Genomic DNA, 120696 nt, shown 5'->3' on the forward strand with positions numbered 1-120696 from the left:
AGAAGTGTAAGTGAGATTGCTAAAAAAACCAAAACTGTCATACATTGAATGGGTACTGCAAAAGGGATTGAAAACAGCCATTACATATACTGCACTCATGCAATAATGGAGACTGAACAGCAGATCTTAATGCAACATAAACCAGAACTTTTAGCCTTATTTTCTAGAGCATTTACTGTCTAATTTACTTTACTTAAATATTGAAAGAAAAAAAGCTTTTGTGGATTCAAAATGTCTTGCATCTGACCTAAAACTACTAACAGAAATGTCTGACTATGGGATTCCTCTGTGCTCTGTAAAGTTTTGCACTCAGAGTAACATGAACACTCACAAGTGTGCAGGCATGGGTCATCTGGGCTGTCATGACAGCCAGGTGATTATCCAGCAGTGTTACTCATACAGAAGGAGGAGGTGGGGCAGAGCGGAGGGATAAATCAATAAAAATAGACAGGCTAATACAAGCACAGGACAGTTACTGACGGCTTACAGCAGAGAATGAGACGGACACACAAACAGAGAGACGAGAGAAAGAAAGACATCTGTCATTGTCAAAGAAATAAATTAATCTCAGTGATGGAAAAATGGCTTTGATCATTTTAAACATTTTTTTTCTCTAACAGGATACTTCTCACTTAAAGTTTTTGTTGTTGTTTTTTTTACCTGCTTGGAGTGACGCATCAAAACTGCTGCGCTGGACCTGTTGAGAAAAACACAAAGCCGGAGGAGAGGCACAAGGAGGAGACGGGCTGCTGCCAGGTCGAGCAGGAAGCTTGAACACAGGTTCCGTGGAGTGATGAGGACGGCCAGGCGGGCGAGCAATGTGGAGGTGCCCTCCTTCCTCCGACAGCTGGTCAAAGAGACCGAGAAGATGGTTACCTTCTTCTTCAAAGGGGGACCCAAGGACGTTCCGGGGCCTGGAGAGGAGGACAGTTTGGATGAAGAAGACCTGATGCCAAGTCCATACCTAGACCATCCCATCTTGGAGAAGCACGTGTCAGAGGGGGGGTCTCAGCTGGGGCTGAACTACGCTGTGGCGAGCATGCAGGGCTGGAGGGCTCAGATGGAGGACGCACACACCTGTATGCCACAGCTGAGGGGGGAGCTGGCAGAGTGGGGATACTTTGCTGTTTTTGATGGACATGCAGGGATCACAGTGGCACAGTACTGCTCAAAACACCTGCTGGACCACATCATGGCAACAGGTACACAACACTGTGACTACTAATGTGAATGTGATTATTCAAGATTAATGTATACATGCATTGTACACATATAATATGTAAGTGCACAATGTATATGTTGACTCTAAGCACTTGTTTTCTAACACCGAATACACATTTAGATGTTGGACCAAAGCATCACATGACTTAGGCAAAATAAAATACAATGCTGTGTCATGACTAACTTTAGGAAGAAGTCTTGGACAGTGGTAGATTAAGAGCAGATTAATGAAATCTGACATAAACAGAGAGGTCAGGTTTTAAACTTGACATTGAAATAACTTTTAAATATAACTTGGAACTAATCAAATTTAACGCCAACTGCACTAGCATAACAATTTAAAGGATATAATGGAGGACAATAAATGAAAATGTGTCTTGTATTGTCAGAGGATGTTCTAATCCAATCTGTTTGCTCTCATATATTAGACCAGTGTTTCCCAACCCTGGTCCTCAGGGAACACTGCTCTGCTCCAACACACTTGATTCAAATGACCAGCTCGTCATCCAGCGCTGCAGAAGCCTGATAACGAGCTGTTCATGTAAATCAGGTGTGTTGAAGCAGCACAACATCGAAAACATGCAGGGCAGTGTTCACTATGGACCAGGGTTGGGAAACACTGTATTAAACACAAGGACAGTGATAGTGACTGTTTTGACTACATTTTGTCTGTCGAGGTGTTTTACGTACAAATAGCTCCATGTTCTCTGGACGGGCTAGCCAGTTAGCACAGCTATCAGCTTCCTGCTCTGGCAAACAATGCTTTGAGTGTGAGATGGAGGTAAAGGCAGGGGTTGTTTCTGCTATGGGAGCCTAAGCTGGCCATTTAAATCACAAGCGTTGCAAAAGTTAACTATATATTCAGTTCAGATCATGAGCCCCTGCTAGCTTAATAAACCATTGTTAGAGTTGTTCATTATGACACCATAACACTTCTGTGTTTTTTCTTCTTAGATTAATAAAAGTTAAACAACATAATACCGCACATATGATATTGTTGCATTGAGCTACAGAGTTAACACAACAACTATAGGGCTGAACAACTTTGAATAAATATCTAATTGCAATAATGTTTTGTGATACGAGTCAAAATAGGGGGAATTCAAATTATTATTTACATTGAAAAATCTATTTAGGGAGATTACTGATTCATGGTTTTTGTGATTTTTATTTTTCTTCAGTCTGTAGAATATGATGTGTAGGTCAGGACCATATTTAATCTAAAATGATATTTTGGCTTTACCAAATATTGCACCTCCTGCAGAAGGCCATATTGCAATTTTGATAAAATTTCCAATAATTATATAGCCCTACTTACAACACAGATGTCTTTTGTCTGCAGTCTTGTTGTAGTTGCTGTCTAGTTAAATGAAGTTTCCATTAAATTAAACAAAACAGTGGTGAAACTAAGAGCAGAATGTCTCCAAACAGGTGCAGTTAAAGCGAGCAAGGACCCTGAGGAGGTGAAGGAGGGAATCCGTCAGGGCTTCCTGGACATTGACTGCCACATGCACAAACTGGCTCGCCAGGACAACTGGGACAGGAGTGGCACCACTGCAGCGGCAGTCCTGATTTCACCACGTTACGTTTACTTTATCAACTGTGGGGACTCCCGCACTTTGCTCTGCCGTAACGGCCAAGTGGTCTTCTACACAGAGGACCACAAGCCGTTCAACCCCAGAGAGAAGGAGCGCATCCAGAACGCCGGGGGCTCAGTGACCCTGCAGAGAGTCAATGGCTCCCTGGCTGTTTCCAGAGCACTGGGGGACTTTGACTTCAAGGAGGTGGACTGGAGGCCGCAGACGGAGCAGCTGGTGTCACCAGAACCAGAGGTGTATGAACTGGAGAGGACAACTGAGGATGAGTTCCTGATTCTCGCGTGTGACGGTGTATGGGATGCCATCGGCAATGAGGAGTTGTGTGCCTTTGTGCGCAGCCGTCTGAGGGTGTGCGATGACCTGAGAGAGATTTGTACCCAGGTTATTGACCTCTGCCTCTATAAGGTGAGAGGTCACTAATATTACATATGGGATACCATATAAATATTCGAGCAAGTCAAGATGGTTAAGAAAGTAATGAGTTTGATTTTGCACAACTTACTTAAATATTAAATGTTGTCCAGGAGCAGCCATACAAGAGTTTTCCTCAACCAAGCCACTGTCTAAAAATCCACTTATGAAACATGACAGTTTTCAGTACCAACAAAGTTGATCAATCCATTAAATTGGCAAAAATTTTGATCATGAGTCAAACTTCAAAATATCATAATATTTTTTTTTTTATAAACGTTGGTCAAGCAAAGCAAGAGATTTGAGGACGTTAACTTGGCTAGTGTGTTTCTTTCTTCCAAATTTCGTAAATTCAATCCGATTTTAAAAAGTAGTACTTTTTGCTCATGTGTCTTTGCACAGTTGGTGAAAATGAAAAAAAAAAGTTTCATCAGATTGTCTAGGTTGTGCTGAAGAAAGGGATATAAGTATATTCTTGTAGCCTCTGTATATACTGTATATAACACCTTTACACTCAGGAGGAACCGTAGACTGGGATGAGTCTTTGTGATGTTGTTATGCAAGTGGATTTATCCTCTCTTTTTAATACTTGTTAGGAACGATCTGTCTATAAATAGCCAGGACATGGGATAGCAGGAAAGTACAGCTACACATGGATTAGGGCTGAATGTGAGCTCAACACACACACACACCAGCTCAGATACAGAATAAATCCCTTGACGCACACAGTCACCGTAGCTTTCTTGCAACAGGTTTAGTGGAATTTAATTCACTTGCCAAAGCCATTGTTAAAACTAAGCATACAGGAATGAGGTAATAAATATGAGTAATTGCAGACACAGTGGGGTTGTGCTGACTGTTATGATGCAATTTATTTCAACCTAAAATAGCTGTTGTGTTTTAAAAGTACAATTACTTGTAGTAATCATTAACATTAACCAGATTTAACTTCATCTGTGTGGCGTTCTATTTCACAGATAAACTTATGAACCTACATAAATAATTAGCTGCAACACCACAGAATATTAATTTTATACATACACTGCAGATGATAATCCACACATAAAATAACCCGGAGTATAGCTCCATAAAATATAGCACATACTTTCCCCCTGCCATTTTTTCCCGATTGCAGGTATTTTCTGTGATTTCACATGGTACAAAAAATATTCCGATCATTTAATAAAGTAAAACTATCAGTACAAGCAGGTACCAGCACAGTGTGTAAAGTTTAGAGTACAATTTCACCTGTGTATTTTAAAATTATTCCTGTTTGGATGCAGTTATTGTAATGCTCAACTCAGTTTACGTGCATAATACATCATTGAATCACTTTTTATCACTCGTTGCCAGTGACAACAGCTGTATAACGAAGTGTACTAAAGTAAAAAGTACAATATTTGTACTTTTATATATACACTTTCTGTGAGAGCTGTAGGACTGATTATCCTCTGCTTTGTCTCCCCCCTCAGGGCAGCTTGGACAACATCAGCATAATCATCATCTGCTTCCCTGGCGCCCCCCAGGTGTCACAGGAGGCACTGCAGCAGGAAGCCGCACTGGAGCAGCAGATTGACATGAAAGTGGAAGGTAATGTGCTGCAGAAAGGTTAATTTCAACCCTCAGCAGCAAGAAAAGGGCAAATGTTGTCATCATCCCTGATTCATAATTACATTGCTCTACACATCTCCCTTCACAGAAATTATCCAGATGATAAGGTCCAGAGATGAGGACCCTGACCTTCTTTATGTCATCAAATTTCTGGCTGCAGAAGAGATGCCAGCACTTCCACCAGGAGGAGGTATCACCAGCAAGTGAGTGTCAACAAGTAACTCAGCAAACACTGAAGTTATGTTCAGTAACAGTGTAAAATATTTGGGGTTTTCACGTTTTTAATACGAGCTGCCACTGTTTCTCTCTCTGCAGGCGAGACTGTATCCTTTCTGCATATCAGAAATACATCACAACAGTGAAAATGCAGGAGCCTATGGTGAGATGATAATATTAACAATAATAATGTATTTGTTATAGGTAATTTTGCAAGCAAATGTGATAAATTAGTTACCAGTTTCTTACTGCATGAAGATTTGCAGCTTCTCTTTTAATGTTTGAAATGTTTGAAATGTGTGAAAAAAAATCAAACATTACTTAAATATTTCAAGCTGTTTCAAGTGTCTATTTACCCTTTAACACTTAAACCTCAAAAGGTCTGTCTGGATCTTCTAAGCTCATTTTAACCATAAAATATCCTGTGAGTAAGTGCTTTTGTCCATTTTTCCAGAATATCTTTGAATATCTGGCAGTTATTTACAATTTACTGCATGTTAAAATAGTGTATTAACAATTTAAAATGAAGAAAGTTAAAAAAAAACCCACTGTAGGTGAACACAAACACCAGATTTTGCGTGTTAAGTCTGAAATTTTAACAGTATAATAATAGTATACGTTTGAGGTTTTGTCTCAATGTCCAAAAAACGTACAGGTGCTTTTCCAACTCTTTCCTCTCTGGCAACAAAGACATTGATTCGCTGGTTTCCTGCAACATCACAAGTGAATTTACTATAATAACCATATGTGGCTTTGACGTGCAACTTCTCACCTTTCAGAAACCGTTGGAATAGTGCGTAATTACGATAATGCAAAGTGTGCTTGTGCAAACTTGTCGGCTCCATATGCTTGGTGTTAAAGGGTTAAGGACAAACTACAATTTATTTTTATAAATGTAAATTTAAATGTATAAGTTATGGAGGAAGTGGTGTGGCTTTGATGATAGTAAATGTTTGTTTTCAATGACATTTCAGGACATTGAAGGATCGGAGGAGGACTCTAACTAAAACTGTAACCATGGAAACAGACCAGTTGGAGACCAGTTAAGACAGCATTTAAGTGTAAACTTTAGATAAGTATGTACAATAGTCTGAGTATTTGCTTTCTGGTCAATTACAGTGAAATTTCAATAAAAAAAAAGAAACCTGTTGTATTGTATCTGATAATCTTGGACAGACACTGGTGGATGTTCTACATCGGTGTTGACAAAGAAGTACGGGCTCCACACGTGAACTGCACGTGTCAGAGTCTCGTGATGGAACGCAGTAAACTAATGAGTTTGCACGATGCCACCAAGGAGCAAAGGTGACATCAACAGCGACACTGTGTTATAGTAGGAACATCAATGTATGCCATAAGAGAAAAAAAGCCACACGTAGAGACACACAAGGAGGAAGAATGTAGAGGGAGCTGGAGAAAGAAATAAGGGAGTGTATCGGGGGGTAAACTGAGGGAAAAATAAGTTATTTCCAGGAATTAGCACAAATACCTCATTAATCATGCATTTTAGAGTGGATGTGTGATGATGATTTAAACATTCTCCTGACAGCTTGTTCTAATAATGTTGATTAAAACATTTTGTGACATTCAGAGCCAATTATTTTGAGGGATTCATCAGTTTATCTGCTGATTTTCAAGTTGTTTTCATCACAAAACCACTAAAGCCAGATGTCAGATCAGAAAATATTACATTTTGCTCCTGAATGAAATTTGAAATTTGCCTTATGGACAAAAATTAAAAACATTAATTAAAACAGAGAAACATTTCACAAATCTGAGGCAAAACATTGATATCAATGATAAGCCTTTATAGTATATATACATATAAGCTCTCCATTCAGCTGATTTTGTACAACATCTTATCAAAGTCTGATTTTATCACTGTATGGTCAAACAATTGTGTTTCATTCAAAATAGAATACAGCATTCAGCATATAGCCAAAATATGACAAATGCAAATGTAATAACACCTTACTTTTCCTCTTTTTTGTTCAGCTACACTACACTATGATGTCAAAACATTTCTAGAAAGTGAAAAATACCATATTGGAGGGCTTGGCTGGGGGGGGGTGGCAGCTCTCATTTCCAGTCATGGGTTCTTCAGAATGTGTTGCATGGGTGTGGTGAGGCCCAGCACCTCTGTATTAACTGACTGAGCAGACCTTTTATTGGACAGTGTCGTCCTCACATCCTCACTCAGATCAACTATTCTAACTACAACCAGCAGAGCTGCGTGGTGTGGGGACACTTACACTTTTGGGTGAAGTAAATTAGAAAATAAGGAAAAAGGACGAGGAGAAGGAAGGAAAAGGTGAGTTTGAGAGATTGTCTTTGGGGTTATTAGATCAGCATTACAGAGAATGAGTGGTAGTGTGGTACCTCATTTGAGTTTTTCTGTATTACATTCAGAGATATTGGTTTGACGCTGACCTGGAAGCTATCAACCACATAAGAGCTGTTGATTAGTCAGTGTGTGTCAGAAGCCCCTCAACTAACAGACAGATACATCTTTGTTTTACTGTCGTGGGTGCACTTTGGCATTACTATCTATTGGAACAGTGTTTTAGAAATTTTGTAATAAAAGTATTGCTTATTATCTAAAATCCACACTAAAACCACTTTAAGAGAATATCATCCATGTGATCCATAGCATAATTAAAGTAATCATTCATTATTCAATAGAAGGAAAGTGAAAACACACAAAATAAATAATGTGTACAGGACATGACATGTGGTTTAGTAATATTGCCTCACTGAAACCTTCTACCCATTAAGTAATGTGATCATCAGTACTGTAGTGATATATTAGTGCAATTATTCTCAATCTAGGGTGCTTTGCATGGTTTAGATAATCAGGCTTTTGCAGAACTGACTCATTTGAATCAGGTGTGTTAGAGCAGGGAAACGTCTACAACATACAGGACATGAGTCCCCAAGGACCCCGACTGAGAAAAACTGCATTAAGGGATCATTTAGTGCCAAATGTTTTATATGTATGTGCATGTTACGGCTGGCATAGTTGGGTGAATGTGTTTCTTTTAAATTGCACATGTCTGAAAGCAAATTAATGAATGGATGACTTATTATTATTTATTAAAAAATCCCATCAGTCTGTTTTAAGCAAAATAACCCACTGGGTACCCAGTGTTGTAATATAACTAAGTAACTAACTTTGTTACAGTACTTAAGTACAAAATTCACATGTCTGTACTTCACTTTATTTGTATTTCTAACAACTTCTACTTCACTACATTTCCTCTAACTGTCTTTGTTAGTTGTTACTACCAAATGAAATCAGAAGAAGAGTTGTTAATGCACTGTATTTATATAGAGCACTATAGTTTTCACCCATTCACACACTTCAACATGGGGTTAAGTGTCTTGCTCAAGGACACATATAGACAAGCAAGACCCAGAATTTAACTCACAACCTTCCAGTTAAAAGACAACTCACCCTAGCACTGGTGCAATCCTAATTCCACACTTTTACTTCTAAACCCTAAGTACATTTTATACCAGATGTGGATACTTAAGTAAAGTAAATGTCATATACTGTCATAAGGTGACTTCAACTTCTACCAAAGTAATTTTCTGTTAAGACTTTTGGGCCTTGCAGGATTTCTTTGGTTATTTCTCCTCATAATCACTACCATCCAAACCAAATCTATAATAGAAACCTGCACTCTCTAAGCTGAGAAGCATTTGTTACAAACGTCTCACCTGACCTGAGGTCAAGGCAGGTTATTTAAATCAGCTGGTCAACACCTGTGTGCGTTTGTGTGTGTACACATAGGTGTGTTTGTCTCAAACTTTCTGTAGTCGGCATGGATCACGCTGAGGAGTCTCACAGACCGGTATGCAAACAAGTGCAACAACTCCAGCCTTGCACGTTTGAACTTGAATGAACAAATGTTTGACTGTGTCTCATCTCACCTGCAGACACACAGGATGCCACTGAACGCAGGAGACAATGGGTACGGCAGCGCGCCTGGCCCCGGGCTGTCGGCCAGTGTGGGCGGCACGGAAACTGCGCCGCTACTCATCCCGGAGCCTGAACCGGAGCCGGAACAACAATGGCTGCCGCTGAGCAAGGAGGAGCTGGAGGCCGCGGCGGGGGGTCCGCTATGGAGGAGGGTGCGCTGTTACCTGGTGCTGTTGTTCTGGCTCGCCTGGGTGGCCATGCTCGCCACCGCCATCGCCATCATAGTCATGAGCCCCAGACCTGTGGTGATACCACTCAAGTGGTGGCAAAAAACTGTGTTCTACGAGCTGCAGCCCGCGCCTTACATGGAGGCTCCACAGGGTTTAAACGGTGAGCATGGAACAGCAGAGGCCCGTCCATTTTTAAAAAAAATAATCAATTAATTTAACCAATATAGCTTCAGAATGTCTAAATTACTACAGTTTCCTGGTTAACAGTAACTAAAGTAAACAACATACATTATTGAATCAGAATCAGCAGAGGGAAGGTCAGAGTACCGGAAGTGACGTAACGTAGAAGTGGAAGAAGAGACGGTATATCAAACTTAGGGGAAAAGCGCAACCTGGGGTTTAGGGTTAGGCATGGAGAAGAAGTGAAGTTAGGGCCACGATGACCGGGTTTTTTTATGTAAGTGAAAAAAAAAAATCACGGTAAAGGCTATATTTCGTAGACGTCGGCGGCTTTATTGTTCAGCTGTCCTTGGGCCTGCGTACTATGGCCCTCAGGACGTCACTTCCGGTACTGGCACCACCACAGCCCTCCGAAAAATCTGTCTTGGCCAATGTTCTAGATGGTTGTGTGTGTGTGTGTGTGTGTGTGTGTGTGTGTGTGTGTGTGTGTGTGTGTGTGTGTGTGTGTGTGTGTGTGTGTGTGTGTGTGTGTGTGTGTGTGTGTGTGTGTGTGTGTGTGTGTGTGTGTGTGTGTAAAAAAACTTTTACTTATATTTCACATAATTTTAAAATGGAACTTTCAATACTTAAGCATGTAAACACATTTATGGTCCAAAAATTAAATAACTCGGCAGGCAACATTACATTTATTAGTGGGCCACATGTGATGCATTAATAGTTTATACAGAAGATGGCCACTTAAACAAGGTGGTTTAGGATTTCTGTCCTGAGATGGCTGCAATTATTAAAGCTCCACTGTGCAACTTATGTTGCCAAAACTCTGCAGCTACATTCTCAGACTTAGTCCACACCCCAGAAGAGACTGCAGGGCTTTCTGAAAGGACAACCCTACTGTAGGTCCCATATTCCAACAGTTCTCTTTCGATGTTCACTTCTGTATTTCATTACATTACTCATAGAAGTTTCATAGAATTGTAGAGAAGTGTAGCTGTCACTGTACGCCTCTGCCTGATGAAAACCACACCCCTCTGTGTCACCATAGACATGAGAATAAAACAATGGTATAATGAGAAACAGAGAGTCATGCGGAGCTGATAATGGCCTAATCAGTATTGTGTGATCCCAGGGCATTTGGCATTTAAAAGTTAGACACTATAACTTTAAAGATGACCAGCACTGCATTTCCCGTACAGTTTACAGAAACAGAATAAAGCATCTCCATGTCTGCATGCATCCTATCCTCCACCAACTCACCAACTGACAGAGAAGCTTGAGATTGTATGGACAAAGACCACTGTGATCCACTTCTTAGTAGATTTGGCCCAAGTATGTAAAGACAAACCGCCTGCTGTGAAATTGTGCAAAGGCCACAAAGAGCAACTATTGTTTATATTTACCTTTGGCTCAGTGTGGATGTGTCCAGAAAAAAAACAGGCCATTGCTCTTGCCTGTGTGCCTGCCTGTTGTGTCCATTTGGTCACTTTTTTGTCTTGTGACAAAGTGCTGTAGTTGTTTCTGCTGTAGATTGAAGCCATTTTCCAACATGAAAATTGGGTCTGGACATTTGCTATAGACAAACTTGGAGTATGCTTCAGGTGGTCGGATAGAGCCAAAAACTTTTCTTCAAAGTTAAAGAAAAACATTGTTGAATAATACATAATCCCAGAGGTTTGCTATTTGCAGTACAGTATACAGCATTGTTTTATAATTCCTTTTAGGGTTTTAGGGCAAATACAAATTGACAAAAACATGCACTGACGCACATCCGCAATCCAAATTCAATGTAAAAAATAGTTGAATTTATTTGATTGAATATAAGTGTTTAATCCAACTCATACATTTTTTATAACTTCATATAATATAAAACAGAACAATAGAAGGTTTTCAAATGTTCAGAGATGACTGACTGTACAGAGTGAATGAAAATGAATAGTATAGTAATTATCACTAACTTGGTAATGTTTTAATCTGTCAAAAGTGCTGTGTGAGCAGCTTCCCTACCTCAGGTCCCTGGGGATTGGGACTCTAATCCTGCAGGGCCTGTTCAGTAAAGAGGTTTCTGCTTCTAACCTCACCATGGCTGCTCAAAGCTCGGGGACACTGCCTCAGATCCAGCATCTGCTCACAGAGAGTAACAAAGCCGGTGAGTAAAGGACTGTCCACTTTTTCACCCCGCTTAATTAAATAACAAATGATCTTTGGTGTAAATGTGTCACTGGTCTTTACAGGTCTCAAAGTGATGCTGGACTTCTGTGGTCTGGATCTAAATGGATCGCATGTCTCAGACACGGAACAGGTGGAAAAAGTACTCTCTGCTCACTTTACTTTTCACACTGAATTCTCAGTCACGCTGGATTTAAAATGTCACTTTTTCTCTCCCTCTCAAAGCGCTCACTGCGTTTCTGGTTGGAGCAGGGTGTGGCAGGTTTTGTGATATGTGATACCGATGCAGCATATTCAGAAAAGGTGAAATAAAAGAAATAAAAAAAACAAATGTATGATTTTAATTTTCTTTTCAGCAGCATCTTCAGTCAAATGTTTACATTTCAGACTCTGCTGGAATGGAGAGATGTCTTAATGGAGTTTGACGGTCAGGAGGATGAAGAAAGGTGAAGATATAGGTGAACTGTGTGTTCATTCTATTCTTAAATTAAGTGTTAATTTGCATTACATGTCTGTCCTTTTAGGATTGTGGTGGTCAAACAAACTCAACACGTCTTGCTGCCTCTGAACAACTCCGACCAAATCAACAGGACACTGGCGGATGTGGTTATGAGGCCAATTCTTCCGTCTTCACAACATCCCCTCTCAGCACAGGAAGTGGCTGACGCTATAGAGACGCACCTGCAAACAAAAGATGAAAAGATATGGCCAAGCTGGACAGTAAGACATGTGCATTTTCAATATGATTTACTCCACCGACTGTGAAAGCAAACCTAGGTAAAACAAATGCAGCCTCATAACAGATCAACAGTCTTGCTCTCTGTTTCAGTTGTGTACACATTTTTGTTATGTTTGGTTTGTTATCCACCCTTTTAAAATCAATAATGAAAGTTAAATAGAGTGCAGTTTAACAGCAGCTCAGCTAACAAGGTAAAAACACAAATTACAGCCAAATTTTGCTTTGTTACATTTTAAATACTGATAGACAAATTTAAGTTAAAAATAAAGTTGATTTTTTTAATGAGTTTTTGCCCAGACCTACCTGATGTACAGTTTCCTGAATAGAGGCTACGTTGTCCGACATCAAGCCTAAAATAAAAAAAACAACATTTTTTTATAAACATGCCACATAGCCGTTTAAAAATATACAAGAAACTCCACCTACCACAAGGCAGTCTTCTGATCAGCTGCTCGTCTTTATGGTCGGAGTTTGAATTCTAATGAATCTTCTCGAGGTTGGAGGTGAAGCGTCTCATGACTTGAAGAGGTTACTCCTGGTGTTGACGATGACGCTGCCAGGATCGCCTGCACTCCAATATGATGAAGACATCGACCAAACGCAGGTTAGACAGCAAAAGACTGCATGAACTGCATTAACCACATTAAACATTTTATAAGATTAAAACTTATTTAAATATTTAATATACTGCCTCTCACTCACTCTACACTTCCTCCCTCAGGACAATGGGAAAGAGAGGCGCTCAGCTGTCACTCTTTTCACCTCCCTCAGTCACTCCAGAGCCAGAGAAGAAGCTCTAATGTACGGCAGCTTCACCTTCCTCCCCTTCAACACCTCCTCCACCAATTCTTCCTCCTCCCCAAACTCCACTGTTTCCTCGCCATCATCTCCCACAGTCCTGGCCTTTCTCCGCTCGTGGGGCTGTGTCCACTTCCTCGTCCTGCTCAACGTCGGGTCTGAGCCTCACGCTCTGGATCCAGCCTGGGCCCCGACTTTACCTGAGGCTGGAGTGTTTGTTACCAGCTCAGGATTAGACCGCCTGGGCTCGACGTCGTTGTACATGCTGGTGTTGAAGCCCCACGAAGCCATTGTCATCAAACTGTTTGAGGGGGGAAGCTACTCGTAGAGCTTCTGTTTGTTTACAGAAGCACACATTCAGCACAATTTAAAGAGAAAAAAAAAGATTGCTCCCTGTTTACATCATTGAAAATAAAATAATAAATTTGCGTCGTCTGTGAGTGGTATTATTCGTGAAGGTTGTTTTTGTCATTTAAGGAAACGTTAAATAACAATTGGAAAAACTTAAAACGGTAAAAACAAATGGAAGATTATACTTTTAATCAGCACTTTCATCAGGTTGTGCTTTATGTTGAAAAGATGGGATAATAGTTTGTGATGACAATGTGTAAAATGGAGTAAGCACACCTTAAAAGTGATCTGAACTAAGACTAAATTAAAATTGAAATGGAGATGACATTTCTTTAATATCAAAGCAGTGATTTTGCTGATATTTGTATATTTATCATTATATTTGTGTTTGTGTTGTGACCTCACACACATGCTTTTTTTTTTAACCACACAGTGGTGCTGCAGTGCTCTGACTGTCAGCATCCCTCATTTACGACAATAATGTCAATATTTAAATAAATAAATCAAGGCAAACCAATACTGCTACATTAAACTAAATGCTGGCTACATAATGACTTAAAGACTAAGTAGTAGATTTTTAATTAGTATATGTATATATATATACATATACATATATAAAATCAGGTCTCTGTTAGGCTGCATAAGATCTTTTTTTATTTGAAATGATCACAAACCCTATTTAATATTTTTAGAAGTTAAAATTTCACACGTCTGATGAACTTGCCTGAAATTGTTATACAGCTTTATGGTTATCGAGTTCTAAAACACATTTTATTAATAAAAACACCTGCAATGGTATACTGTTTTTAATTTACACTGTGGTGAACACACTGACAGCAATTTCAATATTTCTAATCTGTATCTCCACACATCACATTCAAGAGAAAATAAATATTTCCAAACAACTCGAACATTATCAATTCTTTTATTCTGACAACGTTAACTGTTATCTGACAATTAATAAATTGAAACACTTTATCAAATTTTCATAAATGTACATTTCACTATTCACAAATGGCTACACTACAAATCAGAAAAACAAAGATATGTTGGAACAAGTTGCAACCATTTTTTTGCTTATATTTTTATATAAGTTTTATTTTACATTAACAAAAGGTGTGCTGTATACTTTCAAAATACATATATATATATATATAATTAATTCATGGATATAAAACTCAAAACCTTTGCTCAAAGTGAACACAAAGTGCCAGTGATTCACGCCAGGTCAGACAAGACTGAGCATCACAGGCAATAAGCAAGAAATGAATGTGCAACACGGCAAGAAATTCGAAACTCAAATCACCACGTTATTACCTCTATTATTTCACTGTATGAACCACAAAATCATGAGGATGCACAACATCACAGCACAGTGGAAAGACATAAATAATGCACATTTAAATTATAGTTACAGCATTAGTCACAACAACAAAATCATTCTCACAGTGCGTTTAGCAGCAGCAGTTTTTCTTTTTTCTTCAAAAGCAAAAGGCTATTAAAAGGACTTTCATCATAGGTAGCTTAGAAATAAGTGAGGAGGAATAATATTCATGCACTACAATGACACTATAGACCAAACAGGACGAGTAGATAAACTGAGTTAAAAACCTTAAGAGGCTTTAGAATAGTCTCACATATAGGATTGGGACACAGGATAAGAGCTACATTTTGAAAGTTGCAAATACAAACATTAGCCTGAATTAAAACAATTCACTGTTTTCATGTTTGTCTGTGAAGGTTCCTCATCATTCAGGTCTCAAACCCTTTTTCCACCACAGGGACTTATCTCATTTAGCTGGGATTTTGAAAAACCTTGACGTGTTTCCACCGAAATTAGAGAAAAACTTTCCCGTGACCCCAAACTTTCACAGAAAAAAAGTACCTACTTTTCAGATTACCAGGAACTCTTAGGGGCGGGGCTGTGTGCTGAAGAACACTGATTGGTGGAACACATTTTGCAGCTGTTAAAGCCACTGCGGCTGCAAGCCACCTTTTAACAAGACCTTTAAAAGAAGACCAAGAAAGAAGAACTTATTAATTTCACTAACAGTCATTTCAAAAATATGGAGCTAAAGAAAAGAACGTACGACAAGTAGATTAGTTCCTGGTAATCAAAGTTCCTGGACATGTTTGTGGAAAAGGGGCTACAGACATCTTTAGTAGGTAGCTGTAGCTGTAGGCAACAGGAGTTAAGTTTGAAGAAGGCCATTTACTGCTATGTTGGGCAAATAGAGTACTTCAAAAATGATGGAATTCTGTTTGTAATTTAGCAGACACTTTTATCTAAAGCGACTTACAATGGAATTGAGTACAATCAGCCAGGGGTGGAGTCAAACTTGCGACCATGATGTCTTTCGCACGCAGGGTACCAGCCTCACCGGTCGGAACCACTGAGCCACTCCACCCCCAGTAATCATAAATGACACATTCATATTCATGTATTTAGTTTGTGTTGGAAGTGGAGCTGTGGGCAATACAGTACAATGTTAAAGCTGTCAGTCATGGAACATGCTGATTATTCTGTCTGCTTCACTAAAGACAACCAGCCTCATGTTCTAAACAAGAAATGATTACACACTAATTGGAAAATGTCTCATACCAAGATCATTTCCCCAAGCACCAAGTAAACACAAAACAGCTGGAATCCACACTCGCACTTTATAGTCATTAAGTATAAAGTATCTCTATAAATCTGTTTTTGAAATATGCTAATTCTGATCAAGACTGACGATCGCCAAAGAAACGTTTGAGCTGTTGTCAGACACGGACTCTGGGAAATATAAATATTTTTTAATTTGCCGTTCTCACACAAGAACACAGCAGGATTTGGGGTTAGACATGTTCACAACAGCAGGAACACATCCAGAACATTCAGACAAAGGGTAATGCCTGGGCTGAGGCCAGGACACTTGCAAACTGGCTCTCGCTGTGTTTCCCAGAATGTTTTCCTGCTGTTTTCTCACAGGAGCCTGAGCCTCACGCTTGATGTCCACATCTGCAGAGCGTGTCAGACTGTTTTGTTCCAACGAGGAGGAAACTGCTTCACTGCCCACTCTCGGTGGACGTTTTTTGCCATGAAACTTGAGAAAATGATTCATGGTGAGCTATGAATTATTATTATGCAAACTTAGCCAATACTTTAACTTTTAATTTAACACAATCCATCTTCTACCACTGTATCCTCCATGTAAGGGTGCTGTGCCAATCTCAGCTGACATAGGGTGAACTCCGGTCCATCACAATCAGAGGTTCTTTAAAGCATGAAGTACTCTGAGTCATAACTCTGAAATACTGAAAACATTCCCTTCAGGGTTGTACTTCATGCATGCAAACACATAATAGTGACTCAAAGTATCACCATCAAAAACCTCCGTCAACGTGTGTCAATGGTTCACCTCCTCTTGATGAGATGATCATCTTTTAGGCACAGGCAGGATCACGATTACACCTCTTCACTTTATCAAATAATGTGCTTCCCACTCACGTTATAATTCCGATCATGATGAACACGCCATCGAGCCTTGTCCTTCCAGGTCCCTCTTCATGTCAAGTGTCGCCAGTGTCAAAGATGCTGTAACTGTGCACAGGTCAGCTAAAAGCCAGCTGGCTGCATCCTAAAGAAAAGAATTGATTGGATGAGGCAGAAAAAGAAGACAGAACACGCATGCATATTGTTCACCCATAATAGCTTTACCCGAGTGCATACATTCTGATTTTACAGTATATGATTTATAGTGATGATATGGTTTGATGTGTCCATTAGTGCTACGTTACAGTAGCACTTTGACCATCCGCGGACAATTTAAGACCTAGTGCAATTGTTTCCCGCGAGTTCATCGAGAATGACTGCTACTTCTTTGTTGGCATGTTTATATTTTAATCTCGCCTTGTACTTCAGAAATGAAAGACTCCTCAGTCTCCTCAGGCAAGGATTTCTCTCACAGAGGTAAACTGGAGTATGGGGACTGGGAAACTGTCACGTCGGGGGAATTATGCTGTATGTGATTGTCAAGGGGCAAAGACAGAGCGCAGTGTGCCGTTGTCTTCACGGCTTCTTTGCCAAAGGAGCAGCTCAGCAGAGAGCAAAGGTGACGGATCACGGACTTGCGGCAGATGATGAAGACCCACGGATCCACGATGGGGTTGAGAGCGTAGAAGCGGAAGGCTGTGAGGTTCGTTGCGTCGCCAGAAAATGGGTGAATGGCATTGATAAAACCAGCAATCTGAAGACAGATAGAAAAATAAAAACACAAGAAAGTATGAGAGCAGTGTTTCCCCAAAGTGTGAGCTGGTGCCCCCTGCTGGACCTTGGCGGTATTACAGGTGGGGAAAAAGAAGCATGACCTCCCAAATTCACATTTTAATGATACACTGTGAGTTTCTAAGTCATGTGATCACAAATTGTTTTGCTCAAAATTTAAATTGTGATTATTTACGATCATTCATTGGTATCAGTGTAACCAATGAGGCCACACACTCTGTGTTGTGTTGAGTAAAATGAGCCAGAGCCAAGTCAAAACATGAGGGATGAAAGACGTGGTGTATCACAGCAGAAAGGGAAGAGGCAACACAGGAGACACACCCTGACACACGTGGGCACCAACAAAAGCAGACAATAGGAATAGATGCAACTGAAAACAAACACATTCCACACACCTGTCACATAAAACAATGCACATTTTACAAATCAACCCCTCAATTCTACTTTTTTATCACCCACATTTTGAATAATTTTATAATTATCTTCCTAATAAAGCTTTGTTGTTCTCAACCTGACCCTTCCGGTTGCTATGTTATCTGTAGACAATAATATCCCACACATCGCACATACAGAAAATACGGGACTATGTATGCAGTTTTTAAATGTTGCATGAGTTAAACTCATTGACAGCTTGAAAATACCAACTTTCAGTCACATCGTTCCAATCAAATTACTAATGATCAGAGAATATGACAGACATAAAAAACAAAAAACAAAGCTGGCAGTGCCCTAAGACAACAACTTAAATCTTCAAACTTGCATTGACTTATAGGTATGACAGACTGCAGACAGTGAGTGCTGACAGCAGCATTTGGCTCCTGAGCTGGGAGAGAAGCAGCAGCTGGCCTCATACGCATCTTTGTCACCTTGCTTTTCTTCTCTATCAGCAATTCCCCATTTCCTTCATGAGATGTCCAACAAACAGTGGCCAATATAATGTCTCGTGCTGAGTGAGTGCTTCTGTGCACTGATGTAAATGTTTCCCTGTTGCTAGGCTACGGGGTAAAAGCTAATAGGCTACAGAGGCAGTGAGAGGGGGGGCAGAGGGGACAAAAGGGACCAGAGGCATGTAAAGGCTACGTCCTTTACATGACTGGCTGAAAACTGTGGTCACTCAGAATTTAATCGACTAATTCAACGTGAACAACACAGATTGTATGGTGGTGACTGTATATGTGAACATAAAACCCCAAACCCAAAAGCAATAATCATGTCCTGCTTCTAAGATGATGAGCTCACAGTGATCTTCAAAACCCTGGAACAGTGTTGTCATGTTAGGTGTGTCGGAAGCGAAGTGGAAGAAAACAACATCCAGATGGTCTTGACTTTTAAGGAAGTCATCGTGTTACTTTGAGGTTTTAGTCTGAATTTTCTCAAATTGCGCAACCAAATTTGCTGGAACTCCTGTTGGAGTCTCTGACTTCATACATGATACATGAAAAACAGATACAACTTGCCATAACACTCACAGATTTAATTGAATTCATATGCATGGATGTGAGAGGCAGTGTGGATAACATGCTTCCTTTTTAAAACACAGCAAGTGCAAAAAAACAACCTAATATTTTAACAATTTGGCCAAATGGGACGTGTTTGACAATTTTCCCCAGGTGACACTGCACTGATCTGCAGAATGTTAAGAAACAATTTGGCTTGGAAACACAACAGACAGATTGCACATTCAGATCTGCTAGAGACTGTGCTGTTTCCCCCAAGATCATTAATATAAATACGGCATGCTTCACGGACTCCAGATGATGCAAATGAAATGCATACACGTTGGTTACGTGGTGACACAAGAAACAGTCAGTAGATTTTTAAAACTATTGGATCCTGAGGTGGTGCAACTGAGGTACTGTAACAGAATACTGGCTCGAACTGTCTGTAGCATTTACAGATTCATGGGCCTTTCAGCATGGAGTTTGCATGTTTTCCCCGTGTGTGTGGGTTTTCTCTGGGTTCTCCAGTTTCCTCAGTCCAAAAACATTGTTGTTTGACTCTATGTGGCCCTGTGTTGGACTGGGTGTGACCCCGCCTTTTTGCCCTATGTCAGCTGAGATTGGCACAGTGACCCTCATGTGGAGGATAAAGTGGTAGAAGATGGATGGATGGTATGGATTCATACAATAAACTCCAACCATATGGAATCTGCATCAGTGGTGCAATAGACATGTTTTGGTGCTACATGTATACACCACCATTAAAGATCCCAAGGTCATTGATGGATAATTTGTTGTTGAGGTCTCGTCTAGGACTGGGACATCTACCTGAATCTGATCTGAAATTTGAAAAACATAACCATTGTGCATCTTTTGCATGGAACACGCTACATAAAGACTGGAAACTTCTTCATTGCAGTGAGCGTTTGTAGTCAATGATGCTGAAACATAAACTGTAAATAAAAAGTGAACATAGTCTTCCATTTGATGTAAGAATACTTAAAATAGCCACCAGGGGGCGACTCCATTGTTTGCAAAAAGAACTTGAATGAACTCAAAAGAACTTGAATAGGAGTATCTGTATCTGTATCTGAAAATGAAGCTAATTCTTACTTTAATCATAAACATCGTCCGGAGGAGTTAAAATCACTAGTTTCAGGTCATCTTCAATAGAACAAGATGTTTCCTAAATGATATCACCATTTAGAGGAAAATGGATAATTAAGCACGGCACATTTTTGTGAAAACCATGTGATTGACAGCTGGTAACATCTGCCTGGTTCCTGGTAACATCTGTGAATTTCCAGTTGCAAAACCTCGACTCGTAAACAGAGTTCAGATTCTTAAGGGTGACATCACAACCAGTTACCACTTGAGGTACAGACAATAGGAGCGAGAGCCCACTCTGTCTGAACTGTGAATGGCCACAGACGGGATTCTCCCAGGGCTGTGAGAGTCTCGAGGAGGTGCAGTAATTAAGTTCTCTCTCATATCATTTTCATCACATTACGTTGATAGGCTGATATGAAGTTACCTATCAATAACTGAAACAATATCCTGCCTACCACTGCTTTAACTGCCTTGGCTTATGACCAAAGACAGAAGTTATACTGACACTTTGTTATTTGAGTCTGTGCATGAAGCCTAACTGGCGTGAAACACACTAACAAACAAATGAGGAATGTCTCCAGTGCTCACAGCGTGGTCCACTTCATTAATCATGCAACGATGCCAGAGACATACTTAACTCATACTGTTCTCTATCATCATCCTCACCTTTGTTGACTCACTGCACATTTACCACCCTCACACTGTTGCGTCTGCTTCTGTATGCCACCATGCCTCTTATGGTTCTTTCAGCAGACTTACGGCTCCACTCAGAGGGACACAAATCACAAGCTGTCTTCTCCAGGCACAGCAGCCTGTGGGGCCGACGCTGGTGGCATGTCAGACTCTTGTTATACATTAGTGTCTGTGGTTCACCTTTGCTTGTCAAGTTACAGTCCAATTTCAGAAAGAAAAGCAACAGCTTATCTAAATTCATGAATTACACACAGCAAAAGATTATTAAAAGAGCTCCGCATAATTTATCTGTAGACTTAGTGATTATGTAATTACTTCAGGTCCATATACTTTCCCTAAGCACTTCAACATCCTGCTTTTAATGTACCTGCACCCAGTTGCCGTGTGGAAATGGGAAGCAAAAGATGCTATTTTGGGGCTAATGACTGCTAATGATCGGTCTTTCAGGAAACAAACCATGTAATGGACGTCTGCGCCTTACGACCCATTATTTTCCATCTCATGGTCCTGGAGGACTCTTTGCAACATTTTCTGCCTGATCCTGTTTCACTGCAGGATCGTTACACAGGAATAAGAGGAGAAGAGATGACTGGACTTTGAGAGACGACTGTTTACAGCAGTGAACCAGGAAACAGAGACCGATGGAAAATCGAAATTGATCTTATATAGGTCTGCTTAACGTGCTATGAAGGATTATCACTTGGAGGCCGCAGAAGTGAGCTCTAAACACATTATCGTATCATATATTATTAGGGCCCAAGCACTGACTTTTGACTTCACACTTTGCAAACAAAAGCCCTACACTGTGTTTGACCATTTGAACATGTGGGGGAAAAAATGGGGGAAACCGCCCTTCAAATTTTGAACTTGAATGAGTTTCTAAGGATATTTGAATTTTGGATAAAAAGTGACAGCCCCAGAATCACTACAACTGACACCTTTGTTGCACTGCATTAAGAATATCAGCAGCTTTAAAGCATATATCAGGTCAGATCAATGTATGGTATCATCTCTTAAATCATTATCTGGCAGTTCTGATCTGTCCTTCTTGGCGCTACAGTATATGCAGCATTTAAGGGGAAAAAAAGTCAGGACATTACTGAAGCAAGTCTTTTAGATGAGAGGCAGGTTGACATGCAGGTTAGGCCAAAGTACAAACACAGTGGAACAGTTTACCAAAGGTGTGAGGAAAACCAGCTGCTGCTTCTGTTTTGATCCTGAGGCGTTCAATCACTGAGGTGATACTCACTAACAATACATCTACTGGAAATATTTCCTATATATCTATATGTATATAAAATAAATCTCATTTGACCTCATACATCAGGAAAAATGTTTTCACTACAGCTCTACAGAATCTTTACAAGATACTATGGCTTTTTCCATCCTCCATTTATTGTAACTCAATTTGAGGATAGTTCTGAGAAGGTTTGACACAAACACACAAACACACAAACACACACACACACACACACACACACACACACACACACACACACACACACACACACACACACACACACACACACACACACACACACACACTCCAGGCTATGTTGTTGTGCAAGGTAAAAAAAATCTATAACACACATTACAGCTAATGACCAATGAGGCGTATTAGAGTTGATTGGATTTTTGGCCACAGCATTTATTTCTCACAGACGGACGATCACTCTATTTTAAGCCCAGAATCAAATATACATGTTTTGCCCCCGGGCGTCTGACCGCACTGACCCCAGAGCCGATGGTCCCAGAGCCGATGACGTTTGCTAGGTGAGTCATAGTGCGCCTAAAGATGAACTCTTTCTAGACAAAAAGGGGATTTCACCACTATACCTTATGCACTTAAGGCATTCGTGTGAAGGTGGTTTGTGTCATCCCAGATGAGAAGAACAAGTGGTGGGTGTGCACTGGTGAAAGCGAGACGCCTCTGCAGCAATGTTTTTCCACATCAGTAAAACATAACTCAAGCTTCCAATGGTGTTGGTAATGAAATGACTTTAACTCTGCATCTGAAACTACATATGATGTTGATCAAGGAAGCATTGAAAGGCGCACATAGATGTTTTCTGTCTCAGTGGAAAACACTGAATGTTAATGAGTGTCAACAACGTGAGACTTCAGTCTGTTTGTCATTAGGCAAGTTCCATCAGGGGAATTACCGATGCCTGCCCATTATTGAATCGCTACATCACAAATGATGTAGCGATAACATTCACAAATGATGTAGCGCTTCGGTGTAGGTGGTCGTGAAAAGTGCACACGAAGGAGATCAAAACATGATGGATCTGTGGTGTTACTGCAGTAGCCATAGCTTACTTCAAAACCCGCCAAAGGTCGTTGATGACACATCTAGCGCCAGACACATCGCTGGGCCTGGGGCGTTCTGTCACTATGATATCACATTTTGATTGGCTGACTACACACATCAGTCAAAGTTATAACCAAATAGGAAATGGCAGCTTCAACGAAAGGCCAGCAATACTACTGGAGCAGGTCCACGGAGCTATGATGCGTTTAATGACATCCAGGAAAATCCAGCTCAGCTTCACAAAAAATAACCATATTCTTTCTTTAATTCTTTCTTTTCTTTAATGAAAAATACTTTTTTGATATTGTCAGAGAAGGCCCTGCTGGCCCTGACAGCCCACCACTGTTGAATTTCACTTGAAGATGAGGTGAGTTCCCTGCAGCTATTAGACCTTTTACCATCATTTTTCAAAATGTCCTTCAGCAGTTTGCACTCATGACAGTTATTCATGTCAAGTATGTGGAAGGAAAAGTGACAACTGCACAAGACAAACACACACACACACTCATACTTTTTTTTCCAAGTTGTTAAAACATAAAAAAGTACACATTTTCAGAGTAAGATAATGAATGTAGGGCAAACTTGAATAGAGTGTGACATATGTGTGGGAGTCCTTCTGACAACCGAAACAAACAAAGAAAAAAAAACAACTGCTGACCAAAAAGAAAATACATTCTCACTAGCAACACCAAAGAGGAAGTGGAAGCAACTGAAAGGGTGAAAAACAGACGGCAGAGAGAGAGAGAGAGAGAGAGAGAGAGAGAGAAGCATGAACTTGAAGTGCAGTAAAAATAGTTTGACACTATTGCAACAGACAGGTTCCTCAGAATTGATGCCAAATGTACAATTCAATGGAAGATTTTTGTTCGAAAGACTTCAGTGCAGGTTCTCCGGTTTCCTCCCACAGTCCAAGAAACATGCAGATTTGGGGATTAGGCAAATTGGACACTCTAAATTGACCGTAGGTGTGAGTGTAAGAGTGACAGGACTGGCGACCTGTCCAGGGTGTGTCAGCTGGGATTGGCACCAGTGCCCCCCGTGACCCTCATGCGGAGGATAAGAGTGATGTAGATGAGTAGATGAGTGAATGAGTGAAGTCTGAAGTCTATATTATTTATGACTTATGTTTAATTTCCCTGGTCGGGCCTACTTTAACTTTGTTGCAAAACACTTCAACCGCGTCCAACTTTTCAAATTCAAAGCCATACGCACGCAGCATCATTTCAATTGGAAACAACAAACTTGCATTATAGTGCGCATGTATTACTTTCACTGTGTGTGAACAACATCTGTTTGAAATACTCCTGCTGCTCTCAGCCCTCGTTCCTATTTCTGTAGGTCGATCCATCATTTTCAAATTACACAGTTCTGGGGATGTAGTAAAAGACTTAGTGAGGAATGCAGATTTTTCCAAAACAATAAAGCCAATTAAAGCACCGTATGCCAACAAAAACTAATCCCAGAGCATGGATGTGTGTTTTGGTAGCAGCTTTCTTGGTTAAGAATAGTCATTTTGTGTCATCGCAACAACAACAAAGTAGTGCTGTTGGAAGTGCTCACACCGTGAATCCTCGCAGTTCATGTGGCGCTATATAGTTTTATTGTTAACTTTACAACACCATTAAAGTCTACTCAAATTACATATGAGGAAATTGCACGATGTTTGTCTCCTCGGGCTACTCCCGTGTGTAATTTCATCACTCCAACAAATAAACATATCAATTTACTTCTCACTGCAACATAAAGCATCAACTCACTCATTATCATTGCTGCATCTTAAATTACGCCCATCAATTTCACTCTTATCACTGATTTATAATCCAACCACATGGGAATGCATTGGCTATATAACCATAGTCTAAAGTTTCTGAATTAATCAAATACCTGCTATTTAAATCAGCACAATATGATTATGTCCTACTAATTCTCTGCTCTTTTCAGATCCCTGGAAATAATCAACCAGGTATTCAAGCGAGGTTAAGTGAAAACACTGTGGCAGGAAAAATCCATTAGCACTTTAGCCGAACATTAGACGTGGAAAACAATTATCTTGACGTCTTGACGGTCACTGCCAGCCAGTAGTTTTATATTTCCCAGACAGACTCTGACATCACTCATTACAAAACAGAACACGCCGTCCGTCTGTACATGTTTTTGTTTCGTTTTACGGACAAAAATTTGACATGGTTAACGGTTTATTAAACCAGCACTAGTCCATTAATTTGACAGTGATATCACCCATGGATGACGCAGCCATGACTCGGTTAGATGTATGACAAAACACAAACATAATGCACAGACATAATGCATTCCCTTTACATTAGCATATTACAACTAAGTGCTTAACCCTAAACTAAACATAATTCTAACCCTAAAACCAGGCCTTAATTGAAAAAGCCCTTTAAATAATAATAATAAATTGTGACGATCGAACAAAATGTCCCAACAAGGTCAAAAACGTTCACATGTTAATGGGTCCCTGCTAGACACCCAAGCCCACATGACTCTTGGTGGCTGTGTGTTGTAGGAATGTGTGGGTGAGCAGGTGTGAATGGGTGAATGGCAAAAATGTAGTGTAAAGCAGCTTTGAGAGGTCATCAAGGCATTCATGGGGAAAGCCAAAGCAAAGCACTATCACTAACCTTAAAGGAATACTTCACTGAGTTACATTTAGCGTTGTATTACTAGAATAGGAGCCACCAGTGACACTTGGTCCTGTTAGCGTAACTGTTAGCAAAGATGGCGGACACTGTTTACTTTCTGGGAATGAGGTCCCGTCCCCCTACGAGTTGGTCTAAAAAGTGCAGAATTAGCGTTGCAGTATCAAGGCTCAAGTGTCACTGGTGGGCACGTAACAAAGAATAGAATGAAGATATTTCTCGACTCAGCGGAAATTGAGGTTGGGAAGCACAATTTTTCAAAAATACTACCAATATTCTAGTAATACAAAGCTAAATACAAACTGGTGAATTATTCCTTTAATCATTACCACTTAATGCCTAAACCTAACTTTAACCAAACCACAATTTATATCTTAGCCCTAAACCAGTTCCTCAGAAGTGAGGTTCTGCCTCATTAGGACCAGGTTTTGATCTCCATGAGGAATACTGGTCCTCACAAGGTTAATACTCCCCCACACACCAACACACACACGCCTACACAGAAAATACATTTCCTCATGTAAAAATTGCCAAAAACAAATTTCACAACACACTGCTGCCTCTGTTTTTGTGACTTTGGTGTCAGAAATCCTTCATTCAGATTCACCCAAGAGACACAAACGTAAAAAACAAGGCAGTAAGAAACTAGCAACTCCTGTGTCCCCGCAGGACAAATATGGATTTTCACTGTTGACTTTAGTATCGGAGAGAGCGGTTTACCGAAAAAAGGCTGTCTAACGCTGAGAGCAAATATATCCTTTAAATATCGAACAGGCATAGACTCAATTAGGTAAGCTCTTTATTTTACAGGAAGTGGCTAAAATTCTTTTTTGTTTACTCATGTCCCCACTGGCAGCCATGTTTTTTCCCTGCGTCTCTTCCCAAAAATGGTGATGTGCTGCCGCCATGTACGGCAAAATCTACCACGTCTGTCAGTAACCCCATCACTTTAAAGCAACATTTCAATGCTTTTTCACTCACACATAAAAAAAAAAGAAGTAAACACACACACCACAGCATTTGTCACCATCATTGACCAAAACAAAACGACGGAACTGTTGCTCCACATGTAACATGATAGCGTCTCGGATGAGGACTTTTAAGGACAACGATGCAGTCTCTGGCAGCAGATATGAGGGGGACACTTTTTCCCATCACATATTTTCTTGCCCCGTGCACTAGTAAACATCAGCGAGTGTTTGCTGGGTCGCAACATCCTGAACCACAGAATTTGCACTGGCAGCCTGGATACAATTATTATGTTGTTGGAATTCTTTAGTCCCAGTTGTCTGCAAACTCTGGCCAAGAAGCTCTTCGGCGGGAGAACTTCATCTGCCCCCCAAAAAAGAACAAGAGGATTTAATATGTACGTTCCAAAACGATGAAAACTCTTGTTGAAACACAACTGACTCACACATTGTCACATTATATCAGTGGATGCACTTTTTGATTCATTTGTTGACCACCAGACCATAGCACAGCATGTGCATATGGGTGGATTATTTGTCTTTTTTCACTGATGTTCACTTCTTGTGAAGAGAATAACCACAACCTGCAATCATCTAAATGATTCAGATGTGTGTGACTTGGTGGTGAATGATTTGTCTCCCTGATATTGGACTGGATGTCAGCTGTTTTTTTTTCACACGCCTCCCAGCACGACAGCATATGATAACCACAATCTGCCTCACTAGGTGTTTGTTTGAAGTGAGGGTGTTGTATTTCACCAATGCGTCATAGCAAAGATTTATTGGATTAGAAATCCCCTGAGAGCGGTGGTGAGATGGAGTATCAAACTAGAATCCTATATTGTTTTCCAGAAGAATCAACTACCAATTTATCACCAGATTATGTTTTCAGATCGCCAGGTCAGCTGTCTAACTGACAAATTGGCTAGATTATCGTTGGAGAGATCACCACTAGCATCACTAGCTATGTTTACACAAGTCAACTTGTGCACACAATAAAAGCCTGATGGGAATAAAAATATGTCATGTAAACATGCCAATCTGAAAACTCTGCTCTGATACAGCCCATTTGGAAAGACATTTGATTCCAAACGAGAGGGCTGGTGTATGCTGATCGTCATTCGGATCGCCGTTCATATAAACAGTCCATCCAATCATGAATTCCTGGTTTGGCGCTGTCATGTGTTTGATGCACGTAAATCTGATGTATTTCCGTTTCGTTTCCGTCAGTCAGTCATCATCTAACCGCTTTATCCTCCACCAGAGGGTCGCGGGGGGTGCTGTGCCAATCTCAGCTACATCGGGCGATAGGCGGGGTACACCCTGGACAGTTCGCCAGTCCATCGCAGGGCCACACACAGCTAGAGACAAACAACCATTCACTCTCACACTCACTCCTACGGTCAATTTAGAGTGTCCAATTCACCTAATCCCCACATTGCATGTTTTTGGACTGTGGGAGGAAGCCGGAGAACCCGGAGAGAACCCACGCACACACGGGGCAAACTCCATGCAGAAAGGCCCTTGTTCCAACCGGGGCTCGAACCCGGGTCTTCTCGCTGCAAGGCGAGAGTGCTAACCACTACACCACCGCGTGGCCCCGTTTCGTTACTGCTGTATTTTAATTCCAAAACGTAATAATGAACAGACACGAAAGTCCCAGATGCAGATGAGGGGAAAAATGAGACGGAAACTTCTTCTTCTACTTCCAGAGAATTAGACAACACTGCCAAAAATGTCAAAATAGCCTGTTCTGACTCTGCTTGATGCATGTGTACACAATGTGTTCACAAGCGGATCATTTAACTTTGTGTCGACGAAGACATTTTGCACATCAGTTCTTGTCTCTCCTCTAAATCGCAAAATCACTAGTTAAAATGACAAACATCACCAGTGGCAGACTAGATAGAGCTAATTAATATTATTTCCTTAATGTGCAGAATGTTTTGATCGTCAGGTTTGTGTTCTTTCTCTAAATGGTGACGATTGTCAGCGGCTGAATGAATAATTTCAGACAGAAAATACAACACTGGTGGCTTTAGTGGGGTTTTTTTTTTTGGCAGTGATACATTGGTGACATCATTTCTCACTTCCTCTCGTTATTTAGCATGAGTAAAAAGTGAATTCTGTTGCCTGATTTATAAAATCAGCATCGAAGGACAGTTCCATGTTCAATTGGATGCAGGGCTGCAACGATTATTTGAATAATTGATTACTAAAGTGATCAGCAACTATTATGATAATCGGTTTGAGCGTTTATTCAATAATTAAAACAAGCTTTGTCATTTTTCAGCTTCTTAAATGTGAATATTGTCTGGTTTCTTTGCTCCAAGAAATCATTCAAACTGAATAAAATGTGGATTGTGGACAAAACAAAACATTCAAGAATGTCATCATTTCCAGATTTGGGAAAGACAGATAAACATTTTTCAAAATTTTCTGGCATTTTACGGACCAAACCTCGTGCTCATAGATGAATCAGAAAATCTCCTCAACAACCAAAAATGTGTCACACTGTGTTGATTATTTTAGTTTCCATGTACATAACGGATAAAGACTTTGGGAATCCAGTACATTTATTACAGTGATCTTAGAATAACCAGATGAGCATCTGTCCCTCGCTCCTACTGTGCATGTTTTAGCTTACGTTGCCTCAACGGCGATTCAATGACTTTCAGTTTAGACTTGTGTCACGGTGAGAGTGATGTGGAAACGCAGGACCAAGTAAGGCTGCTGATGTAACTGCACACTGTAGAATTACCATCAGACAGAAGCTGAGGAGCATGTTTAAAATTTGCATAGCCCTTGACTACGTCAACAGGGTGACAGTGGGTATAATTCATTTTAAGTTACACCAGATTGTAAACAGTATGAACATTAACTTAGTTGTTTTTGTCTTCAAAGTCAGCAAAGGCCGGCGCCTTTGAACAATAGTTGTTTTAGATTTTAGTGACTTAAAAGATTAGAATTAGTTTTATTTGCGAACACATTTGCTATTGATCTAAATGTAAATGCAAGAGAGTCACACATGGATCAAGACTTGTGCTGCTACTTGCTCATCCCAGAGTTGTCTTTTAGATTTCAGTATAGTTTACCTTTTTTTCTTAGTATGTATGCCAACATTTCACACAGTTTTGTTTTTTTTTATCATAAAAGCACATCACAAATAATCCTGACATAATCCTGATCCTGACATACAAACGTCAACGCATCACTGTGCGTATCGAATGACCCCACAAGGGGTTTGAACCCTAAGGTTGAGAAACTCTACACTTGGGTGTGGAGATCAATTGACGCAATGTTATTTGAACAATGAAGTTGCTGATGGACCGAAAAATAGCTGCCAACTAAATAATCTGTACATAAACATGAGAAAGATGTGTTCCTTATTAATGTCTTGAAGTCACCTCTCAGGTAAATATTACTATAAATGTATTGTATTTTAACGCATGCAAGTAAACTACTGACTTTTCACACTAATGCAGCACAGGGAAATCTACCTTCTGTTTCGGTCTCAACCGGCACTGGAAAAGAAAATAGCCTTGCTGCTGACAAATGTGAAAAAAGAGTGAAAACAATAAAAGACGTGGAGATTAGTGCAAAGCACAATAATACAACGATACAAAAGAAAAGGAAGAATATATAAAAGGCTGGTGTTAATGGTTTGTGAAGTGTATTTTCGAGGGAGAGATGAAAAGTTCATCGGCCGACTAGAAGTAATGTCAGAGCAATGAAACTTGGCGTGCGTTAAATTCAACCTTTAACGATACTAACTGCATTGTTTCCTCCCAGATAAACCCACATCTGATAGCTAAGTGAGGACTTTAGACATTTGGACACAACATGGACAACATTTGGCATTGTGGTGTTACCTGCAGAAACATGGTTGCTACATTAGGGGATGAAGCTCCAGATTTATCAACTGTGCATTGTTGGGCAACTGAATTTAATCCTTGAATCCTTGAAAATGACCCATGATCCGAACATCCCAAGAAAACATTGGTTGTGTTCATCACATGGTGATCGGCGTCAGACATTTGACTGTACTCAATGCTGTAAGTATCTCCCATGAAGGTTTCTGCCCAGTGAGTGCCGCAGCTTTTGACCCCTGATCAAAAGGACACCAGGCTGGTCATGTCCCAGGAATAGGTTTTGAAGCATATCCAGCTGGTGTTCTTCAACGTTTCCTAACCCAGAATGAGTGTTAGGTCCACCACTTTGAGCCAGAGACAAAAAGGCAGTCCATGCAGTGGAGTGAGCTTCTATACTAATGGAAGCAACACCAATGGAAGAAATATGTAGACTACAGGTGAGACTATGTTGAAAATTAACACACATTTGGTCAAATTCGAATATTACATCATGGTCAGCCTATGAACTTTTCAGTTCCACCCTTGAATAAACTCTTAAAATGACATGAATGATGACAAAAAAAAACCTGTCATGCTCATCTGTATGTCTTCTGTTGAATTTCTGTTAATCTAATATATAACGATTGCTTGATAGGACCAAATGTTAAGCTTGTTAAGTGTGAAAACTCACACATTTCTGCTTCTTTTTATGTCTCTAATGCTAAAATATGCCCCCATGTTTGTCTTACGTATAGTAATTTAAACAAGGAAATCACAAACCTAAAACCCAAACTTTAAATTGAAGCAAGAAGAAAAAAAGGGCTACGTTCTCAAATAACATCGACTGCTTGACAGCATCTGCTGACCACTTACATTAACTACACACATCTGGAGTCTGGAGGCACATTATCGATTGAAGAGGATTGATTCATTGTGTACTAATGGTACTTAATATCCTGAAAGGAACAACAGTTCCACAACTAATGCTATTGGCCAAGATGATAACATTTTTATTACTTCGTCAATGAAAATAAATTGTTGGTTGTCGGCTGGAAAAGTATTGGATGAGTCAATTCTACGGGGAAGTGTAGGACAGTGCGATGCCACGGTGACTGCAATTATCTCCTACTCCAAGCTCACACATGCATGTCTGTCAGGAACAAACAGCTATTAATACTGAACAGGGACCAAACAGACGAATAAGAGGAAATCATTACTGTCCAATCTCAAAAGACACAGGCTTTTGCCTCTTTCTCTATCATTAAATTGTTAATGTAACTGTGTCCCAAATGACCCGATGACCATTTCAGTATCAGTATTATGATTTACAGTGGGAGGTAAGATAAGATGTAAAAAACAAAACAAAACAAAACAAGTAAGTCGCTTTAATACACCAAAAATGTTTAAAATCTTAAACTTAAAAATCTAAATACTCACAATTAAGAGCCAGGATTCACACACACACACGCACGCACACACACACACACACACACACACACACACACACACACACACACACACACACACACATATATATGTTCTGCAGTGCCTCCATGTACCTGTGCTTTACTACACCACAGCATTACTGTAACCGTTCAGATGAACATGTAACCACGCAAACAGGAAATTGCTTCTGCCGCAGTGCCAGTGTGCATTTGAACATATCTTTTCCCCAAAAGTGTGACTTTGTAGTTCAGCGGGTACAGCTGCAGTCGTGCATTATGAGCAAACAAAAAGGTGGCTGCTGCTGCTATTTTCACTTCTGAAACTAAACACAGGAAGATCAATACTGTAAGAGCTGATTTTACAATAACTCTCCTGTCATGTAATGACAAAAGGGTTTAAAGGAAAAGCACATACTTAAAACCCAACTCATTTCAGTTTGAAATGTATCATCAAGGTTATGAACCCACAGAGAATTATCCACCGTCTTAACAGTTGGCACTTTTTTGCAACCTTTAGCACATTGTTTCAGTGTTGAGCACAATGATTTATTCCTTTGCTTCACTCTCACTCATGGCCTTATTTTGAGTTGCATGAAAGCTGGGAGACAGCAGAGAAGGGCAGTAGCTACTAAAAGAAGCCATTAGTAGCTGGTGGAGACCAAATGCATTCTCGAAAGGATGCACTTAAAATCACCTTGTGGTCAGACAGTGAATGCTGATGTCGGTCCACTCTTGGTGGATGCCTCAAAAGGAAATGCTCCAGGGAAAATGTTCCATATCAATTTTAAAGGTGGTGATGTGTTTTTCGGTATTTCAAACTTGAAATGGCATTTGCACAAAAATGAATAATCATGTTAGTCCATCTAAAACTGGACTGTAACTACAATGTGTGTTAGTCTGCATGACATTATATTCAAAGTAGGACTAATGCAAATGCTAGACAAATGACTACTGCATGTATAGCTTCAGTCCGGCTGGAGTCTGACTCAAGTTAGCCTGGTGCTCTGTGCATGGGGGTTTCATGATAACTGCATATATGAAAAACCGCTGCACGAACAAGACTATCGCAGAGGAGATGCAGTACAACTGTAAATGACGTCGCCTTGTATTCACACTGGTTCAGACAGAAACAACGGTCAGTGTACCGGCAGCTAAACAGGAGCACCAGTGTGTGACCAGCTGACGTGCTGTGACAACTGAACGTTTCTCTTCCTGCTTTCCAAAATTCCAGCCCAGCTATTTCGGGTAAGAGGTCAACCATCGACGCCGAGATGTTCTACAGTGGGTGTTTAGTGACGAGTTATAGAATGAGCACAGTTTGAATCCCTCAGGGCTTCACTACTAAAAGACACTGTTAACATCCATCCATCTTGTACTGCTTCATCCTCCACGCGGGGGTCGCTGGTGCCAATCTCAGCTGACATAGGGTGAAAGGCGAGGTCCAATTTGCCTAATCCCCATATTGCATGATTTTGGACCGTGGGAGGAAACCCCACGCACACATGGGGAGAACATGCAAACAACGTGCAGAAAGGCTCTTGGGTCTTCTTGCTGCAAAAGCAAGAGTGCTAACCACTACACCACCCATGTGGAACTTGAATCGCCAACACAACATCTCTGTTACAACTCAGCTGATCTTAACTACTGCGACTAGTTAGTCTACTGCAAATACAGTTGATCAGCCCTCACCGTCCCCGACACGCTCTCTCTACCTCGGAACACAGACGAACAAAACAACAGGAATGAAACATGGAAAAAAAACTAATAAGCTGCTGGAAGGAAGCAATTTCCCCCCCTGGAGACCAATGAAGTTGTTCTGAGTCAGATTCTGCCAGTGTTTGGATACTGCCACAGAAGCTCAAATAAACTGTGCAGTCGAGCAACAAACACAGCTTGACCTAAGAGTAAAATCTCTAGTTCATTTGCCAATGAGTCGAGACTGTTAACCCCAAGTTGCTTCTGAAGGCCTCATGCTTTATATTTCCTATAACAAGAACATGTACAATAATTGACCCGTCTTAAATAAATAAATAACTAAATAAATAACTAAATAAATAAAAAGTTGTATGAATATGTGAGTGAATAGGAGAAATCTGTAGTGTTGAGTGCTTTGAGGTGGTCATCAAAACTACAAAAGGATGCTACATGAATACAGACCATTTACCCTTCACCTTGAGGGTAATTTTTCTGTCCATTTTCCCCTTAAACTCAGTAAAAATGACTCGTAAATCCAAACAGGTTAAAAAAAAAAGGATATAAATAGCAGGATGAGCAGCCTGTGCCTTTGTGACTCCCGTAATAAGAGTAAATGTGTGCACATACACGAATGTGTGCCTTGTTTGTGTTGTGAACGCAGGATAAAGTGTCTTTCCACTAAGGAAGGGAATCCTCATTGTTCAGTCCACAAAGCCAGCTGCTGATTGCAGAGCATCATCTTTCATGTCAGAAAACCTGGACGAGGCCAGTAACGCCGTCTATCTCCCGGCAACACCTGGAGCACAATAACAAGTGCGGAAAACAAAGCTGGCGCTTGTCTCGTCACACCACGCCGGGTTCTGACAGCTTTAACAGCACTGTTGCACATGATGCAACACCTGACAGCAAATGGCCATGTACCCCACACCCCAAAGGAGTCAACCATTTCCTCTGACATCACCTCCGAGTGTGGATTTGGGGAATTACCCTCCTGGAAACACACTGAATCCAGTCAGATCTGTGGAATATCAATGAACACATTTCATTTTGTCATTCCATCTGTACATCTTCACTGGAATTCAAGGCATGGGCTGTGACTGGAAGGACTTAAAGGGTCCTGGGTGTTTGGGATTAGACAGTAACTGTAAACGAGCTAAAATAAATAATAAAAAATAAACAGCCTCCTTTGTTTTAATGCTTGACTTGTTTTAAAGCTGGATGTCGTTTGCAATTTGTCTTCGTTTGGCTTCAATTAATCGCTTTGTCGATGCTCCAAGTTCATAGATGGATGAAAAATTAAGCTCGGAATCTTGAAACGGATGCATTTACTAATCCAGTTGTTTTTCTAAATAATTTCTTTCAAACTTCATCCCATATGTTTTTGTTTCAGTGTGCTTCCCTTGTGCTCCCCCTGTCAGACAGCCTAGATTGATGAGGTGTTGCACTGAGGCTCGACTCAGCTCGATAAATAAACTGAAATATAATTGCTGTTGTTTTCGTTCGTCCTGACAATCATCCTTTCTGCCAAGTGTTATTAGCAATGGTTTGGCTTTTCCACATTCCCAAATCATAGAACTTTACATGTGCCAGTGGACCAAAGTTTTGTTTTTTACACTTTAATTTCTTACTTGAAAGCAGGAACAAGAGTAAGAAGACTTAATGTCAAAGATATTCGTCCACTTAGCTCGGTGGAAACAATCATCTATATGAGTCGACTATTTATCAACACTGGGGTAAGCAGGAGAGCTTGGGCATTATTCACCAACAAATCAGCATAATGTAAATCACTTGATCTGAGAGGGAACTGTTCCTCACCTGCACTGAATTTTGACCAGGCAATTCATAGAGACGGGGAACTCTGATTCAACTGAGCCGATAGCATTTTGTAAAAACCTCCTACGCTGGAAAACAAACTAAAAAGAAGAAGAAGAAGAAGAAGGAAAAGTGTCAGACAATAAATGCAATACAATTACTGTTAATATGAGTGAAGCATTTTAGAGATGAAGAGACGGCCTTCTAGGCATCAGTGGCTATGTTTATTTGGACACAACTGTTTGGATTAAAAGACTGATCGGAAATATAGATAAACAGTCGATCCGATCATCACTTCCTGGTTTGGTGTCTATGTTAATAGTCCATTCCAAATGATCGGAAAAAAATCTTTTCGGAATGAAGAAAGTTTGCACGTGTTTTTTTTATTATCATCATACCTGCATAAAAATATATATATACCTACATATATATATAGATACAGTGCTCAGCGTAAATGAGTACACCCCCTTCGAAAAGGACCATTTTAAACAATATCTCAATGAAAACAAAAACAATTTCCAAAATGTTGACAAGACTAAGTTTTTTTAACATCTCTTTAACTTATAACATGAAAGTAAGGTTAATAATATAACTTTGAGAACAAAATGTATAGTTTTACTCAAATTGGGGTGATGCAGAAATGAGTACACCCCACTGAAAGTCTCTGGAGCAAGGCTAAATCTTAGACTACAAATGTCCAATTTAACAATAATCAACCACAGGTGAGTCTCATTATTCATCACACAGGTGTCCAGCAGACAGTTGACTATAAACCCCTTTCCATTTCATGTTGTTAGCAATGGCACCACATGGAAGAGAAATGTCTCAAGACCTGAGAAAGAAAATAATTTCTTTACACCGCAAAAGTGAAGGCTACAAGAAGATCAGCAAAGCTTTACTTATCAGTCAGAATACTGTAGCAAAAGTGGTGCAAAAATTTAAAAAAGATGGAACTGCAACCATCTCACAGAGACGTCCAGGTCATCCACAGAAGTTAACGCCTGGACAGGAGCGTCTCCTGATGAGAAGGGTCAAAGAAAATCAGCATTCAAGTTCACTGCAGTTATCCAAGGAAGTAGAAAGCCAAACTGGGGTGACTATTTCCCGTGACACAATATGGCATACACTGCAGAGGAATGGCATGCATGGGTGCTGTCCCAACGGAAGCCTCTCCTAAAGCCCAGGCACAAAAAAGCCCGCCTAGAGTTTGCCAGGGCCCATGCTGACAAAGATGAAGACTACTGGGACTCTGTACTTTGGAGTGATGAGACCAAGATAAATGTTTTGGGAACTGATGGCTTCAAAACTGTATGGCGTCGCAAAGGTGAGAAATTCAAAGAAAAATGCATGGTGCCTACAGTGAAACATGGTGGTAGCAGTGTCCTTATGTGGGGCTGCATGAGTGCTGCTGGTGTCGGGGAGCTGCATTTCATTGATGGCATCATGAATTCACAGATGTTTTGCTCTATACTGAAAGAAAAGATGCTGCCATCACTCCGTGTCTTTGGTCGTCGTGCACTTTTCCAACATGACAATGATCCTAAACATACATCTAAGGCCACTGTTGGATTTCTGAAGAAGAACAGGTTAAAAGTGATTCAGTGGCCAAGTCTGTCTCCTGATCTGAACCCAATTGAACACCTATGGGGAATTCTGAAGAGTTGAGGATCACTCTCCATCCAGCATCCAGTCTCTGAAACAGCTAATTCTTGAATGGAAAAAGATTGATGTAGCAAAACGTTTCCAACTTGTTCATTCCATGCCTAGAAGACTTGGTGCCGTCATTAAAAATCATGGAGGCCATACAAAGTACTAGATTTAGTAGTTTTTGTTGTGGGGTGTACTCATTTTTGCATGGCCCTTATTTCAGTAAAATTGAAAAATGTGTAATCTAAGTTATGTTATTGACCTTACTTTCATGTTATAAGTTTAACAGATGTTATATAAACTTATATATATTCAACATTTTGAAAATAGTTTTTGTGTTCATTGACATATTGTTTAAAATGGTACTTCTCAAAGGGGGTGTACTCATTTATGCTGAGCACTGTATATATATTATAATAATATAATTTTAATCAGAGATTTTGATTACCAGTAGTGCTGCAAAGTCATGTATTTAACGTTTTTAAGAGAGGGTGTCAATATGTTAAGCACAAGAAGAATGTAAATAGATGCGCATGTTCACAGTGACACAACTCATGGCCAAGACAAAGGTTTCAGGTTCTTCCACTGCTACACGTGGGGGGCGACTTACCAAGACATATTCAATTGTGCCAGCAAAAACAGAAAAGAAGAAGAACACTGCCTGCAAACAAACATGGAAAAAAAAAACCCCAATGCTAAAACGCTAAATATAAACAACTTTATATTAGAAAAAAAACCTCCACAGGGTGCCATTATTTCTTTAAACCACATCCAATTCCCAGACCTTTAATCTAACTTTACTTCAATAATCACAAGCTGTGTAGAGTTTGAGTACAGGGTTTTTCCTGGATGCTGACACATGCGAAACGTTCGACAAGCATCATTTATTTAGTTTATGGATCTTTTGTGTCCAGTGTCAATGCGTGTTGACCCAAGACATGGGAGTTATACTAATGGACATGGCATCAATGCTGCTGCCGATTTACGCTGCTGCAACCAAAACTAAAAAAAAAACACTTTTTGTTCATAGTTTCAACTGTCAATAGGAACATTTTTTTATTCATTATTTATTCCAATAACTTTGATTAATTAATTTGGAGCAGTGCTTCATTGATCCAGCTATTGACGAATGACACGTGTCTCGCAGGCAGTTTCTCTTGACGTCATGGGACCAGCAGTGAGCGATATTGGTGATTATCACAAACAAATGGGTCGGAAAATTGTCCCCCACAGGACACAGCTTTGATCATATAGATACTGGGGATGACGGGTCAAAGCAAAGTAATTTGTGAGGGAAACCTCCTGCCGACACATGAAATACTCATGAGAGTGTGAGCAACACATAAACTGACAGTGCGTTATATCCGGCCAGGAAATGACATGTCATTGGATTTAATGAAAACCTCATCTATTAAATGTTTTTTTTTTTTATTTGTTTTATAACACCAAATGTCAGAAAACGATCAAAACACTCCATCATATGTTCTCATATGGTCTTGCACACTCCTTTTTTAACATACATAGAAAGAGAATATAGCATACAAAAACTATTCTAATAAATTCTAACCTAACCCATCTATGACTGGCATAAATGGCAACACATTAACAATGTGCAAAGCTACTACTAACCTGCTAACCTGTTTATTTTCCAAATCTCACTTAGCAAAAAAAAAAACACACGTCAGCAATGTTATGTCAACCCCTGAGACAAAGATCACAGACAATATTGTTGTGTTTTCCAATTCCATCTCTTCTTTCCATATCAATCTTGTCTTCCAGCACCTGCATCACACACCACACACATCTACCCGTGTGCAGTTCCTGCTGATGAGAGCAAAAACGGTAGATGGATCTCATTTTTCATCTCCAAGGTATATTCTGTATCATGAGACACATGCTGGAGGACTTATATAGGCACATTATTTGGAAAAATAACGACTCAATAACTTTCCTTTCCTTTCCTTATCTGATCTTTGCATTATTTTTCCATGTACAGCACAGAACGTGTGGTTTTCACAGACGTCTGCTGCGGGAAAGTGAGCGATGTTAATCACGAAGCCACATCTGGCTGCAGACAGGCACTCACTCACACACTTCACTGCCTCCATCCGCGCTCGCTTGCTCATGCACACAAACACAGACATACACATGTGCATCTTCTGAGAATGCATGAGTCATGAATTGCGTAACAGCTGGCAGAGCGACACAGGATTAGGCATGCAGGACAATGTTTATCGTCACACTGGACTGAATGTGGATTAATTAGGGTTGTGACATCAATAAACGACTTAAAGGACAGCTGCGTGTTCTATAGGGGTAAAGCGAAGGTTGGTAAAAATCAAAGCTCACCGAGTAATGTGACACAAGCAAACAATTTTACCACGGAGGAAGCGGGGATCGTGTGAAATCAAAAACATGACTGCTAACACAGCCAACAAGGGCTTTTACGTGTTGACAAGTCTCTGTGCATTCCCCCAGCAGCTTGCCCCCACAGCCACGTCTCTGAGCAAATACATCAGCAATGCACCACAGATTAGTCAGACCTTTACCACAACCCACCCAGACGCACACAATGACTCCTGTAAACTTGATCATCGGAGCACTAGTGTTACCATGCTGGCTAAGGTTTTAGCAGCAGTTTGGCTGAGGACCACAGGTGGTGGAGCTCTGCCCTCAGGGAGAGGCAGGGTTGGACCAGCCCTCCGAGCTTGTCGAGCTCGGTACACTCCTCTCAAATATGGGAAGATATGCAGCTAAAAACACAAAGACACAACACATGCACACGGCGGTGACAGCGTGCTTTGTGTAGCAAAGGCTGCACTTCCAGACACACCTTCTTATTAGTGAAACTGTCGGAGCTCTTGGGCAGGCTCCAACAGGGCACACAAACACATACCACAGCAGTAAAAACATCAACGGTCACTATGCCCGCTGTGCTTTCTATGTACATAATAATTACAGAATAAGGGGAAGGTATTCATGTTCATGTGCAGATGCACAGGCGATCAGTCAAATCCCTAACACCAAGGAAACCAACAGCATGGTGGAAGCAATACCCTCTACTGACAGTGTGCAGATACAGAGAATAATAGCAATTTACTTATCTTAACTTAAAAGTCAAATTTCTGTTCCACCTTTAGTACAAACTTGATTGAATGATTGGTCACAACTCATTTGTACTGCTGACTTCATTTGTTTTCCTATTCTGATTTATTTGGAATTCTACCAGCGCTGTGATTCAACAGTATTAGTATTTGCAATCCCCAAACCAAAATTGTTTGAGAAAATAACCCATGAGTCATACATCCAAAATCAATGTACATCACATGTGTCAGTGAGTCAGTCTGACATTAATCTAAATTGAATGGTACATTGGTACAAAATATGTATCACGTATAGGAATGTTTTTGATTACTGCATTTAGCTGCTCCTGCTAATAATAATATAAATACAATCTGGCCAAGTAGAAAATAGTGTTCTCATTGTTCACTGAGCTAGTTCTGTGAACAGTGAAACAGAATGCTGGGTCAAAATGAATGAAGCGTCTCAAAACAGGGCACAGCCTTCAAATTAAACTATGGATATCTTTAAAACCCTGGATTGCAGATGACACAGATAAACAGAACTTCCACTATGTTTTAATGTAAATTGGCAATTCGCTGTATCTCTTTATCAAGCTGTAGAAATATCACAATTCTGGGGGAGAAATCATTTTAAATTGTCTACATAAAATCTTGTGTTTTCCACCCTCACCATTGCTACAGTCCTTTTACTTTCACTGGGAAGGACTGGCTCATGATTCCACAGCTCCATAAATGACACACTCGGGCGTCAGTCCTCTGATTAAGTGGTAAAACAAAGTGTGCTGTAGAGGTGACAGAAACAAAACAAACACAGAGGGAAGTTCGAAAGGTGAACTTACCGTGAGCGGGAGGGAGCAGACAACAAAGATGACAGTGATGAGCGCCAGCAGCACCAGGTGGTCCATCTCCTCTTCTCCCCGTCCGAACCAGGTCAGGCTCAACTTCTTCTTTCTCCCAGTCGACACGACCGAGCCGCGTCGCATCATCTGGCTCCGGTGCATCTGGCACAGGCTGACAATCACTGAGCCGTTGCACACAAACACTGCAAAGATGAGCAGCGCCATGAGCGAGGAGTAGGACAGAGAGAAGGCCAGCATCAAGTTGGCCTGCTCGTCCCCTGTCGCGTCCATGTCGATGAAGCACCACGTCCCGGGGCAATACTGTCTGAACTTGCCATATCCGGTGTATGGCAGGAGGCAGAAGGCCAAAGAAAATAGATAAATAAAGACAAGCGTGATTTTGGCAAAGCTGCGACGGATGTGTACAGCATAGAAATAAGGGTGGCTAATTGCCAGGCAGCGCTCCACAGCCATTGCACACAGAATGAGTGTGGGCGCCAGGCCGAAGAAACTCATAGCAAAGCCCAAGAAGTTGCACAGGCTTTTGCCACCCAGACTTAGCAGTGACACGTTGAGGGCGTAGCAGATGAACACTGGCGGGCTGAGGAGGCACGTGCCCAGCAGGTCGGTGACGGCCAGGCCAGTCACCAGGATGCAGAACAGCGAGGACCTGGAGCGATGCTCCTTCTGGTGCACCCCGAGGATGAAGAGGGCCAGGAGGTTCCCCACCACACCAGCCAGAAACATGACGGTGCTTATGAATGGCTTGCCGCTTTCATTCACGGTGAGAGTGTCATTGCACGATCCGTTAGAAATCATGCTTATGTTCATGTCCAACTCACTGAGGAAGACGAGTGCCAGCTCAGTGTGGAACTAAATAGGAGTTCCCAGACGACAGAAGGGAATCCTGACCTCTTGACACCATCGTTTGGCAACACTCCGGGTAGGGATGTATGGTGGGACCCATAATGCTGTGCACATTTAAACCATGCTTTCTGGGCTGTCCTGTTGATGCAGAGAGTCTTTAAATTTTTCCTGTGAAATAAACGAGAGGAAAACAATGCTGCTTATTGCTCAGGTAACATTTGAAACACATTACTGCCTAGATTGAACTGCTGCTACACCTGTGGACACCGAAGGAGAAAGACAATGTGCTACAACTGCTTCTGTCCTGAGCCTGATCACATCAAGTCAAATAATTGTCCAACTCATTTATTAGATCTTTGTATTACCTTTTCTTTCCTTTGTTTCCTGTTCTGTTTTTATTTCTTTCCCTCCCCTTTTCTCTATCGTGCATGCGTGTTTGTCTGGTTGAAAACAGTAGAAAATCAATGAACAGTTTAAAACAGCCAGATAAAGACGCATGACTGACAGTGATGTGTCTTAGCTTCTGCTTATATTGTGACACTGTTTCAGTGACGATCAATCGCTCACCCGTCAGTGTCTCTGGAGTGAAATCTGTTTCATCCGCTGCTGCTGCTGCTGCTTCTTCTTCTCTCGTGGATTCAAAGTCCTTGTTGGAAAAAATTGGACGCGTTTCCAGTGTTACAGTCTTGGACTCGATAGTTGAACCTGTCGCTGTAGTACACGCGCTGAATTCCCAGACAGACAGAAGGAGAGAGACGAGTTTAAAGTTGCGCTCCTCCTCTGCTCTCGCTCTACTCTCTCTACTCTCACTCACTCACTCACACACACATGAAGTCCCGCCCACTACACTGACACACAGAGACACTGCAGCGTTTAGTAACTTTGCTCTTGTTTCACAATATTAGACATCATTTAAAGGTCTAGTGTATGACATTTGACAGAAATTTAATTTAAGATAATTAAACTGAAATTTCACCTGATTTTATGAATTGTTGTTTTACATTAGCCTACCCCACAGTGGTATGGTGGCCCAGATGTCACCACCATAAATAGCAAAACACAACAACATTAACTTAAAACACGACAAAAGCAAAACACACAACAACATTAACTTAAAACACGACAAAAGCAAAAAACACAACAACATTAACTTAAAACACGGCAAAAGCAAAAAACACAACGACATTAACTGAAACAAAACTACATTAACCGAAAACACAGCATTAACTGAAAACACGACATTAACTGAAAACACAACATCAACTGAAAACACGACATTAACTGAAAACACAGCACGATATTATCTGAAAACACAATGACATTAACTGAAAACACAACGACATTAACTGAAAACACAACAACATTAACTGAAAACACAACGACATTAACTGCAGACACAACATTAACTGAAAACACAACGATATTAACTGAAAACACAACATAAACTGAAAACACGACATTAACTGAAAACACGACATTAACTGAAAACACAACATTAACTGAAAACACAACGATATTAACTGAAAACAACGATATTAACTGAAAACGACATTAACTGAAAACACAACATTAACTGAAAACACAACGAATAACTGAAAACACAACATAAACTGAAAACACATTAACTGAAAACACACATATTAACTGAAAACACAACGATATTAACTGAAAACACAACATAAACTGAAAATACGACATTAACTGAAAACACAACATTAACTGAAAACACAACAATATTAACTGAAAACACAACATAAACTGAAAATACGACATTAACTGAAAACACAACATTAACTGAAAACACAACAATATTAACTGAAAACACAACAGCAAAAGCAAAAAATACATTAACTGAAAACACCACAACAACAGCAGAAAACATAACATTAAATTAAAACTGCCTTTCTTTATTTACATATATCACAAGCTGGGTCAGTCACACGTTGGACCACCATATGTTTTTAGAATAGCCCAAAATGAACAAACAAACTTGGGTGTAAGTTACCTGGCTGAAAAAGAGGGAGTTTACAGTGAGATAAAGGTGGAGAAAGCTACGTTAAGAGATGCTCCATCCACATTCAATACATAGACTTTATGCACTTTGTTCTCTATGTTGTGAATAAATAGAGAAATCCTGCACTTTTAACTTTTCAAAGACGTTTTCTTTCCTTCACTCAGACAGATAACGTGACGTGCTGCTATACGATTGTCTTGCAATATATTGATCATCACAGAATAGTTGTATCGTGATATTATTGGTATCGTGGACCACATGATCGTGAAGTACCCTGTGCTTCCCACCCCTAATGCATTTTGTGTTATCCGGCCTTTCATTTTGTTGTGTTTTCTATTTCTGACTGATTTTGCATGCGACAGTTTCAAAATAAGAATGTTAATATCACGTTTGTTTAAAGGGCCAGTGTAGAATAATTAGTGATATCTAATGGTGAGACTGTAGATTTTTAGAACTCCTTTTCAAGGGTGTTGTTCTTTTTTGTATGCATGTTAACATTTGTTTGTCTCTTTGGGCAGCTGTGGCGGCAAAAGATGACGACTCTTATACGGCCATTCTCTAAAGTGTCTTCTGCATAGAGGACTGTTTTTAGTTCTCATACTGGTTCACTGTCCTGACGACCTGAACTGAACACAGCCATTGTTAATTTTATTGGTAATACTTGTGCTTTTCTTGCTGTAACATGTCGAAAGGGCCCACTGGCTTGCTGCCCATATGAGCTTGGAAAAATCAAATTAGCCTATTGTGTAAGTATTTGGTTTGGCACTGTCTCCTCATGGTTTTTCTAAAAGGTGTTTTTAAAAGTGCCTTTGTGTTGTTGGCTACGGTTTACCTGTCATGCAGCTTTTAGTCCAACTAAATTCCACTTTGGCTGAACATTAGAATGTCATGAAAGCATGTTTTTATCGTGCTTGTTTTTTTTGCTGCTGGTTCATTTTTCACTGTCTGTTGACTGACTGTCAGCCACTGGTGAAATACCTGAGCTTTGAGACAGGTTAATGTTCAGCAGTGTTTGTATGTGCTGAAACAGACTGTGTCCTTTGATTGATCACTCAGGCTTTAAAATGCTGAAAATGTTGTCAAAAATGTGAACAACCTGACGTGGCACTTGACAGACGTGGAACGAGAGAAAGACTTTTCAAAATAAAACAACAGTCACATCAGTGGCTCGCATTGTCCTCACACTGGAGGAAGATGTATTCAGATAGAAATTAATAGAACAAAATCATTCTTTGGGAAAAGAGTAGAATTGAGGCAGCTGTGCTCAGCGGTTAAGCACTTTGTCTTCCAACCAGAAGGCCAGGGGTTTGCTCTCTGCCTCTGTTTACATGTTATTATGCTATTATTTTACTGGTCTGGCCCACTGATGAAATTGCACTATATGTGGCCCCTGAACTAAAATGTGTCTGACACCCCTGGACAACACACTTAATCCCCAAATTGCACACTGCTGATGTGAATGTGTACGACAGATGTGTGATAGAAAAAGTGCAGCATATAGATGAATATGGCTTGATTGGTCTTTAAGACTCTGCGCTATGTAAAGACAGAATACTGCATTGAAATACTGACAATTTTCGTGGATGTTGATGTTGTTATTCTGCCTCAGTTTAATCTTTGTGAACAGAAACGATGTAACATTAAAAATGACCGAGGGCATGTTTTTATGTTTATGCACCGGCAGCGCAGGTTAAGGCGCATTAATCCCGTCAAACTGCAAGCTCCTATCTGTCATGACATAAAACAAAGCACTTCCTGTATGCAGCACAGAAATCATTGGGCAATATGAGATCATCATCAAGATCTGACTAACACATAGAAAGGATGTGTGTGCTGCATGGCAGCTGGGTTAAGAACAGTGTAGGAAGGGGAAATAAATATCGAAGAATAAATGTGCTATAAAATCAAGTCGACTCCTTCTACATGAGGCCATGGACATATTCATCACCCCTGGTCGCCTGGTAGTCTTTTATCTTCCTCACAATGAGGTGTAACACACACACACACATGGTTGCACGATCAGTGCTAGACAAAATGTGTTTTCCATCACTACAGGCGTAGGATGACCTGGTGCTTTGCTGTACCACGTTTCAAATTAACCAGTTTAGCCTCAAGGGTGGTTGAGTTCAATCATTAGTCCACCCTCATGTGATGCCCAAAACACAGCTAAAGTTACAAATACTGATTTGGGACAGATGCTACAGTTACAGCGCATGGCTGATTGGTGGGTCTATGTCAGTGTTGACCATGTTTGGCCTTTCCTTGAGGCAGAAAATGTAGATGTTCGAGATCATGCCACGATACACCTGCACATGGGCTTTCACTTAACATCCCTGGTTATGCCTTATCTCTAGACTGCATGTCTCTGTGTCTGTGTGTGTCTGTGTGTGTGTATGTGCAGATGTCACATGTGTACAATGTTAGTGTTGTTTCACCAACCTACACGAATTATGGGATTAGCATGCCTGCATGACTGGCTCAGGCCTGAATAAAAGACACTGCAAGCTGCATTTTGTGGGTAATATTTTTCCAAAACAGTGTTAGAATATATCAGGGGTGGCCTTTGCATACCAGAGAGGATGTTGTTGTTCTTCTTTAGTACATACATACCTAACATTATAAGCTTCCACTTTGAAGTGTGAAATGCATGCTCTGACTGGTTTGTCCATCTGGACTATTGTAGAAACATGACAGTGCTGGATGTGGCCCTTGCCTAAAAAGACTTATTCTATTCTAAAGTTATGAAAACAAAGCATTTTTTTAATTTAAATGTGTATAATACACACAATAATATACTACTTCCATTTCAATAAACCCCCTCTAATTGTTACCCACTGAACCTTTACATGTGTCTTCTAAACTACACCTGTGTGAAAAGGCATGTTAGGATTGGTTGAGTGAAGCATGGCAATAAAGGCAATGAAGGCAAAGCACGTATCTGCCCTATCGCTATTGAGGTGAGTCCACAGGATGACAGATTTGCGAGGACTGCCTTGACTTTTATGATGGCCAATACACAGTTGACTGCAATGACACCATGGTTGGAAACGTCCTAATTAGGCCTAATGTCTCTTCATTTTGTGGTTCACGTTGTCCCTCAGGGGCCTCCATAGTCTTTTAAAGCTGGTAAAGCCACTGGACACTAATGATGGAAACAAATATGGGGCGGGAGACCCAGAGGATTGGCCCTAAATTTCAGGCTTTAGGTGTTGATGCTCTCAGTCATCCAGGTCATCATCATCTTCGGTAGTGAGCTGTAGGCAACTGGACTTGCTTGAGTTAAGTTGAAAACATTTAATCTCTTATCCAAGAATCTTCTTCCATTCTGACTGTAGGTGCCACTGATTCCATTCCGTGTGGGTGAGTGTGACAGTTGAATAGAAAGTTTGACTAATAAGCAAACAGCAAAGCATCAAGCAAAGGTTCAAAGCAGTCACCAACACGTTTATGCCTATAAAAAAGTCACTGCTGAGGAGTGGTAGGTGTCCTGATCCTTAAATTCAATTGAAGCTTGCCTGAAGGATGATTGACAAGTGTATAAATGGCGTTGGCAGGAGATGAAGCAGGAGCCGCGCCCACCCAGCACACGCTATCAGGAACAAGGTGGACAAGGCCACACAAGCGGGACTTCCAGGAAATCCATGTTCTTTATGCTCACATTTCTAAATGTCCCCAGACACAGCGTGGACTGATAATGGACAGATGTCTATGCTCCTTAACAGAGTCTCGATGACACCTAAAATGAGACGCAACACTAATAAAACCATCAAGACACAGACTACTGCATAGTAATTGCATTCTGTGGCTCAGTTTCCGCTCAGTAATTCAACATGCTCGCTTCCTGCTCTGTTAATGATAGAACATATTGATAACGGAGTTGTGCCCGCGTTCACTTCTGGGTGGAGGAATGGAGCTCAAGTTGCTCCTTGTTTTACACAAAGCAAATGACAGCAATGGTGCACAGACAGTGAGCGGTTTGCTGACATGGCCTCCAGTGATGTTTTCATACAAAGACATGCAGGTATTAGTTTGTTTGTTTTTTTTATCATCTCAATTTCACTCACTCCAACTCTCCTACCCGCACTCGCTCACTGACAGACAAAGCTCTCAAACAAAAGCTTGAACAATTTACTTTGAACCAGCGTGATGCACCATGCGGTGTTTACAGTTGCAAAGCCCATAAAACAAACCACACTTAGGAGCTACACATGAACAGCAGATGCACACACTCATCACAAATGTATGCGTACATGCAGTGCGTACATGCAGCATATATATATATATATATATATATATATATATATATATATATATATATATATATATATATATATATATATATGTATACAGTATAATGGGATGGGTAAGATAACTTCAATGACTTCATCTGTTCCGTCATCTCTGCTATAACATCTGATGCAAATCCACCATGCATTATCAGCATCAGGAAGGAAATAGTGAGTCCTTCCATTCAGCTATTGTGTTACCCTTTTTTTTTTATTATTATTATAGTATAGATCTGTCATTTATGAATCATGACGAATACCATGATACCATTAAGTTAAGTAATACGTTTTTGGTGTTTGAATTTCATTTGTCAACATTGTTATTAATTTACTTTTACATTTATTTTGCATACATTATTGTGAAGTATACATTATTCCATTACGAAACAAGCATTATTTATATTATGATGGAAGATTAAGTTAGAATTTAAAGCTCGTAATGAACCACCCACTAGTGAACAGTGGGGTTTTTTCTCCCGACTGGCCCCCTTAAAACCAGACTATAGATACTCATTGGCCCTCGGGTAACTTGAGTATGACAGAATATTCTTAGATTCATCTGATTATCCACCGATAACATGAAAACTTCGTTTTTCTGCAATGACAACATCAGAGTTAGTTAGTAGCCTGTTTTTTTACATGTACATTGTAATCTTGGGTTTTGTACAGAACAAAACTCAGACTCAATGGCTGACTGTGAATGTGCCGATAGGCATATTGATAGCTCAGTGATCAATAGATAGATGGATAGGAAATAAATTGATGGATGGAGACGAATGGAGGCAGCATATTCTCCTTCAGTCGGCTCAAGGACTCCACTCACTAGGACGTCAGTGAGGTGTCACATGTTATCCTGCGGCCAGTTCTCTGTCAGTAAATGATGATGAGAAAACATATTATCAATGTCAGTTACAAGGAAGAACACATTTAGAATGGGTTATTATCAGGAAAAGGCATCCGTTAAAAATACGTAATATTCAACAAGAGACTGACATGACCTTCAAACGAGTTAGAAGCTTGGGGAATTTTGGTCTTGGAGGTTTTTGTCTGACTTATTTATTTATTTTTTTGTCCTAATCAAAAGCAGAATGTTACCAGTGAGAGAGTTGCATATAAGATAGGCGTTTAACTCAAATCTGTTGAAAACAGCTCCCTCAACATCTGACTTCATTTTAAAAAATGTCACATTTGATGGATGCATGTGACCAATGTCTGGCTGTGCACAGATTATCTTTCATAAAAGAAACTCACCCCATGGAGATGGAGGGATTTTTTTTTTTTTTCTAGTTTCATTCATGTGAATGCAGCACAGTATTTGTCCAGCACGTCCTCTTTAATTACTGCCATGTGTTGTCAGTGAGTGGTGAGTATCAAATGTCTATGTCATGGAAATTTTAATAACAACGTTAACTATCCGGCACGTGTTCAGCTGTGCATAACATGAAAGCCTGGAGGACACAGGTTTAAAATTCCCCTTTTTTGTTTGTTTTTACACTCAGAAGATCAGTGATGCAAACTGGTTTAGAGATCCTCAAATGGCAAATACTGCGCAGTGAGCCATGACTGATGGTGACTGTTAAGACTCAAGAGTCAGGCAGAGACACACACACACACACACACACACACACACATCAATCTCTACTGGGTATATTTGAGCTTTAAATACAAATCGTGACCTCATACTGCATGTGTATATCTAAGGATTTGTAAAACTTATGATTGTCAAAGTGTACGTTTTCATTGTTCATGCTCATTTGTCTTTCAATAAACCATATTTATTTTGAATGTCCAACAGCTTGGCCACTTGAATTGGCCTCAGCTGTGTTCCCTCACCAACACATCTGCTTTTAATGAAGTGCTAATGAAGAGTTTGAGAGAGGCTGCACTTACTCGATGAAAAGTAGTAGTAAAATCCAGAATTCATGGGATACATGTAGGCCGTTTTAAAAGAAATAATTTGAGATTAAACAGCTTCTACAGACTAAGGTGTCAAGTATTGTAGTAGTGTGAACTACTCATGAACAACAGTGAAAAAGCCATGTTTATTCAGGAGATGCTTGTGCATTTACATGTACATGTCATAAGAGTACTATTCACAGAGTTTGAGCCACGTCTGTACTGTTTCAACATGATCGTTGCACAACACTGAACGTCTTAGCACCATATGACAAAAGATAGATTGCTGACAGGCAGTCTCTCTCTCTCTCTCACACACAGATTTAGTTCTCAAGGTCAAGTGAGAGACAGACTGGGCTTTTCCCAATCCTGTAGACAATACACAGGCACCTCTTACACAGAAATAATGAGCCTGGCATGTGTTGGGTTACCTTGTTTGATGTAATTCAAAACATAATGGAATTTAAAGATGTTTCACTGGTTGTGTGCTCTGTCTGAACAGGCCTTCGCTGATGTGGCCATCAGCTCAGGTTAATACATCCCACATATCAAGTGAGCAACATACACTACATTAACATAGAAGATCTGAAAGTGTAGTAAAACATTTTCAAAAAACAAATAGTATGCGACACTACTGTAGAGGAAAGACTGTCAGAATGAGGTCTCAGGTTCCCACACCCACATTTATATAATTTATTGCATCCAAACCACTAAGACAAAATATGGCTAATTCTCGGAAACAGATAATGTTGATAATGGAGGATGCCCATTTGGATTACTTACGGTCTAAAGATTTTAATGTGGCTAGACTACAGGCTCTGGTTTGTTTGTGTGAAGCATAGAGAGAGCACGACAGTCATGAAGATCTACTAAAGGTGAGTTCCACACAGTGGAAAATGAAATACCAGAAATGAAACCCAGAAAAATACAGAACACCTTTACGAGCAAGTAGATGAGAATTACATGATGTTTACCATGTAGTGAAAGCATGACATTCACCTCAGTCCCCTTCTCTCTCTGGGAAGATCCCCTCCCTATTAGGCTATTATAGAAACAAGACATTTTCACAGCACTTTGCAGCTCTCTTTCACTTAATCCTACCAGCAACCGTTATTGACACAGGCTCTGCTGTCCTTCCATGTGCCACAGTTGTCAAACAACCCTCAGTCTTGTGCTGAGTGACAAACCGCCACTAAAACACACATTACGAAAAGGTTTTCCGCAAAATGACGTTTCCGATGTCCACATTTTGCGTGGAGAAAATATCATCTGTATTTACATCCACATGTGTCCTTGCAACCCTATAGTCCCAAAGGGCGCCAATCATGTCTGTAAACATGACACGATTTGTTGCCAGTAAACTGCTAAATGATGTCTTCAGGGGCTGATGACATTTATTTAAGTAATAGTTCAGTTCTCTTGAAGTGTGGTTGACGTGTAATCAGTGCTGACTGTGCCGCGTACGCCCTCTGTTCTGGGAACCGATGTGAAACATGAACACTTACCCTCACTGTAAACATGGCTGCCTGCAGGAACACACACACACACACAAAACCTAAAAAACCTTTGCCAGCTCAATTCCACTATAGGTTAAATATAGGTTTGCTGCATTCTAAACAGCTTTTCCCAACTGGAAACTGGAGTTTTTAAATTGTTGACTCCCGCATTTCATATAGAGAATCCATGATTTTAGCTCGCTGGGACACAGGAGTTGCTGTTTCACTGCTTTCTCAAGTGATGAGTTTGTGTCACTGAGGCAAAACTGCAGTAACAAAACAACACATTTGAATTTACTGGTGGAGGCAGCAGAGGATCATCGCAAACCAGTCTACTGTCTTATATAAAGTACCTTCAAGGGATCTTACTGGAAAATGACTCTGGAAGAAGTTGTGGCTCAGTGCGAGTTGTCTTTCAACTGGAAGGTCATGGGTTCAATTCCTGGCTCTGCTGGCCTATACCGTATGTGTCCTGGAGTAAGACATTAACTCCATGTTGAAGTGTGTGAATGGGTATGTAAGATGTGTGAATGAGTGAATTGCGAACATGTAAAGCAGCTTATCAACACTAGAAAAGCTCTGTATAGAGATTATTACCAAGTCTTCTTCTTCTGATTTTATTTGGTAGTAATGAGTAACAAACACAGTTAGAGGAAATGTAGTGGCGTAAAGTACACATATGTGAATTTTGTACTTACTGTAAATACAGTAACAAGCAGGTTTTTTTTTTTTACAATACAACACTACCTGTCCTAAGGGTGAAATTAAGAACCAAACTATTTCCTAAGATGTAAAAGAATTAAGCACAGGTAGATTTTATTGTACAATCTTTGCTTTTGCCATATATATGTATATATATATATATATATATATATATATTTATATATATATATATATATATATATGTATTTTCACTGAGAGTGAGCAGCTGTGTCTAAAGCTGGTTCCCAGCACAGGGGGGTGAGTCAGTGCTGATCATGTGTCTGTACCTCATACAACCACACTTCAAACAATAATGTGAACTATCCTTTTAACCTTTCATATAATTATTATTGCTCTGATGACACAAGCCATACCAGATGACCACAAGATTTCAGTATCCAGTTCCAAGTTTCAGATTCAAGTTTTTTCAATTGAAATATACCTGGGAGTTTCTCAAAGCATAATGGTTTCTTTGGTACGTCCCACAATGTTTTTCTCTCTAAATACCAACTAGCAACACATTGATATTCTAAAAACCTCATTTCATAGAGGGATTTTATGTTTAAGTTACGTTTATGATTATTGTGTGTTGGAATGATGGTGAGACTCAGTCATTACGTACTAAAATCACACATGAATGATTGAAATGTTTGACTCATCAGACGAGCATGTGCCAGTACAACGGTATCTAAAAGAATAAGATATTACACACTATCTGTCAAGTTATCGTAAGAACATGTTCCTAGTATTATTATTCACAGAACATTGAGACTATTGCAGCTAGTCACATGAAGAACATTTCTTATCAAGCTCTTAAGCTCGTCACTCGCTCCTCCTCCTCCTCCACCCACCCTTCACCTCCACCTGCTGTTACTTGTCAATTTGATGTCTGAATTCCACACCCACCTATTTATCTCTCCTTTAATTAACCCAGGTGTCATCATACCATCATGTTTTCATTCATTCATTCCCCAGTTAAATAATGCCTTGGTTGACAGCAGCAAAACAGACACAATTAAGTAATCTCTATATGTCTTTAACTGTTGAGGTTTTCATTATAATATCCTTTCATTTATAGTTCCCATTGTGATTCCCATTGTGTCTACATATATTTTAGTGTGTGGCTCGAGCAAGTGCACAGAATCTCAATGTCCCATCCATCCATCCATCTACTACTTCTTTATGCTCCACATGAGGGTTGCTGGTGCCAATCCCAGCTGACATAGGGCGAAAGGCGCCCTGAACAGCTCACCAGTCCATCACAGGGACACACAGAGACAAACAACCCTTCACTCTCACACTCACATCCACGGTCAATTTAGAACGTCCAATTTACCCATAATCCCCAAATCTGCATGTTTTTTAGACCGTGGGAGGCGATCTAAAAGCCACGCACACACACCCAAGGAGAACATGCAAACTCCATCTAAATGTCCCCTGGGAATGAATGAACTCATCTCTCACACACACATGCGTACAAGTCCACAGAGAGGATTTGTAGAGTGTGAGCAAAATATTTACATGAACACAAGATATATCAGCAGAGTCACTGATCAGAAACACACCAGACACCGCACTGTGCGATAAAGCAACACGTCCTGCACTTCAAGACAAACACTCATTACTAGCAAAGTGCCACGTGGACATAGCATTCATTTAGAGGGTCACACACCAAATAAAAAAAAAAGGCGACCACCAAAGCTCAGTTTGGGCAAATAGCCGGATCACGTATGGATTTAGAGATGAAGGCTAGCACTGAATTACTTCAAAACTGCTGTTTGTTTCAGTAAAAGTTGTTGATTATTTCAGTCTGATGTGACGAGCAGAGTCATTGCTGTGCATTGTTTCACTAAAAGCCTCTTTTTTTTTAAATTTAGATTTAGACGAGACAGGAGGAAGTTAATACTGTGTGCAGGAAAAAGCAAAAAAGTGAATGGTGTTGGTTTGGTCACATGTTGAATGAGTAATCGTGGCAAACATCATGCGATAGTGAATAGTTTCAGAGGAAGTGGCTGAGCGACAGAGACAAAAAGGGAGACTCTGTTTACTGAGCATAACCTTGAAAGAGGAATGATTTGGCATCAACGACGAATGAATTATATAGAAGTGTTAACTTTATTCATATTATCGGGTTTACATGACACATCACTATTTACATAACACTACTAACCTATTTCCATCAGACATAATAAAAACTGCACTAGTGACAAATATGCATGATACACACAGTTGAAGTGAGCCTGTGTTTGTGTTTGTGTTTAATTGAAAACTCCACAAATGAATTTGTTCATGCAGCTGTTTTCACTTATGTGTGTTATCGCCCTCCTGTGTTCGCCACACTGTGCTGTTTGTGCAGAATGACCTAAATTACACTGTGATGCAACAGCACCACCTGGTGTTGAAGAAATATGGTGACATGTGACCAGATCAACGTGTGTGTGTTGTGGATGTTTCAAAGCCCAGGTGGACTACGTTAGAGTTGGACTAATGTTAAAGGCATTTGGTTAAAGATGCAAGGGGAGGGGGTTTAATCACGTTTCAGGTTAGTTAAATGTGGCCCTATGATAATTAAACAATAGTTTACATGAATAAAAGATTACATGAATGCAGTACAAATAATATAATACTGCTAATATGTATGCTGCTGTAATTGACAACCAGCAGAAATGGGATCCTAATGTGCATCTGACTGTAAAAGGTAGCCAGCAGGAGATTCACCTGCTTCAGAAACTGCATTTTCCTTCAGTTAGACCAGTCAGTCTTTCTCTCTGTCAATCTTTCATAGAAAATCTTTGAATATTCTCTTTTATTTGCTTTTTTTCTTTTTTTTTTAAGTCTTCCATTGAAACATAGAAACGGGTTGAACAGTACTGTTGATTGTTGATTATAAAACCTCTTCAAGTGATACAAAACGCAGCAGCAAGGCTATTGACCGGAACCAAAAGGAAAGATCATATCACGCCAATTTTACAATCCCTACACTGGCTACCAGTGACCTACAGAATTGATTTTACTTGCTTTTAAATGACTAAATGGCCAAGGCCCTCTCTATATAGCAGAGATGTTTGAAACGTACATACTGGTACAACCCAGCGCCCGCACCAAGCAGGGAGAGGCAGCCTTTAGTTGCTATGCAGTCCGTCTCTGGAACCGTCTTCCCATAGACATCAAGACCTCTCCCACCATCCCCATTTTTAAATCTAGACTAAAAACCAAACTTTTCCACAATGCCTTCCACTAACCCACTCTTGCACCTGTGGTCTGTTAGCTTTCATGTTTTTATCTGTGCTGCGTTTATTCATTTGTTTTGTAATTATTTATTTTGCTTTTGTCATTTCTGTGTACTATGTTCCCTGTGAATTCCCAGGCTTTCATTTTTATTCATATCACTTTAACTATTTTAATCGATTTGATCTCTTGTGACATGACTTTTTAGATATTTTAATATGTGATTGTTATGATTATGTGAAGCACATTGGGCTACCGTTCTGTGTATGAAATGGGCAATATCAATAAAACATGACTTGACTATCGATCTGTGAGCAGTCGATGAGCAGTGTTCGCTTATCTGAGCACATAGTGGCAGGTGAATTTGCTTTGTTTGCATCAGGGCGTCACCATGATGCCATGTCATGATTACGGCATGATTGCTCAATTTTGATCTTTTTTGTGGTTCTTTCTTACAATATCTACACCAACACGTTTTTGTTTTATTTGTCAGCATGATCGACTCCGCAATACATGGGGATAAATAAAATTGCACTATACTCTATTGCAATCTTAAATGCCTGCTTTATATCTAAAGCATGGCTGATGAAGACGGCACATAACTGCCCAGTGAAAAGTGTAATGCATAAGACTGATGGCGTGACATAACTGGACAATCACACCTGCCCGTTCCTGCCATTCTTCAGTGTGGATACTGTTTCCTAAAGTCATTACTTTATCTACTTAACCACGATATTACTGTGCGAAAACAGATCCAATCACATCGTGCGTCCCCTTAAGGAAGGCCAGCACTCTTTTGTTTGCATTTAGAATGGAGGTCACGACCCTTGCTGACCTGGATTACCACAAGCTCCTATAACAATCTGATGAGGTGCTAAACATAGCTCCTGCACCTGGGATGGTTTCTCCAGTGAAGGCTAGAGTGACCGGCTCTGACCCAGTCTGCATGAGATTTGAGCTCCTTTCTGCCACAGAGAGGATATAGAGAAGAATTAGTTTGTTTTTAGGTCAAAGGCTTAACACCAGCAGAGTGTGTGTGTGTCTGTGTTTTAATGCACGGCATTATCATGCATCACAATATAACACACTTGTATTATGTACACGTATAACATCTTCATGTTGTGAAGCCATGTCGTCATTGCTGATTATGTTTTACATCTGTTGAGAATGTGCGTTCTGCCGTAATGTTGTGATATGTTATTATTGCTTGATGATGATGTTTTACATTTGGTGGGAATATATTCTGTTTTGTAAATGTGTTTTTAGTCAGCTGTTGACTTGGGGACAAAAAGAAATGACCAACAAAAAATACCAAATATGAAAATGAGCCGTTACATAATTCTGATCCAGCCATATGGTTGCACAATGTCTCCCTCAGTGCAACTTAATAGTAAATAAATACATGTTTTTCATGGTAAATTTAAATTATAATAGATTAATATTAATATTTCTTGCTCAACAGTATACTGTCCTGGTTATTTTGAAGAACCACTAAAAAGGAAGCTGCATCTGCCAGTCACCCCAGAACCTATGACTTATGTTATTCTTAAATTTGTTTTGTCATTGTAAAAGGTTTTTGTAATATTTTCAGTAACAATAGATAAATTGTTTCTGCTGTATTTTTCAGAAAATAATGGACACAGTGTTTTTGTTTAAAGCATATCTTTACCATTATTACATGTTTGAATGCAGTTATTTCGCTCACAGAAATGTTGGTGTGTGTAAAATGAACACATAGGATGAAAATGACATGCAGGTGGAGTAATGCTTAGTCAGTTTATTGATTTATGGAAAATATATCACATCTTTACATATTTGATACCTCCAGAATAAACAGTCTTGTCACGGTTTTCATCCATACATCAGAGTCAAAGGTAATCAATTGCAACGCCTCAAACTGAGCAGCATTTAATATTCAGACTTATTTTAGGAATCCGAGTCATCTCTGCTAACGTGCTTTGCAAATTTCTGGATCCACTGTCACATCTAAAGCTCAGTTCTTTGCTACAACTACATTTACTGCCCACCTGTACGTCCCATTTTAACAACCAAATACACCCCTCCCCAGCCCATCACATTTAGATATTGGTTGATATACAGTATATATTCATGTTCATTAAAACAGCAAGCAGAGTGAAGTTTGAATCTCTTAACTACAAACTGAAGGTCAGACACCAAGGACAAGATATGAGTGAAACAAACGGTAGGAGCTGTTGGTGTGTGTGACATTTGTTTTTTTTATTTTCTAAACCTTTGTAATATCCACATGATTTATACCAAGTATGTTTAACTGCATGTATTATGCCATTTCATTAAGTAAGTTATTATATTCTACTGAACTACAAGTCCTGCATAAAGGCTGAGGTGTTTTTTTTAAGTGTAGAGTATTTATGGCACATCTCAAAACCAAAGAGAAAACATGTCACATGTCATTTTACTACAACAATAGGCAATGCAAACTTTACGATACACACACACACACGTATATATGTGTATATATATATATATATATATATATATATATATATATATATATATATATATATATATATATATATATTCATAGATATATTTTGTGACCAAGGTTTGTCATCAATACATTAATATTTGAGAACACATTTATAAAGCATTACATTAATACTGTATCATCAGGATATCCGTTTGCAGAACAAATGTAATAACTGCAGTCCTTCAAGTTGTGTTTTCACAATAATCATCCTGAAGCAATACAACATATTACCGTCTTTAGTTGGTGCTGCAGGCAAAGCCCGCGACTCAGAGCAAGACAATTCAACTTTCCCAGAGGGAACAAAGTCTTCAGCACTTTGGCGTCTCCCATTGTTGTCCAAACTCTACAAAGGTGTAAGAAATCTCATCTCAACCCGAGCACCAATGAACACCCAACACTGCAACCATTTGCTCTTGCAATAATTAATAGTGACACAATTCTTTAACAGATATAGAACTATATATATTAATGTATGTTCCTCCAGTGTACACACTCTGACCAGTACCTCTGAATGGATCAGAGCCTCCTTGTTGCGACAAGAAAACTGTCACAGGAAGGGTGCATGCAATAGGAGTACTCAATTCAGCTTTTATGGTCAAGATTATTTGGTAAGATCTGAATAGCTGGCTTCTCTATACAACTGTGACATGGGCTCCTATTCTGCTACCATTTCAGTGTTGCTCTTTCCTCTAAATTAATCAAGAGCTTGGGTGTCTAAGCAAAATCTTGGTCTGAAGTATGAGGGCTTCTGCCCTCTTAAAGCTTGGTCCATTAACTTCTCCAGGGATTATTCTGTTGGTGTTTGCTAAACAGATACCTTTGAAGTAGTTGGAAAATGCTAAATTCTACATGTAAGTGATATTGAGGGGAAGTTAGTTTATCATTTGATAATTGCTCCTTTTTATGTTTTTTTTTTGAAGACAGTGATCTTAGGAAGGACAAGCAATGCTGAGAGAAATGTCAGTGATGTCTTCACTTGGCAGTCATCATCTGGACAAACTCTGTGAACAGAGCAGAGAACAATGCTTATGCAGTTTGCGGGTTTCCATCTCAATAGACATTTGTTCTAAACAAATACGAGTTTGTAACTACAATCACTGTTAATTTTAACACCTGCAAAGAAAAGGCACACAAAATCAAATATCTCACCCTCGTAGTTGACCTGACCATCGCCGTCAATGTCGGCTTCACGGATCATTTCATCCACCTCCTCATCGGTAAGCTTCTCCCCCAAGTTGGTCATGACATGCCGTAGCTCTGCTGCACTGATGTAGCCGTTACCGTCCTGCAGGCCGCAACAGAGGAGTTCTGTTATTGTATTTATTCTCCATTTTATATAAAGTCAAATATCCCTTTCTGTGTACAAGCTCTACAATTTTCTCACTGCGAATAACAAGAGTTTGTCTTTGCCTGTGTGACTGAACATTTGAAAATTATTGTCCAGTATGGATGAAAAAGGGAGTTAAGGAAAATAAAGTTATCACAAGGATACAACGGATTCTTAAACTGATCAATGGCAAACACAGAGCTAATGTTAATATTCTCCAACGCACCTTGTCAAAGACTCTGAAAGCTTCTCTGATCTCCTCCTCACTGTCTGTATCTTTCATCTTCCTGGCCATCATGGTCAGGAACTCAGGAAAGTCAATTGTCCCATTACCTACACGATCACAAAAACAAAACTTTAGGGGCTTTTATTTTGGTAATCGTCAATTAACACATGTGAACCATTTCATAGCTGGTCCATGAGAGAGCACAAACATGTTCACAGTGTTCAGCATCCTCATAAGTACATAACAAACCAACACACATTTTGTATTGGGCTGGGCTCCAGTACGAAGTGTTATTGTTACATTTGCCAAGGAGGTTGTGTATTTGTTTGTGAGCAGTGCAACTCAAAAAGTACAGGACGGGTCTGGATCAAATATTCCACAAGGAGGAAACATTCCTAATTTGGGGAAATACCGATTTCAGGTCGACAATGGAAACTGAGCAGGTTTATGCATTTCTGCATTAAGCAAGAGAAGAAAACCACAGATTATTTTTAGATTAGACATAAATTTGAGTATTTAATAAGATTCTTGCTTTTTACATGGGTATAGGTGGGGATGTTTAGTTAGTAGATGATATCTCAATAGCAATTTAAACCAAAGTACTGATTCCATAAATATTTCCAGCTCCCCAGAGGAAGAGGAACATTTGACAAGATGATGGTAGTAATATAAAGTTACAACAAGTGTAATTTTGTTGTATGTTTGTACGTTTCATCCTCACCATCAGCATCCACCTCATTGATCATGTCCTGCAGCTCGGCCTCAGTGGGGTTCTGTCCCAGAGAGCGCATCACAGTTCCAAGCTCTTTTGTAGTGATAGTACCATCACCATCCTTGTCAAACAGTGAGAATGCCTCCTTGAACTCTGAACATTCACAGAAATAACATTCCGAGTATTCAGTGACAATTCAGGTCAATATAGACACTGCATGCTTCATAGCATAGTCGACCAATATAGGATTTTCTATGGCAGACGCCAATTTTTAGAGATCAGTGCAGCCATTGGCAGATTATTGAAACCGGTTTTCTTTTCCTTGCCCCATCTGATACAATTAAACTTGTTAATGATAACATATAATACAAAAGAAATGCTTCACTTCCACACCAAGCCATTCAACAAGACTGGGTGGGTCTGTCTCTCTATTATGTACAGTATTTTCAATAAAATGAATGTGTAAACTACACAATCACATGAAAAAAACTTGTTGAGCAACATTTATCAAGCAAAAATTGTAATTTGTAATAATTGGCTGATGGAATAATTACTAATAACAAACACTGCTAAGGTATGTACTCACCAGCAATCTGCTCCTCAGTCAACTGGTCGGCCTGTTAACAAAAGAATAAGACTCTGATAAAACAATGACAGAGTCACAGTGAATGTTTTTGTTCAACCAGCTAATCTTCATTCAACCATCAATCACAACAATAGAATCCTTAACAAAGCTAAAAAAAAACCACAAAAAATAAAACAAAAAGATTATATTTAAAAAAAAAAAATATATATAAATAAAAATAGATAATTTAATGATTAATGCTGCCTACAGTAAACCAAAATTTCACAGTTCCCTTTTCATTTTGAAGGTGAGCAAAAATGAAGACTGAGTAGACGGCATAATGTTCAAAATGTTGTCTTGTCAACTCAAACAGGAAATGTCACTGAGGAAACACCCTTTCCCACAAAAGAGAGCAGCATTTCACTTACACTACTTGTTACTTGCTCTGACTCGACATATAAATTTCACTCTCTGACGTGAAGTAAAACTTTTTATGCCAATGTATGGTATCTTTGTGTTAATATGTTCCGTGTAGATAAGGTAAAATACGTCAATGAATTTGAGGTGCAGGACATATGAATTTGAGATCTGATAAATCAGAACACATTAAGAACTGGTCTGAGATACTTGTGGTCACATTCTGAACCGTGACGTCCTCTGACCTGATTCAGTTCCGTCATCCAAAGTGCTCGACACTTTTACATTTGTTGAAAATACTGATACTGATTCCTTCTTTTAACATCTCAAAAGAATAAAGTCTTACTGCTATATCTTTGCATCTCTTTTTTGCCATTTGAAAGCAGTAAAATCTTACTGCTGCATCTCTCCATTTCCTTGACTCACATCTCTCTCAATCTCTTGTACAAACACGTACTGTACCAGTCTGTCATGGTCACATTGGCTAGAAAACAACAAAGCATAGACTTGTTTACATAGAATGTGAGTGAATGAAGTCACACCTGGAAGTTAGATATGTGTAACATACTAAACAAAGGGAGAGATAGGAACTTCTTATCAGCACATCGTACAAAAAAAAAACGTAAAAATCAGCCAACGTAAATCCACCACATATCAATCTATTGCAATTCAAGACTGTTATACAATCTGAGAGTTGATAGTTGCTGTGACTTAACTACAAAGTATAATTAGAGATGTAATATATAGAATAAAAATATCTACAATTTAACCTCACGGTCCTCAATCATGTCGACATTTAATAAAGGACACATTGATTACAGGGCACTATATTTAGGGCTGCAATGACTATTCGATTAATCCATTATTAATCAATTACCAAATTACTCAACTATTTTGATGGTTTTTTTCAATAATTAATACAAGCTGTCAAGATGATTTTTCAGCTTCTTAAATGTGAACATTTTCTGGTGTATGGGCTCCATATAACAACATCATAACAACTGAATAATTTAGGATTGTGGAAACAAACATTCAAATTGAAAATACTCATTAGTTGCAGAACAACTTATATCCTATCAAAACTTATTCATAAAGTATTAGATTTGGCCTTTTGTGTTGTATATAATTTAAAATGTTAGACTTCTTTAATTACTGCAGTCAGGTGTAGTTTTTTTTTTATTTAAAGCAAAACACACAACTCCTAAACTGCAGCACTACTTTAATGAGTTAAAACAACATGAACACATTTGGATTCAGCCGGGACATTTCTCAAATTCATCTGAGACGTCCTTCCGTTATCCTTCTGAGGTCTTACCAGGCCTGTCTAAGTCAGTCAACATGCCCACTTCAGGCTGAGAAAGTGTGATGAGGGACGGGTATAAATATTCCACCGCCCGAAATACTCACGCCTGCTATAATTAGTGAGACATGAACAGGGTCGCCAATGTAGCACACAGAATATCACCACAACTAACCACCTCTTTGAATCTTTTTAACTGAACAAACAAGGCTGAGTTGATTAATATCAAATCAACATCCGAGTCAACTATTGCTTAATAATGCTTGTTGCTTTGTGTCTGTGTGCATGTTGTCATGATTGGCAAGTCTGCAGCTTTAAAATACTGGTGACAGCTAAGTAATGCACATTAACAGGACCCAAAATATATAATTAATCAAAAAGGTAACATTATTGTAGCTCAGTGTGGTGGTGGTAACAGCAAGTCTCCTTTGAGTCATTTTCAATGAGTCACTGTTGGGTTTTTTTTGGTCGCGGGGGGGCACAAGAGAAAGTATTCTTTGTCAGCCAAGTCAGTTGTGCTGAAGCAAGCAGTGTCTGGATCAGAGCAGAGCACAGTTCAATATTTGAGGAATATGAAGTACAAAGAGTGTGAAAAGAACTCAGTAACACCCACAAAAAACAGTTTCAGCAATCTTGCAAGATCATGACAAATTATGCTCTGGATCATGTCAATCAAATTAATTTGTTTGACACGTAATCAAATGACATGTAATTTGATTATGATATCAAGTACAATGTATGTAGACTATGCGATACTAACACTTATTGAATCGAAGGGCTATGAATCAAGTTATTGTAAAAGATTTGCATGCAAGAAAGATAAAATGTCATTAGCACATGCTAGTGGCAAATTACAGAGAGGGATGAGTTGCTTGCTGACAATGATTCTTTTTATGTTCAGAAAAATATCCAAAGAAGCGACAGAAAGAGAATGAGGACTTGGTTTCACCTCCACATCCATGTCGTTATGACGTTTTAGCATGGCCATCTTTAGTCACATGACCATGACAACAGCCATTTTTAGCCTCTTTTGGAGTCACAACCAAAGAAATTGCTATGATTGTTTCATGTTGTCCTCCTTCATCTAGGACAGCCCAAAACAGTGTATACTTGGCAATCTCACCAGAGATCACATTTCCTCAAATTAAATTGAAGATTACACATGCTTTAGGGTCTAGACTGATCATGCAACCCTGACTGCATGCTGCCCAAAGAGAATGTGCTAAAAATGTTATTTCAAATTGAAAAGGGCATACGATCATCACAGCATAAGATCTATCCCAAACCAAAAATGAGGATAGGAAAGAGAAGTCAAAAAATGCGTTGACTTATAATTTGTAGATTATAGATATGAGCCAGTCCAAGACATTGTATCTTTATAAATCCAACACTAGTCAAAATCACTGAATCAGATATTGGGGTAAAAAAGTAAAATCTGTCTTTACACACTACAACATAAATGCTTCATTAAAGCAATGGCAATGTGTCTTAACTGTTGGAGTATTACGTAAATGGCTGTAGGGCTGCAATGATAAATTGGTTATTGATTACTAAATCAATTGTCAGCTATTTTGATAATCTATTTGGTCTCTTCGTTTTTTTTAATCATCATTATTAATAACAACAACACTAATAACAATAATAATGATAATATCAAACGGTGAAAACTGATTGATTTCAGTTTGTGGACAAAATAGGACATTTCAGAACATCATTTTGGGGACACACTTATCAAATGAAAAATTGTGTAAATAATTAGTTACAGCCCTAAATGGGTGGTTAAGATGGACAGAAACAGTTCTTTGGAAACATTCACAGTTACTTTAATTGATTGTCTGATGGATCAGCTATAAACGCAAACCCTGGTCCTTCATTTTCACAATTGTGTTACTTGTTAACTGTTTTCTGAAATGCAGCAAACAAGTGCATAGGAGAGAATCCACTTCCTGTTTACCCTGGCAGGGTCGGCTCAGTGCACTTGAAGGTCATATGATATGTTATAAAGGAACACTCAACTGGACGCAGATTATTTATCAGTTATGTAGCTGAAGTTGTTTTCAATAGATAAATATTGTGATATTAGTCTTGGTAAACACTCAAGTTTGCAATATCGATATTAGGAATGAAAAAGTAGTACGAGTCATAGCCATCAATCAGGAGCAGCTGAAAGAAGATGAAAAAGATGCAGCATGCGTGCATCAGTGTAGCATGAGCAAAGTTTCCATTATGGGAGACTATATCACAAACCACATGTTATGTTACATTACCGATAACACTGTATGAAAATAAAAGGACAGAGTGCAGTGAAGAGGGTTAATTGGCAGTGCTACAAATGGGGCTTTTACGTGATGGTTAGTTCTCTTTTTGGAGGGTGCACTGCGGGTCCAGCAGCCTACTGCACCAAGCATGGTTTGGTTCAATGCGGGGCACACAGGATCATTCGGAGGGAGCAGAATGCGGTGGCTCAACGTTATGGCGCAATACGTAACGGAGGAGATGCTGTCATGGTGGTGCTGTGAGGAGAGCCTAACCCCCCCGCCCCCCCAAAAAGAAGCATTTTATATTCTTATGTAATCACATCGGTTGGCCTTGTTTCGCTTGTTGCGCATGTCACACTAATATCAAAAGTAGCCTGCTGCTGACTGAAGCTATACTGGACCAGTGCTGCAGCAACTAAGGAAAAGGGCAGTTCGCTAAAATACTCAGAATATGTCTTGCAAGATTAACGAGATGTGTTCCAAGATCACGTTTACAGTGGACGGTCTATTTTTACACAGCTTCACCAGCACTCCACTACCACGCCCACTCAAGATTCCAAGCTAAGGGTTAAAAACACTCACATAGGAAAACGCGATCCAGACAGAACACAATCATTTTCACAGGAGAGGAAAAAAAAACATTAGATGAAATGGCTTATTTAAGAGCAGGGAGCGAAATCACCGTTTTCCTCTCTACACGACGTGCAACCTGCGCAGTTGACTAGGTGGTGTTTTGTCATTATCTGTTGAATAATGTTAAACAACAGTTGAGATTATATGTATGTATATACACACACACACCTATTAGTTTAATGGTCATCCAAAGCACTGCAGCGTCCCCGTGCTCTTTTTATAGCCAAGTGTAACATCTGCTAGTGGGTAGCTGGTGGCTACTAAAAGGTTTATCGCATGCATAGGTAAAGATTACCGTTTACCATGTATATTAATAATAACAACAGACTGGCTACATAGAGGGGATTTCTTTTCCAGAGTGCTGTCACAGCTAGCAAGTCCACATAGCACTAACTCGAGTTAACGTTAGCCTTTACTCACCATTGTCCCTGTGAATTTTCTACTTCAGTGGAGACGACTCGACAGACAGCTTGAGTTGCAAAATGTAATACGAGTAAAAATAATTAATAATATCGAACCGTGTTAAAATATGTGTCCGTGAATGTGTCAGCTTAGCAGCAGAGTTGCCCGGAAACCTCAATCCAACGACGCCGGTCACGGTGTGTGCTGTTAAGCTTCACTTGTCTCTATATCCCTCCGCGTGTGTCTGTTCAGTTGTTCAACGAGGTGCTTTGCCAGCTTACCGGACACTACAAATGAAAACGATTTAAATATGAATACACATTCACTGTTTATTAAAAAATGTCAGTTGGACTCAACACATAACAAACCATAATTCCTTTTACTCTGTAAAAAATCTCGACCGCACTCGAGAACAGTGGCGTGAATTTGGAAGGGCAGGGGCGAAAATTAAAAAGGGCACCACTAGTACACTTAAGACAGGCATGTCCAAAGTCCGACTTGGGGCCAATGGCAGCCTGGCCCTGCAGAATTTCAGGAGGACCTCTATATGGACCGCCACACATTGTTTAACAGAGTAAATTCAAGTTGCATTTTGTAGTAATGTTCAAAGGTCTAATGCATGAAGCAGCTGGCTCCCACATTCTGTCTTTGATTATCCAACATTCATCTCAATATTTTGTGATGTAGACTGAAGTTGGTTTTTGTTGGTCGTTTATATAAAAAAACAAAACAAAACAAACAAACAAACACAAGTTCTGATTTTTCAACTTCTTGGGTACATTTTTTGGTTTCTTTGCTCCATTACAAAAAAAACAAATTTGTTTGTGGACCAAACAATATAATTTTCAGGTCTACTTGTTTGTGTGTCAGTTATTTTCCAATTAGTGCTGCAACAATTACACTTAAAATTATTTGGATAACCAATTGATTGGTAGTAGATTGGCAAACTTAGTACATTTCTATTGGAACTTGTTGGAAATTTTGTAAACATCAAAAAATGTTGAGACAACTAGGAGATCTGGCAAACAAGAAAGAATTTTGACATCCATGACCTGAAGGTTTGAGTTTTCTGGTTAAGATGAAACTAACACATGAAGCAGTGACAAGGGTGCAGAGATAATGCAATTTGTTTTTAAATTCCACACCTTTAAGTTCAAAGAACTAACTTGTCAAAACATTCATCACTGAACCATAGAAAAAAGAAATACGAGTCGACGATCAAGAATTTATACCCTCCCATGGAGGATAAAGCAGAAGATAATTATGGATTCATAAAAAGGCAATAAATACAGGTTTTCAATGTCAATCATTATAGGCTGAAAGTAGCAGTGTTTGCATTTTAGTGCTGTGTCATGTGCACGTACAGTGTTTTGTGATGTGTGGTTGGGGGGGTTCTAGGAATCTCTGGCTCAGGTGGTAAAGTCCATATAAAAACTTCTGAGCTGTGGAGCAGAGTGATGTAGCAGCCATTGAGGCATTCATGTACAGTATCTGGAAAAAGTTAGCACACTTTAGTATAAAGTAAATATGGATTAAACAATCTGAAGACAACACATGGGGCAACAGTAGCTCAGTGGTGGAGCGAGTCGTCTTTCAACTTGAAGGTTGTGGGATCAATACCCTATATGCCGACTTGTCATTGGGCAAGACACTTAATGGTATGAAAGAAGAGTGATGCACTGCACATAAATGGGCTGTATATAAGTGAATGGCAAAACTAGTGTACAGCAGCTTAGAGTACCCAAAGGGGGAAAAAAAACCAAAACAATTGACTTAACCTTTTTTGGAGCTAAAAAGGAAATATTAGTTCAAGCACTTGAAATGGCAGCCCTTTAAGACAAACCCTGCATCGTCACACTACATCTACTTCAATATCAACGACTGAGCAGAAACCCCTCTGAGCATCTCATAACTATTCTACGGTGGCCTGGAAGTGCAAACCAGTAGTAACCAGCAAAACCTGAAACTATAGAAACAAGTTAACAAATTTACAAACTGCAAAACACTTTTAAAAATCCTGAAACAGATTTACCAATGCCACGGGAATGGCATTTGTAAATTGAAGGGAATGTCCCAGTTGCTGCAACTGACCTGTAAATTATACTGTGAGCGCTCAGTTGGAGACTTACATGTGTTGTAAGAATGGATACTTGTGACCGAGTGAGGTTTTGTCATGGATGCATTATAAGAACTGGACACAGCACCACCCTTTGGCTCCGTTCATTCCTATGGAGTTGCTCACACAGTGCATATGTCAAAAAAGTTGTGCGGACTCATGATCACATTATCAAGCTCGCCAGACCATGTGACCAACACGTAATGCATTCTGGGGGGTAAAGGAATTAAAAATAAATGACACCTGTTTGAAGCGCTTCATGAAGATCAACCTGAAAGAAAGACATGAAGAAATTAACATAATATCAAACAATAGTAGAATAAAGCTGATGGAGAATTGACTTTTGTTAACTTCTAGTCTAAAAATGTCCTCAGCCACACTAGTTTTAAATAAGCTGCATTGAAATTAATGCTGTATTGGTCAGTTCAATATATTGTGTTAATTAGTCCTTAAGGTTCGGTTGAGGTAGTAAATCATCTATGTATCACTCACCTTTCACAGTCTGAGGTCTTTGAAGCTGGGCGTGTCTGACCAGGTCTCCAGACAGGAAGCAGAGGTTTGTTCCTTTTAGAAAAAAAGTTTGTATTTTAACAGCATTAAAGAAAAGGTTAGAGATATTTAAACAAGACTTTTCTGTGTGTAACCCTGAATCTGCCTTTAAACATTTAACAAAACATTAAAAATACTATTAAATATTTCCAGTGAAAAACACTAGTAATGACATTGGATGCAACAGTGACTAAACATGGCAAAGCAGCCATTTTAACTTGTTTAAGGCTTATTTCATCTAAGTATTTTGATAATGGATTTATTGGTTCAAGTGTTTCAGACAGTTTTTGTTTTTATGTAAAGTGTGGTTATTTGCTCATTTCTTTGCTCCATATAAAAAAGAAACCATTGACAATTTTGGATTGAGTAGATCATTTAGAAATTTGAGAAACAGTGGTCAACATTTAACATTTTGTGGACTAATCATGAAATTAAATCAGATTGAATTAAAATGACCATTTGCAGCCCCATTTACTCCAATGACTTACCTGCTGTGGCCTGACAAATTGGTCACCAATTCAGATAATGTGTCAAAATTGAAACTAAGAAATAATTCAGCCACTTTTGGCCCACATTTAAGCTTGTACAAAGTACAAACAACAATGAGCCAAAGCTAATATAGTGAGTAATAAAGATAACATTAAGCCACAATTGGGCCAACAGTGAGAAAACCCCAATTACATTGAGCCAAAGCTAAAATTGAGTAAATGTGCAAATATTAAGGCAGAATTGAAACAATGAGGCAGTGTGGCTACCATTGACCTAATTCTAATTTCGAGCAAATAACTTAGCCGAATTTGAGCTAACCCTAACATTAAGGCAGAATTGAGCTGACGAGGCACAGTTAGACTAACATTGAGCTAAAGCTAATATTAAGCATATAATTAAGATAACATTAAAGGCAGAATTAAGCAGACAATGAGGCATTGCTTTGCTAACACTAAGTCAAGTAACCTTTTGAGCATATAATAAAAGCCAACATTACATAATTGAGCCAACAGAGCGATCATAAAGACAACTTGACAAAATTTACTCACCATTCTGGACAAGTCCTTAAAATGGACCAGGTCACCATCTTGAATCTCCATGCCGTATTTCTTTGTTCCGAGTTGCTTCACAAGACCAATTGTCGGCGTCTGACGTCACACCGCGATAGTTTTGTTAGCTACTTCAGGAACAGTTTCTGTAGTTAAGCAGCATCACCCTATTTTCCGTGTTGCAGCTCGTTTGTGTGCCTTCTCTTAAGTAACAGCACTGAACCGACGTTGGCTGGAGGAATCCGCGGTCATCAGCTAATCGAAAACACCTGAGTGAAGATGATCATGTGTTGCTGTGTGTCACCAATCAATTGGTCAGTCTCCTCTTTTATGCTATATTCACAAAGTATTTACATTTCCCTCCTTTGCCTCTGTGTTTTGTATTCGTGATACTCTAGGATAAAAATAGGATTATATTGTATTTATAAAGTACATCACAAACACCGTTATTTTCACTGTTACTTTGTCATCTTTGGCTAAATAAAGAGGAGAAAGACACTTTCTATTTGCTTTTATTTTAATTGTTCTTCATATCTCCACATAAATGGTGACGTTTATTCTGAACATTGCAGGGTTTTGTTTTAGTGTGGACTATATCTGGGCGTGTATGCTAGTGTGGACAAAACCCACAACTGCCTTTACATTCTGAAAACTGTGTGGTTGAGTTTTTGTTTGGAGAAACAGAGACTTATATTTCTTACATTATGCCACCATTTTTATGTTAACATCTAAATTGTCATGTGACCATGTTGTCCAAATGGAGATGCTTTTATTCGTAAAACATATCAGTGTATATGTTGCCTATTTTACAATCTACGTCACAGCTATGTCACACAAACAGGAGTTATGTCTAATGAAACATGGTCCTTTCTCTCTCCCTGTATTTTTTTTTAGCCAACGTTTTAGCCTAACACTAATGCTGATAAAAAATGTGTGTGAATATTTAATGGGTCATGCATAATCCTTTGGTGGTGGGTGAAAGAAAGCCTTATCATCACACAATATATAATATATTATGTGGACTATACGTCATACAGTAGAAAGACAATTCATTACCTCCACCAAGGAGGTTATATTTTGGTTACATTTGTTTGTTTGTCTTACTGTCAAATTTTGTTCTTCTTCACCTCTTTGGTTGTTCTTTCACCCTCCGACCCTAGTGTGGAGTGTTTTTACACTGCTGCCAATAGCTTTTTAATTATTTTATGTGCCATTAACACTGCTGGTCTCTATCTAAAAAGAAAAGGTAAATTTCTTGTATATGAATTAAGGTTTCAATTAAATTAAATTATAAAGACGTATGGTTTTATGTGACAGTTTTCGAAAGCTTCCACTAAATAAGTGTAGATTGCAAGGCCCTCCAGCAGAGGGGCACATTGTCCATCATCTGCATCAGACATGGCAAAGAGGTTGCTGTGGGAAAAGAACACATTTATGAATGGAGTTAACAATTTAAACATTTTGAAGTCTACAGTACAGAAGACGGGAGACTTGCAAGTGGAACAATGAAGTAAAGGGACATACTGTGAGTCTAGGCAGAGGAAAATGATGAAAGTGAGGTGTAAAGCATGTGCAGTGGGTTAAAGTGATAATGACACAGATGGAAATGTTCTAGCAAGTGAACAGATTGTGTTGAGAAGAAGGAAGTATTGATTTGAGGAGCTGATCAATGAGGTTAAGGTTTGCTTTATTGTCACTTTTGCCATATGTACAGGACATACAGAGGATTGAAAGTTAATTGCTAAAGTGCAACAGGTTATCATTAAAAAAAACCAAAAAACCAAGGGCATGCAAAAATATTCCAGGGCTGTATGTGCAAACTGAGGTTCACAACAATCTCTTTTGTCTTCTCCACATTCAGAGAGAGTTTGTTGTCTTCACCTCAGCGGCCATCTCACCTCACTCCTGTAGTTTGTTCATTCCACAGCTGTGTTGTCTGTGTAACACCTGAAGAAAATATTATTTTCTTCTATAGTTATATTTATTTTACAGATTCAGTTCTGTTGTGTATGTCAAGTATGTCAAGTATGTTTTCATTACGCTGCCAGCACGGGGCAGAGTGTAAAAATGACAGACTGTTTTTGGTCACAACAACTGTACATATAAAACCACAAGTAAAGTGATATTATTATAACTACTGATTTTTAAAGGCAACTCCAAATGTCTAGGTTCATATAAGCAGGCTGTGGAGACTCAGGTCTGATTTTTTTTTTTTTAGTGGTGAGATGACGCCTGTTATTTCAGTATGTGGTCCCAGATCAGATATATCCGATATATGGCCGTGAGACTTGAGTGTATCCTGCAGCTTTTTTCCTATAAGGACTGAGCGTTTTAGTCATCAACGTGTGGGATATCATGGACACATGTACAGAAACTCATGGAGTCTGATTTGCCTGTCAACAACTGCATTGTTGTGTGATGAGTGATCTAAATGTCATGACCGAAATAAACATACAAAAATGTAATGTATGACTCACCACCTGACTCAGTGTCATGTGTTACCATTACAAAAACATCTTATACCTCATAGGCGGATGCAGTGATACTTGTTAAGTGTACAACACCCATGGCCCCAGGTTATCAGGCGATTCTAATGTGTCCATCTTAGTGGTGTGTTGTACTCTGAACTGCATATGATCTCCCTAGGGTTGAACCATATCTAATCTTTTTCATCTTGTTTACAGTTGACTGCAGATAAATGGGGCATAATAAGCATGTTTTGTAAATTGCAGTGTAAATGTAATTCTTTACAATAAGGAACTTATGGCACATTTCCCCTGGCTCTACTCACCTCGCCTCGATCTAAAATATTGATAGTGTCGATACTAACATTGGTATTGGGTATTGATCGATACTTGTGTGATGAGATCGATTCTTAATTTTCAGTTTCTCTTCTGTACAACTCCAGGCATTTACAGAGTGACTGACTGGCTGTACAACACCGCTCTTCTCTCACTTGACTCATGCTCATTTAGCCCCTGCCCTTTACCGCTGCCAACCCCCTCCCCCCTCCACTGCAACATTCACTCACTCACTGCGAGGCGAACATCGCACTGTTGTGGCTGCGTGATGGCAGAGCGGAAGAGGAGCGCTGTTTGGAGGTTTTTTACAGCCGTAAATCAAACCACTGCAACCTGCGATGTTTGCGATGTTGTTAATTGCAAATGCAGATTACCACCCCAAGAGGGAAATTTAAGTTTTAAGTTTTCTATAAACATTTCTGAGTTACTTAATAAAAGTATTTTTATTTTTCTGACAGTAATTGCAACATACCTGAGAAAGGATTTTCTCCAAGGCAGGTCAGTTAGTGTTGTGATAAGTAACTACAGGTTGCTGTAGTCGCGGCAGTGACGTCACCACGTGATACATGAGGACGTTGTTAGGTACGTGCCTGTGTTATGCTCGATTAGCAGTAGCAACTCAGTCTGAATAAATCAGCTCATCATTAACACGACGGTTTGGTTTCTCCTTGTCTTTAACATCGACACATGACAGTAAGTGAGAGAAGAAGCTCAATAAAACAGAAAAATGTAAACAATATTTCTGAGTTACTTAATAATAGTATTTTTATTTGCCTGAAAACTTTGTCCTGTGTTTTGTTATCATCATAAACATGGTTAATTAAAGGAAAATTTACGAAATAATTAAATAATCATGAAAATTCTAGTTTTCCGTCAAATTTGCATATTGATGATGCATTCACTTAATAAATCATGATACATTTCTCTCCCCTACACAAAAGTAGGTGGTAGTAGTAAAAAGTATCGGTATTGGTATCAATATCAGTATCGGCAATACTGGCCCTGTATTTACTTGGTATTGGATCGATACCAAATTTCTCAGTATCGCACAGCTTTACACGGCACAATTAGGTTGCAGCTCCACTACAAAAAAGTACCTACTTAACGTGGGCGGAGTCATCACTGTATGGCTGAGTGAAACTGCGGTGACTTGTTTTATACGCGACCCACACACACACACACGAGTGACTAGTGACTTTGCACCACACACACTGTAGTTGTTGGAGATTAACCCACGTTTTTAGGATTGTTAAGTACATTTATCTACAATTCGGCACTGTTCGGCTTGATTTCTGTCCACACGTCTCCGGAGTAAAGCCTCCTACTCCACAGACTACAACGGCAGCAGTCTGTGGCTCACAATCAGCGGTGCTGTCCCTAAATACACCACTCCACTTTAAAAGACTCCTGTTAAATATAGAGGTTTCCCTGGTAGTTGTTGGAGATTAACCCATGTTGTTAGGATTGTTAAATAATTTTAAGTGATCTACATTTCGGCGCTGTTTGGCTTGATTTGTGTGTGGGAGGTCTCTTCCTGTGACGGGACTCAGCGGCCGGGAGTCTGACCAATCATCGCATAGTACCTGCTTTTAAGCACACTTGGAACCTCGCCTGAACAGGTACTAAAAATAGTACCTGGTACCAGGTACTAGGCTAGTGGAAACGCTACTTAAACTGTGCCGCGGCGAGGCGAGGAAATGTGCCATTAGTGTTGCAAGCTGAAGTTAGACTGTCGTAGTGGGGTTTCTTGAGAAAATCAACTACGTTTCTTGGTACATCAGCTATTGTTGCATCGAAAAAATAAAGAGTTGAAGCCGTTCTCCTTCAGATCAAAAACCATTTAATTCTGGATCCACAATTAAACACTTACTGAACTTACAGTTGCTGAACATCCCTTATTTATACAGTAAAAGTAGGTCATCCCCCTCACTTCCCCACCTTTCTTTTTATTGATCTTGTATCATGTTTTCCCCCATTAGCCCATGTCAAGCTGATTTACAGGTGTCTCAGCTTCTGTTCTCTTCCTTGTTTTTATTACTGTGAGGTTTTTTTTCCCCCTCTCACTCTAATTGGCTATTTTTATTACTGAGTTAGCAGTTTTTTGGAACACTTGGGCTCTCAGCCAAACACCTGCCATCTACTCTTTCCTTGGGTGGCTGCCAATTTGTGTTATTTCCAATATTATGTATGTATCATACCCTCACAGGTCACTCAGCGAACGTGGCTCTCCGTAAACCTTTTGTGACTTCACACATGAACATAGCCACTCTGTGACCTCTTTCAGCTGTTCCTCTTTGCAGCACCTCTGCAGCACACCAACTTAATGTGGAGAAATACAAATCAGTTTACATTATAAAGATATACAAAACACAGTATATTTATAAGAATATAGATTAATATTAACTTGACTGTCATTATTTCTTTATTTTCCTCACCTCATCAAGACCATTCAGGAAATTGACTTTTAAAATTGACACTATTTGGGTTAAGGAAAATGTTTATATTGCTGTGTCTTTTTAGTCGTCATATCATGCCATCTTCTTAAGTCAAGTGCAGGTGCTGTTTGAAAGAGTTGGTTTTAAGATGTGCAAAACTGTTCATTGTGTGTGTTCCTGTATTTTCTACTTAACAGTAGTAGTTCATGTTGAAGATATTGTCATATTGGTGATTTGTGCTTGAAATGTGATAAATTCTTTTATCAGACAATCAGAGTATATCGGCCGTGTTTCACTGAACTGAGACAACATTATTTTCACATTTCCTCTCGCCTTGTGTCATCCTATCATAGCTTCTGTGGCAGACTGTTTTTACTGTAGCCTCATCACAAAGACATTTACCAATAGCGCTGGGGGCACAGAAATGCCACAACAAACTGTGGGCTGAGCTGGAAAATGTCTGCACTTGTTGCTTATGTAGAGTGTCATTTTCACTACAGCGTACAGTTTGCTCAGAGTCAGTAAAGTGGAGTTTGAATGGTCGTTTGAGTTGCAGTCTGAAGTGGCGGATTCCCATATACACCCAGGCCAGTGTCTTCAGCAACCAGTTCAGTCCCTGTTTGATGATCACGGAGATGGCATTAAAGAGGGAGTAAGTGCAACACACTCCTAAGAGCATAAGGAGACAATTAGCCACCTGGTACACCCGGATGTCCTCATGTTGTGCTCTCTGGCTGCTTACAAAGTCCCCAAAGCCCACAGTGCTGAATGCTACAAAGCAGAAATAGAGTGACTCCAGGAAAGTCCAGCCCTCCATGGCTGAATAGAGGGAGGCAGCCCCACATGCAACCAGCAGGACAGCAGCAAAAAGGATGAGTGTGATTTGGTACACAGATGGTTTCCATTCCTCATGCCTGTCACCCGCACTTCGCTCCAGTTCTCTGTGAGTGCTCCTTCGTCTGTGGCACCAGAATTTCTGGAGGCTCAGCAACGTTAGGACTCTCTCCAGGAAGAGATTGAAGAAGAGTATGGTAGCTGAGCATCCCAACAGTCCATAGAAAACAAGCAAGACCTTCCCTGTCACAGTGGACGGTGCAGTCATTCCGAATCCTGCGAGAAACACGACAGGTTAAAGAACACATCCTTTAATCAGATATTGATAACATTACATAAGGAATTTCAACAATACCACTGAAATATTGTTTTCCCTTTGCACAATGGGAAGTGAACTTTTAATAAATGTATTCATTTATTAACACAACAATTATTTACTTTACACTGCCAGTTGCCAATACCTACGTTATGCTAATGCAACACATAAGGCCCATTTATATATCCATCCATCCCAAATATGTCTGTCACTACCCTGCATACCTCTGTGCTTCTTTTACATTGGTATGGATGTTTTGCGCAATACTTCCACTAGAGGTGGAGTACTGAGTACCAAGTTGCAGGCATCAACAAACACAGCGGCCATTGAAGCGATTATTTTATTTTAAAACACAAGCGGTATTGACACTCTCTGTGACCTCCAAGCTATTCTGGATCCTTTTCCTGTCGTGGTCTGATTGCCTTGTTTTGACAAAGGAAAAACAGGGTCAGAGTGAGTCAGGCACAAGGAACAAGATGAAGCTGACATAGGAATCCAAAAGGGGACTGTACAGTGCAGGACAAGGAAACATACCCCACGCACTGGCACAAGACAAAGGGAGGAGGGCGTATTTAATGGTGCATGAACTGATTAGACAAGACAGATGAAGTGCAGACAGGAAGGAAGAAAAACCCTTCACAAAATAAAACCAGGAGTACACACAAACTAAACTAACTGACGCACACTTAACACGGGATATGCATCCTACATCCTACAGATGGATATAATTCCACACCATCTTGTAGAGATGCTCTTCAAAACTTTCTGGCATTTTTAAAACCCTGTACATAGGCCCTTTTTCCTATCATTTTCCCCACAATTCCCGGTGGTATTGCTCCGTCATTCCGGCTTCCTTGCAAAGAATGCAAAGTACTGACGAAAGGCTCCATCCGTAGCAGGTAGACTCCAGACTTGAATGTTTGTCACAAAGCCAGATTGCGTCCATTTAGTTCCCACCAGGCTCTTGTGAATTTTCATTGCGTCTCTCCAGTAAGATGAAGGGAAGTTAATCAGGAAATTGAAGATGTCAGGATACAACAGGTCTGGAATAACGCCTCTACGGCTGTTTTTGAACTTGTAAAAAGCACACGTTATAAAAACAAGCCCTCCAAAAAAAGATTAGAGTAGAAGCAAAAATTTAAATGAGTAAAATTAGTCTAATAGCTTTAACAACTAAGCAAACTGTCAGTGGGAACCTCAGCGAAGCTACTGGATGACAGCAGATCCAAGGTACTAGATGAAACTACCGTTAGGGGCACTGTATAGATCGTAATTCCTGCATACGACCTATATGTATGTTTCGTGGGAGGACAGTCTTCGTTATAAGGATCAGATTTCTTCAGCCCATCAAGTTTTGTGATTGGTGGATCTCCATGGATTTAAAGTGTGCAGTGAAAAGACTGTGAACTGTAAGGTTGAATCTAGCACTGGTCCCTTTCATTTTTGTTGCATCTTTTGCTGCCAACATGGTGTTTGATAGAGACCGAGCCACACAACATCCAGGGGACTATACACTGCTTTGTTTTCTATACATAACCACAGACAAGAGTGTGCATAGGAGCCTTGCATAAATGAATAAACATCATTATTACAAGGAAACAGGGTTTCAGAGGCCCTGTGAGATTTTTTTTCTTTTCAAACCACAGATGTGTTGATGGTTCCTCCACGTTTTATTGTACACGTACTTATTGTGACCTTTGTACCTGTGGACTATTTTTGCGCTGCCAGTAAACAACATTAAAGAATGGAATTCCATTCTTTAATGTTGTCTACTGGCAGCGTAAAAATAGTCCACAGGTGTGTATAGAGCTCTTTACAGAGGGAAGGAAGGCAGTGGGGTGTGAGGGGTTAATGAACATCATTAACCCCTCACCACCCACTGCCTTCCTTCCCTCTGTCCTTCCTTGTGTTTATGTTCCCAGGATAATGACCAGATTTTAATTTTTTTTCTACACTCTTGGCGAATAAGAAAACCTGTAAATGTTGAAGAAAAAGCACTTTTTGCCATAACCATACTCATGCGAGCGGTCATTTGTTCTGTTTGCAAGTGCTGCCATTTTCTGTTGCCAGTCCATGCCTCTGACCAGGTGGTCAACATGGTGGTCACGATCCATAGCACTGTGGAGAGCATTAACACACTCGGCAGGTTTACATGCACGTTAAAAGTCTGATTTTAGACTAAGACAATCATTTGGTTTTCTTACTGTCATGCAAACACGTTAGTCCAACTAAACGCGAGCTAGACTTAATCGGACTAACATACCTGGATAATGCGATTCATAGTCCGATTACTCCAGCATTATTACACTTAGTTGGAACAGAGTGGAACTTGGCGTTCTGTGCATGCACGTACAGGTCAACAAGAAACTCCTTCCATATGCACTAGCTTACAGAGAGATACAGCGCCACCTACAGAGGCGGAGTCAGACGTACCTGGCCAATAAATCCTTTTTCTCCTCTGCATGTATACTCAAACTTGGCAAGTTGTCCAATTGTCTGTCTTAGTCAGACTACGGCCTTAGCTCAACTAAGCTGTGAATGTAAACGTACTGAAATATGTATTGTGTTCCGAGCCTGTTGAGAGAAATAAACGCTTAGAATCTTCCAGATCACCTGAGTATCTAGAGTTTAACCTCTATCTGTAGAAGTAAAGGTGTTATCCTGGAGCAGCCACAGCTCCAGCTCTGGAGGTTATAATATCTCCACTTTGCTTCCGCAACTACTGTCCAGAAGCAGAGCAGGAAAGTTAACACTACATTGAAGATAATCTACAATTATGTAGTTATACATACAGTCATTCCTAATTTGTCCCCTGGGGTCACATCATTTAGTTTCAGGAATACTACATAGATGTGTCGTAAAATCATTTCTAGATCTTAACATGTTCTAATCATATGTGTAAATGTTTTGTAATGTCTTTGTAGACCCACTGTGATCTGTAAGTTGCAATGCAACTGGTAAACTTAAGCATAGCATTTTCAGGTTTTTCATAATACGTTTTATGAAAAGATTCATTAAATGTAAAACAAATTGAACATATTGGAGTTCTTGTTGTTTCTAAGTTATTATGCTATTCTTTATTCTTTATTGAGAACACGGATCGTTTGTGGCCCCTGACTTACAATGAGTTTGACACCCCTGGTCTAGATGTTTGCACACATGTACAAACCTTACTCTGTAGTCATCTAAAATGGAGACAACAACTTTTCCTCAAGGTCATGGGTCATGTTGTGGCTTTACTTAGATCTTTTGGGGAAACAGAGAACAGCGGCCAACAAATAAGGAAGTATGCATCTTTTCCCTAACTCATGTATATCAAGATCTCATCATTAAGAAATAAAGGTTGATTTTATTGTTGTGACAACACCGAGTGGGCAGGGTTGTGTTGGTGCACTGCTCTCGCTTTCTCTCTTTTTGTTACTTAACCCCATCGAATGGGAGGGAAGTATTGTTTTTAGTGGCTCTGTGTGTCTACCTGTCTGTTTGTGTTTCCTCACTTGCCTAACAGAGGCCGACAGAGGCTTGTTGCACGTATGGGGTGAAGTCTGTCGCCTCTGATTGCCTTGTTGTTTATACAGACAGGCTCATCAAGTTTATGACTCTCTGGTATGTGGAGTCTCCATTGAGACGGGGCTGTGCCTTCAAAGCCCTGCAATCCAGTCCACATCCAACATTGTTTAAACAATGTTAAATTGCCGGCAAGGTTTAGTCATGATAGCAGCATTGCACAGTGGCCAGCTGTGCTGTGATAAATAGATTCTGGTGGCTCTGTCTATGTGTGTGTGTGTGCTTCTGCACTTGCTTGTAATATGAGCAACGAAGGCTGGCAGAGGCAATGTTAAAATTTAGAATTTTGACTCTGACGTAGATTCAAACACACCACCTTCTGATCTGGAGTCAAACGCTCTATCTCTGCCATCTCTGATTGCCTTGTTCTAGGAAGGTTCCTGGTAGAGGGCCAGTTTAATGCCGCGAGGAATTTCCCTACAGTGATTAACAAAAGTACAAGCAAACAAACAAAAAACTTCGCCAGGAGGTATTTGTCAGTGATACAAATCCCTGATGTGTAGCCATACATCAGGGATTTGTATGGCCGCAGTCAGTAAATATGGAGGTTGTTACAGAAAGGAAATTAATCTTGTAGTTTTATTACAATGCCTTACGGAGTTTCCACAGAGACAGGGAATGCCAAAAGATAGTGTTTCAAAATAGGAAGGCTGTAAATTGATTCTCGGAGATGAGGCTGGTTTCATTTTTATGTTGGAAGTAATGTCCGTCCACAATAGACACAGGTAAAATATTGATTTTGACAGACTGTGGGGTTTGGCACACATCTCCCCTGTTGCCCTCCCAAATCAATACGGCTTTACATGTCTAGTCAGTTTCAGTTGTCAGTGTTTAGTTGTAGATTAGGTCATGTGTTAGGATTAGGTCTAAACAACATAATATCTAAAGAGTAATGGGGCATGTCACATTACATGGTTTTGTACTTCATTGTTCTAAGTTGCCAACGTTTGCACATCAAAATCATGACCTTCTTATATAAATTATGTACAAAGGTTGTGTATATATATATGTATATATATATATACATATATATACATATATATATATACATATATATGTATATATATGTGTGTGTATATATATATATATATACATACTATATATAAGAAAATAGTTGACAAAAAACAAAAAGAAAAAACTTGAATGTAGAACACTTACATACAAACTTAAGATAGCATATGAAACAGTCATTTTTCACAGTTTTACCCTTGTTTTCAGTGCACCGTGACTCACCAATGGTGGAGACAACAGTTCCTACAAAGTAGAAGGCACCAGAGATGTCCCACAGGGCTCTGCCTTGATCTATCCGGATGCCTGCTGTCCTGGCTTCTTCATAATGCAGCAACAGATTTTTCAGGTCCTCACAACTAATTTTATGCTCATGGCTGAAGTCTGTTAACCTCTTTTCCCAGAGCTGGTGAGCCTGTATCTCTGCTGGTCTCTCCAAGGAAGAAAATACTGCAGCACCAGCCAGCATGTAAAGAGCAATGAGCAGACCGAGTACATAGAAATGAGTGGTTTCCCTGCTGGGGATCAGGGATGGGCAGCAGCAAACGCAATCTTTCTTCATTGTCACTTGTGGCAGATTTTCTTTTTCACGTAGGATAAAACGGTAAAGTGCAAAGTAAATAATATTTGCATAGTTGATCTATGCCATCAGTCGAGGCAGATGTTAGTCCAAGGCATTCTTCCCTTAGTTTTCTAGTTTTTCTAAACAATTCTAGGTAATTATCCAGTACAAGTCTTGAATTAATGCTACTTATATCAGTAACTATGCTGGTAACTGGTCTGAGATCTTGTGAGTGTGCAGGTGGCTTTAACTGAGACTTTAATGATCTGTGTATGCATGGTGACTGCTTATCACCAGCTCAATAATCCATCTTTACTCTCCTTTTATGACATGCCACAAAAACACGCAAACACACGCACTCCTGTTGCCTTTTCTTCCAAGTACACCTTACTATTACTGAGTCTTATTAATTATTGTCTTTACTCTAAAGAGGATTTTAAGATTTGCTCAGACTTCCAAGGTTTTTCAGCTGATCAGATTCTAAACAGCACATTACTTACATATGACTAAAATTGTGGGATTCAGATCTGAAGATGGTGCCTGATGGTGTGTGTATCATCCCCTGTCCTTAGATCATGACGGCACACAGTTTCACACTGGCTGCCTTCCACCTCAGACACAGCTCACAACACTGAAGAACAGACAGTGTTTTGGCCTTCTCTCTCTCTCTCTCTCTCTCTCTCAGAAGATAGTTTGCTCTTACGTGTCTTTCCATTCCATCTACAATTCCAGAAAAAACATTCCCTTTGATCCATATTAGTCGATCAAAGTGTGTGAGTAAAGGCAACCTCCTACAACATCCAAGTAATGACGAAACAACAAACAATGGCACAGACAAGACAAACCACAAGATATTTTTGTTCTTTTTCCAAATGCTCGTTTAGTAGAAGAATAGTAAAGAGACGCCCACAATGGGTTTTGTAACATGCAGAAAAAAAAATGTATAGAGAATCCCAGATACAAGGCACCATGGTGAAAGCTGATTGGGATTGTACTACTAACACACAAATGCAACATAAAAATAAAATAAAATACAGAAAAACTTAACATTATTCATGAATGATATTTTCTGATGAGCTTAATTACAGTACAGCTTTATCATTTGTCACATGATTGTGTCATTTGCATGTAAACACACAGTACAGTCACGGTACAAAGTATATAATAAGTTTTGTATGTAGCTGGGTGTAAAAAAAACAAGTAAAAGAATGTGGCTTAACGAGTTAGTATTAAAAAACAAAACTGTAGATGATACTCCAAGTGGTTCTGCAGAAGACACAGCTCTCTATATGTTACACATACAGAAGAATAAGACACACAGTGTTAGTCTTGTTATAGTATTGATTAGTGTCAATACTACAATCAGAGAACATTGTGGTTTTGGGAAGTAGCTGACTTGTTGTCTGGCACTGAACACACTGAGGTTTTCAGTTGTTTCAAACTGCCACACTGGCAATAATATAAGTACAGAGATGCAATACTATTAATGTGAATCATAGTGCATTATAGTATTGCAGTAGCTTTAGGAAGACATTTGCAGTGTTACACGATTGTGAAAGGAGTGGCAAGTAGGCATTAACCAGAAGATTCATCTACACAAATATAATGGCTATCTGCTATTGGCTGAGTCCATTATCAATCCTTTTCTTTTTGTATGGCTGACAAACAGGTTTAGGACTTTTCTGCCTACTGAAGAGCTCACTTCTAGAACAACTACCTGTCTGGTGCAATTCAGGGTTAAAACAAATAATAATTAATTCAGTCCCTCCTGATTTTTCCTGCCAAAAGTAGAACCCGTAGACAAATAAGTATTTGTCTACAGGAGTGATACACTGTGTGAGCCATGCTGTTTCCACATGCGTTAGTGGAAAGTCTAGAGTGTGTTGCTCACATGGAACAGGGAGCTAGTGCTTCCCGTTCACAGCACAACAGGCATCAGTTGTTGTTTCCATCATGGTACAGTTTGGTTTGGTACAGTACAGTACAATACGATTTGGAATGGTAAAGCCCCGAGTCAGGCTTGTGTTTCGATGACAATTTCGAACGGGACACAATAGACAACAATGGAGGCCATGCAGCAGCTTGTACAGTATATGTCCTGCTGGGTTTGTGGCTGTTTGTCTGTTTGTATGACAATAGACTGCGACTGTTTGCCTTGACTCCCATGGGATATTTGGACCAATCACAAGTTAGTGATTTTTAGAGTTTTTCTGTCACCCAATCAGCTGACTTTCATGGGTGGAGCTAGACTGGCTGCACCCTGACTGTACTGTACAATTTTACTCTGCTACGCCAGAGTAGCCTAATGGAATATTCCTAAAAGTTGTTATCATACTATACCAAACCAACCCCTTCCACACACGGCTAATGACACCATATAAGAGTGATTTAAATCAGATAAGGTGTCAAAGTACTGTGGGGCAAAAAAATGAGTCCGCCACCGATTGTGCAAGTTCTCCCACTTAAAATGATGACAGAGGTCTGTAATTTTCATCATAGGTACACTTCAACTGTGAGAGACAGAATGTGAAAAAAAATCCTGGAAATCACATTGTAGGATTTTTAAAGAAGTATTTGGTCACCTACAAACAAGAAAGATCTCTGGTTCTCACAGACCTGTAACTTCTTCTTTAAGAAGCTCTTCTGTCCTCCACTCGTTACCTGTATTAATGACACCTATTTGAACTCGTTATCTGTATAAAAGACACCTGTCCACAGCCTCAAACAGTCAGACTACAAACTCCACCATAGCCAAGACCAAAGAGCTGTCATAGGACACCAGGAACAAAATTGTATACCTGCACCAGGCTGGGAAGAGTGAATCTACAATAGGCAAGCAGCTTGGTGTGAATAAATCAACTGTGGGAGCAATTATTAGAAAATGGAAGACATACAAGACCATTGATAATCTCCCTCGATCTGGGGCTCCACACAAGATCTCATCCCGTGGGGTCAAAATGATCACGAGAACGGTGAGCAAAAATCCCACAACTACACGGGGGGACCTGGTGAATGACCTGCAGAGAGCTGGGACCAAAGTAATAAAGGTTACCATCAGTAACACACTACGCCGACAGGGAATCAAATCCTGCAGTGCCAGACGTGTCCCCCTGCTTTAGCCAGTACGTGTCCAGGCCCGTCTGAAGTTTGCCAGAGAGCATATGGATGATCCAGAAGAGGATTGGGAGAATGTCATGTGGTCAGATGAAACCAAAATAGAACTTTTTGGTACAAACTCAACTCGTCGTGTTTGGAGGAAGAAGAATGCGGAGTTGCATCCCAAGAACACCATACCTACTGTGAAGCATGGGGGTGGAAACATCATGCTTTGGGGCTGCTTTTCTGCAAAGGGGACAGGACGAATGAATGGGGCCATGTATCATGAGATTTTGAGCCAAAACCTCCTTCCATCAGTGAGAGCATTGAAGATGAAACGTGGCACACTGCCTGGGCAACGAAGGAGTGGCTCCGTAAGAAGAATTTCAAAGTCCTGGAGTGGCCTAGCCAGTCTCCAGACCTCAACCCCATAGAAAATCTGTGGAGGAAGTTGAAAGTCTGTGTTGCCCAGCGACAGCCCCAAAACATCACTGCTCTAGAGGAGATCTGCATGGAGGAATGGGCCAAAATACCAGCTACAGTGTGTGCAAACCTGTTGAAGACCTACATTATACGGTTGACCTCTGTCATTGCCAGCAAAGGTTATATTACAAAGTATTGAGTTGAACTTTTGTTATTGACCAAATACTTATTTTCCACCATAATTTACGAATAAATTCTTTAAAAATCCTACAATGTGATTTCCAGGATTTTTCCCATTCTGTCTCTCACAGTTGAAGTGTACCTATGATGAAAATGACCTCTATCTTCATTTTAAGTGGGAGAACTTGCACAATTGGTGGCTGACTAAATACTCCTTTGCCCCACTGTAGGTGGGTTGTGAAGCTTTCTGTTAAAACAGGCAGAGTAAACAGTGGCATACAAATGTGCTGCTATCATGTGTCAACGTTGTGGTTGAGCTTAACTTTATGACCTGATTGAAAAACATTTCTGACCTTTATGACATCAGTTGGTGATTTTCAAATCTGACAAAAAATTTGGGCGACCACAGATTTGAGATTTTGAGACACTTTGCCACCTATTTTCAGTGAGAAAGCACAGACTAGATGATCCAGTTAAGACGCAGTTACACACACTTGGCATTTAATCAAATCATTTCAGGGAGGAGGGTCCACGGATTTGTTATCCCACTGAAACTCGCGTGATTTAAACGTGACTTTCGTCAGTTAACAGTTGTTGTGGGTCTGTGCGACGTTTCGTGCTGAGAAACGCAAAAAAAACTGGATGGAATCATGGCTGAGAGGACGGAATCAATTTAGCTTGTACAAGTTACGGTTCGAAACAAAAGTATGCAACATCTGTTTCTCTGTCAACTCGTCTTGTTAGTTATTGCAGGGTTTTGTTCACGCCAGAATCGCTGTTCAGTCGTAAATATCATACTTGTTTGATATTTACGACTGCATGGAAGTGGTGAATTAAGAATGGAAACACTTTGACATAATGAAATAGATTGACTGAAGAGAGTCGCGGTTGAAATCACTGAAGACTTGAGCTTCGTCAAAGATGTAGGTCTTGCCTGGGGTCAGTTTGGGGAAGATGCAGTGGTTGGGTGTTTGCAGCATGTAAGGCGAGGGCAGAGCTTCAACAGTTGCCTGCGTTCCATGGATTTCGAGCACATTGTTGAACACGATGCTGTGTGGAGACACACTTTGTATGGTCCCAATTTTTACTGAGGAGGCAAATTAAAAAATTTATTATATTTACAGACCCACATGTATTTAAAAGAGTATTTCCTTCCAAATTCACGAAAAACTGCTTACTTTTATTGCAAAGATGTATTTTGTTCAGGTTGTTCACCGACAGAAATGTACATTCTGAAAAAGAACAAAATACACACATTTGACTAAGTTGAAGAAACTGGAATAAGCATGTTTTTAAATGGACAAAGATCAAGAACTAATCTTGTAAGGCAGTGATAGAGCACAAACTGACCTGTAGTCATCTCGTCCAGATGCTCTCCTGGTTGTTGGACAGGACTTAGCTTCCCAGCACAGCATGACCACAGGGAGATGTTATAGTACATATGACCACAGCATTGGTATCCTCTCTTGTTAGAGTACAGCAACTCTGTATCCTCACTTGAGCAGCAAACCTGGTTCTACAGTAAACATGGAGTTATGAACAGTTAGTCACTTGTGTTTCTAACAATATGAGTGTTTGTTGTCAAGGTTCAATGAAACTGATGTTTGTCCTTGAGATATAGTTTAAAATATACAGTAAATGCATTCAAGACAATATTAATAAAAACATAATGCAAAAATCCTAATTGACCCACATTTTAAAGATTGTTAAGTAGTTTTAACTTATCTACAATTCGGCATTGTTCGGCTTGATTTCTGTCCACACGTCTCCGGAGCACAGCCTCCTACTCCACAGACTAGAGTGGCACGGTCTGTGATGGCGCTCGTGGTTGGCGGCGCTGTCCCTAAGTACACCAGACTCCTCTGTTAAATTTAGAGCGTTCCCTGGTAGTTGTTGGAGATTAACCCACGTTTTTAGGATCGTTAAGTAGTTTTAACTTTTCCACAGTTTGCAGCTGTTCGGCTTGATTTGTGTGTGGGACGTCGCTTCCTGTGACGGCACTCTGGCCACTCAATGGCCGGCAGTCTGACCAATCATCGTATAGTACCTACTCAGCACGCTTTTGGAACCTCGCCCGAGCACGTACTAAAAATAGTATCTGGTACCAGGTACTAAGAATAGTACTGCTTTTCCACTAGTGATACTACCTGGTACTTTTAGTACCTGCTCTGGTGAGCGAACTGAGCCGATACTATATGTGATATCAACAGACTGTCGGCCACTGATTGGTCAGTGTCGTCACTGAAAGTTGAAAAGACTTAAAATCCTGAAGACATGCGTTAATCTCCAACATTTAACACGGAAATGTCTAAAATCTCAACATTTAACAGAGGAGTCTGGTGTATTTATCGACAGCACTGCCGAAAGCGGCGATCGCGAGGGATGAGCAGCATCCCGACCCCTTCCACCGTATTTCCTTTCAGTGACTGCGTCATGCAGGAAGTACTGAACGATTCTGTGACCAATCTTATTGATGAACTGACACAGAAAACAACAGCTTTACAAGTCACTAGTCACTAGTTTGTGTGTGCCGCGTGTAAAACCAAGTTTCCGAGCCAAGGTGAGCCATGCTGGAACTGTATAGTGTAAAAGCGCCAATAGTTTTATACATGTAATTACACAGAGATACACGAGAGGGCGATAGAGGTTCTGCACTGGACCTTTAAACCACGGTTAACCCTGTGAAACAGGAGAGTTTGGGACATTTGGGACCTTTTCATGAATAACTTTAAAAATAAAAAAAAAACCTTACGAAATAAAGTTCCATGTTACTGAATAGTTGACTCAACATCCGGCTGCTGAGCCATATTGACAATGTGGGATACTGAGCGGCTTTGTAAGTTTTCACTTATAGAGTACTTTCTATCGCTATAGCTATTTGCGATTATTATTGACAAAACATACCAGTTCCTTTTGCACAATCGATCCACAGCACAGTGCATCAGGACCAGACTTGCCCAAAGATGTCAAGTTGTACAGTGTCCCTCCACAACACTTCATCTGTGGATCATTAACATTGTAGACTCCAATTCCACAACAGTGTCTGTGCTCTTCTCTGCGATGTCTGGATGGAGAAACACATTTCAAAGCTGTGACTGTGAATTCCAAGAATTTAACTGTCAATGACTGGAAAAGTTCAAGACTCTGAATATATATACATATATATATATATATATACACATATGTATATATGTTCATCAATGTGAATATAAAAACGATTAATCACACACACACATGCACACACACAGACTGCAAATGTATAGCTGTATAGATATGTATGTTCATCAATGCCCCCTGTGTAGATATACAGTATGTGTATATATGTTCATCAACGTGAAGCCCCTCCCTGTGTGTGTATATATATGTATGTATGTATATACATTCATCATTGTGAATATAAAAACGATTAATCAAAATCAGTTAAATGTAAATGTTAGTGCTCTTTATTCAGAAAACCCTCATGTTACATCTATATTTCAGGATCTGGTTATAATATAAACAGATTAAATGTTAAATATAAATATTTCAATATTTATCATCACAGTAACAGTGTTACACACATTAGTAGCTGTAAACACTCAGCATTAGAAAAATACATACGTTGGTTTGGTGCTTACTTATATCCTAAACTTAAGGAGTAAACATTTATAATCATCACTTTAAAAGTTACATAGTTGTTTTTGGTGCTTATTTGTTTCCCAGATATATTATTGTGTGTGTGTGTGAATGGGTGAATAAGAGGCATTAACTTAAAGCACTTTGTAGAAAGGCGCTTTATGAAGTTCAGTCCATTTCCTTTTATTAGTATATGGGGCAGATCTGCCACATCCAATATGGCGGCAACGTCGACGTACGATTCAGCACTCAGTGCGCCGTCTACGTATATATGTCTATGGATAATATTGCCTGTAATACGGCGACCACACAGGATGTAAAACACACATCGTGCAGTGCTGAAACTTGTTGGCGCCAGATGACGACAGGTTCATCTATGAAAACCAAACCTTTTTTATTTTAAAGCGAGAATACACTGGTGTGTTTAAGGTCCAGTGTGAAACAATTCGGAGGGTTTAATATTTAAGCTACACTCACATTGGTTAGCACCTTAGAATGTACATTAAAAGTGGAGTAATGTTCCAGTTCTCCCCAGAAAGCCAATACAAATATAAAAACATATTGAATATCCACAGGGAGCAACTCCACAGGTTGCAAAAAGATCTTATTGTTTTTTATTGTAAAACTGTGGAAAAATGAGCCTACGTCTCTGTTGGTCTCCCATTAGGATTGAAATAGACGATTAAGTACAGGACATACGAGTGTCAGTGTCACTGACGTATGGTATTGTCCTATAGGAGCCTGGCTGCAAGTGACAAACCACGATTCTTGAGACTTTAAATGGGACTTTAAATTGTTATGGGTGAGTAAGCTAAACTTTGGAGCCCATCACACTAGTGCTGACTGATCCTGACACCACATCATCGTGCCAAGCTCAGTCTAAATGGGACTAATAAAAAAAAAGAAGAGAGAGTGTGATATTGCTGACAGACAAATAGACAGACAATACAGATTATAGTACATGTCTGGGAACAAAATCTGCCAAAAGTGGAAGAAACAGACATTCCTCTGAGTCGCCGGGTGTGGTTGGATTGCTTTGGCTATGGTGTGCTGTCTGTGAATCCAGTCACTGTGCATTTCTTTCCCCTCACCACTCCTTTTCCCCTGACCCCTCCATCTCTTGTAGACGGAAACAAATGAACAATTACACAGACATGCACATGCACTCACACTAACACACAGACATACACATATTATCGCCGCATCATGCCAGGCCAAATACAACATCTCCTGTCTCGTTGAAGGGCATCAGTATTACCACAGACAAAACTGTTAACGACAAACATAATCACCTGCGTCCGTCACAGCAGATCTCAGAATGGGGCTGGTACAATTCTGTCCCACAGCAGTGTTGTCCAGGTGAGCCATGCAACTGGGAACAACACATAGTTCCTTTAGCTGGGTTGTAAGGAATGCCGATCTCTGAACATTCGTCTCCATCCTCTCTGTCCTTGTACAAGGTGCTATTACAACAGAGAACGCTACGCTGTGCCAAGCCATACGGCGCTTGTCCGCAGCACTTGAAGAATCAGAGAAAAATACACCCGTAAAAGTGCAGTAAAAACACACACACACAAATATACTGTACATTATCTACATATATATCTCAGTCCTACCACTTATACTGTACTTCTGCAAATGCAGGTTAACGTCTATATTTTTTATCCCGTAAATCCAGAACGCCCTCAATTTCTATATAAAAAACAAGCTGGGTGGAGCTCCGAGCTCTCTCTGCTCCACAGCAGCACTTTTGTTTTTGACGTTAGCTGTAGCTGTTTTGGCCAACTGCACACAGACTAATGATTGTCTGAGGTTTGTGTTTTTACGTAATGGAAAAGGGAATAACACAAAAACATTACTGGGATGTCTGGTTAGCATATTCCCCAAGCAGAGAAAATATGTTGAACTTTTCATTAATTCATTTAATTACCTGATCCATCCAAGGCTTTCTCTCAGAAACACAGCCATTACAGCAGATGTGAGTGAGTGGGTTAAAGATTGTGGGCGTGGAATCACAGTGACCTAAACAGAGGGTGGGGGACAGAGCAGACAGAGAAGTTAGTGCAGGAGTTCAGAGCAGAGTCACTGATGTGGAACGTGAGAAACGTGTCTTAGTGTTAAACATTTATTTTCAGATAACGTCTGCACAGGTGGAATCTTAGATGTCTTTTGTTCAGACCATTTGTCTGTTAACACCCACATGTCAACACTTAAGTCAGATTGTTTTTATTGGTGTGGATCAGTGAGTGTGACATGGTTACTCAGCAATCACTCATCTGATCACACCCTCTTCTCCCCGATCTTCTCACAGAAATGAAAAAAACAAAAAACCTTATCTGATTTGAGGTCACTCGACCAAAACTGCACTTCTTGCTGTCACTGAACAACTTCACGCCGCCAGGGCTGCCTCTCTCTCCTGTGTGCTTTTCCTCTTGGACCTTTCTGCAGCGTTTGACACAGTTAACCACTAGATCCTTACTTCCTCCCTTCAAGAACTAGGTGTCTCAGGATCTGCACTTGCCCTACTCTCGTCCTATCTTCAAAACCGAACATACAAGTAACCTGGAGAGGATCTGTGTTGGAACCCTGTCCTCTAATTACTGGGGTCCCTCTGTTATTCACTCTCATGGTTTTTCCTATCACAGCTATGCCGATGACACCCAACTCATTCTCTCTTTTCCCAGCTCCGAAACACATGTAGCAGAACGGATCTCCGCTTGTCTGACCATTACCTGAAACTCAATCTCGTCAAGACTGAGTTTCTTTTTCTCCCAGGAAAGGACTCTCCCACCACAGATCTGACCATCACCTTCGACAACTCTGTGGTTGCTCCTTCTCATACCGCAAGGAACCTGGGTGTGACGCAACCATCTCTCCCTCACTGCCAACATTGCTGCAACAGCTCAATCTTGCAGATACATGTTGCACAACATCAGCAAGATACGGCCTCTTCTAACGCAGAAGGTGGCACAGGTTCTGGTCCAGGCTCACGCTTGGACAACTGCAACTCCCTCCTGGCTGGTCTCCCTGCGTGTGCCATACGACCTCTGCAACTCATCCAGAATGCAGCAGCTCGACTGGTCTTCAACTTACCAAAATTCTCCCACACTACACCGCTCCTCCGCTCCCTTCACTGGCTTCCTGTAGCTGCTCACATCCGCTTCAAGACTCTAGTGCTTGCGTTCCATGCTACAAACGGATCCGGCCCAGTCTACATCCAGGACATGATCAAAACCTACTGTAGAATGAAAACCCCCTGACTTTTCCATTAATCCATACAGCAAGCAGCAAAATAATGAACACACCCAAGACAACTGGTGCTCTTCAACTTCAGATTATAATCTCTACATTGAGAGACGATGAGACGATGTCTGCGGTAATTTGGTGCCACTAAGTCCACCAAGGCTGCTTGGTTTCCCACAGTGTCAGTGAGTGTATGTCGATCCAGATCAACGACTAAATCTACCCATGTCCTCCTTGGGCCATAACCTCCACCCCCAGAAAATTGAATTTGGGTTATGCTGCTCACAGTCACGCAGACAGATAGACAGACCAATAAAATGACGGAGATAACACACACTCATGTATTTTTTGATCATTTCAGTTTTAATGGGTTAACGCAGGGGTGTCAAACGTAGAATGCTGCAACTCCTTTAAGAGCCAGGTGTTCATGCAAGAAGAGAGGAAGCCCGCATATGTGCAGCGTTAGCATTAGTCACTATTTATTTATTTATTTATTTATATGTTTATTTTGGTCATGTCAGTTAGATCGATCATCATCACACATCATCTTAGTGTAGTTCACACAATACACATAACCGAAAGAAGCAAAAGCTTATCTAGTCCCGCCCCCATTACCCACATAATACATTTTTTTATCGTACAATACATAATTTCATCATACCACTATGTGGTGGGGTAAATATGTATTGGTGTTTCGCTTTCCAGTATCCTGTAGTGTGACTTTCTCCGAAGGAACCTCCCAAAGGGATTAATAAAGTCGTCTGTCTGTCTGTCTGTCTGTCTATCTGTAGAAGTGAGGGTGTTAACCTGGAGCAGCCACAGCTCCAGCTCTGGAGGTTATAGTATCGCCCCTGTGCTTCTGTAAGACAGTGAGACCACACCCTGGAGACAATAGACGAAACATCATCACTCTGTATATTCTGCTATTTGATTCTCTGTAAATGAATTGATCAACTAGGTTCAAACCTCACCAGTTGGGGACAGTCCCACCACTGAAGTGTAAACACTGTCTCATTGGAAGTGTGTAGGCCTGATGTTCTCAGTGCAGGAAGGAGACAAGTCAAGGTGGCTCAACTGTCATGTGAAAAGACCCCATGGTGATTAAAAGGTCCTCAGATGGAAATAGCATTCCTGAGTAAATCACAATGGATATGTAAATGTTATGCTAATCTGTGGAAAAGTGGAAAGTGGAAATGTGGAAAAAGGTCACTGAGTGGTTTTTATAATATAAACCATCTCTGAACTAGACCGATGTCAGATATCCTGACAATAGGATTGAATTCTTAAAGGGTTTACATTTTAAATGATTGGTTAACTTTAATTCCCAACAATATTTAAAAGTAAAGTTATTTGCTGTTTAAATGGAGTCAGATTAAATAAATATTTACTATACTTTACTTCACTTTGGAAAACCTCTTGCTAACGCCGGAAAGACAGAATACTTATTGGGGAGAGATTGTTACTTGGTGGTAGATATTTCCTCCCCTACACTTCCACGACCACTGTCGAGAAGCAGAAGCAGAGCACAGCAGGAAATTTAACACTACATTGAAGATAATCTACTACAATTGTGTAGTTATACATACAGTCATTCCTAAATTTGCACCCTGGGGACGCATAATTTATATTAGCTCCCACTTTAGTTTCAGGAATACTACGTAGATGTGTAGTAAAATGTGTACTAATTGTATGTGAAATAGCAGAATTTGTAGTTTCATATACCTGTGTAAATGGTCAACTTAAGCATAACATTTTAAGGTTTTTCATAATATGTTTTGTGAAAAGATTCATTAAATATAATATATTAAATATATCTTGTTGTTTATAGGTTATTATGCTATTATTTTACTCGTCCAGTCCACTTGAGATCAGACTGCTGTGTGTGTGGCCCCTGACTTACAATGAGTTTGGGTGGAGTGGCTCAGTGGTTAAGACCCTACCTTGTGTACCAAAGACATCATGGTCGCAAGTTCGATTCCACCCCTGGCTAATTGTACTTGATTCCATTGTAAGTCGCTTTGGATAAAAGCGTCTGCTAAATGACATGTAATGTAATGTTATGACACACCTGGGTTAACCCTTAGAACACAGAGCATATAGGCAGCTTTTTTCCATTATCCATCAGTCACCATCAATCAACAGCTAACTGATGGAATATTCCCAAACCCACACCCTACACCCACATACCTGAATGACTGCAACGGGGGTGCTTTGTTTGGGTTATCTCGCAGCACTGGAATTCCTTCGGGTTGTAACATGACACCCCACAGCGATGTGTGCGTGGCTCAGGGCTGTGGATGTGCAGGGGTAAGCAAAAACAGATGCAGTCCACATCACATCACATCCTTACCCACATCCAAAGTGTGAATAATTCTGAAAATATTAGCACCACAGCGATTGTTTGTTGTCATGACATGGAGCTTTTTGTGGGTCTGCAGTATATTTAAAGACGCACATGCACAGAGTGTGTAATGTTTCATAGTCTACCCCTGGTGCCGATCCCAGCTGACATAGGGCGAAAGACGGGGTCACACCCTGGACAGATCGCCAGTCCATCACAGGGCCAAATAGAGACAAACAACCATTCACTCTCACCTACGGTCAATTAAAAGTGTCAAATTTGCCTAATCTAAATGATCCCATGTTTTGATCTTATTGCAACTGTAATTGTGGGCTGTTGCCATAACGACTCCTGTAATGTCCAGATTACAACTCAAACGCTGCACACTGGCTCAAAATGTGAACAGTAAGCTACAGTAAAAAATCAACACAATCCTTGGCTCAAAACAATTCTTTGGTTCTGGGTAAGGACTAAAGAAAAACCTGTAGTTTCAGACTGATACTTGACTCACCAGTTGGGCTCACGTGTGGGTGTCTAAAAACAGAAAAAAGCACAACAAAACGTAAATATTCCAAATGTTTTACTGCTCTGTTTCTCTCCTGTTCTTCTCTTGACTAATTCAAGCAAACCAATACAGTGCAGATGCTACACTCTCCGTTGTTAACCAACAAAAAGGGGAATGTCAGATATGCAGCATGTGTAAAGTAACAGCTATGTAATCTACAAAAAAACCAAAGATGGGAGTTTTCTTTCTTACCTGCAGTCTCACACCTGTGAAAATGAAACACAAACTGTTTTGAGTTCACATGGACGACAGATAATATGACTATACTAACACAATCACTAAATCATTTAAAGATTTGTCAAACGAACTGTCAAAGAATTGTCCAACACAGCTTACGTGGCTCTTACTACAGTTGGATGGACCTCCAGGGCCACTGACATAAGCAGTGACAGAATGGTATGGAAACTAGAATAAATATATAAATGTGTAAATGCAGCAATGTCTCTCCTCTTACTGTCTCAAAATCTCTGGATTGTTACAATGATGTGTTTAATCCCTAATCAAGCTGCCTCATTATTTCAGTTTTTGCAAGATTGCATGATATGCCCTTAAGTATATCTGATAAAAAAATAAATAAAATCTAATTATAAGGCTATAGATCTGATACATGGTATGGTATGAGTGTAGAAAAAATAGAAAACAAACAAACAACCGAACTGAAAAACTGTGACCCAAAACCGCGAAATGAACCAAACCGTGTGAACCGTTCCACCCCTAATAAAATTGAGTAACGCATTGAGTAACACACCTGACACTGCACAGCAGCTGGACCTGAGGGGTTGTCTCCAAAAGGTTCCATCATGCCAGCAGCAGTGCTCAGTCTTAGTGTCGTACTGATCATGACCACAGCACCGGTGATCACTGGACTTCCGGGTCAGGATGTTCTTGTTAAGAAATGGACCGCAACACAGGTGCGTCTCTGCATCGAAACCTTTGGGAGGAAAAGGTGAAGCAGGTGTGATTTATAAATCGCACACAGAGCTACTTATTTGAAACACTTTTTTATTGCATGTTTTAATGACTTACCTTTACCACAAGACTTGAGTGTGGCTTTTGCTGTTGACTTCTGCAGTTGACTGACAGTTGTACTGACATGTTGCACATGCTGTGGAATTTGAGCTGCAGAGGCAAAAATCAACTTAATATATAAGATATGTGAACGCTTTCCTTAGTACACCAACCAATTTAAAACTGCTTATACACTAGGGTATATGAACAATGCTAATATCACACATGATTGAACAGTATTGCATCTATTATGGGCACAATTCATTTATTACAAGACAATTTTAACCCTCTTATGACCATCATGATAATCAGGCCGCCTGGATTTATTTAGAGTGTCAAAACAGAAAGAAAAGCTTATGGCGGTACACCCTGGACAGATCGCCAGTCCATAGTTTTTGAATTTTCTAGATATCACAAATGGTCTACGAGTTACAGTAATGAGAAGTATGCATGCCGAATGCAAATGAACTTTCATCTCACTCTCAGTCTCACTTCACTCCCCAAGGATAACAGTGGTTTTAAAGCTGTTGTGATTCTCGCTCTGTGGCTGGATCACCACCAAAGCCTAAGCATTTTGAGGACAAATGACTGGGTCCTGTTCAGAAAAAAGTGTGCAGCTGGCAAATTATTCAGCTGTTATCTTATGCTGTGAATGGGTCCGACTGAAAATCATGATGAAATACTGTATGAGCTACTTTTGCAGCATAGTCGTAACACAGGCCCATTCAACTCATGGTCCACTGCCTTTTTTTATTTTCCTACGGCTACGAACTCTCTGTAAATGAAGCTGACGTTATGATAAAACTCACCTCTGAGCTATATTAAGAAGAGTCTCTCTCTCTCTCTCACCTGCTATGTGACTCACAGTGATGTTTTTGCTCGGCTGTGATGCGAGCACTTATGCTTGTAAAATACGCTCGCTCTCTTATCACAGCATTGCTGCACACGTACACACTGTCCTGTCTCTCATATACGTTGGGACAATCTGACAATCTTTCCCCATATACTCGTGGGGACATGTCCCCACCGTCCACATGCAAACCTACGCCCCCTTGCATCAGGAAACTGTTTTTGTAATGTCCAGGAACTGTTGGCATCATTTCAACACAGTCAAGTGATGTCATGTCAATCACTGTGTAACTGTTGACAAAACAAAATGTCTCACGTTAACTTTTGCACGTCTCTTGAATGTCCAACTCTGTCCCACTTGTGAAGTGGACTGGCTGCTGCCTGGATTTGACATGTTTGGCTATTTTTATTCCTTATAGCAATATATTTGCTATAATTGCTACAAACCTTTTATTTTTGCCAAATTATTATAATTTTGTTTTTTGACAAATATTCTGTGTGGCCTACAAAACACCGGTTTGGCCCCCCCACTTCTGAAGTTGAATAGCCCTATCCTAACGCTTGTCAACGAACTCTATTTGACTGTATGAACTGTATGAAGTATTTAGTGTTTTCATGTAGAATTCACTGGGTATGCGTTAAGCTTGGATTTTATCTACTTAGGTCAAATGTCATAGTTTGTTCCCTGAGCCTAAATATACATCCTTAGAAAATGCCATAAGGTTCTTTATTTTATTTTTATTTACACTGCTCAAAGCGAACAGACTAACTCCCTCACTATCGACCACTCCTCTGTCTCCCCCTCCCCCCAGGTTAAGAGTCTGGGTGTCATCCTCGACAGCACATTATCAGTCCAATCCCATATCAATAACATCACCCGGTCTGCATACTTCCACCTACGAAATATAAATCGCCTCCGCCCCTCCCTTTCTCCCCACTCCACTGCCATTCTTGTACACAGCCTTGTCACCTCCCGCATCGACTACTGCAACTCCCTTCTCTTTGGTCTACCTCACAAATACCTCCATAAACTCCAACTGGTTCAGAACTCTGCAGCTCGGATCATCACCAGAACCCCCTCCATCCACCACATCACCCCTGTTCTGCAGCAACTCCACTGGCTCCCGGTCAAACTCCGCATCGATTTCAAAATCCTCCTGTTTACGTTCAAGGCCATCCACAACCTTTCCCCTCCTTATCTGTCCGAACTCCTCCACATCGCCACCCCTTCCCGTTCCCTCAGATCTGCCTCCTCTGTCCACCTCTCTGTCCCTCCCGCCCGCCTCGTCACCATGGGGAGCAGGGCTTTCAGCCGCTCTGCCCCCCAACTCTGGAACGCACTCCCACTGGACCTCAGGAACTTGGACTCTCTAACACTCTTCAAAACAAGACTAAAAACTCACCTATTCCGAACTGCCTACCCCACTTAACTATCTACATTGTCTTTTCTTATCTGTTTAGTGTTAGTGTTTTTATTTATTTATTTATTTATGTTGTATATTGTACGGTGTCCTCGAGTGCCCAGAGAGGCGCCTCCAAATAAAATGTATTATTATTATTATTATTATTAATAATAACATATACAGCATATCAAAAAGCATAACCTGCTTGACAGAGTTATTACCTTATCTGACAGAGTGTGGTTTATGTTAAAGGGGACATATTATGCAAAATCAACTTTTTAGAATACTCAGTCATGTTTTCGTGGTCCCCCTTAGTGTAAGTATAGGCGATAAAACACTCGATATTGAATTCCCTGCGCTTATGACGGCAACATGCGCATTTCACCGCGAATGTTTCCGCCCCACCAATAAGTTTACTTCGAGAGCTCCACCTTAGCTCCACCTTGTCCCTGCGAGAGTGAAGGCGAGGAAGGAAGAGCAGTATTATGTCAACGCGGAGTGTTGACATAATGTGTGTGTCGAAGTGTGCTGTTCGTGGCTGCACAGTGGAGCACAGTGTTTTACACAAACTTCCAGCCTCAGGGGATTTTATATATGAAGCTAATGTGCTGGATAAAGTCAGCAAACGCGTGTTTGTGTGTTCGCACCACTTCGCATTAGACTGCGGTTGCATTAGACTCTCTGTGAAAATCAGTTTAGACTTAGGGACAGCACCGCTGATCGCCAGCGGCGAGTGGCGAGCTGCATAAACTGCCGCTGTATGTGACTGTATCAGACTGAGTCTGTGCTCCGGAGACCTCCGACACAATGATCAAGCTGAACACTGCCGAACTGTAAATCAGTTAACAAGACTTAGGGACAGCACCGCTGATCGCCAGCTCTGGAGCACAGACTCAGTCTGATACAGTCACATACAGTGGCAGTTTATGCAGCTCGCCGCAAGCACAAATCAGAAACCCCCTGGAAGAAGTGGGTGTGTGTTTGCCTGTGTCTCATTTGCATGTAAAGGGACCACGCACAAAACCGAGCATTCTGAAAGGGGCGGGTTTAGCAGGGTTATTGAACTGCTATGGTGCTTCATCCTTATGGTATTTTGACAAGAGCATGTCACTGACATGTTCATTAGGACACCAGGGAACTATTTTAATTGGGGAAATAGGGTATAACATGTCCCCTTTAAACTGGTCCAGTTGCTGTTTTCACATAGTGTACAGGAGCCTCAAGAATAGTAAATCAGATGCACCTGAATTCTCTGGACAGCAGCTTGAGTGGATGGGTTGTATCTGAGGACTGTCGTCCGTCCAACAGCAGCACTGACTCATGGTGTCATACTGGGTGTATCCGCAGCACTGGTGGTGGGTGGATGCCATCGTCACGATCTTCTTGTCATAAAGGGGTCCACAACAGCGCTGATTCTCCACATCAAAAGCACCTATTCACAAGAGTGTGTTGTTGTTTCTTTTACAGATATATATGTATTTCCCCCCAACATGTATAGTATGTAATGAAGAGAATCTCCATAATTACTTTACATTCACTTTAAATATAACTGTATTTATTGTGGTGGACATGACGTAATAAGACCACAGTTTTTCGGGATAAATAGAATAAAACCGATAAATATGTGTTACGAAAAAGCTATTTTGCAAAATTCACTAATTATGAATTTGTTGCCTGTAGCACTTTCCAAAAAAATGCTGAGACGGGGCAACAAAAGGCTGGGAAAATTGGTGAAAGCACAAAGAACATCTGTTTGGAACAGTCCACAGGTTAACAGTCTAACCCCTCAGGCAGCACTGCACCGTACTATTGTCAGAGGTTTGGCTACAACTGTTGACTGGCAGCATTTTTCATTGAGTGGGTTGCAGGCCTCAGCCACAGTTTACAGTTTAAACTACTGTATGTGTAGCAATTGCATGATGGCTGACATGATTGGCGGGGTGACACCCTGGACAATTCGCCAGTTCGCATTAAAAACCAACATCTGTCTGTAAAGGATACTACCACGTGAGCTCAGGAACACTTCAACAGCCAGAATCTGTGACTGTATGGAGGTGTGTTAGTGCCTTCCATTAGACGTCTTTTTCAGGGACGTCCCTGTTTATTTCAGCAAAACACATTCTGCACGTGCTACAACAGCGTGGCTTCGTAGTAACAGTGTCTCCTTGGTGACCCCGGACCAATGTGCAGCTGAAGTCATACACTTGTTGAGTGTTGTTAAATGGAACGGTGATGTAACACAGTAGTAAACATCAAAGTTTAAACATCAAATAACACGTCTTTAGTGTAGTCAATTCAAATGAATATAGGTCGAAAAGGATCATTGTATTCTGTTTTTATTCATGTTTTACACAACATCCCAACCTCACTGGAAATGGGGGTTTGTAGTTTAATACATCATGTGAATATGATTATTTAAATACATTAGCTGCTACTCACCTTTACCACAACATTGTGCCATTGGCACAGGTTTGGCTACAACTGTTGACTGGCAGCATATTTCATTGAGTGGGTTGTAGGCCTCCAGTCCACAGCAAGCAGACACTCTTCCACTAAGACCCTGTGTAACAGTTGCTGTAACAACAGAGATGACATCATTTATTTATTTATTTATTTATTTATTTATATGTTTATTTCGGTCATGTTAGATCGATCATCATCGCACATCATCTTAGTGTAGTTCACACAATACACATAACCGAAAGGGAAAGCGGGAGAAGCAAAAGCTTATCTAGTCCCGCCCCCATTACCCACATAATACATATTTTCATCGTACAATACATCATTTCATCATACTGATTTCTTTTTCCTTATGACAGTTTGACAAAACATGTTTCAGCAGTCTAGCTCTAGACAGTCAATCAGACTATGTGTATGTCTGTACTGTATGTGTCAATATTATTCCGTCCTGAGTGACAGTCTTGACTTGTTGCCGGGCATGTTACAACATCCCAAAGTCACAAAGTGATCTTTTTTTTTTTTTTTCTCATCATACAGACACATGCATCCAAACAATAATCAATCTATCTATCTATCTATCAATCTATCAATCTATCTATCTGCTGAATGATTGTTGGTGGTTTGAGTATCTCCGAGGATGATGAAATTTTCACACACAATAACCTATGTTTTTTTGATAGATTACAGAGTAACACAACGTTTCTGCTACATGGTCCCAACTCGCCTCGCTCCACCTCGGCACAGCTCGACTCAACTTGGTTTTCCATTACAATATAGTACCTGTAGAGTGCTAACCACTACACCAACCGTGTGGCCCGGCCACAAATGAAGACTATAGTTCATTTTGACTGACATGACATAAGCAAATGACGATGTTATAAAACAGCAGAGAATTGTATGAAAGCAGCTGATACATGTCCAAAAGCATTTGCAATTTGTTAAGAGGAAGGAGAAATCGCTACTATGATGTGCACAAATGACTAAATGTGTTGGAGGTTGAACTAATAAGTATGAGAATTTTCATTCTGATCTGAGAAAAGCACCAAAGCGACTGAGAATAACTATAATGCTCCATGCATATAGTCAACTGGCTGCTCTCTGTCACAACTCAGCTGATCTAATTGTTGCTGTTAACTACTGCGACTGGTCCGTCTACTGCAAATACACTCAATTTGTTTCATTCATCACAGCCCTCACCATCCCAGACAACTTTCTCTAACTCGGTACACAGGTGAACAAAGCAACAGCGGTGAATCATGGAAAAGCCAATAAGCTGTAAGGAAGAAATTTCCCCGCAGGGACCAACAAATTGTTCTGATTCACTCATGATTGCAGGCTTTTAGCAGTGCTGTCGCTAAATACACCAGACTCCTCTGTTAAATATTCAGGTATTAGACATGTCGGGGATTAACTCAAGTTAGGACGGATTTTTAAATCTTTTTTATTGATCAACAGATCAACTTCCATTCCAACAACTGAACCATACAACCCACATTCAGGAAACAGGATTATGTAGACTGTCAAAAAAAGTCTTCAGGGTCTTATTTGTTTTATTAAATGGGGACATATTATGCAAAATAAACTTTTTAATGATTTTAATACTTATATTTGGGACTCTGGAGGCCCTACCAGTTGCCAAAGTGTGGAAAAAGAATACTCAGTCATTTTTTCGTGGTCCCCCCTTAGTGCAAGTATAGGCGATAAAACACGTGATGTTGAATTGCCCATTTCACCGCAAATGTTACCACCCCATTAGGAAGTTTACTTAGAGAGCTCCACCTTAGCTCCACCTTGTCCCTATAAAATGTGAGAGTGCAGGCAAGGGAGGTAGTTGTTCATTAGGACGCCAGGGAACTATTTTAACTTGGAGAAATAGGGTATAATATGGGACCTTTAAATGACTTTCACAGAAATGTGTGATCATTACCTGTGAATGTGCTTCCTTGTCCCTCTTCACAACATGTCGCTACATCAGGGTTGAAGGCTTGTTGTCCGCAACATGACAGTCCTGTTCCTCGATGAAGTTTATTCCCACAGCATACAAACTCACGGGGGTCATATTCTATTCCCATACAGTTTTCTCTGCAAAAAACAGAGAACAAATATCCAGACTGACATTCACTGGTTTTATATAGATGCAGTTACGATGCAAATACACAGAACAAAAAAAAGGCTTTGTACAAATACCTGCAATACCCTATAAAGGCTTTACAATACTGCCCTCTGGTGGATGTAAATGTACACAAACACTCCTAAACAGGTGAAACACAGTCCATTGATATATACTGAATTGGAAATATTTTCCATTGCTACAAGAAGTCAATCAGGGAATGCAATGCAGGGAACCCCCATATATGGTTGTGTAAATTATACAGTAGTTACAGTAGTTAAGTTTTAGGCACCACCAGCTCTGTTGTTTTTTTTGTCTGTCAAATTCCGTGATCATTGGAATTTGGAAGTGATGCGACTTAAAGCTGGTCTTATATATTAGCGAGCTGTCAATGAGTTTAACTCATGCAACATGTGTATGTCATGCTCAAGCATGTCTTGAATAAACCTGGCATAATAGACGTTTTTAAAGCAGATTTTTCTTTAAATGAAATAGTAGGACAAAAACAGGATTCACCAGTAACGTTAATTAAGGTTCCACTCCAGTATTAACAGAGCTTCGTTAATGTTCAAGTGTAGAGGATGGGTTTTTTTTCTTTAAAAAACAACAAACAGTCCGTGTTCTGCAGGTGTGGTTTTGGTCTGAAACAGCACGGCTGACGAGAGTGATGAGACATCTACATCGGCTCGTTTGCAGCATCTAGGATGTTTTTGACCATAACAACGACTACATGTTTGTAAGTACACCTCCATATCTCACATATAAGTGAGATAGGACCATGCTATGGCCTCTTTAAGGTGATATGATTAGCAAAAAACACTCAGTATAATACATAGTATAATGTATATAAAGAATGGGGGCATTCAGAGCAACACTCACCGGTGACCACAAGCCTCTTTAGGTTCAATGGCAGCACCTGTCAACAAACACACAGGAAGTCCAAGTTGAGTACAAAGAACTGGTGTTTCGTAAATGAAATGAAACGTAATGAAAAATACATTTCCTCACCCACACACACACACACCTCACCTACACCTGCCCTTCCCGACGAAATCTCACTCTCACCTGACTGAACTAATCTTCAATGACAGAAGATGCGCTTATGCTTAAAACTTAAATGGAGATTGTATTAGACTTATATGGCTGGACACATGTACTGAAAGAACAAAAGAAACAGAAAGAAAGACGGAAGATGTGCATCCATAAAACCTAAATTATGATTCTGTAAGACTTATAGGACTGGACACATGCATTGAAAGAAAGAAAGAAAGAAAGAAAGAAAGAAAGTGCGTAAAACTTAAATGATGATTCTATGACAAAGAAGATACTAAGATTCTAAGACGTATATTGACTGGACACACATTTTTAAGAGATCGTTTAGACGCTGCTTAACAGTATATGATTTGGTTAGTCTTTAGGCTAGACCTGGACTGGACACATGCATTGAAAATGAACGAAAGAAAGAAAGACAGACAGAAGATGCGCATCCATAAAACTGATAATTATGACTTATATAGGACTTATATATAGGACTTATATAGGATTGGAAGCAAGACAGAAAGAATGAAAGACAGAAGATGTGCATGCGTAAAACTTGAATGATGATTCTATGACTAAGAAGATACTAAGACTTATATTGGACTGGACACATGCATTGAAAAAAGAAACAAAGAATGAATGCGCTGTGTAATCAATTAATCAAGACAAATGAATCACCCATGTACTTACCACACAGAATGATGAAGCAGAACAAAAGCAACATAGTGGTTACAAAGTACACACAGTGCTTGTTAAAAGTCAAAATGTTGCTAAAAAAAAAACCCAAATCAGTCGCCGCGTTGGAAGTTGTGGTCAGGTAGAAACGAGCAACTAGTCCATCCAGTAGTTGAGTGCAAGGTTTGGAACAGTCCGGAAGAGAGACCGCGGTGAAATCAGTTTCAGGTTGGATATTCAACGGACATTCGCTCCAGATCCAACGACACCACTCTCCCTCTCCACCCCGAGATAGGTGCACGATCACGGCTTGTTCAAAGTCCGACCCATCGCTCTTGACTTTCGTGGTCTTATTTAGGGACCGTCAAAAAATTACTTTTGAAAAGCCAATATTTACATAGAAATTGAGAAAAACATATATACGAGGTACTAAAATGGAATAAAAAGAGGTGTGTCCTGACAAGGCAGTCTAGCACTATGGCCCTATACTGATTTGGTGTCTTTAGGTCACATGGCCTGGAAGCTATTGAGCTAAAATGCTAATATTTACATTAAAAAAATTATAAAAAATTTGGGAAGTATTGAATTGGAATAAAAAGAGGTGTGTCCTGACTAGGCAGACTAGTACTATGTTTCTGCACTGATTTGGTGTCTTTAGGTCACATGGCCTGGAAGCTATTGAGCTAAAATGCTAATATTTACATTAAGAAAATTATAAAAAAATTGGGAAGTATTGAATTGGGATAAAAAGAGGTGTGTCCTGACAAGGTAGGTTAGTACTATGTTTCTGCACTGATTTGGTGTCTTTAGGTCACATGGCCTGGAAGCTATTGAGCTAAAATGCTAATATTTACATTAAGAAAATTATAAAAAATTTGGGAAGTATTTAAATGGAATAAAAAGAGGTGTGTCCTGACTAGGTAGACTAGTACTATGTTTCTGCACTGATTTGGTGTCTTTAGGTCACATGGCCTGGAAGCTATTGAGCTAAAATACCTAAAAATCCTAGTCTTACCTTATCAGCCTAATAGACCACTTATGTCACAAAATACAGGTCTACTTGTGGTTCCCAGTGTCTGTAAGAGTAGAACGGGAGGCAGAGCCTTCAGTTACCAGGCTCCTCTCCTGTGGAACCAGCTTCCAATGACAGTTTTCGGGAGGCAGACACTGTCTCTGTATTTGAAGTTAGACTTAAAACTTTTCTTTTTGATAAAGCTTATAGTTAGAGTTGGTTCAGGGAAACCTGGACCATCTCTTAGTTATGCTGCTATAGACCTAGACTGCTGGGGGATTTTCCTGTGGTGCACACTCACTCACTCTGTCACACTCAGGGTATGAATATGACTTTTTATATGTCATTAACTTTGTTCTTTCTCTCCCTAGTTTGTGTCTTTCCTTACTTCCCTCTCTCTCTCTCTCTCTCTGTATCCTCATCTTGCAGGTTGCAGATCAAGACCCAGTTTTCGAGGCTACAACAACCACACATATCATCACTATTATTATGTGCTATAAGTCGATACCTGTATAGTTATTATCAACACTCTCTGCTGCTGCTTTATAAATTATACTGTAGTTCTATAAACATGTCATCATTTAACTGTATAAACTTGTAACTTGATAAAGTTGTTGTGTATCTGCTCCTGGTCTCCCTCTCTCTTCTGTCTCTACCTCATCTCCCTCTTGTCCTTTCTCTCCCCCACCTCTCCTATGTCCCCCATTTTTCCTTTCACCCCAATCGGTCGAGGCAGATGACTGCACATCTCTGAGCCTGGTTCTGTCAGAGATTTCTTCCTGTTAAGAGGGAGTTTTTTCTCTCCACTGATGCCTAATGTTTGCTCATTGTGTGAACTGTTGGGGTTCTCTGCTCTCTTTGATGTTATCTATGTACAGAGCCTTGAGATAATGTATGTTGTGATTTGGCGCTATACAAATAAAACTGAATTGAATTGAATTGAATTAAAATGCGAGTATTCCAGATTTCACTCATATAAGTATAGACTTCTTAATGTTTTTATTTTTTTTCCTTTTTTTCAAAATGAATACCTGTTTTATCCCTATTCTCCAGAATCAGTTTGTTGTGAAGAATTGTATTTATGAAGACAAATTAAAAATAATGTCACCAGTAGTGCAAGATTGAATTATTTAGTTTTCCTAAAATGACCCATAGGTGGCGACATTACTGCTGAACATCAATTACAATCACACGCTTCTGGAAAAGCAGCAATAGAAAGACAATTAAGAAAAAAACAGAGCAGGTTGTCGCAAGTGGTTAAAACTATCTTTCTTTTTTATCTTAAAATGGGGCGTTTCAAAAAAGGACAGAGACAGAAAAATAAAAATCTCTGGGAAAAAGCTGGGGGTAGGGATTTTATCATCAGGTCTTTCATTTTCCACGGTTTTAGTGACATAAATGTGACATCTGAGCAGTGGGCTGCTGTTACAATTGCTTTGTTTAAAAGCAACAACAAAGATTATCTGAAGTGGTTGAAGGTCATCTGGAGTGAAGACAGACAAGGAGTCCAAACAGAGGTGCTTCATGCAGGTAAGCTACAGTTTAGCTAAATGGCTAAATAGGCTAACTTTTAAAAGTTGTTGTTATTTAAGTTCCCGATATATTTTTTAAATACGATTAATTAACTTTGGGATATGTTTATGTTTAGGAAATGTCAAGAGTATTGGAAACTGGGATACTGATGAACAGAAAAAAGACCAGAGTGAAGGAGAGCTTTCTAATATCTGCACAGAACCAAAAGGTGAAGACAATGAGGGCAGTACACCAGACAGCGGAGACCTGTTTGTTGCACAGCCAGAGTCTGACACAGATATAGGAGAAAAGGACAAAGGTCCTGAAAAGAAGCTCAAAGTGAAAACATTGAGGCACAGAAAAGGACAGGACACTACTGATGGAGAGAGTGATGAAGAAAGGCTTTCTAATGTCTGCACGGAACCAACAGGTGAAGACAATGAGGGCAGTACACAGGACAGCGAAGACCCGTGTGCTGCACAGCCAGAGTCTGACACAGATAAAGGAGAAAAGGACAAAGGTCCTGAAAAGAAGCTCAAAGTGAAAACATTGAGGCACAGAAAAGGACAGGACACTACTGATGGAGAGAGTGATGAAGAAAGGCTTTCTAATGTCTGCACGGAACCAACAGGTGAAGACAATGAGGGCAGTACACAGGACAGCGAAGACCCGTGTGCTGCACAGCCAGAGTCTGACACAGATAAAGGAGAAAAGGACAAAGGTCCTGAAAAGAAGCTCAAAGTGAAAACATTGAGGCACAGAAAAGGACAGGACACTACTGATGGAGAGAGTGATGAAGAAAGGCTTTCTAATGTCTGCACGGAACCAACAGGTGAAGACAATGAGGGCAGTACACAGGACAGCGAAGACCCGTGTGCTGCACAGCCAGAGTCTGACACAGATAAAGGAGAAAAGGACAAAGGTCCTGAAAAGAAGCTCAAAATGAAAAAGTTGAAGCACAGAAAAGGACAGGACACTACTGATGGAGAGAGTGACGTCAAGAGTGATAAAGATGGGTCAAAGTCTGTCACAGACAATGCAGAAGAGATATATAAGAAGACTGTAGGCCAGACAAAAGTTCTCCCTAATAGTAGAAGTTTTGAAGGAAAATTACAACAGTGCACTAAGACAGACTACAGGCAGTGTAAAGCAGGACCAAAAGTGTTCAAAATAGTGATAACAAAAAAACAGTGGAACAAAATCAAGCCTAAATATGGGAATGTAAAACTCTGTCCCCCATGGACTGATATATTTTATAACAAATTTCTGGAAAATAATCCATGCTGCACACTCACATTCAAATATCAACATGTTAAGAAGACTCACAGCCGTAAACAGAATTCGAAATTTTTCTGTGCCTCAGCACAATGTTCATTTGATGAATGCAAAGCTGTTTACATTTTCTCCAAAAAAAGAAGACCTAAATCAACAGACAAAAAAATATGTTTCAAAGTCATGCGCATTGGGGAAATTACACACCGTAAAAATGAAAGAAGATGTAGACCTGCAAAATATCTGCGGAGAGGAAAGATTGCCAAAGCTCTAACTAGTGGTGTCAGTAACTATTATTACAGTATGTTGAAAAAAACGCCGAGGGAAGAGATCATTGCTGGCAACATCACTAGAAGCCTCACCAAAGACATTCTGAAGAAAATATCCTCTGAGGTGAAGAAGAGTGCAAGGCTCCACAACGATATAATGCTTGAGCTCATGTTGACTCAAAAAGTCATCAATGAGAGCAGTAGTCATGCATCATCAAAAGGCTATCTTCACCACCTCCAAATAGATCCTTTTGCTATACATTTACAGACAGACACAGGGACAAAGATTTTGGCTGAACACTTAAAGCAACCATCACCCATCGCCCTCTATCTTGATGCTACAGGTACTGTGATACAGAAAATACCTGAACAAAAGAAACCAGTTTTGTATTATGCTTTAGTTTTGCCAGGCATGGGAAAGGATAAGCCACCCTTGCCTGTCACAGAACTAATATGCAACAGGCATTCCATTCCCACCATTACCCATTGGCTCATGGAATTCAAGAGGAAATTATCTTACACAACAAAAAGACGAATAGCACAGGTTGAAACTGATTACAGTTGGGCTTTGATGAACAGTGTTCTTCTATCTTTCAACAAGGAGAATATTTCGGTCTACCTGGCCAGAGCTTTCGAAACAGTGTCTGGACAACCTGCAGTGATTCCCAGCTTCACTGTCCTGCACCTGTGTTCTGCTCACATCATGAAGGCTGTCTTCACAGCATTTGGGAAAAAAACCCAAGACAGAGGCATACAGGAGTATGCAACATTCTGTTTTGCTTACCTCCTCAACTGCACAAGTATGCATGTGGCCCTTGAGGTTTTTTATCACATGTGTGTGATTTTTGATGCAAAAGATTCCAGTGATTTGGTCAAACAGAGCAAAACTTATCTTGACAAGTGTGTTTTACAAACCAAGGACATGAAGCTGGAGGAAGATGAACTGGTGATGGTAGAGGAGGAAGGCACCATTGAGAAAACTGCCAACAGTATAGTTGGAAAATCACCTTTCACAGGTGCTTTTCAACTCAGACGGGACCAAGCAGAGTGCAACATCCTGTCAGATGATGTAGTTGGTCAAAAAAACCATTACCGCTGTCCCGGTGTCATTGATTTTCTGATGAGAAACTATATGGGGATTTTCCCATTGTGGAGTGGCTTGTTGCTTGGCAATCTGTCACGGCATGGAAAAAGCCCAAGTAGTGATAAAAAAGACAACATAGCCAAAACAAGGGATACCAACTGCCACGTTGAACTGTGGTTTGGTTTGGTCAAACACTCCATCCTACAGAAGAAAAAGTACCTGAGACCAGCAAAGTTCATTTTGAAAATGTTTTCCTCATTAGAGGGAAGATATATAGAGCACATTGACCAACATAATCTGCCAATTCAGATTCTGGACAAAAACCCTCAAATGCTCAGTTCAAGCAAGCCAGAGGACGACCATGAAGAACAGTGGAAAAAACGAGATAGCTCTGCTGGTCACTCCAAGTCCAGGTCAAAGTATTTCAGTCCACCTAAAAACCTACCGAAACCCAAATGTCCCGAAAAAGTTGAGAAAAAAAAAGTGGCTCAGGAGCAGCAAAACAAAAATAAACAGGTAAATGGATTTATTTTTATTGTGCTTGTTTTTTTAAAGAAATATAAGGCTTTCCTTCAAAGTAAATTGCACTTTTTTTTTCTTTCAATTCCCTGAATGAAAATACTAAAAAGCATGTTATCATTTCCTTACAGTTAACCACACTGTGGCAGAAGAACACAGAGGTTGTCATAGCCATGCTTCCTTCACAGATTAAGGGGCGCAACATCCTCATACATCACAGTGACCTGTGCACACTGCGACCACACCAATGGTTGGTGGGGGAGGTATATGACTGTTTTTCTTACTCTTTTCTTACTTACTATGTCTGGCATTTGCAGATTTATATCACAAATTAATTAATATTAATTTACCATCATGTTGATTTGCCAGGTCATTGAAGGACTGTTTCATGTTGCTGCCCATACCTTCAACATGGTGGACACCATCTACATCATGAACCCCTATACAGCAGGTGGGATTTTGTTTGCCAACAGAACTGATCTTCCTTGTCACAGTTTACCAAAGGTATGTGTGTGTTGTGTATGTTGTGCGTAGTGATGGGGGTGTGGGGTGTGGTGGGATGGAGAAAGGGAGTTTTCAAACTTATACATTAACGACATCAAAAAACAGCCAGACTGTTGACAATTCTACAACTTATTTCCTCACATAACTGATTACTTTCTCCTCTCTGGTTGTTTATGTATTTTCTGATAAGTAAAATCACACCATGATTTGTTTGTTTTAAAGTTAATATACTAACTCTTGCACAAGAAGTTCCTAAGCACAACAAATATAGGGCAAAAGAGCTAAAGTGTTAGAATTAGTCATTGAAAGTCTGTTTTGTTTTTTGCCACTGTAGGTAAAATTTGACAACTATGGCGCTATTCTGTCATTTGTTCTTGTCAACAACAACCACTGGAAATTACTGGTTTGTAATTTACATTTCATTATGTAATATTCATACTTCAAAAGTAATGTGTTTGTGTAGTATTTTCTAACTTTTGTTCTGTCACAGTACATGAATGCAGCCATCAGTAGTGTATTCATACTGGATCCAGCATCATCATCATCAGAGCTTGCTGACTCTGAACATGCTGCTAAAAGAATACAGTAAATAAACATTCAAGTTTTTTTGATTTTGTTATATTCAATACATAAATATTTAAATTAAGTCACATCTAGTGATAACATTGCAATGGTTATTTAATGGTGACACCAAATATCTGCCTTTTAATACAATGTACTTAACATGTATTTATTCAGGGAATACTTGAGAAGATGGAAGCAGTTGCGGCATCATTGTTGTCAAGGTAAGATTTTTTTATTTCATCATCTCATTTTATTTTTTTTCTGTGGAAGGCAATTTACAAATCTGTTCAAACATTTGGGAGGCATTCAGGCAGATGTCTTCTATAATGTGTCACCCATGTTGGATTGTCTGTGTTATTAATTTACAATGAAGAGCAAACACCCTCTATAACACAACTGTTGTTTGTTTAGATGGCAGAAGCACTAATAAAGGCCTTCCCTCTGATTCCGGAAATTCATTTTGAAACAACGAGAAAAGACATGACAAGGGAGAGGAGAGATCTGGCTCTCAAAATCCTACAGGCATCAGGTAGACACACCATAAATCACACAAGCATATCTAGAATTTAATTTGTAAACAATTAAATAATAACTTTTTTTGTTTAAGTTTTTGATGAGCAAAGCTGTTGTGCAATGTGTGCAGCAGTAAAGCCTCCAGGATCTGGACCTCCAGTTACAGACTGGGTGAGTTGTTTCAAAACAGTAATAACAATGAAGAATTGTGCTTTAGACATAAGAGGTTCACCTGAGTAAATCTAAGGGAAAGAATACAAGGGAATAAAAAATAATACCCAATTAATAAATAAATAATTTCTTATTTCAACAGGTCCAGTGTGATGGCTGTGACAGATGGTTTCATAGGCTGTGTGTGGAAATGGACAAAAAGACATATTCTGTGGCCAAGACAGGAACTTGGGAGTGTGTCCTGTGCAAGTAAACATCCATCCGTCCATTATCTACCAATTCTCCACCGGAGGGTCGCAGGGGGTGCTACGCCAATCTCAGCTGAGGGCACTAGGCGGAGTACACCCCTGGACAATTGCCGGTCCATCGCAGGGCCATAGAGACAAACAACCATTCACTTTCACATTCACAACTATGGTCAATTTAAAGTGACCAATGGACCTAATCCCCATCCTGCATGCATGTTTTACGACTGCGGGAGGAAGCTGGAGATCCCTGAGAAAAAAACACACACACACACACGGGGGGAGAACATGCAAACTCTATGCAGAAAGGCCCTTGTTCTGACAGGGGCTCGAACCCGGGTCTTCTTGCCTGCAATGTGTGCCAATAAATAGTATCTTTGAAATGTGGTCAACTTTGGTCTCATTCATAAGTAGAAAGACCATTTTGCATTGTTTAGGCTCACTAGATCACATAACGTGGAAGTTATTGATAAGTACAAGCTTTTTTGTCTAGAAATATTCAGATAAAATACAATAACTAACTAATTTACTATCATAATATTCAATATTTAAGCTCTGTTTTTCTGTACCATAAGTGTATCCGTTACAAAAAAACACAAGACACACCTCTTTTTATTCCATTTCAATACTTAATACTCAATAGCTTTCAGACCATGTGTCCCAAAGACACCAAATCAGTGCAGAAACATAGTACTAACCTACCTAGTCAGGACACACCTCTTTTTATCCCAATTCAATACTTCCCAAATTTTTAATAATTTTCTTAATGTAAATATTAGCATTTTAGCTCAATAGCTTCCAGGCCATGTGACGTAAAGACACCATATCAGTGCAGAAACATAGTACTAGTCTGCCTAGTCAGGACACACCTCTTTTTATCCCAATTCAATACTTCCCAAATTTTTAATAATTTTCTTAATGTAAATATTAGCATTTTAGCTCAATAGCTTCCAGGCCATGTGACCTAAAGACACCAAATCAGTGCAGAAACATAGTACTAACCTACCTAGTCAGGACACACCTCTTTTTATCCCAATTCAATACTTCCCAAATTTTTAATAATTTTCTTAATGTAAATATTAGCATTTTAGCTCAATAGCTTCCAGGCCATGTGACGTAAAGACACCATATCAGTGCAGAAACATAGTACTAGTCTGCCTAGTCAGGACACACCTCTTTTTATTCCAATTCAATACTTCCCAAATTTTTTATAATTTTTTTAATGTAAATATTAGCATTTTAGCTCAATAGCTTCCAGGCCATGTGACCTAAAGACACCAAATCAGTGCAGAAACATAGTACTAGCCTGCCTAGTCAGGACACACCTCTTTTTATTCCATTTAAATACTTCCCAAATTTTTTATAATTTTTTTAATGTAAATATTAGCATTTTAGCTCAATAGCTTCCAGGCCATGTGACCTAAAGACACCAAATCAGTGCAGAAACATAGTACTAGACTGCCTAGTCAGGACACACCTGTTTTTATTCCAATTCAATACTTTCCAAATTTCAGTGCAGAAACATAACTTTTCAGGACACACCTCTTTTTATTCCATTTACTTCCCAAATTTTTAATAATTTCTTTAATGTAAATATTAGCATTTTAGCTCAATAGCTTCCAGGCCATGTGACCTAAAGACACCAAATCAGTGCAGAAACATAGTACTAGACTACCTAGTCAGGACACACCTCTTTTTATTCAATTCAATACTTCCCAAATCTTTTATAATTTTTTTAATGTAAATATTAGCATTTTTGCTCAATAGCTTCCAGGCCATGTGTCTCAAAGACACCAAATCAGTGCAGAAACATAGTACTAGACTGCCTAGTCAGGACACACCTGTTTTTATTCCAATTCAATACTTTCCAAATTTCTAATAATTTTCTTAATGTAAATATTAGCATTTTAGCTCAATAGCTTCCAGGCCATGTGACCTAAAGACACCAAATCAGTGCAGAAACATAGTACTAGACCTACCTAGTCAGGACACACCTCTTTTTATTCCCAATTCAATACTTCCCAAATTTTTTATAATTTTCTTAATGTAAATATTAGCATTTTAGCTCAATAGCTTCCAGGCCATGTGACCTAAAGACACCAAATCAGTGCAGAAACATAGTACTAGACTACCTAGTCAGGACACACCTCTTTTTATTCCATTTAAATACTTCCCAAATTTTTTATAATTTTTTTAATGTAAATATTAGCATTTTAGCTCAATAGCTTCCAGGCCATGTGACCTAAAGACACCAAATCAGTGCAGAAACATAGTACTAGACTACCTAGTCAGGACACACCTCTTTTTATTCCATTTAAATACTTCCCAAATCTTTTATAATTTTTTTAATGTAAATATTAGCATTTTAGCTCAATAGCTTCCAGGCCATGTGACGTAAAGACACCAAATCAGTGCAGAAACATAGCACTAGACTGCCTAGTCAGGACACACCTCTTTTTATTCCAATTCAATACTTCCCAAATCTTTTATAATTTTTTTAATGTAAATATTAGCATTTTTGCTCAATAGCTTCCAGGCCATGTGACCAAAAGACACCAAATCAGTGCAGAAACATAGTACTAGACTGCCTAGTCAGGACACACCTCTTTTTATTCCAATTCAATACTTCCCAAATTTTTATAATTTTCTTAATGTAAATATTAGCATTTTAGCTCAATAGCTTCCAGGCCATGTGACCTAAAGACACCAAATCAGTGCAGAAACATAGTACTAGCCTACCTAGTCAGGACACACCTCTTTTTATTCCAATTCAATACTTCCCAAATTTTTTATAATTTTCTTAATGTAAATATTAGCATTTTAGCTCAATAGCTTCCAGGCCATGTGACCTAAAGACACCAAATCAGTGCAGAAACATAGTAGTAGACTACCTAGTCAGGACACACCTCTTTTTATTCCAATTAAATACTTCCCAAATCTTTTATAATTTTTTTAATGTAAATATTAGCATTTTAGCTCAATAGCTTCCAGGCCATGTGACCTAAAGACACCAAATCAGTGCAGAAACATAGTACTAGACTACCTAGTCAGGACACACCTCTTTTTATTCAATTTAAATACTTCCCAAATTTTTTATAATTTTTTTAATGTAAATATTAGGATTTTAGCTCAATAGCTTCCAGGCCATGTGACCTAAAGACACCAAATCAGTGCAGAAACATATTACTAGACTGCCTAGTCAGGACACACCTGTTTTTATTCCATTTTAGTACCTCGTATATATGTTTTTCTCAATTTCTATGTAAATATTGGCTTTTCAAAAGTAATTTTTTGACGGTCCCTAAATAAGACCACGAAAGTCAAGAGCGATGGGTCGGACTTTGAGCAAGCCGTGATCGTGCACCTATCTCGGGGTGGAGAGGGAGAGTGGTGTCGTTGGATCTGGAGCGAATGTCCGTTGAATATCCAACCTGAAACTGATTTCACCACGGTCTTTTATTATCCTTTCCGTCCACAACAACGTTATTTATTGAAGCCGTCGGTATGTGACGAGGAGTTCAACAAATAAGATATGAAGACGGTCTTTCAAAAAGAAAATAGTGGACCTTAGCTTTAATATGGGGACAAGAAGAAAGGGACAGAAGCAACCAGACAGACGTGAGTAAAGGGGTTTTATGGCTGAATAGTTGTGGGACCTATTTTTCCCTCATTTGATTATAACCTTTGTGAACAAAAAAGTAGCAGGAGATTAATTCAACAATGTTAATCAGTTCAATCCATAAAGAGGGGGAGTAGAGGTGCCAGTATGTAACATATTCTGTGTTATATTATGTCGTATGTGGAATACACATCTAAGCTGATGTGCACTTAGTTAAATTGTGACCATATAAAGGGAGGACTTATATGAGACTAGAACTGGCTGTAAATGATGGTGATCACTACCTGGATTATCCTTTCGACTGAACATCCTGCTTGTGTCTGACAATCTGCTGATGCCACACATCCTGTAAATGCTCACATGTACAAAAAACAAAACAAAACCAAGGCGAAGAGTCTGAGAAAGAGACGGGAGCTGCTGCTCGTGACAGTCAGCGGATGTGACATCCATGCGATATGTGTAAACGCGAGTGCGTCTGTGAGCGTGCGCGCGAAACGTACCGGCACCTACATTTCAGAGTGCAAGTACACGCTTGTTTGCCCCCGAGCCAGCCACCTTCTGTTTGGCCTTTAGAAGACAGCAGCAGCAGCATCATCAGCGCAAAGGACCACATAATTAAAAGGTTTGTTTGTGTGCAGCTGTCTGTCAGCTGTGGTAGTTACACCGCCATGAGAGTGTGAGAGATGACCTAGGCTCAGACTGTTAATGTCACAGCTGCGGCTGCAGTGTTTGTGCGTTTGAAGGCCATTCGTCCCACAAGAGCGATAACATACCTCCATGTGTGAAAAATTAAAGCTGCATTTGATCTCCATGAACAGTAATGACGCAACATTGTTTGTATGCCGCGCCCTTCACGTGGAAACAGGCTCAGAGGAGCGATACTAACAGACCTGACGTGTTTGTGAGTATGCAGCAGCAGCAGCAGCAGCAGCAGCAGTGATGCACCGGGGCAAGAAGTGATTATCCCTTAAATTGCTGAATGACTGTTTTTTTTTTTCTTCTAGTAGAATTGACTATATGCCGCCCATTTCCGGCAAGCTGTCAGCCAAATATGCAGAGATATTCTTACAGCCGGTGTCTGCAGAAGAATATTAAGCGACAAATTATAGAATTTCGAGGGGGCTGTGCACAGAGGGATGCAGCCGTGCTCAGCAGAAATTAAAACGCCCTTTTTACATTAGGCCATATTGAATCGTTCAGGGTTAACTACTGCAACTACTGAAAGACAACTTCAGGGTTTTTTTTTTATCAACATTAGACGATTTGATGCACTAAGGTTGCTTTACAAGGTTTTCCCTTAACCCTTTAACATAGAGCGTGTCGCAGATGACACATTTGCGCAAACACACATTTGCTTTGTGGTTATTACGCTACTGTCACTCACGCTGTTGCAGGAAGCTGACAAATCAGGGTATTTCTCACCAGAGAGGAGAGAGATGGAAAAACGCCTGTGCATAGTTTCTATTTTTTGTCCTGTTTTTGGACATTGAGACAAAAGCTCAAACAAATGTTATTTTAAATATGTTTCATACTGTTGCAATTTCAAATTTAACACGCAACATCTGGTGTTTGTGCACAACTACGGTGGTTTTTCCTCAAAAAAACTTTAGGTTTTCTTCATTCTAAATCATTAATGCACTATTTAATTACTAAATAACTACCAAATATTGAAAGTTATTCTGGAAAAATGGGCAAAAGCACTTTACAGGACATTTTCTGACTCTTTTTTTGGTAAAAATAAGCAAAAGAAAGAGGGAAATTTTGAGGCTTAGGTGTTAAACGGTTAAAGACAACTGGCCAGAAGTTAAGGAGCTGGCTTATATTTGAGCAAAATTGTAAGTGCATACAATCCATTCACTTCTGAAACTTTAATGTGAGGGCTTCTTTGTGTTTTCAGTCATACGCCGTCTCCCTCTGCTACCTTAATGTTGCCTCCATCTGTGACTACGGTACTCTAAATATTACTATGCTGAGAAGCGCTGATAAATGTCATCAGAATAGCATGAACTCATTTGACAATGGTCATATCAATATAAAAAAAAATTAAATACATTTAACTGAATTAAAATGGTGTTTTCTGCATGAAATTGAGATTCCATGTGCATGATCTCTATGCAGTTTGTTTGTATATAAACCTAGTTAAGTATTTTCTGCAGAAGATGCCATAATCTCCTCGCAGTCATACATTAGGATGAGAGTATGAAAGCAGTAAAGAGGTCAGGACAGTTTGTCACTTTGGCGTATTGCTCTTTTTGTGCATGCACATATCTACACGTGCACACACACACAGTGTACATACAATGAGGACTATATAGGGAGGCCACCGTCAATCCATTTCCACAGATTAAGCACAGAGAGGTGCGGTAGCTCGAATGTAAATGTGATGTGGAAAATGGAGACTTCATCAGGTTGAGAGTGGGGTGAGGTGTGTATATGTGTGGGGGGCGGGAGGTTGCCTACGAGAGAGGTAGAGCTGAAATATAAGGAAGAATGGGACGAGGAAAACAAAAAGACAGAGGCAGGAAGACAAGACAAGTGGGAACATAAACGCAGCTAAAGAAAACATTGAGATTACAGAGTGAACACGTACTGGATGTCATTTCCATTGTCAGATAACTGGGACAGGTGCTGTCCTCCTCTCCTCCTCTGCCATTCCCTGTCCACACCCCCCACCCCTTCAAACCCACACACCCCCTTTCTCTTTTGACCTTCATCTTCCTTCATCTTTTTTTCTCCTGCTCCCCTTTAACATTCTTTGCACTGCTTCGGCTTTGGAGCCAAAATGGGGGAGAAATATTACTTTTCAGTTTCTGCCAAATTGCTCTGACTGCTATGTTCAACTAAATGTAGGATTAAACTCTATTATGGTATGTGTTCACAAAGAGCAGAGGTTGTGGAGCATAGTCCAGGGAAATTGTCCTGCTGGTCCTACTCACTCACGCTGTGTTTGGTGCATGTGTACATGCATATGTATGTGTTTTACAGGACTGGAGAATAGAGCTGCAAGTAACAATTATCTTCATAATCAATTAACATGTCAATTATTCTCTCGATTAATCGCTTGGTCCATAAAATATCAGAAAACCTTAAAAATGACGTTTGTTTTGTCCACAAACCAAAATGATTAACTTTTAATGATTTCTTTGCTATCCAGAACAAAGAAATGAAGAAAATATTCACATTTAAGAAGTTTAAACAATGGAAATCTTGTTTTAATCATGAAAAAAGCTTCAAACCGATTAATTATCAAAATAGTTGTCGATTAATTTAGTAATCGATTAGCAATCGATACATCGATTCATCGTTTCAGCTCTACTGGAGAAGTGTTTCGACAAAGCGGCTATATCGTTACGTATTCTCTCTTCTTATAAGATCAACACTGAGACACAGCATCATGGTTATGTTCACTAACAAAGCGCTCAATGGAGTCTCAAGTACAGCTGCTTCTCATGAATGTAATTAGCCATCACATAATCAATGTTTGTGCCTTGATGAAAATACACACACTCACACTCACACTCACACTCACTCACTCGTATATTCTTATGTGCGTCCATCCCCGACATGAGTGGTTGACTTCAGTCTCCGAGGTTGTCCTTGTGCGTGATGATTACAAAATCTGCTCTCCCCTGAATGCGTCACACGCGTGAGCAGCGTGGTCGTGACCAGTGAGACCATTTGGTGTTTTTGTTCTCTAATGATATGACATTGCATTAACACTTGCTCAGAAACGGTTCAAAAAAATGGCACAAAGGAAACCGACACACACAAAAAGAAGATGATGTGGTATGAGAACTGAAATGTTCCCACTTGTGATTTCATTTCATTTATTCTCCACCACAAGGCCATTAACGAAGAAAAAGATGTGCGGCACAAAGACTCCTCTCTAAATAGAACTGCATTTCTCCCGACTGAAGTTATTTCCCAACAATTAGGCATCCAGCAATTATGCACTCCAGCTATTGCATTTATTTTTTATTTATTTTATAAAAATAATTCTCGTGTGGAAGCTGTATGTAACAATCATTCCAGGACACAACTCCACCAAGAGAGATAGAAATTCATGCTCAACCCAGAGTCGGCTCTGTTTAATACACTAATAAAAAATGATATATTTAAACATGGCTGTTATTCAGCAGTATAGTGACACCAGGCCCATCTGTGACTCAGTCTAAACTCCTAATGAGAACATTACAGAGCCCCAGGCAGAGATACACACAGGCGAAGAAGTGGAGGGATGGGCAAGGGGGTGTCGATGCAAACCTCTGTTGACTGCCATCATCCCTTTTCTCCCTCCTCCTCCGACTCTCCACACTTTCTCCCGCTCCCACACCTCCCACCTCCTCCCCACTCCTGTCTCCTCACCAGGACTCAAGGCAGCGGGTCTAACTCAAAACAACATGCAGCGAAAATCAATGACAGACAGAAAGAGAGAAAGACTAGTGGCGGGTGATGGGGGGGGAAAACAAGGCCAAGTGGTGGGGACACATTTTTGAACTGCTATGTCAGTCGTGTGTTTGCCTCCATTCCCACCTGCATTTTCATCATTAAATATCACACCAAAGCAAAGAAATTGACCTGCCGAGTATTGTACTATCATTTTGCGATTTCAATAGCTTTTAAAATATTTGCATATCCAAGATTCAAATCTGTCAATTAATTGAGTCATTAATCCTCAAACACTCCAGAACCACAGTATTTAAAACACTCCACACTCGCTGTTCAGACAGAGAAAGCTTAATATTCATCCAATGGTGAGTCGGGAGCACTAGAACAATTCCCAGGGCTTTGGACAGACATGCATGCATAAGCAGCCTGAGCAGCCACACGCATGTATGCACACACAACAGAGCTCATTTGCAAATACAACAAGCACTAGCACATTCCCCTGCCTCTTCCACTCCCCGGATTGTATTCTCTCATTCTACAAATCATAGATGTAATGCTCTCATATTCTTAAAATGGTAATGTTTACTTTTGAAGCAGACATGTGTCCAGGGGACTTGAAACAAGCAGGTTGAAATATCAAGTAAACAAACATTTCCCAGAGGTGCTTGGAGAAAATAAAAACTGGCACATGCTTTAT

General features: G+C 39.9%; 6 protein-coding genes and 2 long non-coding RNA genes across 11 annotated transcripts; 2 read left to right on the top strand and 6 right to left on the bottom strand.

Annotated features, from left to right (window-relative positions):
* The first annotated feature begins 614 nt into the window (after positions 1 to 614).
* On the top strand, positions 615 to 6206 carry ppm1na (protein phosphatase, Mg2+/Mn2+ dependent, 1Na (putative)). The gene is made up of 6 exons (XM_044032796.1): positions 615 to 1202; positions 2653 to 3224; positions 4703 to 4820; positions 4930 to 5044; positions 5157 to 5220; positions 6032 to 6206. Exons 1-6 carry the CDS (start codon positions 794 to 796, stop codon positions 6062 to 6064), a joined length of 1311 nt encoding a protein of 436 aa, XP_043888731.1. The 5' UTR covers positions 615 to 793; the 3' UTR covers positions 6065 to 6206.
* Positions 6207 to 6822: 616 nt separating this feature from the next.
* Positions 6823 to 13535, top strand: si:dkey-202g17.3 (4F2 cell-surface antigen heavy chain). 3 transcript variants are annotated; one of them, XM_044032799.1, is made up of 9 exons: positions 6823 to 7368; positions 8997 to 9369; positions 11368 to 11532; positions 11618 to 11694; positions 11778 to 11855; positions 11940 to 11998; positions 12077 to 12272; positions 12788 to 12895; positions 13013 to 13535. In XM_044032799.1, the coding sequence occupies exons 2-9, from the start codon at positions 9006 to 9008 to the stop codon at positions 13415 to 13417; spliced, it is 1452 nt and encodes a 483-aa protein (XP_043888734.1). In that variant the 5' UTR covers positions 6823 to 7368; positions 8997 to 9005; the 3' UTR covers positions 13418 to 13535. The 3 variants fall into 3 exon arrangements, with proteins under 3 accessions (XP_043888734.1, XP_043888732.1, XP_043888733.1); XM_044032797.1 differs by lacking the exon at positions 6823 to 7368 and adding an exon at positions 8618 to 8911; XM_044032798.1 differs by lacking the exon at positions 6823 to 7368 and adding an exon at positions 8618 to 8911 and having other exon boundaries at positions 11618 to 11685.
* LOC122773840 lies at positions 11849 to 13364 on the bottom strand. The gene is made up of 4 exons (XR_006360923.1): positions 12994 to 13364; positions 12718 to 12857; positions 12595 to 12641; positions 11849 to 12233 (listed from the first exon to the last, which is right to left on the bottom strand). It is a non-coding gene; the product is annotated as an uncharacterized LOC122773840 (long non-coding RNA).
* An 814-nt stretch (positions 13536 to 14349) lies between the features above and the next one.
* Positions 14350 to 42901, bottom strand: ptgir (prostaglandin I2 receptor). 2 transcript variants are annotated; one of them, XR_006360927.1, is made up of 4 exons: positions 42692 to 42901; positions 41258 to 42292; positions 16928 to 17666; positions 14350 to 15446 (listed from the first exon to the last, which is right to left on the bottom strand). XR_006360927.1 is itself a non-coding variant. In XM_044032896.1 (3 exons), exons 2-3 carry the CDS (start codon positions 42086 to 42088, stop codon positions 17382 to 17384), a joined length of 1116 nt encoding a protein of 371 aa, XP_043888831.1. In that variant the 5' UTR covers positions 42089 to 42292; positions 42692 to 42901; the 3' UTR covers positions 16618 to 17381. The 2 variants fall into 2 exon arrangements, 1 of the variants encoding a protein (XP_043888831.1); XM_044032896.1 differs by lacking the exon at positions 14350 to 15446 and having other exon boundaries at positions 16618 to 17666.
* Positions 42902 to 57508: 14607 nt separating this feature from the next.
* On the bottom strand, positions 57509 to 66338 carry calm3a (calmodulin 3a (phosphorylase kinase, delta)). Its single transcript, XM_044032372.1, has 6 exons — positions 66114 to 66338; positions 61107 to 61137; positions 60530 to 60673; positions 59809 to 59915; positions 59405 to 59540; positions 57509 to 59256 (listed from the first exon to the last, which is right to left on the bottom strand). The coding sequence occupies exons 1-6, from the start codon at positions 66114 to 66116 to the stop codon at positions 59228 to 59230; spliced, it is 450 nt and encodes a 149-aa protein (XP_043888307.1). The 5' UTR covers positions 66117 to 66338; the 3' UTR covers positions 57509 to 59227.
* Positions 66339 to 68279: 1941 nt separating this feature from the next.
* LOC122773595 lies at positions 68280 to 69986 on the bottom strand. Its single transcript, XR_006360906.1, has 4 exons — positions 69798 to 69986; positions 68704 to 68775; positions 68455 to 68482; positions 68280 to 68321 (listed from the first exon to the last, which is right to left on the bottom strand). It is a non-coding gene; the product is annotated as an uncharacterized LOC122773595 (long non-coding RNA).
* A 4435-nt stretch (positions 69987 to 74421) lies between these two features.
* si:ch211-261a10.5 (potassium channel subfamily K member 13) lies at positions 74422 to 81565 on the bottom strand. Its single transcript, XM_044032599.1, has 2 exons — positions 80984 to 81565; positions 74422 to 76143 (listed from the first exon to the last, which is right to left on the bottom strand). The coding sequence occupies exons 1-2, from the start codon at positions 81318 to 81320 to the stop codon at positions 75326 to 75328; spliced, it is 1155 nt and encodes a 384-aa protein (XP_043888534.1). The 5' UTR covers positions 81321 to 81565; the 3' UTR covers positions 74422 to 75325.
* A 3659-nt stretch (positions 81566 to 85224) lies between these two features.
* Positions 85225 to 90632, bottom strand: si:ch211-195m9.3 (galaxin). Its single transcript, XM_044032612.1, has 6 exons — positions 90565 to 90632; positions 89927 to 90153; positions 87924 to 88083; positions 86370 to 86535; positions 86198 to 86251; positions 85225 to 86106 (listed from the first exon to the last, which is right to left on the bottom strand). The coding sequence occupies exons 1-6, from the start codon at positions 90571 to 90573 to the stop codon at positions 85853 to 85855; spliced, it is 870 nt and encodes a 289-aa protein (XP_043888547.1). The 5' UTR covers positions 90574 to 90632; the 3' UTR covers positions 85225 to 85852.
* Between the last annotated feature and the right edge of the window lie 30064 nt (positions 90633 to 120696).

This window comes from Solea senegalensis, linkage group LG8 (genome assembly GCF_019176455.1).
Source record: "Solea senegalensis isolate Sse05_10M linkage group LG8, IFAPA_SoseM_1, whole genome shotgun sequence".
In the NCBI taxonomy this organism is placed as follows: domain Eukaryota; kingdom Metazoa; phylum Chordata; class Actinopteri; order Pleuronectiformes; family Soleidae; genus Solea; species Solea senegalensis.

Excerpts from the sequence above, each read along its gene's own strand:
- ppm1na (XM_044032796.1), top strand. The coding sequence starts at position 794 with ATGAGGACGGCCAGGCGGGCGAGCAATGTGGAGGTGCCCTCCTTCCTC. Across the intron at positions 5,045-5,156 it reads GGAGGAGGTATCACCAGCAA|GCGAGACTGTATCCTTTCTG; the intron begins GTGAGTGTCAAC and ends CTCTCTCTGCAG. Across the intron at positions 5,221-6,031 it reads TGAAAATGCAGGAGCCTATG|GACATTGAAGGATCGGAGGA; the intron begins GTGAGATGATAA and ends ATGACATTTCAG.
- si:dkey-202g17.3 (XM_044032797.1), top strand. The coding sequence starts at position 8,882 with ATGGATCACGCTGAGGAGTCTCACAGACCG. Across the intron at positions 8,912-8,996 it reads CTGAGGAGTCTCACAGACCG|ACACACAGGATGCCACTGAA; the intron begins GTATGCAAACAA and ends TCTCACCTGCAG. Across the intron at positions 9,370-11,367 it reads GGCTCCACAGGGTTTAAACG|TGCTGTGTGAGCAGCTTCCC; the intron begins GTGAGCATGGAA and ends ATCTGTCAAAAG.
- ptgir (XM_044032896.1), bottom strand. The coding sequence starts at position 42,088 with ATGAACATAAGCATGATTTCTAACGGATCGTGCAATGACACTCTCACC. Across the intron at positions 17,667-41,257 it reads TCTGCTCCCTCCCGCTCACG|ATTGCTGGTTTTATCAATGC; the intron begins GTAAGTTCACCT and ends ATCTGTCTTCAG.
- calm3a (XM_044032372.1), bottom strand. Across the intron at positions 60,674-61,106 it reads GACTGAGGAGCAGATTGCTG|AGTTCAAGGAGGCATTCTCA; the intron begins GTGAGTACATAC and ends GTGAATGTTCAG. Across the intron at positions 59,257-59,404 it reads TGGTCAGGTCAACTACGAGG|AGTTTGTCCAGATGATGACT; the intron begins GTGAGATATTTG and ends CTCTGTTCACAG.
- si:ch211-261a10.5 (XM_044032599.1), bottom strand. The coding sequence starts at position 81,320 with ATGAAGAAAGATTGCGTTTGCTGCTGCCCATCCCTGATCCCCAGCAGG. Across the intron at positions 76,144-80,983 it reads AACTGTTGTCTCCACCATTG|GATTCGGAATGACTGCACCG; the intron begins GTGAGTCACGGT and ends TGTTTCTCGCAG.
- si:ch211-195m9.3 (XM_044032612.1), bottom strand. Across the intron at positions 88,084-89,926 it reads ATCTGCTGTGACGGACGCAG|ACATCGCAGAGAAGAGCACA; the intron begins GTGATTATGTTT and ends TTCTCCATCCAG. Across the intron at positions 86,252-86,369 it reads TCTGGACGAGATGACTACAG|AATGTACATTTCTGTCGGTG; the intron begins GTCAGTTTGTGC and ends GTTCTTTTTCAG.